Source organism: Cryptosporidium ryanae, assembly GCF_009792415.1.
Source record: "Cryptosporidium ryanae isolate 45019 chromosome Unknown contig_7, whole genome shotgun sequence".
In the NCBI taxonomy this organism is placed as follows: Eukaryota; Apicomplexa; class Conoidasida; order Eucoccidiorida; family Cryptosporidiidae; genus Cryptosporidium; species Cryptosporidium ryanae.
Genome location: NW_027125566.1, coordinates 1 through 140,871, shown reverse-complemented (window position 1 = coordinate 140,871; position 140,871 = coordinate 1). Strand labels below are relative to the sequence as shown.

Sequence of the window (140,871 nt, the reverse complement as noted above, 5' to 3'; positions counted from 1 at the left end):
GTGTTAAAAAATTCAACATTTTCGAAAACAGAACCGTTTGAAATTGCCCTAAAGTATTCACCAAATCAATACACCAACAACTTAGATTTAGGAAGATACTTCATTGATCTCCCCCAATTACAAGATTCGAAAGTGAAGCTCTACATTAGACTTGATAGAAATGGCATTGTATCTTTGGAAAAAGTGGAACAAATTAAAGAAGAGACGGTGTTTGAACCATCTGTAAGTACGAACGATGCGACAGTTAGTGGTGGTAATGGCGCAGCTACGGCCTCATCAGGGGAGACTAGTTCAAATGTAAATAGTGAAACAGGAGCAGATGGCGGTGCTAGCTCATCTAAACCACCTGCTTCAGACAATAGTACGACAGAGAGCCCCGCACCTCAATCATCATCAGGAGCTATGAAGACTAGAGTTAAAAGAACTAATGTACAATTTAGATTAAGCGAATCATTACCAGGGTACCTGTCTCAGGAGTCAAAGGCCACGTTTAAGGATTATGAGACGAGAATGAGTTCAGAAGATTTATTGATTCATTTTACAAGGGAGAAATTGAACGAGTTAGAGTCTTATGTATTTGATATGAGGCAAAAAATATCTCCGGGTGGAAACTTAAACAAGTATGCTGCAGACCAACAAATAGAGTCATTTTTGTCCTATCTTTCTCAAGCAGAGAATTGGATTTACGACAATTATGAGGGTACAAAGGAGTTATTTGAGCAAAAATTATGCGAACTAAGAACATATGGTGATCCTATTGAGAAAAGATATCAAGAATCTCTGCAAATGGAGGAGATTCAGTCATATATGAATTCTATCATGGGAAATTTCCAGAAAATTTATGATAACATCGAGGCACAATTCACTCCTGAAAGTAAGGAGGCTGTTATGAATGGACTTTCACAAAGATACCAAGAATTCAGTGAAGCCGTGAGAAAGAATTTACAAGAGAGAAAGTCATTTGAGGATATGATTATTTCTATTGACTCTCTTAAGGAAATGTGTACTGCAGCGCAAAAATACTGTACTGAGACTCTTGTGCCTATTCCAAAAGTCCAAGAACCAGGTTCAAACACTTCTGATTTCAAAGGTGAGGACAATACAAATTCCACAAATGACCCTGCAGCGGCTGGAATGGAGAGCCAAGAGGATATAAAAATGGAGGACGGACCAAATGTTGCTCAAGATGATTCAGAAATGAAAGTTGACTGATTATCTAACTATTTTCTTTTTTTGGAAGAGGGAGGTTTAAACATCCTTCCGAAGAGCTGTTTAATTGACTAGGTGGATAAGTAGGTTTAGGTTGTGAGCAAAGGGTAGGATGTACAAAGCTAACCAAAAGGGAAAATAGATAAGAGTTTATTTTCATTTCTTATGAGTTGTCCTATTTTAGTAGTTTCTTTTAACATTGTATTGTTATTTTTGTTCTAGTTATTAAATGAATTCTTTGTTATTTGATTAAATGCCTTTTAAAATGCATTGGTATCTATTAGTCATTTTTTTAGTAGGTGATTACAGAGAATTGTCTCAATTCTTTTACATATAGCTACAAACAATATAAAGTGGTACAATATCATAAAAATTATTATTTTCTATTTCGCAAAAAGTGTGCATATTTGCATCTAATGAAATACATAAGGCTCGTTATTTTTATAAAGTACAAAACCATGAACATTTATTGCTTCAATGTGTTTTAAAATATTATTTGAAATAATAGTAATAAAGATGAGTCTACTATTATTTTTTATTACAGTTATAGTTGTTTTCTATTATTTTCACTGACTTTATTATGTTTTAAATTATAATTTACTGGTATATAAATTCAATTATTCGGTCACGCAATGACACATGCATTTTTAATATTCATTGTAAGGTAAGCTAAATGCAACTATATTTGATTTTGGTAGTGAAAAAAGTTATATATTTCATACTCTTTATTTATACATATTTAAAATAAATCCATTAAATACACAGTTATTAGTATACAAGGCTAATTGGAATGTATATTATCTTTTCAAACTTTGCAGTAGCATTGGTGAAGAAGTATAAGTTTCACTGTTTAATTTTATTTTATAGTTAATGGTATGAGGCCATTAAACAGTAGTTTTCAGGAAATAAGGTAATTGATCTTAAGTCTTTTACAAATGTTCCAGTACATAATATTTACATACTTGATAATGTTGATTACAACTTAAGCATAAAATAATCCTTGTTAGAAATAGTGAATGACAAACCCACGCTAATATGTTTATTTAGCACAAAAATTAACAGAAAATGATAAGGAAAATTCTTCATTCTTAAAGTTTCGGACTCGTGCAAAATAACCAATTTAGACGGTTGATTATCCTCTTTATTTGCTTTTGAAATGCATTTCAGTAAAAGAGAGAGATATTTTAAATTACTCAATAAATGTAAAGTGTAATTTAAGCAGAAATAGTCTTTCTTGATGCGAAACAAGTTTTTAGGTCCGAAATTATAATTATGGTCATCATGTAAGTTTATTATATGATCATTTGTGTTTTACGTAGATGCCTGAAAAAGTAGAAATTGTTGATCTCCTATTTAACTTGTTTTTACGATTATATTGATATATCTTTAATGATGCTTTCAATTATTATGAACAACATCAATTGAAATTAACTCGTTTTTTAAGGTGTCGTTATTATCAATAGAATGGTGATTGTTGTCTATTGATTCAACAATGTTGGATTTATTTGTGATTTGTCCATGTGTATATAAGTATGTTGGGAGAGGTGGTGGTACTTTCTTGCCATTCCTGTACCTGGGTCTGTTCTTGTCGTACTTCATATAGCAAGCATTACAACATATTTGTTTGTCTACAATAGTAGAGGCATTATTGTGATTGTCATTGCTTGTACTGGAACCAATGTGTTCACTGGAGTCATATTCATCAGCTTCATGACTTTCTTCAAGTTTGGGAGAAGAATTCTCGGCTTTGTTGTTATAGTTTGACGAGTGAAGTTCACCTAAATTTAGAAACCTCCATTGAGAGGTTTGTGTAGTTCCACAAACAATGCAAACGGCAGAGTTTTTATCAATTTTTCTTCTAGCACCAACGTTACTGCTATTGTGACTACTACTGTTATTCTTAGTGTATTTTCTGGTTCTTTCTGTCTTCCTACCTAAACTTTTAATATTTGATGACAATTTTGAATAGTTAGACATAATGTTTTGGTTAATTGATGATTCCAAAAGATCATTCTGAGTTGAACCCCAAACTCCCGTACTAGAAAGGTCATAGCTGTTATCTGCACGGTTTAGAAACAAAGATCTCGAAGTATTTGACTGGCCTGTATTTATTGGAGAAAGTAAAGAAGCAAGAGAATGGGTGGAATTTATAGGTGAATTTGACGTTGGCAGGTGCCCACTAATCATATTGACATTACTGTCAAGTCCGTTACAAACACCTATATTGTTCCCTATAACTGATGAATTATAATTTTGGTATAGTTGTGATAGGTTTTCCAAAGATATCATTTTTGGGAATTGATTTGCTTGAATATCCGAATATTGTCCCATGTTCACACAACTTTGTGAATATGTTGAAGGCAAAGTATTTGATTGATTGAATGATGATGATATCAATTGGGACAAGTACGGATTAATATTATTGTTGTATCCATTTCCAAATATTGGGAGATACATTGACATCAACATTCTGTTGTAAAGTGCCAATTGCTGATAGTATAAATTCAGATTATAAGGCAAGGAGAGACTGCAGTTATTCCAGTCAATTTGTAAATTTAAATATTGATTGTACAAAGTGCTAGCATCAACTCCATTTCTTAATGAATTATTATCATCCGTCATACTGAAACCTCCATTATTTGTATTTATGTCACCTAAACCTGAAATTTCTCCTTGGTAATTATTTCTGTTGTAAATTCCACTGGCTGGTAGGTTGATTTTATTATTGTAATTAACATTATTGTCCTTACTGATAATATTTACACTATTTATTTCATTGCTTCTACTAGCACCTTTGTTATTTGTTGAACTCGGAGGCAGTAGCTGGTTAAAATTTTGAAACAGAGTCGAGTAATTAAAAGGGTAATATGAACTTTGCAACTCTTTACTAGTAATTTCATCGCTTGCTCTTGAAAATAATGAATAAAACTGATTTATATTTGAATCCTCCTTTTCGCATATGTTTTGGTTAGGTGATGAATTTACACTTGTAAAAATTGTTGTAGGACTGTCTGGAATAGTTTGAGAGGAAATTTTAACTAGATCTGGTGACACTCGGTTTTTTGGTGACAAAGAAGCTTCCATAATTCCTTCATCACAACCCTTCGTTGCATTGTTTAGTATTTCTGAAGTATTATTTATGGACATATTAGAGAAACACACCAAGTGATAGTATTTATAAACCTATTGAGTTAATCAAAAATGAAAATATATATTACTGTAGCAAAATATGAGTTTTTTTTTTGCGTAATAACGTATGTCTTCTAATTTGAGATTCTGGTCTGATACCCATATATTTGCAGATTGAATACTAATTTTATTTCGGCAAATAAGACATAAAAGTAGTTATTAAGCCCCAAGAACTCCAAGAAATTTCTTTAATATTCTATTTACATAAAAAAGTTTTTAATCTCAGATCTCATTCAAATTTATTCCCAAATTAACACATTTTACATGTTATAGGCCTTTGTTTATTTTAACTTAATATACGAAACTTCTCTGGTCTATATTACAGTCTTGGGCTCAATAATGCACACCAAGTCTGTAAAGCAAACTAATATTTAACAATTCCTTGATAAATACCTCTTTTATTGCTTTTTATTAAATAGATACCTTTTTTTGATCCCTTCTTGTTGCTTAACAGTTATGGGTGTGAAATAGGTGTTTTATTCTATTTCCTTACTCTTTATCTACCTTCTGCTTTATTTACTACTTAACTTTCTGTACCATTAATTTATTATATTAACAGTTTATTTCATTTGATCTGTAATCTAAAATTATACCGTTACTTGCAATTAATGATTTTTAATGTACTGTCTTTTCCTGTTAAGGCGCCAGTATGTCTCGATATGATGTATATTTGGGATTTTTAATCATGTGACGAGAACGATGAAAAAGTTATAAAAGATATCTGCATGTATTTCAAGAAAATGTAGTTAGAAACATAGCAGTATCATTTAGGTCTATCTCCGTAAATGATCCCGGTTTTTTTGGACATATTCCAGTCATTCCCACATCCCACTTTGGTTCTTTTAGACTTATGCAGCAGAATGGCACATTTTCACCTCTTTCATTCATCAACGCAATTATTTGGTGTTAAAGCTTTAAAAGATAACGGTTGCGAGACTTTTATAACGCATATAGTCGACACAGAAATATAAATCTAGGAATAGTATAAACAAAAGCAATTGTAAAAACATAACTAGAACAGTCGAAATTGTCGAGTTAGTAAACAGTCTGGTATGATAAATTAAAATTACGGTGCTAAATAATACTATTGAAAGCATACTACTATTTTAAGCCTGAAGTTGAGGTTTACCTTCCATTAACTAAATCTAGCCTAGTGATTTTATGTAGTGACAACTTTTGATCGAACATGGCAATGAGTGATATGTTGGTTTAATTCAATCAAATAAATCCCGTGGTGATGATCATAATAGAATTATGTTTCTAGTCATGGTTAAGTATTCATTTAAAAGCTTGATGATATTAAACGGTGAACAAGGTGCTTCTAGTTTTTGTCTTCCTTTTTTTCGGTTTCTGCTTCTTCCCACCAAGATGGCTGAGCCACCTCTACTGGCGGATCCTTTGGATAATAATAAAAAAAAAGTCATTTAAGTTTATCAATTTGTTATAAAACTTAGATCTATTCCAGAAAACGTCCAAACACTTACCTTGCAACATCCAAGTATCTTAAATAGAAACAAAGGATCAAAACTCATCCTCCAAATATTATTTAAATTCTTTAAATATAGGCAGTTATTATCTACTCTTATTTTTTTAATATTTGTTTCCCGCCCCACTATCCCTGCTAGCTTAACCAATTTGGATTTCCCTCTTAAAAATATAAATTTACATTGATTCCTCTCCGCTCTGCATCTTAATTAAATAATATATATTGCATGCAATTGATGATTTTACCAGCCCACCCCGATTTACAACAGCATTTGGCGCGAACTCAACCCTGACACCAAAAACAAAAAAAGAAGAGATAGATAAATCTTAATAAGCTCTAATGAATAAAATAGAAAGTACTTGCAATGTTTTTGTTAATAATCAACTATTACGTTTACTTAAATTTTTAACTTTTGAGTGTGTGTATAATGCCTGTAATTACTTATTGCTTGTCTTTTACACCTAGGTAGGAATTCAAATAACACTATTGACAGTGGGAGTGAGTTACCATGATCTTCGAATATTTTTCATCTTTACTGCCATTAACTCACGTAATTAAATCTCGAATATCATATTGCTAAATATTGACCGTAAACAAATGAATATGGTAGATAAGTAAATATCCTTTTTAAATATAAACATGTATACATAGTTTATTATTACTAACATCTGTTAAAAAAATCTGTTTATAGATAATAATAGTTAGAATAAAGCAACAGTGATGTGCCAACCCCATGAATTTATTTTTATTAGTCTCTAAATAAGATTAAATTTGACATCGTAGCAAATATTGTTTTGCTTTTATATACCAAATAGAGAAAATGTTGAGTTATACTATATAAAACCACGTTATCATATATATTTCGTAATGAAATTATCGTCAGAATATAAAATAAATATATTTGCTTTTTACTTTTAATTAGGTAAGGATTGTTGTTCAAGTGTCTCCACATTAGAACCTTCTTTTTGAGCGTCGCTTGCATTACAACACATAGATGTAATAGAGAAACCATCCTGTTGCGATAAATCAATATTTTCAGGCTTAATAGGAACAATATCTTTAGGTAAACTCAAAGGAGCAGCACCTAAAACTGCCATAGGTATACATTGTTGAACAGGATATGTAACAATGGGTGTTTGATCCATAGGACCAAGAGTGTCGACATTAACAACATCTTTAGATTCAAGTCCCCTAATTAAGTTTTGAGCACCAGATGGAAGAGAATCAATATCAATAACACCAGCAGCGGCTTCACATCCACATAATGAAATTTGGTGTGGTGCTAGATTTACTTGTTGTGGTGCACCAGTAACAAGATTATATACTGCTTGTTGTTGCAACATAAAGAATTCCTGTGTATACATTTCCTGGGTCTGAACAGTTGGTGTGAGGATCCATTGGTTTTGCAAATAAGTCATCATTAATGGATTACCCGGCGACATTGGCAATGGATCCCACAATTGTCTTTGTAAATTCATTTGTCTCTCGAAGCTCTGCATTCTCTCCAAGCTTGGTTCTTGGTTAGAATCAATGCCGTCCATAGCCTCCCTATAAGGTGTTATCATTCTATCTATTTCCAACTCACCAACCAGAATTCTCCTCTCTTCCAATAAATCGGCATTTACTCTCATCCACATTGCATGGAAATCAGCTTGTGACAACTCAGCGGGATTCATTAAGTGTACATCCATTTCTCTTTCCCTCTTTCCAAATTCAACATCAACAGGAACAGGCTTGATGATATCTTCATAAACAAAGTAAGGCACCTCTCTTACACATTCAACCTCATATACTTCTTCAGTCATCTTAAACTTTGGAACAACTCTCTTTCTAACTGGTATAGGCACAAAATGATCACGAAACTCCAAAACTGGAACGTGAACTGGAACAACAAAAGGTTTTGGAACCATATAAGGAACAGGAAGTTCAATAAGTGATGGAACTGCTTCTCCAACTGGAACTCTTGTTATATTCATAACAGTATTTGAATCCATTTCTACAGAATTTGGTGGAAAAATAGGAAGGGATTCAGGTGCATTAATAAACGGTTTTTCAGGTTCTTCTACATATGTTACTTTCTCTACAATTTTCTCGACCGTTTTATATTCAATAACAGGCTTTGTTACTACTTTTTCAACTATTTCTTCTTTTGGTACATATTTTACATTGTATCTAACCATTGGTTCTTCTACTATTTTTTCAACAGTTTTAATTACAGGGACCTCAACAACCTTCTCTTTGTATTCTGGAACTATACGTGGGACTGTTCTAACTACTTCTTTCACTTCTACATCTGGAACAACTGTTTCTACCAACTTTACCAATGGTATTTCATCACTTCCTGCAGCCCCAGAACCCTCCTGTGGAATTTCCAAAGTTGGAACAACCACATTACCACGCCCTTGAACCTCATCTTCTGCAAAACGAGCGTGATTCTCACGTCCTGAGGCTTGACCTGAACGCTCACTATTACTCATCTTATATAATTATTTTATTATTCCTTATCCTCTTTCTTATTTTTCCCTTGTTGTATATGTACGTAAATTTATATATATATATATATATATATATATAATACATGTATTAGACATAGACATGCTAATTTATTATCTAAGCACACAAAATACTGCGTCATGCTTTTATTTTGATCCCGATTTAATCTCACAATTATATGGTTTTTTTATTACAAAATCCCGCCTATGTCTTATATTTATGATCTTTAAAATTAATTTCCGAGATTATATTTGTGTACAAAAAATTGAAAATGGAATCAAAAGGAGGTATCCAAGAGAGAAAATAAATATAAACGAGGCAAGTACAAACAGATTTTTGTTTTTAAGTTATAATAGCTTTGTCTTCCATATTATAAATAACCTTGTCTGATAATTCATAATAATATGTCATCAGTCCTGCTATTTTATTTCTTTTTTAGAGGCATGTTAACGCCTTAATAGCAATTATTCTTTATAGTTCTGTAGATTTGTGCCGAAACCTGTGATCTGTAGAATTCAGGGATTAAAGAGTAGACACAGAACGGGACCTATTCTGGTTGTGACCAGTAGACAAGCAAATGTACAGGGGGCTAACGCAGTGAGAGAGAAATACAACTATAGCAACATAGTTTGATCATCATGAACATCAACTAAGCCAATATAAACTGTGTGTGGTTAGAGAGAAGGCGACATTAAACCATTCTGTGTTTTTGTGAAAATCTTTCGTCAACAGATCTACATATTTAAACAAGTTATCTGCACAATAAAAACTCGAGTGCATGTAAGGTACATGCAATACTCAATTGAGATGATAAATTGCATTCATACTTAAGTTCTATAGGAAAAAGTAACTCCTTCCATTTATACGTACAAATACATCGACTAACTAATACCTAATTATTATATTCACAAAAAAACTTCAATCTGGAATAAATTCAAAATATATCATCAGAATACATATGTACATGTATATATACATATAAATATGTTTATTTATTATAATTCTTTTATATGATCAAAGTAGACAGGACGTACAGAACTTATAAATATAAGCATGTGTGTACGCATTAAATAATAAATAATATAAATAAAAAAAATATTTAGATAAGAATTAGGAAATAATAAGGGAACAGAAGAAATAAGAAAGAAAAATAACAAAGAAGGAATAGTTTTTTATTAGAATAAATATTCATCAAACAAAAACAGCGATTCATTAAGGAGTTCTCGTATAAGAGAAGGATAGAAAAAGGATAATAAAGTTAGCAACGCATACATTCGTTTTCTTTTTTTCCCCGTTTTTGTTTAGTATAATTTAACATACAAGAATAATAGAAAATATATACATTGGTAATACATAAACATCAATAAAAAAGAAATAGGTGCGAGCCGAAAGTATATATTAGACAGAAAAAATGTCAGCAAGAAATAATAATAACGAAACAGGTAGAAGTGCAAAAAACCAATATCAAGGGGATATTAGGTCTCCGGGCAGAGTAGAACAAAATATAGTAGAAGTACCGGAACTTCATTTTCACGAAAAGTATGCGGCAGTAGACATACCAGTAGTTCAGGAGAAAATAAGATACGAGCAGAAAGAAATAATTCAGGAGAGAGAGGTGCATGTGGTTAAGCCAGTAATAAAAGAAAAAATAGTAGAAGTACCTAAATATAAGGTAGTAGAGAAAGTAGTAGAGGTTCCACAAGTAGTTATAGAGGAAAAGTTAGTTGAGGTTGAGAGAATAGAAGTATCACCAAAAAGCAGGAATGTAAGTAGACCAGGAACACCAACAGAAAGGAAACAATTAGATATTGTAACGCAATATCGTCAAGTACCAAAACCGATTGAAGTTCCGATTGCATTTTATTCAGCAGTTCCAGTTCCTATACTTATTGATAGAGCAGTCCCAGTCCCGATGGAATTGCAGATTATTCAAGATATACTATGCCCAAAAATAGAAGCTATTTACAAAGACATTCCAATTCCAATTCCAGTTAAGAGGACCATTGAGAAGCCTGTTCCAATTGGACTTTATGATCAACCAGAACTATTACAAAAATACTTGAATGATCCTGACGAACCTCTTCCAAATCCAATTGCAGCCTTGGAGCAAATGGCACAACAGGCAGGCATGTCTGCAGGAATATTCACTCATCAAAACACGGCTCAAACATTACATCAATATAATTCGCAACAATAGATGAACGAAGAAAGCAGACTGTGGATGGTGAGTAATTAGGACTCCTTGGTTCAATAGAGGAATTAAAAGTAAAATAGATGTAACCATTTGAGAGTATCAATAAGCAGAATAGTGAATAGATCATTGGAGTTTTTATTCAATTTAATATCAGATTTAGAGAAATTGTTATTATTACATATAAAGTATCTTTTATTTTATATTTTTATTTGAAAATCCCTTTTTCGTCGTGAATGATGAGTTTTTGTGAAGGATTGCTTTTCGAATGAATAAATGACAGATTATGGTGTAAATTGAATTATTTATTTACACGAGAAGTATCCGTTGATTATATCTTTTAAATAGCTTGTGATATCCCTCGCTGTCTCTTCAATAGACGCCTCCACGTATATCCTTGCAACCTTCTCAGTTCCAGATGGCCTAATAAATGCTCTTGAACTCTTGTCGTCCAATGAGTTGATATAAAAATCGATTTTATCTTGGAGCTCCTTTGGTTTTATTAAAAATCTTTCAGTGATTGGGTCACAAATTAGTTCGCTTAGCTGATCACCGTTGAGTGAGATTTTATCTTGTATTGCATAAAGATCATCATAAAGGGAAAGTGCGAATTTGCATCCAAATCTATTCTGAATAAAGCTCCTTGTAACTTCAAAAGCAATTAAATCTGAAATGGCATCACCGATTACAGGATTAAATATATTTACAAAATTCTCTAAAAAATGAGTGTAATGTATCACTTCTTCAATATTATCTCCATGTATATACTTTTTAATTTCCTCAATCCATTTATTGAATCCTGTATTATGTATTACTGTTCCGTGGCCGTTTGCTTCAAAATAAATGCCAATATCAAACTCCTCAGCCTTTCTATGAAGGCTTTTCACGCCTGTTGGAACGCAGTGTACTCCAAATTTAAAGTAATTTGGATTCAGCTTTTTAAGTAGGTCGTTGATATAGTTAGTGCTTGCACCGTTGGCATATGCTGTTTGAACAACTCCGAGAGTAAGTACGGGTATTTTACTGCTTTTAACCTTGTTTTCGTCTAAGTTAGCCGTTATTTCGTTAAGCAAACTTATAATAACTAATGAGTAACAGCAAGACAAACGGTCTCCATCTAATAACATGATATTATTGCTACCTTTATTTGAAGCAAAATAAACAAGACGATCTGCGTCTCCATCAAAAGAAGCAACGTAGTCAATGTAACTTGGATAGTCAAATTCTTTGTCCGAGTAATATGAAGTTGGAGGAAGAATGTTCTTTTGAATATATTCAGCACCGCAACAATAATTTAACTTATCTGGATGATCACCATTTATCATTTTAATGTTTATCTCTTGTGAATTAAAAACTTTTTCTATTTCTTGAAAATGATACCTTGCAACTCCATTTGCAACATCCAATAGTATTTTACCGTTCTCATTCAAGCCTTTTAATCCTCCATTTAGCGATTTTATGCTTTTAAAACAATTCGTTTTTGAAAATAAGTTTGAGCTGTTATTTGAAAATGTATTCTTAATTAGGCTATTTAATTCAGCGAAATAATGCTTGTGATACGAATAATATGTATTAAAAAACTTAGATATAAGTTCAACATTGTAATTGTATTTAGTTGTTGTTAAGTCTTTTTCTTCCATATTAGTTAGTAATTTATTGACCTCTAACTTGCTTTCAAGTGCCTGAGGAATTCTCGAATGGATTAGACCATTGGCCATTCCAACCATAAAGTGAAGTTGAGGAGTCGTAGTATATCCAAAGAATAAGCATTTTCTAATTCCGAATAATCCAACAACTCTTTCTATTTGTTCAAGTATTAATTTAGAAGAGGGTCTTGTATCGAAACCCAACATTAATTTAGAATTTGATATGTCTATTTCATTCATATTCTCTATCAATAGTTTAGTTTTATAATATGAAAAGAGTACCTCCACAGGACTATCTCCATTCACCGAATTTATTACATTATAGCATATTTCTTCATATTCCCTGTTTAATATATTTCCAGTTATATCTATTATTTTAATACCATTATCACATATTGGATTGTGTGACGCAGTTATCATTATCCCAACCCATTTCTTTTCAGTCAAACTTCTTAAACATGATATTAGTGTGCATAATATTGAAACCTTGTGCATTCTTTCTTCGTTTTCATTATAATTCATTCTAAATCCGGCCGTTCCATATATTAACGGACCCAACTTAATGACACTCCCATCTCTAGTGCCGTTAATGAGATTCTTCACTTTTTCCTCAAACGATTTCATATATTATTGTTAATCTTTTTTTACTTTTTGGACAAAAATAAATATATTACTAGCTTTTTTAAACTTAATTAAATTGCCTTTAATTTTGACTCAAACCCTCCATTCGCGCATGCATTTGCCGGTATACCGAAAATATTAAGGTGGTATATGCAATTTTTTGTGGATAACATAATAGGGGAGTTTTAATTTAAAGTTTAAATAGAAAAAGTGAGGGGGAAGAGAGAAGAATCTATTTATACTTTTCCCCTCATTTTTATTTCTTGAATCGCATTTATATTGTCCATTTGCGTGTCTGACGTAAACGCTCACAAGTGGGACCGTAGGTTGTTTTTGAGCTTAAATAGATGTCTTTGAAGGTAGAAGCTGTAATCCCTTTGTTTATGTTACTAGAAAAAAGTTAAATTTGTGGGATTGAATAGTATAGAATAATGGAAGAGCCTGTAAAAAAAGAAGAGTATGAGACAATCGGCGAAACAAGTGAAAGTGTTGAAGCTTGCGACCCACCTAAAGGTAGTGAGGAGGAAGTGAATGAATTCAATAAATTAGATAAAAATACGAGCGAGGAGTTTAACTTAGATAATAGGTCATCTAGACTGGAGAAAGAGATACACACAAAATATTATTTGAACATAATGGGTAGTAATAGAGTAAGTTTGAAAATAAATTAAATATTAAAAAACTATTTTTAAACATTAGCAGGAATATAAACGAGTATTTGAACCAATTAATTTATATAAGACTATAAATAATGAATTGTATAGGTCGAATATAATTGACAAGGATTACCCGATAGATTTATGCACAAATTCATCTGACATAGACAATATTATTCCGTTTCTTCAGAAAAAGATCTCTGGTGATTATTAAACAAATGACTACATATTCACTAATTTCATGGCAAAGTGAAGTGGCTTAAGTTCGTTCACATAATTATTTGAAGTATCACTTATTATTCCTTCCTTTTCGCCAAGGCTTTTAATATTTGTGATTGCAAATTTCTTGACATCGGCCTCAGTTGATTCAGATAGGAGTAGGTTGCACGCTAATTTCAACTTAGAGTCAGAATTAGGATGTTCAATTATCTCCTTCAGAATATAGTAAAGCGATATTTCTTGATATCCACACAATGATAGCGAGGATGAATAACCAGAATCAACTGGAAACTCGTTGAAAGGTACGCCTTCTTGGTCAAGAAGTGTTCTTAATTTAGGATAATTAATCAATATACGACCACATATTTTAATAAGTGATAAACTTGCATTATATTCTTTCGCTTTAAATAACTCGAGAGATATTTTTCCAATAGTAAATAATAAGTGGTAAAGGTGACTTGAATTTGAGAATATGCTCACGTTTAGTAAGAGTGTTGAAAATTCTGGATTATCGAAGCAATTCACAATTCCACTTAAGTAGTTATCAAATTTGTTATTTCTCGTAGATGAATCACTTTTTAGTATTTTATTGATCTTTTGTCGCTCCTTTTCAAGTCTTATTATTAAGTATTTCAACACCCAAGAATTGTCTTCCAGTTGGTGTTCAGTTAGATTTAAACCTTTCTGAATCAAAGAAAAACAACATTTTAGTATTGTAACAAATCCATTAAAGCTCATAGATTCACTTTTATACATCTTTTCCCTTAAAATTGATATGAGTTCCGACCTCATGTTTTGATTAATTCTATTACTATAGTGGGCTATACCAAGAAATACCTGCTCAAGATCATTATTTAAATCAAGTATAAAAACTTTTGCATAGAAGGTAAACAAGTGTTTAAGAATGATCTCTTCTCTCTCAATTAAAGCTTCATATTTAATTCTAGTTGAACTTGTTTGCTGCAATTCATCGATTAATTCTTGGCTTATATTGTTTTTGTTGGTTCCAAATATCCTTCTGTATTCGCTTTTTGATTCCTCAATTCTATTCCAGGGAGTGTATTTTATAAATGGATAAAGAATCCACCTATTTAGTTTGTACTTAACTTTAGCATTCCTTTTTTCAGATGTTTTTCCCTTTTTAAACAAAACTTCGTGTATTATATTCACTGATTCTACCCCAATTTCAAGTGTTGTGTCACTGTTTAATAAATTTACCATCCCTTCACAACAATAATTCAAACACGATGAATTCTCCCTATCACTTGCAGACATTAGATATAACAGTATCACTCTTAGCAATATTATATGATGGTTAAAGTGGTATGTTGAATCTAGCAGGTCCATTGTTACCTTTAGTATTGTCTCCTTTTTTATTATTTTCGTATTACCATTCGCCCTTTTATTTTGCTCAATTATTCTTTTAAGAAGTAAACATGTTTTTTTGTATATCTCTAGCATCTTTATTTCGTAGGAGTGAATTTTCTGTGTCTCTTTTTTCAATGAAACCTTGTTTTCATTGCCTTGCATCTCCATTACAACAATTTGATTTGATATTTTATACCCTGGTGTAAGGTCCTTTACTACCAAGACCAAAGACACAATTATCAGCTCAAAAGGATAGTTGTATTCATATAAACCTTTTAGCACATTTACCCACTGTCTTTCAGAGTGATCCAAAAGATAACTTAGATAAGCTATATTAGTCTCCGAATCTGACATTATCAAATCGCATATGGCTGCTAAATCCCTTGGTTGTTTTATTTTAAAGTTTTTCTCACCATTAGATTTATCGTCCTCAGGTCCGGATAACTGACCTAGCTTTGCTGAATGATGATTCTTTGGTTTTTTTTTCTTTGAAAGCTCCTTCTTTTCCAGTTCTTTGAGCCTTCTTTGGTTTTTTCTTGATAGCTGACCTTTAACCTTTTTTTTGTCTTCGTTGTCATGAACCCCATTCTCAATATAAACTCTTTCCTTTTCTAAGCTCTTTTTTCGTTTTTTGTTGGAGCTGTTTTTCGGTATTAGCCATCCCTTACTTTCAACGTCAAATACTGGCAATCCCATTGATGAGTCTGCTTTTTCAGACCACTTTGAAAACTGTTCAAATCTCCTTTTCCTTTCATATCTCTCCTCTATGTTACTCATGTTTAAGATGATCCCCTTAATGTTCTTTAGTTTTTTTTAACTATTCTTAACCTTATAGTCTATTATTCCTCCTGTTCATTTCATTTACAATGTCAAAAACAGACATAGCCGCCCATTTGGTGCCGAATGTTTGCCGCCAACGCGAGCATGTTTTACATTCTTAGAAAGAAGTAAAGTGGTAAATAAGAGAAAGTAAACTAGTACATCTTTATGCGTATAGTTGTAGTTTTTAGCACTATTTAAGTGGTTTGAGCGATGACTTTTTATAATTAAAAATTCATATAAAAGCTTGAAATAGATTTCAAGAACTAGTTTATCAGGAGAAGCTATACTTTCAAATGACAGACATGGGTGTTCTCTATTTAATCTAATGAGCAATGTGTGGCATTGAAAATTGATACGAGAAACAAAGAAGATTTTATCTGTAGTTACCATGTCTTAAGACTTAATTAACAAGAATCAATCAGTATCGCTGTCGAGAAAATAAAAGCAGGTCAGCACAAAGTTGACTATCTTTAATCAACTCATTATTTGTTTAAATGCGAGTACTAAATTTTATGTTGTTACTAAGGCACCAGTTTTGGGTGTAAAATTAGAGCGAAAGCAGATTTAAAAGTGAATAATTAATTAATACAAGAGTGTTAGCACATATGTTCATTTCAATTTAGTTCAATTAATTATAATTAATTAATGATTAAATAGATGAAGTGGTGTTATTACAAGTTTGAGAATATCATGTTTCAAATATTCACAAAAAAAATAAACAATAAAAATTTTAGTTTATCATATAATTCAGAAATTCATTCCAGTCAACAACCCCATCTCGATTAGTATCAGCTGCTTTAATAATTTCACTCCAGTCCTTGTGAGCAAGTAACTTTTGGTCTCCAGTACATAAAACTTTTTCAAATTCGTCAACAGTAAGTTTTCCGTCACCATCTGCGTCCATTTTATTAAAAGCAGCCCTTATAACACCAAGCTCACCGTCTCTCCATTCATAGCAAGCAGCAAGAAACTCAGTATAACTGATGAAACCAGTATCGTCTACGTCCATAGATTGGACAATTCTATTTATGTCCCATTGGGGAACACCCGCGGCTTGCAAACCCGATACGAGTTCTTCTGGTGTGAGAATGCCATTTCCATCTTGATCAAGAGACTTAAATGCCTTGGTGATGTGTTTAATTTGAGAACCCGTTACATTTAATTGGTGTGCCATCATATTAACCAATGCATGCTTAAGCTGATTTTGCTTCATGTAACTTTTGAGACTGTGCAAAAGCCTTTTGTCAATGGATATAGGTTCATTGTTAGTTTTTGATATCTTAAACCACTCATGACAAAGTATTTCTTTAGCTGTTGGTCTTAATGCAGGATCTTTTTGAAGCATTAATTGGAGTAGATCAATACCTTCAGGTGATATGTGCAAACATTCATTTTTGTAATCAGGTTCGTAATTAAGTACCTTGTTTCTCACTTCTTTAACGTTTTTTCCAGTAAAAGGAAGCGTTCCAGATAAAAGAAAGTACATAACAACCCCAGCACTCCAAACGTCGCACTCAGTCGTAACGTCTCTCAGAAATACTTCAGGTGCCATGTACAATACTGTACCGGCTGCGTGACTACTGTGTTCATTTACAGACTGAAATATCTCAGCAAGGCCAAAGTCAATAATTTTAATTGAAGAATAGTGCGACTTTTCTTGCATTAATATATTCTCTGGTTTTAAATCTTTATGTACAATATTCCTTGAATGAAAATAAGCTAACGCACCTACAATTTGCCTCATTATATGTGATACATACTTTTCACTTAGTCTAAATCCTTTTGAAACTGCTTCGTGAATTCGTTCAAATAATTCACCCCCTTCGCAGTTTTCCATTATAATATACATATGGTCTTTATCTTCGTAAACTTCAAATATTTTGATTATATTTGGGTGATCCAAACTCTTCAATACTGATACTTCAGCCTCTATTTGATCCAAAGTCATGTTCGATAAGGACCTGTCTATTTTTTTGCACACCCTCAGTAAATTACTACAACGGTCCTTGACCAAATACACCCTGCCAAATGATCCTTCACCTATTTTCTTCTCGAATTTAAATATACTCTCAATGTTGTCGGCTCTTTTCAATGATGTTCTTCTTACGAATTGGTCCCGTGTAACCAATATTGACTTTTCTGGATAGTATTTTTCTCTTATACTGTTCAATAAATGCCAAAAGAATTTAGCAAATTGTTCAAAATTTAAAAAACCTGTATGTTCTACATCATATTTATTGAAAATGTTTTTAAGCATTTTACTGTCTATTGGAGGCAATTCCAAATTTATAGCTAATCTCTCCAGTAACCGTTTGGTTTCCGCATAGTTCAATTTACCTCGTTTCTCTTCATCAAATTGTGTGAATGACGATTTCGCACTCTGCAAAAATGCTTCCTTACTTGATAGCACCATTGATAAGCGTGTTTTTATTAATTCCAGGCTGCTCACTGTCTGTTCAGAATCCCCACTGTATTCATAGTTTCCTACGCCATCCTCTCCATAGTTGTATGCGTCTTCGTAATCTTCATTCATCATCTAATAATGTATTTTATTAACAAATTTCCTGATTAAGTAAACAATTTTAATATATTTAAATTATTCTGGCTTTTATATTTTATTTAACATTAACTCATATACTAAGCAATAAACTGTATCCTATTTATTTGTTCACATCCGATATCTCTGTATTAGTGCACTTTTTTTGTCTTTCTAACTTAAATTTTTTGGTTGCTACTGTTAATTTTTTTAAATTCGTTTTAAATTGCTTTAACAATCAGCTACTAGTCCATATTTACATTTTTTTCCCCTTTTTCTGTTTTTTTCCTACAATTCATTTTCATTGCATGAATTTTTTGCATACTGGGATATGCAATTTTGTATTTATTTCACATGTTACCGCCCAAACCCGCTAATTCATTTACCGCCCAAAGCGTACAAAATTTTGACTTGTGTATATTTGGGAGAGGGGCATGAAAATAGAAATAAAGGTGAAAATGGCAAACTCTATGTAATAAAAGCGCGGCAATTGGGAAACTAGAAGATAAGAATGGTCGGATTAGATGTCAGATTGCATGGAACTAGCTGATCTGTTTATTTATAAGGCGATTTGTAAACAAAGTTGATTGCTTTGTAAGTTAGCGAGTTATTAACTTTTATAAGGGATATTTCATGGTTTTGACTCGGTTTAAATCGAACATGTGATCATTCCCGATATACAATATATGCATGTCATGCAGTTTCTCGAGTTTGCGTTGAGTAAGTTACAAAAAGTAGATATCTGGTAATTGTATTAGTATAAAATGAACATGTAACATTTAATAATGAAAAGGCAGATTGCTGTTGTTTTCTAGAATCTAATTGTACAAGTGACAAATTTAGTTTATATTTGTAATCAAAATAAAAAATATTTCAGCAAAAAAGAGCAAAAGTAGCAAGAAAATATAGTAATTCCCAGTGTGCCCCTAAATGGAATGCATTAATTAGAGACTTTGTAAATGCTTTCATAGGCAGAAAATGATATGCAAAAAATCAAATAAATTGCTACGCTAAATAAGTCGTGCTTTGTGTTAAATATAGATATTCATTGTTTTATCAAGCTTCCTCGTTCTTTTTGTCTTTTAGTTAACCGATAGAATTTATATATATATATATATATTTTTCTTTCGCTATTGCATGGAAATAACCTCCACCCAAAATAAATGAACGTGGGTTCAGGCGGCATAAATAAGGCGCCTAGATGCAAGAATAAAATTAAAGGTCACATTTATTAATGCTTATAATAACGTAAATAAAAAGGGGTATGAAAAAATATAAATAAACTGCTAAGTAAGAACAAAACCAGGAAAGGAAATAAAAAAAAATAATCAAGAGGAATTCGCCTATATTTTATTTGTTAATTTTAGAGCTCTTTTTTTTTTTTGAAATTAGTCATTTTTTGGTAAGATATAAGAACAAGGTTTTTGAAAGAGTATTGGAAAATACGTTACATAAAAGTCATAGGATACTAGGTTGTTTAATAACTTGAAAGTAAATAAAGCGGTGATTGTGACTTGTCAAATAAATAGAAAAAGGGTTAGGGCGTACAAACAAAAGCTTTAATACCAACGGTTACAAGAAGATTTAGAATTGATACTTGAGGTGGTGTTTCTTCCTTCTTAAACGTAAATATACAAAGAGCACGTATGTGTTGGATAAATTCATAGGCTATATGTCAAGACATACATTTGTAATAGATGTATATGTACATATAGGGTTTTCTATCTTTTAGAGCAATAGGCTTTAGAGGTGTATCGTATTACTTGGAGTATTAAGGGAAAGGTGTGGCGAGAGAAGTGAAGGGTGAATGTAATAATGTACCATAAAAATAATCACAGTGATTACCGGAGTCATTCAATTGTGAGTTACAGATTTGAGAGGAGAGCGGCTTCGATAGTTCAGGACTTAATAGAGAACAGATATATATCAGGTTATTTAAAAAAGTGGAGTCCGGTAATAGGTAGAGGATGGCAAAATCGCTATTTTTCGCTGTTGGAGAATGACAGAACGCTTGTGTATTGGAAAAGGAAGCCGACCTATAAGGATGAACAACCTTTAGGTTCAATTAATTTGAAGATTGTAGAAAATATATTTGCAGATGGACCATTGGGAATTACGTTAAGTACGCCTCAAAGGGACTACCAACTAAGGGCTTCCACACCTACAGAAAAAGACAAGTGGATGGATGCAATAATTCTTTGGACAATTAAAAGCAGAAAATACCGTTCAAAGACAGAGGATTTGAAGAATTTCCGTTTTAGCAACATGCTTATTGAGTCAACACAGTCATGTTTAAATTATATTTTTGAGAGTTTTCTCAAACCTTATAAAAAATCAGCAATCAGAGCTCCTGAGGTTGGACCCGAAACTCTTTCTAACTCCAACAAAAAAAAATTCCTCAAAGATAGAGGCATTTATTATGTTCTCTACAAGGCTTGGCTTATATCTAAGGAGATTAGGGATGAGAGGAGGAATATGAATAATGGAGGAGGTGGCAACAATAAAGGCGAAAATGATAAAAATAATTATGGTGGACAAGACTTTAATAGTGGATTTAATAATAATGATTCTAGCAAGAATATTACAGGTAACAATTACTTATGTATTAAAGACGCGTCCGAACTCAACAGTAAATCTGTTTCAATGTATTCAATAGAAAGCGATATTCCTCTGTGCCAAAAGTTGTTTCAGCAACAGCAGAATTTAAGTCTGTTTAAAACTAAAGATGGAACCGTGATGCTTGGTTGTAACACTGATGATGTTGATAAAATACCTTTTGATAACAATAATGATTATTTTAGGAGATTTTTAGGAAGAATACAGTGTGATTATGGATCGAGCAACTTTAGTGATGTTCCTCCCCGCCCTGCAGCAAGCAGAGTTCTTACTCGAAGCCAAAGCCGTTTTGACAGTAATATGGAGCCTGGATATGGATCTCAAGGTGTTCTCGTCGAAAAAGAAGGATTTGAAGTACTAGAAATAATTTCAGAAGGCAACATTAATAAAAGTGAGATCAAATCGGGTTCCGAAGGGAAGAACCTCTCAGTTACATGGGATATAGACGACGTCTTTATAGATTATGAGGGAGACGAAGTGATGGTACCTATAAGCAGTAAATATTGTATTTATGACGAGGGTTGTCCACTCACTGTTGAGGAAGAAGAAGAGTATTCCAGATGCAAACAACACAAGTATAGTCTTCAACTCACCGAAATTATGCTTGAACAGCTTCGAACTCCCCAAAAGGAATTGTTTTTGGACAATTGCATGTTTGGATTGGTATACATCACCAGGAAAAATCCTGAAATGTCTTCTCTCAAAAACAATGGGATATACTGGGGCCTTATTATATCTTCTAGATCTTTAGGAGAGGCTCATCACGCTTATCCATCTCCGGTATTGGGTGAAAGGATTATTTTTGGTGACAGCTTAGAGTGTTATAGAGACGTTGATTTGGGTCTTCTGCTTAACTCAAAGCACAATAACAATAATTGTTACGCTCAAAATGGCAACTCTTTGGAGCAAACAGGAAATGACCCCTCATCTCAAAGAAACAAGTTTAATAGAATAGGTTCATACTCTTTGGGTGTTAACAGTGAGAAATTGATAGATGTGCAAGTTCACACTTTAAGGGATGACTCAAACACAGGTACTTGTAAGGATAACTTTACTTTGATATCAAGTGGCACAAACAACGTGAATAGCGATAACGTTGGCTTCACAGGACCGAGCGAAACATTTAGTTATGGAACAATGGCTAATTATAACAACATTAACAATAGAGAGGCAATACGAACTGAAGACAGTTCTACTTTGTTAAATGATAGAAAAGTCAGACTTAAAAAAATGCCAAGAACTTTTGATCACAGATATGAAATTAACAACACATTGGTTTCTTCAATTAAAAGTAATTTGATTAACATATTTCCAATTAATATAGGCAGTGCCTCTGGAGAAGGCAATAACGTGGGATTCACTAGTATTTTTAGACCTATGGGGAACAACCAACCGATAGATCCATATGGTTTTTTATTAGACGCGCTCTATCTTTACCATCCGAGAAATGAGTCTAAGAATCCAGTTTACATGTTGGACCCAGGAAAAATTACTTCTATTGGACCGATCTCAGAAACTGATAGAGGATTTACTTTCACTGTTACATTTATGGGGAGTTCTACTTTGGAGGACGAGATAGCATGTGATCTTGAATATATTAACGATTCACCTTCCAGTGTGCCTTTTTGTAGTGAATTAGCTACAAACTGCTCCTATGAGTATAGGAAGGTAAGCAAGTATAAGTACCATTCCAAATTCTATATGCCTTCTAATATAATGGGAGGTAGTAGCAGAAAAGTCAAGGATACGAATTCGTATTTTTGTTACAACTCCGAATCACAAGTACATCTACCACATGTTTCAAACTCAACATTAACTCCAAATTCAAACTCTAACTCAAATTCAAACACAATTTTGTCAAACTTTATCGTAAATACTAATAGTTATGCCAATGGTGGTGGAGGAGTCCCGTCTTATGCGACTGCTATAGAGACCTTAAGTTGCTTACACGCACAGACGCAGAACGACAGCAACTACACCAAGGACGACTACTCATCTATTTACAATAACAATTTCCAGTTGCAAAGTGGTAACTATGGAGACCTCTTGACTGAAAGTCAAATAGCCGATAATAAGAGGAATTGGGACATGATGAGTTCCTATAACGGGGACAGAAGAGCAACTATTGGAGACGGAGAATATTGCAGCATTGGGGACAATTCAAGTGCGTCAAATTATGTTTCAGAATCATATCCTTCTGAGACGCTCATTCCTATAACTATTGAGTTTTGTACAAGATCCTGGAGAGACGCACGTGCTTGGAGATACTCTCTCATAGTTACCAGAAAGTCCAAATTGATCGACTCTATGTCAGCCTACTCGAATAAAAAGACTCACCCAATTTCGCGCTCGAACTCCAGTTCCTGTTCCGATTCAGTTTCAAATCATAATTCAAGCTCAATTCCGGAACAAAAATCCTCTACGACTTCCAGAAACAAGGTAAACTCTGGAAAAGGAAGATATGCACATGCGAAGAGTACATGCATCAAAGAGCGCCAGTACCAGTACTTTGACTCCTGCCCCACACTCACGACAACAGCAAGTAGCAGTGCAAGAACGAGCAATGGACACCATTTAATTAATTATAGAAGGGAAATATCGAATATCAGGGTCAATAGATACCAGTAGGTAATGTATGAATCCGTCTTTGCGCATACCTGGATAAGATAGTATTTTAGAGGAGAAACAAGAGATAGTAAATGATTTCGATTTGATTAAAGTTATTGATGCTATTTATTATTATTAATGAAATGAAAGAGTAGTAATATATGTAGAATCACGTAATTACAAAGAGGGTTAAAACGATACATTGGTGTATTTCATCTAGGTATGTATATTTCAAGGTACCTAAAATAATGGAGGAACTTTGAATCGCCATCGCCTTTAACTATTAAGAATGTGGATTGGAATTCAATTTATATCTGTGTCAGTTAATTTCACAACAGTGTCTGTAAAACTGAATTTAAGTGGTGATCTGACTTTTAATCCCTTATTTTACATTGAATATACAATTACACTCGGCATTAATCGTATTGGACGTGTTTCCAATACTTTCTTGTTATTTAATCAAAGATTATTTATATTACTATTGTTTGGTAAATCGAGTTATTCTTTTTATTTGAAACTATAACGGATGTTTATTTATGTAAATAGATATTAAAGCTGCATTTTATGCAAAGTTTAAAGTGAATATATATTTACGATATACACATTGTAAATATAATGGCATGAAAAGTATGTTTTATGGTTGAAACTAAGCTTAGTTTTCTTTGTCTCTAATATTTAATTTTGTACACTCATTTATCCTCCTCTCTTCAAGCTTGTCTCTGTTTTGTTCCAGCAAGTTTATTTGTTATTGACGACTAGTGCGACTTGGTTTCGGATCTCTTCTAGTTGACATTTGTTTTTAAGGCAAATGCCTTTTAGAGGGGAATCTCAAGGTAGCACTCTGCACAAGGGTGTGTTAACAGTAGGAATATCATTGTTGACATATAAATGCGATTGCATATATGCTTTTATATTTTTTAAAAGTATTAGGTGCACATAGTGTCAGACTGGGTGGATTTCTGTATTTAAGGCACATCTATCATAAATTCTGGAGTGATTTACTAAAGGAGTGGCAGGGCCGTAGTTCAAGAGAAAGAAATGAGAAACAAATACATTAATATTGTGCATTATACTATATAGTATTATTTCCAAAAAATTAGTCTATTTGTTAATTCACTCATTATTATTAATTCAATAATATACATATATTATTAATATCTCAACAAATAAAAAATAAAATGTGTTGAATTTTTATTATTGCTGAGTGAGAAATTCAGCTTTAATAAAAAAATTGAACCAATCTTAAATTGTATGTAATTATGTATGCAAAAATGTTTTTAATCTTAATCTTTTGTTTTATTCATTTACTCATTCTATTTTTGATAAAACGCGTTTTTTATCCTTTTCAGACATTTTTTGACACAGAAGTCACTTTTTTAGTGATTTAGATTGAAGTTATATTGGGATCGCTGAAAATATAAGCTGAGATTAAAATTTTTTTTTAGGAACTCCAGATTTAATTACCACAAGAAGTAGGACTATCAAAATACTATTTTTAGATTTTAATGAAAAGTAATTAGACGAAGATTACTTTATTTAATAGCACTTTTTTATTTTGAGTCTTGATGGTAACAAATTAATGGAAAATGCCAAATCTAACTTGTTAAAGCTTCATGCATCTCCATCTTTTATTGTTTGGTTTATGATCCTTTAAAATTATCTTCATTTTACTTTGTTGAATAAATCAAGCGATATTTTAATCCAATTTGTGTACGAATTGTCCCTTATTTATAATTGAGTATTGTGTAACTCATTTATAAATGATGTAATTTATGAGTTTTAAATTGTAGTTATTTTTTTAAAAGCATTACGTAACTAATCTGTGATTAATAATTTTGAGTGAATTGTGTATGTATTTATCAAATATGATAAAACAAAAAAGAAATTAAACAAAACAAACAAATAAGAAAGTACCATTGTATTTCTTCATATCCTTATCTTTTACATTTATTCACATAATGAATTATATATTCTCAAATTTGACTTGTGTTGGAGTGGTTATTCCAGAACTTGAAGCATCTTTCCCTTCCCTTTTTTTTCTTTTTGTACACAGTATCAGCTTTCTCGCCAATTCAGTCCAGGGATATGTTTTAATTTTTCTTGAATATACTGCCGTTTCTTTTATATTACTGTCACTTTGAACTTTTTTCTTAGTTACAATTAAACTATCGCTGCAAGTTGACTGAACAAGCCGCTCTGTGTCTATATTATTAATTCTATTTACGTATGACGAGACTTGTATTTTAATGTTTTTCGAAACTCTTGCCTCTTCACCTGATTGACGAGAACTAGTAATATCAATTTTATCCTCTGAAATGGGTGAATCTGCTGTAAGACTATTAGTTGAAGGTATATCTGTGTCTGGAGAATTAATGTCACCTTTAATGTTAATTTTACTTTTTCTTCTTTCGCCTTTTACTTTATTAGTATCCTCATTTAAATATTCATTTTCGCTTTTTTCAATGTTTATTTCCCTTTCGGCCTGCTCGTTGCTATTCAATTCTAATTCTGAATTTTCTATTGACCCAACATTGTAATTTTGTGGCCTTATCTCGTTATTTTGGCCTTCTTCAATTATATATTTTGCCAATTCTTCTAGTGGCTTTAATTCATTGTATTCTAGCAACCCATTGAGTGAGACTGTGTAAACAAAGTGTTTTAAACAGTAGTTTACATGCGAAACCGCAGTTATCGATTCTATATGAGGCCAATGATGACAATATATGTGACTATACACTCTAAATAATCTTCTCAGTAAATTTTTTACTATAGGTTGAAACTCGTTTGAAAATGGAATTCCTATATTTTTATTTTGTTAGTAGTAGGAAGATATAATCAAGAATAAATTTAAGTTTCTTTTCAAAACTTACCTGGCTTTAATGGGAATATACTTGTATCTGCTATTTGTGAATCTACCCATAAAAATAAAGACTTTACGTAAACCGTCGCTGGTAACGGCAAAGCTGCTTTTTTTGGATCTTCTTGCCACTTAAAAACCATAAAATGAGCCCTCATTAGTGGACAGTGACATACATTGTTTACAAATCCCCATGCCATTTGAGCATCCTTAAATAAATCCATTACTTTAATGGTGATTTAATTGTCAATGTTAATTTCAATTTATAAAATCAATACTTCATATATAAAACATACCTTTTTGCGCAGTCCATTCATTTTCTGGTACACCTTTTGGTACCTTTACAGCTTCATATAGTAGAGATGTATCAAATACATTGTTAAGTACTGTACATGATATAGGTGCCTTTAAAGTATCTCCTGAAAGTCTTTTATTGAACTCCATAATTCTATAATTAATATTTATTTCTGTCTTCAATTTGTTTATTAAATACACATATACACTCAATATTAGTACACTATACTAACTAATTTTAATATAATGTTGCCCTTAATATTTCCATATAAAATTTTATACAGTTTACTTGAACCAGTAAATGACATTTCAATTTCTCTTTTGACATAATAATAAGCAAGCAAACAAACTAGTATTTTATTTAATTGTTACTTTCCTTTTTCTTTTAATACTCTTCACAACATATTTTTGGCATTTTATTTGAAATTAAAGTGCCTTTTATACTTAATTTGCTTAAACCAATTTACCAAAGTAAAAAGCCTTTTATCTTTTTTATTTTAAATATGTTTTCTCATTATTTTCTGTTATTGTAATTTTCTAATATCTTTTTACTTACAAATTTTTGTTTTCTGTACTACCGGTATTACATGCATTTTTTCAAACTACATGCATGCAAGTTTAATATCCACATTGATTACTTAATGAATGTCACTAATTCAAAATAAAGCAACTGTTTACAATAAGTCAAAAGTGACTCTAAAAAATATAGAGTAATTTTTATTTAATTGTTATATTAACTCAACAAAATAACAGTATATAAATGCAGCAAAATGTTTATATTTAGTCTTTAAAAAATACAGAGTTTCGGAAAATATTGGAGTAATTGAGTAGAGAATGTAAACTTCTTTTGTTTGTTTTCGGTGTTATTTTAGGAGCAACATTATGTAATATAATTAAAAAGATGACTAAATAGTAAATATTTATACATGATGGCGCCAACCAGCATTCCAAGAAAACATATAATTGAATGCGGTAGAATAAAGTTATAATTAGGGTGAAGTGTTTTAAATAGTTTCCTTTTTTTTCTTTTTAATCAAATAATACTTGTTTGAGAGGCATAGGTTTTATTTATTTTAAGTTGATTTAAGATTTAGAAAATGGGAAATAAGTCTAAGGTGAGTTTACTTTTTTATCAAATGGGAAGAATGGACTTATATAGTTTAATACTTGTCACTTTTTGACAAAATGGTAATGGACATCAAATTAAAGTAAGATTACAATTTGAAATATGAAGGTTATTAATTATTTTTTTTTAAATAGTTCACTCCCTAATAATATATTAATAACATACATTGACTCTGTTTCAAACAAATATGTAGGGTAGGAAACACATAGATGTGTCGGAAGACAATCTCCCGAGTAAATTTACCAAGGACAAGACGAGATCAGAAATGCATGAAAAGCAAGAGGGATTTTTGAATGTAGAGGGTGACTTTGCGGAGGAGTTTGATGATGAAATAGAGACTGAGGAAGAAATAACAGGTGTAAATAGCGACGAGGAAATGTTAGATGAAGGCAACAATGAACATGAAAAAGGTGATTACTTGCATGATGAAGATGAAATAACAGAGCATTATTGGCTCCCAGGAAGGAATGATAACGTTAATAATGAAGATTTGGTTTATGAGCCAAAAGCATATAAAATGTATCACAAGTGTTTAGTAGAGTGGAGCTGCTTAACTTTGGATATAATTCCAGATAAACTTGGTGACAACAGAACTCAATTTCCTCATACATGCTTCGTAGCTGCTGGTACTCAGGCAAATTTGGATGAAAATAATCATATATTACTTATGAAATGGTCCAGGATGCACAAGACAAAGAGCGATCGTGACGATTATGATAATTCCGATTTTTCTGATAGCGGTTCTGATTCAGATAGCTCAAATGATTTTTACATGGATGAAGACCCAATAGTGGATGTTGAGGCCATTCCTCACAAAGGAACAGTAAATAGAATTAGAGTTTGTCCACAAATTCCAAATTTAATTTCCACATGGTCTGAATTTGGAGATATAAGCATGTGGGATATTTCAACTCCGCTAGATAATTTAAACAGTACTGGTAAATCTGATTCAAATCAAAAAAAACCATCAAATTTGGCTAAAAAATCAACAATAAAGCCAAAATTTACTTATGATGGTCACCTTGATGAGGGATTTTCCATGGATTGGAATCAAAATAAGGTCGCTTATTTCGTTTCTGGTGATAGAAAAGGTAATATATGCTACTGGCAACCTATACAGGGAGGTAAATGGAATGTAGTTACTATCAGAGATCATTATCAATCAAGCGTGGAGGCACTTAAGTGGAAAAATGATCAAGACGGCTGTAATATATTTGCCGCAGGACTAGTTAATTCCAATATTTGTATGATTGATGTCAGGAGTGATTCAGATGTACTTACAATCAAAAATTCTCATAATGGCGATGTTAACTGTCTTTCCTGGAATCCATTTTCTGAAAATCTTTTATTGAGTGGTAGCGACGACTTTACTATTAAACTATGGGATATAAGAAGCATTAAACAACCAATTGAAGTGTTTAATTTTCACAGGGAACCTATTTTGTCAGTTGATTGGAATCAGCAGGACCAAGATGTATTTCTCGCGGCGTCTTTAGACAATTCTATTAGTTTCTGGGACATTGGGATAGAAGAAGATGATAATGCAACTAAAGAAGGTATTGAAATTCCAAACAAGTTATTGTTCTTACATATGGGGCAAGAACATATTGCAGAAGCAAAGTGGCACAAACAAATACCTGGGTTAGCAATTTCAACTGCCCAAGATTCTCTTAATGTATTCATTCCAAGCAATCTCTAGTGAATTAGCTTTTTGAAACATAAAACGGTGTATTGACCACGTTATTTATTTATGTGCTTTTTAACCTTAAAAAAGGTCAACTAGTGTCTCAATTTCCTTTTTGTTATCTTTTGTAAATTAGTTAGTTTCCGTTGAACTTCACTTATATATTGTTATTGAGCAAAGTTTATCCAAGAAGGGTTTAATCATGATATAAAATCATCTCAAAATAAAAACTAATATTTATTATACATGCATCTTTCTACAGAATTAATAAATATATACAAAAGCCAACCAAAAAGGCGGGAAAACACAGCACTGATTTAAATTGACATTTAAGTCGTTTTGGTCAGTTAAAATAAGGAAATCTTGCATAATTTATTTCAGTTTTTGATTTTTAGGAACTAATTATATGGAAGGAGAGGGTTCGTCTTACTATTCAGAGGATTCTGAGAGGAGCTTGACATCAGAAGCGGATGAATGGGAGGATGAGAACGAGTTAGACGATGAGTATTTAGATGATGTCGAGACCAATGAAACAAGAGAGGTTTATGGAATAAAGGTAGTAGGCACCGAAATAAAAGACAGTAAGCATGGTGAGAGCTTAGGAAACATGAACATCTTGGGAGATGATCTAGGTTTTAAAGTCGATGGATCGGATGGCAAAACGAGTTGGATAAGGGTATTAATAGATAATAGTGTTCAAATAGATCATGTGACGGTGATAGAAAGAATAATTGAGAAGATTTTTAATGATAGTTCTGCTTCTAAATTCAGAGAAATAGAGTTTCCGCTAAAAATAAAAATTAAAGACAAGAAAACAAAAAAAGAAGAAATATTAATATTGGAGTTTAAATATCCAAGGGGGGATGAAGTACTACTAGCTCATATCCCATCTGAGAGTAAGCACGTTATTAACTCATTGATTTCCCACCTCTATATTTATAAGTATAATAATAATGAAGTTAAATTTGTGAATAACCACGACGATTCAGAAGTAAATAGCAGATTTGGTTTTAAATCATGGCACAAGTATAGGCATGTATGAAGGGTGTCATAGCTTTCAGGGAAGGCGATATATATATTTTTTCCTGCTGTAAAAGTTTACTAAAAAATCAAGTTTTTTCAATATTACTTCATATATTGTCTACAATTTAGTTTAAAAAAATATAAAATAACTAAAGGTATATTTTAATCTGTGTATTAACTTAATAATAAACTTAGAATCATAGGCCTAAATTACTTTTTTGAGGTAATCTATATTTTTTTAAATTTACAAGTTTTATATTTCAAAAAATTAATACTTTAATTGAGCTACAATAGAAGTAGTTTGATTATTTCCATTTTTGTCCTGGACCTCAACTTGATTACCAACATTTTCAAAAGATTGTTTAATTGGTTCATCAATATTGACGTATTCCGGATAAGGATTTACATTATCTGACACGGCATATCCCTTAACACCTTCTTTATATGCAATATGCGAGACTCTAATGCATTTTCTATTTCCACATGACATTTGAAAAGGCTCGTTTGTTTTGATAGTAGACATTTTGAGAAACTCAGAAGGAGAATCGCATCCCACTATTTTTCCAAAAAGATAAGCCAAAACATTAGATGTATATGTAATCCAAGGTTCATAGGTATTTGGAAGATGCACTTTTATTACTGGGCAATAATTGTGTTTATTTATAGGTCCAAGCCATTCGCAACATTCATTGAATGCTCCTCCGTACTTGGTTGGATCCATCATAAATTGAAGCTTAAAGCGAGATGATTCTTCAACAGGACTGTCATCTCTTGGTACATCTTTTCCTATTGAATATAATAGTTGATCCTGCAATTCATTTGTTGGCCAAAAATATCTCAATCTGCTTGATAGTTCATGGTCCAAAAAAATTCGTTCTTTCATTGACACTACAAGTTCTCTTACCTCATTGTCTGTCCTTCTTAAGTTTGAATCTGGGACGGTTATTTTTACAGATCTACTGTTCACATTATCCCTTGTTTTTGAACTCATATTATTAGTCCGTAAATTGGAAGACAGGTTACATAAATCAAACTATATTTTGTGACAGAAAACTATATATTTAAAATACCTCAGAACTTAGTAATATGACCCCTTTTTTGTACTGTATTTAAAACAGCGAAATTATTGTTCTCACAAAATTCTATGTTATTCTCAAAATCAACAGAAAGCTACCTTAGCTTATTTACACTATTAAAAATGATTTTCCCCCACTGCGTTATAGTGCCCTTCCTTTGGTTTATGTTGGCCTTGTTCATTGAACAGTCGAGGGGTGACATGTGCACTCTGATTCTCCCGCCATTTCAAGTGTGCAAATTCTTGCACATGCATGCCTACATGTTTTTGCATAGAGTGAAAATGAAGGATACCAGCAGCCACTAAAATATCTTTGAAATATTTTAGAGATAAATTCACGAAAGAAATTGATCCTCGCTTGGTATAAGTTAGAATGGTTGCAATTTAAAGGTAGAACATTATTTAAACAAAAGGAAAAGTTGAAAGCGGCTTAGTGAATCATTGTAGCGGGAATAGAGGGAGAGAGTTAGAATTTAGTGTAATCTAAATGTGGGTAACATAAAATAGTGAAAGCTATGAAATGGAAAAGATGAATGGATTGAAAATAGTGAAAAATAAAGATGACAATAAGCGCTGTTAGACAGTTTTCTCACTTGTTATTGGAAGAGAATGAGGAGTACATTGGAGATTTTTCGTGTATATGTACAAGTAATATAAGGAAGCGTATTAACGGACAGAACTTTAAGGGGAGGATGAGAATAGGCAGTAAAAGCGTAATTATAGAACCATACGATACAAGTATGAATCTTTTAAAGGTTTTCTTTGCACACATAACTGGTATTAAGGTCGAAAAGGTGAACAGGATGATGACGATAAATTGCAGGTCACTAAGACTGATTAGCGTACAGGTAATAGAAGGAAAGTCGCGAACGGTAGTTCCAAGTGAAGTTTTATCTTCTGGAGAGAGTTTTGACTCGGGAGTGTCAAAAAAAGACTTTAGGGATACAAAAGAAAGTGAGCCGGAATTTGAATTGTGTGTAAAGGTATCGGAGGATAAGGGATTGGAATTAATGGATTTATGTTTAGAACTTTATGAATCTTGTAAAAACGGAGGAAAATTATCGCAAAGTAAAAACGAATTGGAAGAGAGGTGTTTATTGATCAACAAATGGTTAGCAAGACTGTACGATAATGAGGTTTTAAATGTGGAATACGAGTTTTTGTTAGATCATAGAGACAAATTCTTGCTTGAAAAGCCACTTATAGTGAACAGAATAAAGCCTTTCTCGAAATTAAGGGGCGTTTTGCATATCCTTTTATCAGGTATATGCTTTAAATTCCTTCCAAACTTTTCAAATAAAAGGTTTAAAAGAATTCCATTAACAAGTGTTTGGTTTATATTCAAAAGGGTATATTCAACAAGAGCAAATTCAATTGAAATTATATATGAGAAAGAAACCAAAAGAAGCACTTCTGTAAAAGTTTCAACAAAAAAGAATAATTGGAGGAGTATATTTATCGAATTTCAAACAAATAGTGACAGGGAACATTTTGTGTCTTTTTTGCAATCATTTTTGATAAGAAATAAGGAAAAGGGTATAATCAGCGATGGCTCCATTTCATACGCATCCTGTGAATGTTGCTTTAACAGCAATACTCCATCTTGTCTTCCAATGCTGTACATAGATCCGTTGTATGCAGGGCAGAGTTTGTGTTTTAGAAAGCACATGCAAAACCTTTGGATAAATGGAGCCATATCAACTTACCATTACATAGACTATCTAAACGGAATAGGGGGAAGGTCAAGAGGTGACTTAACACAGTACCCTGTTTTTCCTTGGACTGTGGTTAATTTTGACGATGACAGCAGTTTGGGGGAAAACATACAAGAATTTGACTCGGAATCGAATTACAGAGATTTATCCAAGTCACTTGGAAGCATAAATGAAAATAACCTGGAAATACTCAAAAAAAGAATGAGGGATTTGCCGTTGAAAGAACAATTTTTATACGGATCTCATTACTCCAATCCAGGTTATATTTCGTATTTTTTGATCAGAAAGCACCCGGAATATCAACTAAAGCTGCACTGTGGGGACTTTGACGTTTGGAATAGGATGTTTCATTCTGTAAGTGATACCTGGAGGACTGTACTGGAAGGAAAGACTACATATATGGAACTAATACCTCAGTTTTATGAACAAGATCCTGATTTCTTGCTTAATGATAGTCTGTCTATTAGAACAAGTCAGGGCAGATTGCTCAACGTTCAGATACCGAACTGGGAGACGTCTGCATCAAGTATTGGCTTAAAAATTTATTCATCTTTGGACAACATAAAAACAATGGTAGCGACGGAACGCCAGAAAGCGGAGGCTTTTTTGAGGTTAATGAGATACTCGTTAGAGGGAAAGGTTGTGAGTGAGGGCATAAATGAGTGGATAGACCTTATATTTGGGTACAAACAGAGAGGAAAGGAGGCAATTGAATACAACAATCTATTTCATCCAATCACATACATTAACTCTTCAATATATCTTCAAAAAGAACCCGACTTTAATTCAATTTTGAATGGCAATATTGAGACTGACTTGGCCATCAAGTCCCAGGTTGAGGAGTTTGGTCAGGTTCCTATGCAATTGTTTACCGATCCTCATCCAAAAAGGAATTGCAAATATATAGATCACAATTACATTGTATCGCAATTGGATGGTACTTGCTCAAACTCCCCCTGGTTTGTATTGCTCAAAAACAATCCTGGACTGATTAGGTCTGAGTTTGATTTTAATATTGAACTTAATAACTGTATAACATTGGTGTCTGGGAACGGAGGAAATTGTGCAATTGGAACGGCTGATCACGATGCCGTCGGAGAATGCAAAACCAATTATACGTTAAGTCATGATAAAGAACGAGGCATAGACAAACTCATACAAGAAACAAAAGGATTAGCTAATTTAAAGATTCTGAGTGAGTACGATGTGTTTAATTATGAATCCAAAATGGCTACTCATGTGGGGAGTGAATGTGGGAGAGAGGGATATGAGAGAACGGAACAAGAGCGGAGCGAAAGGAGTCGAGTGGAGGAGGATCCAAGTAACAACAAACTGGTTATTAACTTTGACAAAAGTCATGTGTTGAATATAAAGAACTCCCAAACAGTAACGAAAGGAATACATTCGTATGACGCCATTGGCCCAAACAAGGATGAATTTTTCAGGACTGTGGACGGCTTCCTCGTACAGAGAAACGGAGGCCAGCCTGAGGGTTCATTATTGGTAAGTGCATCTGAAAGCCGGGACTTTACATTGCTGTGTACATTGGTGGAGAGAAGTGCCTATTTGACTTTCTATATAAAAAGAAACGGGGACGAAAAGCAACTCTTTAAAAGGATATATTCAGGTAACCTAGTAGACGTTAACAAAAGTCTTGATGAGAATGTGATCACGAGCATGAATGTCTTGTTGTGCCAAGCGAGTAAGTGCAGCGATGATGGTGTAAAAAGAAGCTTTGTTTACTTGACTATGGCAGCATTATCTGGAGACGTGTATTATCTGAAATATAAATTGTTGAGAAAAACTGGAGACAAAGAAGGCAACGATACTTACTTGATGGTGCTAAGAGACGAGAAGATTATTCAAAATAGCATGGACAGTGGGATTAAGTTTATTTTTAGTATTGATTATGGCGTGTGCTCGGTAGTATCTGTTGTATCTTCAAACGGATTACTGTTACTTTGCAAAAACTGTAATGAGGAGGATGATTTCAAAAAAACAACCTGGTTTCCCTTGATAGACATTCCAATGAAAAATAACAGACTGAATGCAGTGTTGGAGTTTGGTCTAAGACAGGAGACGAAAAATGTCGCTTTTGATCCTCTCAAAGAAAGTGATGGACCGAACACCAACATCGGTTCGACAGGGAGGGAGTTTAGAGGACACTATTTCCAGAGTGTATCTGACAATAAAGAGGGTGGTGACTCTGATAAGAGAAGGTCTAGACACACCAAGATAACAAAGGACGTTGACACTGAAGGTTTTAGATTGTCATGTATATTGGAGAATACTAGTGGTAAAAGGGTTTTTTGGCATTTTGATGAGAGTGGTGTGTCTTGCGTTGACTTATTTGAACAACTGTTGCTGAACTTACTGATAACAAAGTACGAGTACGGCAACAGTGTGATTAAACAAATACAAAACTCAAAGTCCATTTCGTGGATCAAGTTGAACGCCAGAGGTAACGAGAAGAAAGACTTTATAGTTTATTTTGGAAAAATTGACTCCCAGTATGCAGGGGTTGGAGATGAGGACGAGTTGGAAATAGGCACAACAATCATAATTGTTTGGACATGCAGTTCAAACCGTGATGTTGGAATTCAAAGAGTGCTGGTAGTTTCGGGGTTTGAGGTTGACGAGGATTTTAACTCCTGTGCAGCCTGGAACACTCGCAAAAAAGGAGTCGTTCTGGTGGGCACGATGGCTAAATACAGCGGAGATATTGACAATAAAGATGGGGAAAGAGGAGTTTATTTCATATCCCAAAATTTATGGGACTCAACCGAGGTCAAAGACGCAAGTAATCCCAGTGTTGTTTCGGTAAACGCGGAAAACAATCCAAATTTTCACGCACTCATTTCGCTTAGAAGCAACAATAAAGATAAATTGTTCATAAAGTGTACAAAAAACAACGTCATTTTGCACGGTAACGACAACGAGGAGTCATTGTTCATCCTAAATGTTATCTAGTTTCCCACGTCTTTGGTTACAGATCCATATTTCCGCGTTCTACACGAATGGTTCTCAGAGAAATGGGTGTCTTCTCGGCTCGTCCCGAATCAGAAAGTGCAGCAAATTTTGGATCATTAGAGCAAAAGCTCAGACTCAGGTCAGAAGAAGTGAAATACAAATAATAGAATTAAATAAATGTAAACTGAACTAACTCGTGTATTTTTTCGGAAAAAATACGTTTAACTCACTCGCAAACTCCCAAAAACGACTTAAATCATAAAAATCACTTGCTTTGAGAAAAATAATTAATAAAAAAAGTCTTTAACAAATAAAAATGAAACATTAGTCTTTCTTGGCGTCCTGTCTGCCATTAATAATCTTGTATATTTCTTCAATCAAACTAGAGTAAACTTTTCCAGCCTTATGTCTCATGAGCTTGTTAGTAGGAGTAAGGAGACCATTTTCTATGGTGAACCCTTCACATTCAAGTAAAAAATCCCCAATTCTTTTAAAGCCCTTTATTCCCTGTTTTAATTCAACTTCCTTCAAGGATGCAGCTATTGCTTTCCTTAACTCAGTACTCTTCGAGCCAGATGACGATAAGTAAACGTTGTTCGCCTCTTTACAAAGCTCTTTAACCAACGAGTTATCTGGAACTGAATCCGATACTGCATTTTTCTGAATCCACGTTTTAGTGTACTCCGGATCTGGAACAACCAGCGCAACTATAGACGATTCAGTCGTGATAGCTGTGATAAATATCTGCGAAACAAACGGAGAATGAGCGAGGTATATGTTCTCCAAGGTCTCTGGAGAGATGTACTCACCCTGGGATAGCTTGAATAAATGTTTTCTTCTGTCAATGATCCTAACAGTCCCTTCTTCTGTTATTTCTGCTATGTCTCCAGTATGCAACCAGCCATCACTGTCTATCGCCTCAGCTGTCTCATTTGGTTGTTTTAAATATCCCTTGAATACTGTTTTACCTCTAATAAGCAGTTCACCACGCGGTGGGGTAGCTTTGGAATCGTATTCCATCTCGGGAATGCTTAACAGTCTGTATTCCACGCACGGAATCGGTCCTCCAACATTGTCTACGCGTAAATCCGTAAATTCTGGGCAAAATGCAGCCAATGCCTCTGTGGTACCGTAGCCCTGCACTACATAAGATTTCAAAACCGCGCGCATGGTCCTTTGTGTATCCTCGTCCAAGGGTGCTGCACCACTAAGCGTAAATTTGATACTGCCGCCCAAAACTGAACTTATTTTCTTGAATACTAGTGTGTCATACAACCAATGGTTAACTGGGTGTTTGCTTTCGATTTTGTGTTTAACCAACTTAAAGAAAAATTTTTGAGAAAAATCGCTCTTTTTTCTAACTTCCGGAAGGATTTTCCCCTTGTAAATCCTCGTAAAAAGCCTCGGAACTGCAATGAAAACAGTCGGTCTAGTGGCCTGTAAGTCCTCACCTATTTTAGTTATATCGCCTCCGTAGAAACATATTGTTGCCCCAGAATATGCCAGAATGTGTTGAACCTCACGCTCAAAAATATGAGCCTGGGGCAGGAAACTAAGGTACCTATCAGTCGGGTCCAGAGAACAGTCGGATCTGTTTAAAAATGACCTCAGTGAAGATGCCGCTCCAGAAATCCAGTTGCCGTTTGTATGTATAACACCTTTTGGAGTTCCAGTAGTACCAGAAGTGAAGTAGATAGAATTAATATCGTCATAGCCTGAGGGGGTTGGTAGTCGAGGATCGCTGAATCCGAGAACCATAACTGCTTCGAATGTAATAAATCTAATGTGACTTGGAATGTTATATGGCTCTAGCGATACCTTCTCGCCATAAGCACGCAAATACTCATTTGTTTTCTCAACCTTGTGTAAAGGAAACTCAGGATCACCCCCGTCGTCTGGTCTCAATAACACAACGTAGCGAATTTCAGGTGTTAAGTGTAAAACGCTAAGAATAGTCTTGAGTGCCTCCATTGACACAATCACTGTGGATGACTTAACTAGGTTAATGCTGTGTGTAACTCCCTCTGTACCCAAAGCATCGTACATTGGACTCAATACAATGCCGAATGTGGAACAGGCTATTTCTGTAAGACTCCACTCCAATCTGTTCTTAGTTAAAATAGAAACAACTCTAACAGGCTTCTCAATATCTGGTGAATGGTCTACAAATGGAATTGCGTTCTTAAGAGACAGTAGACCCGAACCGAATTCATTCGCCAATATTAGTATTGACGAATAACGGTACCATTCAAAGACAGGAATGTTCTTTTTCTTCTTCTTCTTTGCCAATTTTTCATCATCATCTTCCTTTAATCTCGTAATTGGATCATAGTGTTTCGTTTCTTTTTGTTTTCTTCTTCCAAATAGATAACCATCTGAACTCGCTACCATTCCCCTTTTCAATAAATCAAGTAAATTGGATATCTCATTTTCAAAGTTACTTATCAGCGCATCCTTGTGTTCCCAATGACGATAAATTGGGGACATTAAAGGATTATTATCGGTGCCTTCTAATGCCACGGAATGTACGGTTTTTTTCCAGTGTCCCAAGTAGTACTTGTTCTTTTTGCTACAACCTATCAAAGTAATTGACATTATAAACACAAACACTAAAAGTGAGAGTTTTTGAACCTTCATATCTATAGTCTTCGAATAATTGTTGTTTTGAAGAGAGAAGTTTACTACAGTTAAAAATTTCTCCCCCTACAAAAAAAAGTCTTCTTGAATAATATTTGTCCCAAATTCCTTGTTTAATATATTTTCCTTGTACTTATCAAACTGCAGATAAATATTTTTTTTCGAACTTTTGTTCTTGAACTCCAAATTATGAAATATATATCGACTAAATTGAACAAGAAATCAAATATCTACAGGTAAGTCCACAAATATTTGTGTTTAAACCGAAAGTTGCTTTAAAGTTTACTCAAAACGCTATTTTTTCAATTGCTTGTTGAAGTATAAATATGCATAAATATTCACAAATAAATTAATTACCTTTTAGGAGCGAAAATAGATATTTACCATTGTTTATTTATTTGTATTTATGCACTTAGTTAATTATATAGTATAAAATATTTATTATTTTCTTTTTGCGCTCTTGTTCACTTTTATTATTTATTTAGTCTATTTCGGTAACTTGTGTTATTTATTTATATTTAAATTTAGCTATTATATCCTTATTGAGCCATCTGGTACCGCAAACATCAGTGCGCCTTGTATTTAAATGTTATTCGTTTTGAAAAAGGTACAATAAATTAATGTGTCATGATGTTGGTGTTGGAGTTTTTTTTAGATTTTGCATTATTTAAATATATATGTGCATTTAATTTTTCATAGAATAGACTAGATTTGTAACCTTCCTTGCCCCATCTGAATTGGAATTTAAAATGTCACATTTTACTTTATTATTTCCAGCAAAACCAATGAGACTTTTATTTATAGTTCAACAACCTTCTTATTGTAAGTACTTATTTAATTTAACTAACCAATATAAGGAAGTTATAATCATCTTCCATTATGTGACAGTGCTATGCACAAGTTCATTCTTGTATTTTATCTGATAAGTGTTATTTTAATAAATCTAGTTATTGAAATCTACCTAGTATTAACGGAGACAATGGATTCAAATTTATCAGTAATGAAGGTGCGTTAAATGTATTTCCGAATTCATCGATTTCTGACAGCAAAGTTTATATAATAAGTAAAACATCAACTCCCATTATACCTTATAGAGGTCATTATATGTTAATTCAGTTGTTTTAGCTAGAGCTTGATAAATTTTAGACCATACCTACTTTTTGCTCCTTTCATTGATTCCTATTTACAACTTACTTTGTTACGAGAAAAATTGTGATGAATAAACTAAAACAAAAACATTAATAGCTGAAATGCTTAACCTTAATCGCTTGTCATTCTCCTACTTTGGTGTTGAATACATTACGCCACGTGGATATGTTTTATTAATATTGATTTTCTCCCCACATGGCTTTACATGCATGCACCCACCTAAATAAAACGGTATTAGTCAATACAGATTATTTTATTGAAGACAAAGACCTTATTTCATGCATGTTGCATCAAATGTACATCATTTAAAAAACAGTCGACCAATGAGCAAAATATAATGAGTGAAATCATGATCTTTAAATGAGATGCAAAACGTTTGTCAACTCAAAACAAGAAGTGGTTGGGATTATTCTAGAAGGGGAAAAGAAGATAAACAATACAGAGCTCGTTCGTATTTAACTATTGACTATCCCAAATTTGTCGCACATACTAATTGTAATAGAAGTCAGAGTTGATGTAATCTGGGAGGAGCATATAAAGATGCATTTATTTAGTAATTTGATTTAACTCCAAAACAAGTTGATTGAAACGCTTGGTTGGTTCAAGTTGCAGTGACATTAAATATTTTAGTTATTTAGACAAATAACGAAAGCAGCTAGCAAAAATTTGGCGGAATTTAGGCGGGAGGAAATAATTCATATGTAGTGATGACAAGGTCTAGAAGAGGTAAGTTTATATAGGTAACCAATAATAAATGAATAAAAAATATAGACAGTATGATTATATTTGTATCAGAGAATGAATTTAGTCAATTTTTAAATCTATAATAAATGGTAGATCAACGATATTTATGAATAATACAAATCAAAATAAAAAGGAAAAAGGCGGTATCTGACAAAAAATAGTTAATATTGTATTTCTATTAGAGCAGAAAAAGTAGGAGAAAAGAAATAAATCAACTAAAAATAGGTGGAAAGAATGGAAATTACTTAGATCAAGTAGTTAAGATAAAGTATAGTAAGAGATAGAGGAGATTGAGAGGGAGAAAGTTGTTGTGAATTATATATGTATGTATGAATGTATATTTAATTAACATTTATGTGTATACATAATATTAAGGAATATAGATATATTTACATATATCTATATATGTAAGGCATGTCTATATAACATGTAATTATAAATATAAATTTGTACTTGTTTTATTTATGTGGATGTGAAACACACATATAAATAAATACATTCATACAAGACAAAGAAGGTAGCTATAAACACGAGGAAGGAGGTAATAGTGGCATCAAGTATTTATTTTGTGTTGCTACTTGTTGTTTAACTTATTAGGTCACTCTGACAACGTTGGTTTTTTATAGGCTAGAGTAAAATATTGCATTGGGAATTGGAAAATATAAAGGTATTTCTGCGAGGAAGAGAAACTAGGGCATTTAAGTAGGATCTCTTTTCTTGAATTGCCTGATTTTTACTTTAAATTTGTGAGGAGTTGTGGTATTTGTTATTAAAATAATAATATACTGCGACTTTACAACTTAAGGTAAAAATAATTAACAATAAAGACTTTTTTAACATAAAACATTAAGGCAGGAGAAAAAAGAAGATAGTTAAATTTTCACTCATTATAGTATTACGAATTTATTATCTTTGTATTACCTTAATACAGTATTTAATATAAATTATTACGCAAGAGGATATATAAAGAATAAAATAAACAGGTTTTTAAAAGGGTGAATATCAACATTAATAAAAATATATATGTATATATAAAAATATTATATATGTACATATATAATATTTTTATCTATAAATGATTTCATTTTTATAATTAAAATGTAATATTGAATTTTCTTTTTATTAGAAAATCAAAGATTCGTAATAAAGGAACATCATAACAATAAAATTGATTCTTCTTTTAAATACAATTAAAAGAAACATTTTACAAATTCTTCTTACATTATAAATTTTATGTTAATAAGGTTATTTGGGATTGTGATAATAATAAGATATATATATATATATATATATTTATTTATTTATATAATATGTATGAATGTATGTTAAGTATAAATTTATGTTATTTGGAATAAAATATAGACCACATTATTCTACGATTATTTGCATTTAAAGCAGAAATAAGGTTGAATCTTTAATTTAAACTAAAGTTGAATTTGGGGCACAATTATATTATTGATGGAATTTTCAGAAGTATTTGAAAATGGAAGATTTAACAGAAAAAGAGATTATGGAGGAAGAATTGGGCTTAAATGAAGAAAATTTGAGAATAAGAGCATCTATTATTGATTTGAAGGAGGATAAATACGGAAATTCTAGTTTGGAAGGAAATGAAAAAACATCTTTTCCCTTGTCTAATATTGCAGAAACTTTAGTTTTGAATAAAAAGAAAACAGGAGACAAACCTTGTCCAACTTCAAATACTAGTAAAGAAGGCAAATCAAACAGGAATATTGTGAACATTAAAAAAGATAGTATTGTCGCAGATACTGAATCTTCATCCTCATTTACATCCTGTCTTTGTTCCAACGGTTCAAATTCAAAAAACAAGGATCGCAGTAAAGCATATAGTTCTGATAGAAGCTTAATTAAAAAAGAGGACAATAAAAATAATATCGCTGCTGGTTTAAATAGAAAAAAGTATAATAATTCAAATAATAATATTGGAAATAACAATGATTACAACCAATACAACCACATGAATATAACTAATAATATAGGTATTTATCATGGACATCATGGACTACGCCATATAGGACATGCAAGAAGTGGTAATGTAAATATGAATTGTTTGATACCATCCGCATATCCAGCTCCAAATGTTGAGATAAAACTATTTGTGAGTGGAATACCAATAAATATAGATGAAGAAGGGTTGCGTAAGTTATTTATATTGTATGGTAAAGTTGTTAATGTCATCATTATACGAGAGAAAAATACTGGTATACACAAAGGAGCAGCTGTAGTAACAATGGAATCAATAGCACAAGCTGATTTCGCAATTAGAGAACTTAATTCTGTAAAAGTATTGGATGAATTAAGGGGTCCTTTAAAGGTACAGTATTCATTGGGTGAGTCAAATAGACTTGGATTTGAGGCCGAGTCGTGCATTCCTGGTGTTGATCAGGTTAAATTATTTGTAGGGGCTCTTCCGAAAAATATAACAGAAGATGAAGTAAGAAATATTTTTTCACCATATGGATATATAGATGAAATACATATTATGAGAGAACATCAAACAGGCGTTGGAAAAGGATGTGCTTTTATTAGATATGCGTACAAAGAGCAAGGGATCTTCGCTATTAGATTATTAAACGGTTCTTTAACAATGAGTGGTGTAAATAGGCCGATTGAGATAAGATTTGCTTCAAAAAACAAAGTTAATAACAGTAATATTAGTTTTTATTTCGGTAGTCAAATATTATTGTCATCTTCTGGATTTAATAAAGCTCATATCCCTTTGGATTCTAAGAATAACGTTATTGTTTCGTCTTTTCGACAAGAAAAGAATTTTTCAACTAATATAAAGTTATCAAATAGAGGTGTTAGTGTAAACAGTAACAACGAAGAATTAGAAGGAACCGAAGTAGTAAATAAAACTAGAGGTGATTCAAAATTATTATCTGAAAATTACAAAAATAATGATATCCATAAAAAACAATATCTTCACTGCAATCAAAATGTCAATCATACATTTCAAACTGGACGAAAAAAACCCAATAGAAATCACCTAAATGTGTTATCTTCTCAAAAAACTAAACAAAATGACACCTTAGGTAGAAGAAAAATTGGTACCAGTTATAACCAAAACCAAAATAATCGTAGAATAAGTTCATTATTAAATAAGAATGGAGTTCCAATTTCACCATCAAAAAATTCTTCTAGTCTAGTTAAAAACCTAATGCATTCAAGACAAAAGCTATTGGTATTAGAGGGAGACAACAATAGTACCGGTAATGTTACATGTACTGGTGCAGACAGCATTAGTAGTAGTAATAGCGGCAGTAACGATGCAGTTTCTGGCGAAATAGATGAGAAAATTAGTTTGAAAAATACTTTTACAAGGCCGAAACTAATAACAGTAGGTGTAAACAACGACGATAACGGTAATATAGCAACTGGTCCCAATATCAATATTTGTGGCGGAAATACTGCAAATGGTATTGTCATTGGAAATAGAAACGCAAAACTAAACTTAGATTTGAGTAAATTGTCACTATCAACAATAAAGGCTAATTTAATGCCAAGATGCATAGGAGTGTGGAAGGAATACTTCACTTCTGATGGAAGGCCATATTATTACAATGAATTAACTAAAATAACACAATGGGAAGTTCCTAGTGAATTTACAAATCTAATATCGAATTATTTAAGTAAGGAAGTGGTTGGTCCTCCAGGAGCAAATATATTTATATTTAATGTTCCCTATGAATGGAACAAAAATACCCTCTTTATGTTATTTTACAAATTTGGTACTATATTATCTGTGCATCTTATGTTTGATAAAGGAAATAAAAGGAATAAAGGTGTTGCATTTGTTTCATATGATAACATTAACTCTGCTGCAGAAGCTGTAAATTGCATGGATGGATTTATGACTCAACAAGGAAGGAGACTTAAAGTTTCAATTAAGCAAGGACAAGAACGATTTGTTCAACATCTTATTAAAAATGACAAAAACACTGACAAGAACATTGAACATCAAGTTAATAGCGACACTAGAGAGGCAAAAGACAATGAAAATGTGAATCATACCGACTATAGATGTGGCCAAGTAGGTACTAATAAAGCGGATATTGATAAGTGCAGTTATGCTGAAAAAACTGGAACTAGTGCTAATTACACTGAAATTAATACTACCAATACTGAAACCAGAGATAATGCAAGTGCCAATGATTTTTGCAACGAAAAGTTGTCAAGTGAAACAGGAACTTGTACTAAAGACAACGGGTTATCACTAGCAAAAGAATATATTAGTGACAATGACATTGGGTGATCAGATAGAAAATTTTGATTTATTTTCTTTGATTACCTGAATTATGACGTATTGTTAATAAAAGTAATAAGTTACTTGCAATATATATATATATATATATATATATATATATATGCATATGAATAATTATGGCTAAAACAAGTATTAAATGTTTTGCTGCGGTAATTGAAAATGGGATTTAATTAAATTTCTAAAAACCTATTTAAAAAAATAAATAAAATTAAATAATCTGTATATGTAAGTGTATATGGATTTGTATGTGTTATGGGGTAAAAGGGGATTTATATATAAAACGGGGTTAAAATATTAAAAAGAAAAAAAAAATACAAAATCTAAAAACAAAAAAAGAGGGAGTTTGTGGTTTGTGGGATCAATGTATGCAATGCTTAATACTGTGTATATTTGATTTTAAGTTATGTTGAATACTAGTGCTTATTGGATATTGTATAATACCTTTTTATATGTATTTATTTACAATATTCACTATGCTTTTATATAGTAAATGCATAGCGAATATTTTATTAACACTATGATGTTAGTAATACCGGTAAATAAATTCAAAATGTTCTGTGTATAAACAAATTACATGTAATCTTGTGTATAAGTATGCATGTATATAAAGAAGCATGCGTATTTGTGGTGTCCTTTTTAAGCAAAAAAAGGAGAGAAGCTATTTTGAAATGTACAATATTAATTGAATTAATAAAAAGCGTGATTTGTGATTTAAGTTTTGTTGTAAATTACTAGAAATTAAATTTAAATATCCATAAATTGTTGACTAATTATTGTGAAAATTACAATATTAATTAATTGTGCTAGTATTATCTACTTGTGAATACAAATAATATGGTGATGTTATTTATTTATGCATACCTATCGTTATTTTGGTGATATAATTAACGAAATAAATTAATTATGATTAATGGAGTGAAAGTAAATTAATATATGTATTTTCATTTTCATTATCAGTTAAAACATTGTGGAATTTAATATCATCATTAGATATATAAATATTAATAAATTAGAATTATTATGTAGATATAATGTTGCAGATCATTATATATATTATTTCCCTGATTCACGCTCTTATACTATTTTATTATTTAATTATTTACCCTTCACATTATCATCCTTTGAATTACTACTATTTTTGTAGTTAATTTATATATCAACACTATAGACTCAAAATGTATGCATGTATATACATACACATATCTGTATGCATATACATTCATCCACAAATTGGTCTGATCTTCACTTCGAACATCACTCTTCGTAGTTGTATTAACTATATAATGTAAATGGAATTTATTAAGTAGTTGAGTTTATGATTTTGACTCACTCATAAATATCGATATATGTTTATTAAAATCTAAAAAACAGAATATCCAATATTTGTTGGTAATATTCATTATCTGGAACTTGTTTATATGCACGTATAGGTACCTTGTATTTTCAGACAAAAATGTTTCATTTCAAATAAACTTTGTTTTTACATTAAACATTTGCTTTTCCAAAGCATTCTGGGACGTAAATTTTGGATCAAGTTATCTTGATTTAGTGATAATAACTACTTATTTGCTTTTGTCTGTTTTATATTTCTTACAATTCGTTCCTTTTTACGTCAGTTTGTATTCATTAAAAACAGTTTTTGTGTTATTACAGGTATCAAAATTGCGTGAATTCACATAATTCAAACTCTTGTCCGTTAGTTTATTTATAGTATTAATATAGGCCTTTGGAATATATATATTTGGATAATAAGAAGGAAGTTCCAAAAAAAACTGTGATAGTTTATTTATTTCTTGCAGTAAAACATCTATGGTTGTTTTGTCCATTTCCTGTCCTTTGAATAAATGAACGATGCAACTTAAGTTATTTGTCAACACTTGAATCATTGTTTGGCTTATTACCTTGTACTTATAAATGTCCATCATGTAAGTTATGTATTGAAAATAACTGTCTTTGTATTTGTTGTTCTTAACTCCAATTAGCATATCATACAGATTGTCTGTTAGTGACACAACTCCGGTCGAGCTAGACTCTAGTTTAGTATGCAAGGCGTCAAAACCCCTAGTTTTAACTGTGTTGAGCGAAACATCGTTGCGCTTTTGTACTTTTTTAGTGTACCAATATGTTATTACAGGCGTTGTTCCACGCTTAATATCTCTTATTATGTTATCTAATATCGCTCTTCTTATGATCCACAAATTATTGTTAAACATTATATTGTGATTTGTGGTATAACTGTTATTGTTGTTTGAGACGCTCTTTTTAAGATTCAAATAAGTCTCAGTTTCAGTCTGATCACTTTTATAATCAACCCCTTCGCGTTTAACCATCATGTTGCTTCGCTCTGTCATTACCATTTTGTCCAATCTGTCATACATCCACTCCATATAGTCAATAGAACCCAAAGTCGCTCCTATCTTTTTTGGATCGTATTTAATCAAACCCCCTGATCCAAATATATTAGATATTAAAATCGAGCTGCCGTTTGAAATGTACTTGCTGCTTTTTGATGTTCCATTCAAGTTCACAGTTCCTCCAATTATGGTTGATGCTTCTCCAATTCCCGTAGTTGCTGCTGCAACCACCTTGTTCGTTTGGTTAGAAAAAGTGTTTACAACTGTTTCAACAAAGTTCTCCAGTGAAGAATTCATTCCTGAAGATATGTTTCTCAAATTAGCGCATTTGTCCGTAATTCCATTTATATTCATATTGCATGTTTGGGTAATTATATTCAGGTAAAAATTACCCATCTGCATTATTAAACTGTTGAATTGAAAATAAACGTCGTCGTAACTTAGCAAATGTTTTATCTCTATGAACAGAGTGTTTATTAATTTAAACAATTCCATGCAAGAATTCCACATTAATGGTATAGTTTCGCTGCTGTTCAATATGTAAATCTCCCTCTTTATTTGTGAATTCTCCATCATATCATCATTCAAAGTTAACTCTTTTATCTTTTTTCTCAGTGAGTCCCTCTTCTCTTCAAAGTAAGACGCTAGATACGGAATAAAACACTCGGTCAACAATCCCCTTATTTCTGGATAAACCTTTTTGCTGTAAAATTCTAACTCCGACTCCCTGCCTCCTAATGGGTTTAAGGAGGTGGGAGAACTCGGTAAGAGTAAATCAATCCCATTCCAATCACTAAATAAAGTCTTTTTTATTTCAACTTCATTCAGATCATAGTAATTTCTTATTGTTTTGTTGCTCAATTTGTATATGTCTTCATTGCCAACAAACAAACCATCGTTTCTGTACTCCTCCAACTCACTCATTAGTATATTATGATCATATATTTGCACGAACTTTGATATTACATAACACTCAAATTGATAACACAAAAAACTGCATCTTACCACAAATAGGCAGTCTATGTCATTCCCATTATCACCCAATATTTCGATAATGTGTCTCCTAGTGCATATAAAATACTTTTCCGTTAGAACTTTTATTACCTGCCAATTTGTTAAAAATATTTCACCAAACTGTTGTTCGTACTCATTTATGAATCTTTTATACCATGAGAATCTCCTTTCGAGCAGGTCCAATCCAAACGTGTTGCTACTTGTTACCCTGTCTCCGTTGATTGTCATTTTGTTTCTGCGGTTTATATTGCTGTATTTTGTGTCAAATAACTTATCATATGGCTCCAATAGTCTTTCTGAAAATTTATTTATTACCTCTTTCCTGAACTCGCACCCTCCCACCAGGTCTACGCAATAGCAACATGATCTCATTTGTTTAATGTATTTATCCGGTGCCTCTATATACTGTGGTGGCGTTATTACAGTGTTTGTCTTAATCAGTCCGTCGCTTTTTTCTTCCCCAAAAACATTTAAAAGCAATATACACGGGTCTATCAGTGACATAAAGTCTTCTACTATTTGTCTCTTAAACGACATCTTTGTCTCTTCGTACTCAACAATCAATTTTTTTATCAACTCAAATACCTTATTTTCGTCGAAACCGGCATTACTTAACTCATTTTTAATTACCTTACTTAAGTCCTCATTATTTAGTAAATCACGTAACTTTTTCCTCAGGTGACGTTCCAAAACTAAAATAAATATTATCCCGCTGTACTCCCTTATCTTAATGTACTTTTTCATTTCTTCCAACACCAATGCATACACATAAACGCTCTCCAATAGTTTGCTTGTCCTTATTAAATTGCTGTTACGCTCGTCGAGACTTTGGACATTATCTATTATGTTTTCTATGTCATTTAAAGAAGACCTCCCCAGTTTATCTACTAGCCTCATGTTTGGTATCAAATTGTTTTCTATTTCACCCAAATAATTCTCGAAATCAGCTATTGCATTACTCGAACCCAATTCCTCTAAATCCAACCTTATTTCATCATCTATGGTCCTCTCCTCGAACTGCAACTGCTTTATCGTCTCCTCGAGGTTTAACAAACTGTGCTCATCCGGGAATTTGTTATTTAGATACTCCTCAAAGCAAAAATCCTCTTTCCCAAACTCCGAGCTTAGTTGATCTACACTTGTCTTCCTTATCTCCTTTCCATATACGTCAGATTTGCATTCGCTTTTGTTTCCGTGTGGCTGCATTTATTTGTTGGACTCTTAAGTTTAACAAGGTCTGCATTCATTTATTTTATTTACTCACACTTGTTGCACCCACAATATTATAGAGCAAGACCCGCTATAAATAAATACCGGTACTGAAAAAAACTACATTTATGCCCACATAAATACAAAATTGCATGCAAACAAAAAAATACTAGGCAAGCACAAACTGAAACTCTCATATGCTAGATCAAAGGAAGACAATCATGGACACAGTTTGACCTCAAACTTATTTAATGGTAACTCTTAATAATAATCGAGGCAGAGAGGGAATACAACGGGAAATTTTACACGATTAGTGAACGAACAACATCCATCAACGTTTAGTTTGCGTGTTTGGCCATCTTTTTTGCGTATTCCCTCTATATTCTTAAGTTTGCGTAAGAAAAGCTCAAAAATGTCTGTGGGGTGGGAAATCTCAGAAGCCTCAAATACTTTTCTGAACATAAACGATAAAAATAAACAGACGAATTTAAACTGCCTATTTTTATAGCAAATAACACAGTATTAAATAATTCTGCATCAGTCTACACCAGAGGCTACATTGGACGTTATGCATGGTAATGATAGACGTCACGTCTCGCGATAAAATAAGTCTAATAGTGCCAATATGGGGAAAAAATTCGGTACATGTAGAAATGAATAAATGAGTTTAAGTGTGAGTAATTAAAAGAATACAGAGAGTACACATTTGACTTTGGAAAATAAATAAGGAAGCAAGGTTAAGTTAGCTTAAAGTTTGATAAGGAGTGTTTTGTTGTAAACAAAAGAACAAGGTTAGGCTTAAACCAGCACGGGGTTTGGTTATATGTGAGAGTCACTCCACTCAGTGATGAAGTTTGGGGTAATATTTATTTTATTGCTGGGTGTTTTATGTGAAATAGTAAAATGTGACTCGTTCAAATCAGAGGAGGCAAGAGCGGAATCGTCTTTGGTTAGTGGTAGGCTAGAGGATCTGGGGGCGTTTCAGATAGAAACTGAGGAAAGTGAGTACGACAAGGTGTCTGTAGAACGGTGGAATGAGTTAAATTCGGAGGATAGATGCAGGTTAATATTGGAAAAGTTGGAAAGTGACTATAATAAATCAATTAACGAAGCGAAAAACAACCTAGTATTAATATCAATTTTAAGACCAATTCCAATAGATGACTCTGGATCTTGCTTTAAAAGACTAATATTGTGGCACTATGAGAAGGTTGAATTAATAAAGAGCGATCCAAGTATTGAAAACTACGAGGATATAGTTCCGGTGAGATTACTATTGTTGGGCATGTCTCCGAATCAAATAGATAAAGAACCAAGAGATATTGCAGAAATACCTGAATTTTTGGAGCTTGCGTGTAAGAACCTGCTATCCCAAAAACCAAGAATGAGATGGCCCCTTTCTGGTGCAAGATACCACCCTTACATTGCTAATATAATAGGATTTCAAAAAGTGTGGATGCACAGAGTTGTTGAGCTGTTGTCTGCTTGTGCTCAACATATATATCAGTCTTCAAGTGGTTACTTATTTACACTGTTAGTTTCGGTGGAGCACATTGTGGATAATAACATATTTGGGGATTACGAAAATGCGTGGAAAGGAAGATCAAGTAAAATGAATAAAGAGGAATTGATATTCGATATGGATGAGAAAAACAAAAGGAAAGTGATAGAATTTGAAATTCCAGATAACAAAAGTGTCGATTCCTTTGTTGAGATTGAAGAGGTAACAAAGCCACAGACGCGAAATATAGATGAAAATAAAGTTGTTTACTCACCAAACAAGCTCCCTGTGTTTGAGATACCTAACTCCGTTTCATCCGAGATATGTCTGGAGGTCGGAACAAAGGAGATTCCTGGATTGTCCAGCTATAAGAAATTGTCAGATTTCAATAACGAAAACAGATACTATAATTCCATAATGGTTCCGCCTAACAGAGAAATAGAAAGGCCTGTATATACACGCATAAGACCGGAGGATAGAGCAACCTTTGATACGAATGAATACAGGAATTTTTGGATGAGGCCAAATTACGTCAACAAATACGGTGACACTGATAAGCTTCAGAAATATCTACTGGAAAAAGTTCACTTGAATTGGCCGGAAACCGATTTAACAAATGTAATAAATATTGAAAACAGAGAGTTATATGGACCTGAAAGAAACAAGAGAGTCTTTAAAGATGATGTGTTTGAGGTTTATCCAAGTAACAACTATAATGATGATATACTCCAAATAGGAGGAATACCATCAAGTAGCAGGGGTATGTTAAATTTGAATAGAATAAAGGATGCAGGAAGGTACGATGACAGTGTTCCAGTGTTAATACCATATCAGTTTTCGAGTAATATTGGAAGATATGAGTACGATTCGGCATATAATGACCCACAAATACAAAGATATGCTTATTACGACAACTATGAATTGCCAGAGGAAGAAAGAAGTGAAATAATGGACGTTAGCAAAACCTCAGATTTTTATTTTCCCTATAAAAAAGTTAGTATGGCTGCTGATGGTTACAATAGTCAACCAAACTTAAAGTTGAAATATCAAGGTTTGTTGGGTAAAAAGATAATAAAACACCCATCATTTGGTTATGATAAGGATGAAACAATGATTTATGACGATGAGATAGACCCCCAAGAAGCGAGTGAGGCAGGTCAGACTGAAAGCAGTGGCGTTCCGTTTTCAAGATTTAGGGATGTAGCGAGAAACGCGATAGCAAAATGGTATGTTGACGAGAGCAATGGTGAGACCAGTTTAACGGGTAGAGACAGAAAAATACTGAAGAAGCTGTTTTCGTTTATAGATCAGGTTGATCCCGATCACTACAGCGAATATATGAATAGAGGAGATGATTACATTGTTAGAAACATAATAAGACTAGGCAAATCAAAAGATAAAAACTTTGATCGCATGTTATCAGAAGTAAGAAGTGGCAGAGGTGGTGTTAGACACAAATATAGCATGTATAATTTGAACACAGCAGGAGGGAAAATGAGTAGAAACAGGAAAAATGCAGCAGATTCTCCTTTATCTAAAAAAAATACGAAAAGAAGGAAAGAATATAGTGGCTCAAAGAAAAGAGGCATTCACTTTGACTTGCCACCACAAGAGTCTGAGTCAGAAGAAAGCAAGGGTGAAAGTGAGGAATTGGATGGTATACCGAAAGATATATTTATTAAAGATTTGGTTAATGAGAAATACGATTTCCAGAATATACTGAAAAAAGAGAGACTAAAAAGGTACCATAAAATTTTAAAGGACGAGATAGAGAAAAGAGTGAATAATATAGAAAATAAAGAAAAGAATATGGTAAAAATAGAAGACGGTAAAACATTGAGGATTACATTGGATAATGAAAGAAAAAGCAGGGATAGACTGGAAAACGAGTACAAAAAGAATTTAGAGGAGCATGCCAAAATACTGGATCTACTGAAAAAAAACCACGAGAAAATGCGATTAAAAATGGAGGAGGAGCATAAGAAAAGGGAGGATGACACAAAAGAGGCAATGAAGGGTGCGATGGTACAGATGGAGGAGGCACTGGATACTGCATCTAATGCAATAAACGAGATAGAAAAAGAGAAGGAATTTTTGAACAATAAGTTAAAAACACTGGAGGGGGATAACAAGCATATACGTTCGTTAATAAATATGAAGGACAACTACATTAAAAAAATAGAGAAAGACCGTATGGAGTTGGAGTCAAAGCAGGCTTTGGAAATGAGAGAGATGAGGGAGAACTACGAGAAGGAGTTGAACGATTTAAGAAGTAACTTGAAAAAAGATGATGCAATATCCGGGCTGAATAATATGTTGAGTAACTTGGAGAATGAGGCGAAAAGAAAGTTGGAGAAAATAGACGATATATCACTCAATGATGAAAAGATTAAAAATTCAATAGAAAGGAGATTAAAAGAAAGAGAGAAACAGCTGGAATTAGCGTATCAGCGACAAAAAAATAGAGACACTGAGTACATGAATTACGTCATACAATTGCTCGAGTCAAAAGAGTCGGAGGATGCGAAAAAAGTTACAAGTGAATTGAAGAATAAAATATTAGAATTGGAAGAGAAGCAGGATGAGTTGAACCATGCAAGAGAGGAGTTGGAGTTGATAAATGACGATTTGATACAAACAGTGGAGAGTCAGAATATAAATCTAAAAAACCTGATGAAAAAATCAGAGGATATGAAAGTGCAAAAAGAGACAGCAATGGAGGAGTTGAATATAGCAAGAAACAAATTAGCGGACATAAAACAGGTGGAGGATGGACTGAAAAAGCAATTAAGAGACATTAAAGAGAACGGAGCACCATCTGACGAAATATTGAATCACTTGAAGAAGTCTTTAAAGTTGGCAGAGGAGGAAAAAAAGTTAGCATTGGAAGTAGTGCAAAATGCACAAGTTAACTACGATAATAGCGACAAGAATATGAAAATGGCTTTCGACAAATTAGATAAAATAAGAAGCAAGGTTGACAGTCAGAAGGTGTTTGAAAAGGAATTAAAGAATGAGATAGATAGGAGATATAAGATTAACAAGAACGCATTAAAACTGTCGACGATAAAAGAAGAGGAGTATGAAATTAAGCCACTAAGTGAAAAAGAAACAGGTGAGTTAAATAGACTAAGGGGGTTGGGACTGGACGAGTTGACGGATGAAGAGAAGAAGAGTCTGATCATGTTGGGTCAAAGACAACTGGCAACTATGGAATTATCAGTGGTAAAAACGTTTAATGAATTGAACAATCAGGTAACACAGGTATTGGACGACGAGGAGAAGGAAAAAAGCAATATATTATGGGAGCAGGTATCGGATACAAAGATAAATAGAATGGAGCTTGAGAATTCAATAGGTAACATATTGTTGGAAAAAATACAGGGACAGGAGGACACAATACAGAATATGAAGAGTTTATTGCAGGAAACACAAAGTACAATCACTGAATTAAATAAGCAATTATTACTTCAGAGGGAGTTATCGGAAGAAGCGAGTAGCAATAAGGGTACTAGTTCGTTTCAGATATACGACAACGACAAGAATAGGGATGAGGAATTGAGTGTATTTGGCGAGGAGATGAGTAATGATATAGTTATGCAGGTTGAGGAGAGTGTTAGTGTTAACAATGAGAAGACGCCGACGTTGTTAATGAGGGAGTTGGAGACCAAATTGAACAAAAGAAAAGATAAGGGGGTTGCTTCGACTGAAGATGGGAAAGACGAAGCTAAAATGGGGAAGGATGAAGAGAATGGTGGAGTCGAAACAGGTACACAAGTGGAAAAAGGGACGAGTATTGCGTACGGCGGAAATGGTAACAACAATTTGGGTAGAATGGAGCATTCAGCCTCACCAATATCAACAATGCAGAGGATTTCGATGCAGGAAACTATGAATTACAATAAAAAGGACACGTTTTTCGGCGACACAAAATACGAGGTGATTGTGAATAAGCACGATAATCCCATATTGCAAGACAAATACACTGCTGAGGAGAATAATGTCGTATATATGTTGCATGATATACAGAAAGAAAGAGAGCCGTCTAAACTAATAACATGTGAAAATATAGTGTCATCGATACGTAAGAGTTTGAATCAGTATTTGGCTAAATATGAGGAAAAAGCAGGGTTGTCGTCCAGCAGCGCTGAGACAACAAGCCATTCAGAGGTAATGTCGAGAACGGTCTTGCCAGGTATGCAGTATGACGAGTGTTATAATTCAACAATAATAGAATTCGAGAACTACCAACAAACAATGCAAGATAAGGGAATTTACATTAAGCTGTTCGTGTTACTAACGGATTTCAAGGACACCTTGATGATAGGCGATTTGAGCAAAACGGGATACAAAATGAGCAATATACCAGAATTGATATATAGGGTCTTGAGTGACACAATAAGTAAAAGGGAAAACAAATATGGCGAAAGAATAGAAACAGTGATAAACAACTTTCCATCAGAATGGATACACGAGCACATAAGAACATGTAAGGATTTGATTTCAGGGAAAAGCCTAGAGTCGATAACAAGAATGTCACTCTCACAGTCATCCATGTACAATGGCTTGATGGGGTTTGAAGGCGGTGGTGGTGGTAGCAACAGTGGCGCCCTTCACAGTCACATGCTGCCCAGAGACCACCCACCAATCTATGTGGGAAATATAGAAGTGACTCCAAGACCCGACAAGGAGCCTTGCATAAGGTTGGTAAAGAGGATTAAGCAAAGAGTGTCAGAGATAAATGGGTTGTTAATGAGAAAAAAGGAACTACAGGATAGACTGAAGATAAGGAACCCTCAGGATAAGCTATTTGTATTTACATTTGAGGACATAGTACCGTACGATTTAAATAACCAGTTTACCACGCATTACTGCGAGAAGTATATTATTGATTTGTTCATAAAGATAAATAACATGGAGTGGCGAGCAAACAAATTCAAAAACAACAATTCGCTCATCAGATTGATGATAATACCCACTAGTTCAAACAGCGATTATGTGAGTGACAGCTATTTGAACCTGGACGAGTGGAAGTCAGAGGGTATTAGACTGTCTTACGATGAGGATATAGTTAATAACTGGATGGGTAATTCGCTGATGGACTATTTGACAAATAAAAGACTGTTGAGAAGCGGTCTGTACTTCAGCAATGAAGTGGCGAAAAAGATAATAATAGGAATACTAGATTCGATAAACTACTACGGTAAGGACAGATTAGCAGTTGAGGGCGGTGATTCAGAGGGGGAGGAGGGAAAGGCGGATGAAGGGAGAGTGGGATCATCCTCAAACGAGAACGGAGGCACCAGCAAAAATAACGGTTTTATAGGTGGTATAATAAACGCAGTGAGGGAGAAAATGAGTGCAGATACAAACAACAGCAACAAGAGCGAAAGGAAACAAGACGTCATACCAGGTATATTACTGCTACTGAGAACAAGCAATTTGATACCTGAGAATACCGCAATAAACCCAACGCTGCTTGACTTAAGACCAAATGAATCACCTTATTTAATAGAAGCTGTTAAAAGGGGCAATAATGACCAGGAGTGATTCGGAACACGCAAATGTTATTTTTGTTACGTGTTTACCGAATTAAGAAGAATGGCAACCTAACCGTAGTATAGTAAAAGTTGTTTTCGCCTCTCGTTAAGGTCGGGAGTTAAAAATGTGTGAGTCACTAAGTAGATTTACTATTATATACACAAGTGAGCACCCGTTGGTTGGTTATTTTTTGTTTTTTTCTTGCAATTTCAGGACTTTCTTTAGCTTTTTGTAGTTCTTCCTGAACGACTTTTTCTCTATGATCATCATAGGGACGATAAGCATCTGGATGTTGTTATTTAGTATTTTAATCCTGAACGAGTTCAGCCACTCATTGATCACATCCATGTCTTTTGGGGAATTAACGTTTTTAATAGTTATAAGTTTTTTTTCGCCTTTTCTGGTCTGTTTTTTGTATTTGTTTGAAGACAGTAATTCATTCTCCTTGAGCAATAGCTCGTTTCTGTCTACAGTGTCTGTGCCACCATTCTTTTTCAGACAAAGTACCGTTATTCTCAGGGACTTTATTCTTTTAACGTCTTTGTACAGCCTGTTGCAATCGCTAACTCTAGTCAGAAACCCGAAAGGAAATGACTGTTGCAGAATAATCACAGGCGAATTGTGAAAGGTTTTCGCGAAGCGATATTTGATTGAGTTAAAGGCAGACGCGTAGTTTTTTACCATTGACAGGTTGTATTTGTACAATCTGGAACCGTGCCATATGCTTTTGAGTATTCTATAGCCGTTTAATGTAAATATAGGTTGATCCCATCTCTCTACCATGTGCCCGAACAAATGGTCGTTGTTGTGCTGTTTGCAGCCGTACCTCTCATTTCCAATTGAAATTGGGAACAATATGTACTTGGACACGTTTGTTATTTTGGATGACTTTAGCATTGCAATGACTATCCTGTTTAACACGTTGGCTACTGTGTAATTTGGAACATTTCCCACTATGCAGACAGTCACTTTTTGCTTATACTTAAGTATTTTAAACAAGCCAGACACCAAACACATCCATAGATTCTTTAATACAGCGATGTACGAGTCAATTGAGCTTGCATGCACCAAATTGAAGCGTGGTTCTTTTTTGTACTGTGATTTCTTCATCGATTTGAATATTTTCTTGAAGGTGGAATACTTGTATCTCTTTTTTTGGGATATTTGGTTGTTTATTATTTCCTCTATATCCGAGTCGTCAAGTGGCAGGTTTATTGATTTAACTGGCGTTTTCTGATAACCGACGAAAAGCACTCTTTTTCCCTTTGAAAACTTTAACCGTCTTCTATTTGCGTTTATCTCCTTTTTAACTGACTTAATTAATATGTTGAAATCCTCCTCTGTAGGCACGTAGCTACCCAACGCCGTGAACGGTATTACGTTAAATTTTTGCTGTACTGCATTCGACTCTTTTTTTATTCTTTTTGGTAATTTATCATAGTACCTAGACGTTGACGCATATTTGGAGTACGTTTGGTAGTTCAAAAAACATAACTCTAGCATTTTATTCATACTTTCTATATACAACACAACCTCTTTGACATCGTTGCTGTACTTTTTCCATTTTCTTCTTGAGTAGTATTCGCTCATAGTGAGCAACAAATACCTATCCAGTTTGACCTGGTCGTCTTTGTTTACCTTAATTCCACTTTTTGTGTTTTCCAAATCCAGCTTTTTAAATTTCTTTAATAACTTGCTCTTTTTTAACCTTGACAAATACTTCAAATCGACGCTGCTCCCACCCCTTCTTTTTTTGTTCGTTTTTATCCTTCTTATGAATATGTCGTACTTGTTTTCCGGACATTCCTCCTCCGACCTGCCTGTAACCAACACATACTTGCCATTCGGTGACACCGTCGCTGCTGGCCTCTCCCTCAACGGCGAGAATGTATTCTTTTCCCTTACTGGTATTTTGCTTACGGGCTCGAAGTGAACCAGGGATCTCGGCACAAAATACATTACATCCACCACTGCCTTTCTTTGTTCGGTGTCGAAGTTTGGCATCTTTTTGTGGTATTCAACCCTCGGACTCTTGTTTGTTTTGTCTTCGCCTTCCGCGAGTACTGGCGAACTTAAATCTTCGTACTCTGATTCATTGTACTTAACGCTTCTTTCTTGCACCAACACATTAATTGGCGTGCTTTGGTAGTTCTTGTACTCGTACTCCATCATGGCTTTCGGCGCTTCCTCAAAATACGTAAACTCCTCGTTTGATTTTGTAACCCCGTCCTCTGCATCTCCTTTTAAGTCCCTTCTGTCTGTTTCGCCTATTTTTATCTCCTCTGACACGTCCCTTCCTGCTTGTTCTTTGTCAGCTAGCTCTCCCCTCACTGCGTCGTCCGTTCTGCTGGTGTTGGCACTGGTGGTTTCTTCTTGCACTTCAGAGCTCATATCTACGTACTCCTCCAGCAAGTTCCCCTCATTTCCCCCGTATTTACCCTTAACCTCTCCAAACACCCTGCTGCTTGCGAATGCTATGATGTTGGAGTTTAACAGTATAAATAATATGTACAATGACTTCATTGTATTCGTATTCCCGAGTTGTCGCTCTGCCACTCCGTATATTCAATATTCATTACAAATAATTGCTTTCAACTTGCTACCTTCTCCTATTAAAAACTTGTTTAGCACCGTCCTTCAGGTATTCGCTGCTATTGCACTCAGCTTTCTCAAATACCCAAAAACCACGTCTGTTCCGGTCTTGATTCCAATTAAAACCCCTGAAACCACTCTTGTTTTGTTTTATTTTGTGCTGCTACCTATATTCTTATTTATTTTACCAATCAGTATTTATTATTCTTTGTGTGCGACCTTCTCACATTATTTATCGCAGTGCTAGCCATTACACAATCTGCACATACTCACTTATGTCAAATATTTATTCCTCCCATAAATTATTATTAAACAACTTAAACTTTATCACTCGTTTTCTCCTTTTTCGTCGTCCAAGTTCTCATTGTGCATATTCCACGTTCTATTTGAAATTCCTTTTCCCGTGTTAACAAAAGAGCGTGCATAGAAATTTAAGCGTTGGTTTAACTAACATCATTGTCCACAAGAAATACACAGACTCAACTGCAGAAGCCGTAAACACTTTCATTTTTGCAGTGAATTCCATATTCCTTTAATTCCAAACATCGCCTGCATGTCCCTCTGCTCCTGCACACCAGTTGCTTTCATTCAAAAACGCCAATCGACTTTCGCTTCAATTTACCGCAATTCGCTAACACTTACTTGCCTTAAACTTTTAGAAACAATGTTAAATTACCTCCAAACGATTCAAATTGCTCATTTCTCTACGGAAACAAACAACCCCCGGTTCCTGTATCAGATCTGCCTCAACCAATGTTGCTTTTCCACATGCATAAATAACCACTTACGATAGCACAAAAGTGCATGCATGCAAATTATTGCACGTTGCATGCAAAGTATAGAACTGCATCGCTCCCCACTAGCATGCGGTGCATGAGACAAAGGCAAAAGGGGAGCCGGGAAGACAGGAGGGAAAAAATATAAAATTAAAATAACCTTAAATACTCAACAAAAATATACACTACCACTAAAATTCTTAAAAATAATGTTTGTTGCTAACGCACTTACTTTAAGTGCAAAGCTGTGAAAAAGTTGTTCTCATTCAACTGGTTGAACTACTCAAGTTTTTGTCATTATATCAAAAATATGGTGATCATTGGCGCCCTCCTTAAACATTAGCAGAATGTCTGATGGCTTTTTTTGACGATTTTTTCATGGATTTCCTGTCCGATTTTTGGGATCTGTGATTGTTGTCAACAAAAATAGGCAAAACCATCATTGGAACGACAGAAGGTTGCCTAGAAGCTCTGGTAATGGCATCCAGTAAATATTTTCTCGTTAGTAGGTCATTTACACCACGAATCTCAAATACAGGCCCCTCGTATTTTTTGGATTTGAAGTTCTTAAAGCTATATGGATTAGTAAAAAAGCTTCTTATTCTTTTTGTCTGTTCAATTAAAAACTGTCTGTCGTTTTTAACGGTCTTATCGTTAATCAACAATATGAAACCCGGCTTTAACTTGTTTCTATAAGCCCTGTTGCTTAATTTACCCGGTTTGTATCTTTTTTGTATTCTATTAACTAGCTTCATTGCGTTGTTGTAGCCTTTTATGTACAATTGAGGAAAAGACATCGGAATGATGATTGCCCTAGGGCCATTTGCCTTTAATGACCTTGTATCAAGCTCTCTGGAACTCATAAGATATATTTTGAATATAGACTCGTTCAAATCTATTAGTTTTTTGTTATATCTTTCCCTGATTTTCTTGTTGTTTTCGTGCGTCATCTCAAATTGCATCTTGCTGAATTCCATATCTGATATCATTGGAGATATCGTATCTTCTGGTATTTGAATATTAAAGTTCTTTTCTGTGTTGTTTGTTTGTGCAAGTTTGAGCTGCTCAGACAAATTTTCTTTCCCGACTCTAATTGGAATAATCATAAATTTAGCCAAAGTCAGATCTGAACTCATTTCAAGATACTTAAGTACAGTTCTATATACTTTTTGGGCAGCTGAATGGGTCTTAACACCACCAATTAAACAAGTCCCTAATCTTGGTTTTGATGATTTATTTAATTGTTTTGCACTCAAATTGTGAATCTGCAGTCCTCCCTTTATACACAAAGCCAAGTCAACTAAAGGTATTATCATAATTCCGTCCCTGTTATATCCCACGTTCATAACGTATTCAACAGGATAGTTTTTAGAACTAAACTCTATGTTTGTGAAACTGTTTGGAAGTTTCTTATCTGAGAACTTTTTGTTTGAAATCGCTACTATAAGAACTCTTCTCGGAGAATGCTTAGGATGCTTTCTAGTTACCTGATTGTACATTATTCTCTGAAATATATTCAAACCACCCATGTTTGGGACATAACTTTGTGGCGAGACAAGCGGAAGTGCTACCCAACGGTGTCTATCAATTGCCTTATTCCAAGCTTTAAAATCAGAAAAATTTTGGAAAAATAATCTTGCCACATCACAAGCTAAGTTAATCTGCTTTAAAAAAGATTTCGCATATATATTCTTTATTTTAGAAACTGATCTAGAGAACCTTCTTGCATCCAAAGGCTTTGTTCTTGTTATTGTATCCTCTCTTGATAAGCCATCGCAGTTTAACTCCTTCAACTTGATTTGGTTATTTATATCCTTGCAATCCTCTTCGATCAAATTTAACGATTTTTCCATCTTAATGTTGTCCTCGTCTACTAAATTTTCTAAATAGTTAACGTAGTCTTCAGAAAGTATTTTCTTGTCATAATCACTTAATGCTGTGTCTAAATACGTGTAATACGTTAGTCCTTTATGATTTGGATTTTCATCCTTTAATTCCTTCAGCTTTTCTAACGTCTCTATTGGATTTGGAATGCCATCCTTATTCATCATTGGACGATCTATAGCTAAGTTGCTCAATTTTCTGATGACAGAATCTTCATTATCTGCAGCCTCTCTCACCAGTTCTTTCCTTGTTGCTTGATTGTTTATTGGATCTGATATTAGACTCGAAATTATCTCCTCTTTTGTCCCTCTTCTCTCTGGAGCAATTTCAATACCATCTTCACCAGCGCTGTATGTATTCAAAAGTGAATTCACTTGATCATTTGTTCCTATTTTTAGTTTTTCGCTTTCCATTCCGTCTTTTATTTCAATCAACTTCTGACCTATATCATAAAGCTCCTCCTCCGAATAGTGATCCGGTCTTTGGATTAACATCATTTCTTCCTTATTTGCAGGCAAGTCATCGTCTACATAAGACTTCAGTATCATTGTTTTAGAAGATTTATCATCTGTTTCAATCGGAACCGGAACACTATGTTCCTTACACAAATAATCCCCCAATTTCCTTTTTCTTTCTAATATCATTCTTCTTCTTTTATTTGTATTGCTGTCTAAATCTCTGTACTCAGATCTTCCGGTTATCTCTGGATCGTAATTCCAATAATGGTATGAAGGAACGTCTGGCATTCCATAACTGTTTCTCCTTAGATTCACGTAATTCCTCAAATCATCATCATATTTTGTTGTTAATGGTGCGTATTTTAATCTTGGTGGTGAACGGTAATCTACTAGTTCTAATCGTTCTCCCTCTGCATTTTCATTGTTATCATTGTAATAATCAATCTCCGAACCTAGTGCTGATATCAAATTATTATTTCCCCTGTTCATATCTGAACCCATTATTCTGTATATTTCATTTCTCGGTATTATCGTCGAAAAGTCATCATACTGAGAATATCCGTCCTCTTGTCTGCCAAAATCATATTCACTACCTAAATCGTCATCAAGATACTCGTACCTATTTTTACCTAACATCATATTTGGTGGCCTTATCATTCTTCTTTGAAGATTTCTGTCGGGTAACCTCAAAACACTGCCACTTCTACCCTCTAGACTACCATCAAATAAACGTGGCTGTTTAGGTATACGTAAATCATCATATATTTTAGACAATGCTTCCCTGCATCCGTGAGGCCCCATATTTTTTAATCTTTCTATATTTACCAGAGTTTCCGGAGGCAAATTCAAACCAGAGTAAGAGGAATTCATTCTATAAAATCCGTTTTTTAAATCCTCCAGATCTTTGTCCATTCCGGTGTTTTTTATGAAAAATTCAAGTGCCTGTGGTGTCTTGTTTCTCCGTAATAAGCGATTTACTGTTTTAATATCATCTTCATTAAGCAATGCCGGAAGCTTTTTATCTCTTCTTGATGAACTTTTACTCCCTCTCCTTTTTGGCATCCTAAGAATATCCATTAGTCTACCCAAAGCTAATTCATCTCCATTCTTCTTTCTCCTAAGTTTATTGACCTCACTTATAATGCTTGGCGTTAAATATCTCCTCAATTCCTTCCTCACTGGTCTTCCAGATGATAAGTCTACTCCCAAATTATCTACCAGCTCTTCTAATGCCTCCTTTGGACCTAAAACATCGTTTAATTTTATTATATAACGAGAGAAGGACGGAGTCACTGGCTCTAAATCATATGGACGACGCTTATAGCGATGATGATTTCTTCCATTTCCTTTTCTCTTGTTATTTCTTCCAGCCTTTTTCCCACCTCTATTTGTTTCAATATTATCCTCCAATTCGTTTAATAAGTAATCTAGTGCATTTTTTATACCATTATCATGATCTTTAAGCAGTAAATTAACTCTTCTTATCACTTTTGGTGTTACTCCCAATTCATTCAAAGCTTTTTTCTCATCATCTGATTTTTTAATATTCTTCGATTTAATCTTAAATCCACTTTTTTTTCCTTTACTTTTTTTCTTGTCACCCTTCAATTTTATCTCCTTCAATGTATCTTCAAACAAGGAATTCCATTCACTTATTGATAGCTCTTCATCAAATTGTGAGTCAGGTTCTATCGTTGCTTCTTGAGAAGAGAGTGGTGAATTTTCATCACTCTCATCCGATGATTTGCTTCCTTTTTCTTTCCTCTCCTTGAATTTAATCAGTTTAATCGGCTTTCCATCTTCAGGATTGTATTCTGAAATAGCCGAAAACTCGGTTCCTTGTTCTGATAAATTCTCGCTTTCTTGCGAAGTTAAAGAAGTCTCTGACGACTCTTTCTCTCCTGCAAACGAAAGATTGCTCATAACCGCTTCTGACTTTTCACCTTCCTCAGAGTTATCGTTTAAGTCTATGTAATCCTTCAAATGAAGCCTTTTTATCAAACTCTTTAGTGCTTCTAGATCTCCAGATTCGTCATCCATATCTCTTCTTATACGTCTTATTTCTGATAAATCATGATTATCCAACCTTACTTTAGCATTTAAATTTAACATATCATCCAAACTCAACTTTTTCTTTTTATTTCCGTTCTTTTTACTCATTCCACCCCTATTCCTTTTTCCTGTATCTATAACGTTTAATATTTCACTTTCAATAGAAAGAGGTTTTGAAGGGTCCAAATCGTCATCATATCCTGCAGCCATCAACAGTCTTTTGCCTAGTGGACTTAATTCTTCCATATAAACGCTTTCGCCCTTTTCCTCTGAATCATCCTCCCTATCTGAAGCTTCCTCATTTTCATCGCTTTGTTGGCTAGAGTAGTCTGAAAGATCATTTGTGATGTCTGAAATGAAGTCACTTTTGGAATCCTCACCATCAAGATTCATCTTGAAATGAACTCTTTTTTGTCTTCTACCCTTGTTTTTACTCTTTGAATTTTTCATTATTTTGCTATTTTTGTTTTTTCTGGATTTTTTAAGTTTATTTTCGTGCCTCCTATTACTTTTATCACTTTTTAACTGTCTTATAATCAAGTCAATAGAGGAATCAACCGCATCGCTGTCTTTTCTTAAAGTATCGTCCCAGCGTCTTCCAATACTATCATAATAATACCAAAGAGGTTTTCTATCATCCTTCTTTCCTAGCTTTGCTTTTTTTGACGAATTTTTTAAAAGCTTTAAATAATTCCAATCATCATCATTCGATCTTCTAATGTAATCAACATCGTTAATTCCATAGCCTACTTTTCTTTTATTTGCTGGTTTGTAAATCCCTCTATCATCAAAAACATCTAAAATATTATTTTCATCTGAGTCGTAATAACTAAGAAGAATATCCATCGGATCCTCATGACCAAACTCATTTACTTTGTATTTTCTTGGCCTAATGTTGCTTCTTCTGTCATTCATATTCCTCAGTCCCCTTCTATTTAGGTCAATGCCATTTCTTAATAACGGATTTCTCAAATTAAATCCCGAGTCACCCTGTAGAAACTCTGTTTGTGATATACTCAAAGGACACATATCATCTATATCATCGTCTCCGAATATCACCCTTCTTCTTGGCTTGAAGTTATTCAGTGAAAGATTGTCTATATATTCAAGTGGGTGCTCCCTCTGGTTATTACCCCTATTTCTACCTCCAATAATTGATAATGATGAGATTGGAACCCTTCCTGTTCTGTAATTTCCCATAGTTTCCAAATCAAGTTCATCCAGATCATCATTATCCATATAATCAATGTTCAAGTATAGGGGTCCGGAATCATTTTCGTAATCACCTCCCAGCTCTTTAATATCCAATCCGAGGAGTTCCCCTTTATTGACTCCTCTTGGATCCACAAATATTTGTTTTCTTATAGGACGATTTTCTATTATTCCTCCCAGTGAATCTGATTCTATTGCAAACTCTAATTGCTTTTCACGATTCATCTGCTCGTCTGTGCCAAAATACCAAATAGGTGTGTCCGGAGTTGAATTTAATGCATGTCTCCTCTGTCTTTTTGACCTTGCTCGTCTTGGATTTCTCTCAATATCATCTAAATCAAGAATTCTGTTTTCCGCATCTTTAAAAAGTTCTCTGAGATAATTTATTGTTTCTCTGTCCCAACCTGAGTTCATGTATTTGTCATCAACTAAATTATGTATATCAATTATATCATTATCTCCTATTCTAACTCCTCCTATCCCTCTTCCCTTCGAAAACCTCCTTCCGTTTTTTGGGGGCTCCAAATACCTATATATGTCAGTAAAATACCTATTCAAATTTTGGTCATCTGGAATTTCTGAAAAGTACCATCTTCCTCCTGGATACTTTGAGTCATCACTCACTCTATAGCCAACTGATTTTGGGATAAACTCATTTAATACTTGTATTGGTAGTATGATATCGTCATCATATCTCAAAGAATTTCCCAATTTTTCTCTCAGCCATGGATATGTATATATCAACTTTTCCATAAATTCTGGATCATCGTATTGTGCATTTCTAAGTAAATTAATTACATCGTCCATTTCCAAAGACTCTGCCCAAGAATACTTATCTTCCGGATAAACTCTCCCAAACTTTCCAGCTATTATGGAATCTTTCCAATAATAAGGATTCTCGTTTCTTGTTGATTGTAAGTTCTCTACATTAAAACTATTAATTGAGTCCTCGTCTTGATATATAAATTCTGGATGATAAAATAATACCTGTTTTTCTGGAAGTCTAAAGCTCCCATCCAGCTTCTTTTCAAGGTTTAAGTCTCCGACCAAAATTGAATGTTCTATATCTTCAGGATATTCGCCACTGAATGCACCTTTGTCTTTTAAATCTTCAATTGGTGAGTCAAATATGTAATAAGAGTTCACAGACCCCATATCACCAATGCCTCTTCCTTCCCTACCTAAAACACCTCTCAATAATTCCTCCTCTCCCCATTCTCCAAGTAGTCTCACTTCATCGCCCCAATCTGCATGAATTTTATCTTCGTCCCAAAAAGTACCATTAACTATCTCCTCTTTCCATTTATTTTTAAGTCTACTCCTTTCTTTTGGGTCTAATTCCTCCCATCTGTATATACCTTTTGGTACTTTCAATAAAAACTCTAGTGGAATGTTTCCCTCTCTTTTTACTGACAATATTGGCATTTTACGTCTATTTTTATATAGAAGCATTAAATCTACCGGGTCAATTAAATTTTCAAATTTGTCATCTGGTATTTTACCATTGTTTATTGAACCTAATATTGCATCCCTTAGTTTAAGTATATCATCCCTTTTTTTGTTTGGATATTTTGATAGAATCCTATCTCCCACTGTAATCATATATGGTTCCCCATTCATTCTTCTAATTCCGTCATACCCTCTTCCCTTCTTATTAATATATCTATTGTACTCAGAGTCTCTTCTTCCTGGTTTCGCTCTATTTCTACCCCCTCTGGGTCTAGATTCAATCATAAAATGCTCGTCTAGTAAATCATAGCCTGCTCTATCTTTCGGATGTCTCCTTTTTCTGCTCTTGAACTCAAACTCATCGTCATAAGCATCATTACCGTCTATTCCTCTTCTTCTAGATCTATTTGTTAAGTTGTACTGATCGTCATGTTCTCCTCCCCCTTTTTTGCCTTTTCTTCTTATATTTTTGCTAATCCATGCTTCCCTTTCATTGTCAGTGAGAGTTTCCCAATCCTTTGGTAGATCTTTTTTGCTTACTTTCCTTTGGATATTTATCTCGTCTCTCCTACGATCCTTTCCATGTTTTCGTCCTCTTTTATTATCCACTTCTGAATTGTAATCGTATTCAGTGACCTCATCAGAATTATCCTCGATGTACTTCTCAGAATATTCGCTATCTGATTTTGGTTTTTCGCTCTCGTAAACATAGTCAGCAGCATATTCCGAGTCTGGTCCCTCACTTTTGTATATAACTGATTCTTGACTTGAATCTCCTTCATCTTCATTTATATATCTTGTCTCTTTAATATATCCGGATTCATCGCTATCAGAAACATTATCCGAAAAATTAACGATATCGTTTTTACTGATATATTGAGTGTCATACTCACTGTCATCTATTTTGCTCTTTTCATCTCTTAATATGTAACTTATTCCGTTATCCGTATCGCCTGACTCACTCAGGTACTGAACTCCATAGTCACCCACTCCCTCTGAATTTTCTCCTTCTTTGACTATCTCCTCATAACTATAATTTTCAGTGAGAGGGTTTCCAAATTCATCAACAGCTTCAAATCCCATATTTGAAGGGCCAAAACCTTCTGATTGATCTTGATATTCATATTCAGTTCCACCTTCACTCTCCTCATGGCTTCTCAGCACTTCAGTTTCGTCCTCTGAAGGATTAACATCTGAAAAGCCATTATCCATCTGTGACTCTGCTTCCTTTGAATCGTCATCGATTTTTAAGTTACTATCAATTGAATTTGGTATTTTTCCCTTAATTTGAGGTAACACCATCTCTGGAAATTTGTAATCTGCTGGAGTCTGCGCTATTGCTGATTGGTCAATAATCTCTTCCTTTTCACTGCTATACACTTCTTGAGATTCAGTTGTATCTTCTAAAGTCATGTTGGTGTCCTCTTTGACTTTCATGTCAGGAGTAACTATTCTATAGTGTCTCCAGTCGTCATCACCATCATAGAATTTCTCCAACAAATTATTTGTATCTTGTACTCCTTTATCAAATGTTCTTCCAAATCCCTCAGATGATTTCCTTGTAGTTATTCCTGGTCTTACAATCAAATTGTTACATCCTACGTCATTAAGTAAATGCAGCAGCAGTAAAAGGCTGCTGTATTTTAGAATTAACCTCATAATAATAACCTTTTGTTATTATTTCCCTTTTCCTATTTACTAATATAAATATAACTAATATTGTTTATTTTTATTATATTCTTATTTAATGTTTAAAATCTTTTTACACTCAATAAATTATGTTAACATAATGTCTTATCCTTTTTTTATAATAGTGATAAATATCTATTGTTTACATAAATACATGCTACTTTAAATATAATATTGATTTATGTATATTTAGTGCACTTTGTAAATGTTTTTAAAAATAAATATTTTCCTACTCCTATTATTGTTCTTAACTTATGCTAAGTCTTATTCCCACTTTATTTCATATTCAATATATTCCTGACTCCTCAGTTTATATTGATTTTTTGCACTGTGTGTTGTGTACTCCGTGTGTTCCAAATAACTATTACACACTCATAAATAATATTAATATTTGAAAACTTTTCATTTTTGATGCTATATATTGGTTTTTCTTCAAGAAAACACCGAATCTCTCGTTTTCCCTAACTATTTATGAGTTCTTTTAAGCACTTTCACTGCTCTTCACCCATCTTTCTCTCCACCAATGCTTCATCTGTTTGTTAATACGGGAAATACACTCATTTTTTTCGAAGTACAGTTTGTTATCGAAATCTGACTTCGTTTTTATTTTAATCAATTAATATAATTTAAATATAAATATATTTATATATATACATACATGCACAATTATATTAACAAAGGACCATTAATTTTTTACCGGCGGAGTAACCAAAATTTCATGCACTTTTGAATTTTGCATGCGCACATTTTCCCTTTCTTTATGATTAAAGATATAACAAAATTCTAAAAGTTAAAACTTTTATTATCTTTTTAACAACTAAAAAAACTATAATTGAGGTTGACTTTGTTGGAACCACTGCAATACGCGACCAATATACATATAACTACACAAACTCTCTTAAACAAGGAGTCAAATTAAATATTGTCCTTCATTTATACATATTAGGTTTTTATCTACACCTTTTTTCCCAGAACTGGCACCTCACTTTTTTTCCAACTGTAGGCCCACAAAGTCTGGTTACGAATGTTCCCGCCAAAAGAAATAAATGTATTAATTTTAAGATTTAGTTATAAACAAAAAAAATATATTTTGGATAACAAAAGTAACTGAGAAAACAATTTTTGTAATGTATGAATGACTATCAGGTTCTCCAGGAGCTTGCAATTATTTAGATTCATTGACTTGTCTTTTACATAACACCGAATACAACTCGATGAATGCAAGAATCTAAATATTGTGTATTGAAAAATACCGATTTAATCAGCCAAAATGGAAGGAAAATGTAAGAGCTACATTTGGATCTTCCTTATTTCCACTTTTTTGGTTGCTAACTATTTGTTTGTATTTGTAAATTGTGCAGAGAAACCCGATGGTAATTATGCAAGTCGGAAGCAAACTCATAATTCTTCTACTTCTCAGACGCGAGAGAATCCTCCTATATTCATCTCTTTTGATGAGATTAATAATTACAATAAAAATAAGAATGATCCAATATATGTAAATTTACTTACGGATGGCATAAATACTGGAGGTGAATCATCCTTTGAAGAAAGCGAGACCAAAAGGCATAAACAAAAAAAAGTGGATTCTAATCAAAGTTCCGAATTTGAATCTAGTCTCTCGTATGCTATTTCTGATTCAAAAACAAGTACGCAAACTGATCAAGATACTGGCCACAATGCTGAAATTTTAGTTAGAGAGCAAAAACTTAAAGAAGAGTCTGACGATGAAAGCGACACAAAAAGCACTGATTCTGGGAGTTATGGATCTTCTAAAGTAAGCTTTGCAAGTGAAATTGTGGATGACACTTACTCAGAAAAAAGCTTTGATACAGGATCAGAGGACAAAACTGATTCTGAAGCGAGCAAAAGTCCGATTGGCGTCAAACAATTGTTGGGACCTGATAAAGAAGGAATAAGCAAGGTAGATCAGGTGTTACATTTATTGCATAAGCAGTCTGGAAAGGAGGCAAAAAGACTAAATAAGGAGAGAGTCGAGAGAAGAAAGGAAATTCTAAAGGACCAGGAATTTATGATGGACAGAATGGAGTCAATTATTGGTTCATTACAAAAAGGTTCATTTGGTGAAAAGAAAACATTAGACGAAATATTAAAGAATCAAAATATACCTGATATTATTGAATTTCCAACAATGATAGCGAATGATGAATATAAAGAAAAGTTAGAACAACAGCATGAATTATTTCAAAAGGAAAGTCATGAAAAGGATATTTTGAAAATAACAAGTGAGCTCCAAATAATTTCAAATGTGAAAAAATTCTTCAAGCCACCGATAGGAAAGATTGATACTGGCCTTTTCTATGAGGAAAAAATGGGACCAAGACTTGAAAGTCCTGTGCTTGATAGAAAGCTTATTTCTAAAGGTATTCAACAAGATTTCTTGTTTGATTCAAAAGAAGTTCCCGGCTATGAAAAAATGACTAAAATTGATTCCTTAACAAAAAGCACTCAAGTGAGCCCTTCTTCTGATACTTATGAACAAGAACATAGTCATAAAACTGAAGGCAAAGAACATAAGGGTGAAGAAAAGGGATACTATGAGGGAGATTCCGAACCTGAAAAAGGTCAAGGCATTTCGGAAAGAGCTGGTTTGAAAACGAGTTACCAGGACGATCCGAAACTGGAATTAGGTTCAGAATTGGTAACACTGATAGAAAGCTTGGATATTAAAAACAAACAAATCGACACGAAAAATACTTTTGGAAGGCTAACTCTAGTTCATGGTACTACTCCAAGAGATGAGAATCAGATACCTTTATCAACTTACGAAACGAAAGGTATATTAAAGAAAGGATCACCTTCAATTGGACGAATAAGGAGAGTCAGAGAGCAAGGCTTTGACACAGCTTCAAGACCATCGGACAGACAGACGGGCACAAGACCTAAGGCAACCGTTGGAAGACTATCATCCCCCTCAAGAGCAACCACCATTGACAAAATGAGGGTCAAAAAGCCTCTTGAAGATCAAGATGAATATGACATTGAAGCAGCAAAGGACTTTATTAAATCAAAAAAAGCACTGTCAACGGATGTTCCGAAGTACGGAGAATTCCCACCTGTTTTAGAATCCAGATTTGACCCCTCATTGCATCGGGGAACGAGATTTGTGGGAGACGAAGGCGAGAAAGAGGATTCAGCACATACATCCAGGAGAAATGAAATTGCCTATAGAAGATTTACACGAACAAGAACGCCGGTTTCTGCCGAACTGTTTGAAACTCCGATAGCAGAGGTTCCAAGGAAAAAAAATTCAAACGCGAAGAGAATCATTAGGAGGAAGACATAAATGAAGAAAGTAAGGAACACAAATGCTTAAGTGATCAGGTATAATTCGTATATATCAATGCTCGTTTTCTTTATTATGCTTTTTAACTCGAGTGTGCTAAAATGCCAGCATTTTGGCGGTCGTGTATTCTAAACACGTAGTAGGCTTACAGTGTAGATACACTAACATATATTATAACTTGGTAACCTTTGAAAAAGGAGTAAGTGAGGAAGATATAGATGTTTCAGTACATGTTTTGATTATACTGGTCGGTTTTTGTAGTTGTGTGGATTTTAATGTTTGTGTTTATATATATAAAGTCACAAGGGGTGTGTAAATTGCTCTAGTGCCTTTCACCCAAATACATAAAATCGCATAAAGGGTAAAAATACAAAAAAAAAAGGGTAAATTCGAAAATACACTTATTGTACTATTTAAATATTGATTAGAAGATATTTGGAGGAGAGCAACTTGTTGTTTTAATATCGAACAAATATTTTTATACTATTGAAGCCGAGATATCAATATCAATATATATACACATATATGTTGATATTGGTATTTAAATATTCATATATATATATATGTATCTGTGTAAGAGAATTAATTAGGCGATACTGACTTTTAAGGGCAAATAGTAACTAAATAAGATTGATTTCTTAATATAAATAATGAGAACAGCACCATTGTTTAGTCGATTGCTTTTATTTTTTTTATTTACAATAATATATCTCAAAGAAAATGGCTTAACTGCACTAAGAACAGGTAATGAGGATGCGTTTTTGCGTGAAGAAAAAACTGAATCAAGTTCTGTACAGGAGAACTCCGCAGAAACAGATAATGATGCGAAAGCAGAAGCTTCAAAGGTCTCAGAAGTTGACGCAGAGTCACATTCTAGCGACGAATCTGATTTGAGAAAGACAGAGCCAGACAAGGATTATAAATCAGAAGCAATAGAAGCCGAGTCTGAGTCTGGTAAAGAGACAAAATATAAGCCAGAAGCGGATGCTGTCGCCGATAAAAATGCTCCTGAAGAAACGTTTGACGGCTCCACTCGGGACAATGAACAAATAGAGGATATAAACAGGAGCAAAATAAAGGAGGAAGACGAGCTGCATGAATTGAAGAGATTAGAAGAGTTTAAGCATGATGAAATGATGGAAAAAGGATCAACAAGCCACTATGATTGGATTGAGGGGGAAAGGCCAACTGGTAATGTGGATTATAGAGGCGAGGAAGGTGAAAATAAATATGATGTACTGAGTGAGACAATAGATGACGACAAATCTAAATTAAACGTGAACATAACAGGAAAGAATAAGTACTCAATAGGTGTGTCTAGTATAAATCAGGTAGTAAATACGATAATCCAACCATTTTCAAATGAGGAGAATCAATTTCAAATAGAAATGAAGGAAGAAGCTGAGAGCGAAAGTGATATGGATGAGAACAAGCAGACCAAATCTGTAATAATGACATTTGATTTGTCCACTGATATACTTTCAAATAAGATACCATTGATATCAGAATCCGATTTAGTAATAACCAGATATACCGGAATAACTCCACAAAATATAAAAGTAACCATTTTAGATCCAACTGTAAACTTGGACAATTCACAAGTGAGATTAGCCGATATACCAAGATTTGACACAATAGAACACGAATTGGGGGAGAAAGCTCAATCTAAGCCCGATACCATTCCATTGGGTGGAATTTCTTCTCAAATTCCAATAATATTGCAACAATTTAATACAAGCAATTTCAGGATAATACTTGAACCAGTAGACACTAACACCCAGTTTTCTATATTATCAAACTTGGATAAAGTTGGCCCGACACTTAAAATTGAGCTCAAACAAACAATTGAATCAAATTCAACATGGTTGTATACCATCACAGGAGTCGCCATCATTTTCGTTATCATTGGAGTCTCTATTGCTCTTTACTTCCAAAACAAGAATAAAGAGTCATCTCAAAAAGCTGAAAATATGCCTCTTCTAGGAAATAAAGTTTGAATAACTAACTCATTTTTAAGCTGTTTTTTTATATATTAACGTGTCTGAGGTGTACTATCGTCAATTTTTTCTATTTCTCAAATTAATAATTAAATAAGAAAACAAATAAATAGCAGACATCTACTATAAACAACTCTTTGAATAATGACAACACAACGTTTCCTTCAAGGCTTCCTTTTCCTGTTGTATTTCAAACCAGGGACTGCCGTCGCACCTTATCTTTATTTAAGGAAAAATTCCCATGTAACAACCCTTTTTGTGTCTAAATAGAAATATATCGCATGCCCTCCCTTTCTTCAAGCACAACAGCTCCTATTTATATCTTTTAATCCACTCCTCCCTCAGTTCCAACCGTTTAACTTCCAACTAACTCACACCATCTCCCTCAGTTCATACATCCCCGTCAACACCTAAAGCCACTCGCATTCGTTACTTTACCACCTCCCATATCTCCAAATAAAACCTCTCCACTTCGCGTTCTAACCATTCCCTAATTTATCGCCTTTACCTTGACTGCGTTGTGCGGGCAAGTAGTCCTCTTGGCGGGAAGCTCCCTTTCCATGCAAATTTACAAGAAATAGGTAATGGGATAATAATAGAATCTTTTGTTGGCGCCACAACTGTTTTTTCGAGGATTGGGAAACACTTTGAGCCAGTGTAGATGGAAGTGAATAGTTGAGAGGAGGATATTTGCGGATTGTACGGAAAGAGGCACACAGACTGAAGAAGTGCTCTGCAGGACTTGGTTGAAGCAGACACCGCAAATTTGACGAGTTCCTTTGCTCTCCCAGAATACGGTTAGTGTTTGCGAGCGATAACGGAATAGTTGGCTTAGGACTGATATTTTCCAGAGGAACAACCAGTTTGGCTATTGTTTGGTGGATTTTTTCGAGTTGTTCTTGGAGTTTTATCTTTTTTATCAGTCAAGCCTCGGCCAGGTTGATTTTGACTGAATTAAACACAGGCTTGTCTGCATTATATGCGCTTGTACATGATATAGATTTCGCTATTGAGTATATATTTGTAGTCAAGTGCGAGACGTCTGATATTGGATTTATGAGTGTGTATATTCATACTTGTACAACACCTTTCGGTTTCGGCATAGAACCTGTACCAACAATAAAAAAAGAATGACCACGGTGTTTAAATTGGTGTTTATATCACTGGTGTTTGCCGTCGTATTAGGTGGATGGAACGAAAAGTACGCCCTTGTTGAGTCTTCAGAAAGTAACTTGGATAAATTGGAAGCAGGCATAAATGATCCAAGTTCTGAACCAGATTCAAATTTGGATCGTTCCAAGAGACTAAGAGATGGCCTGTTTGAACCATGTAGAGTGTGGACAATACGAAACGATGAAATATGTGCCTTTAACCATAATTCAGATTTGTCTACTAATAATATACCAATTATAGGACTTGATTCATTATTGGAGTCCGATGAGACTATATCGGAGTCGGCACTTAATGAAAAAGATGGTGACATTGGTCTTTACAAACCGTATCGAGGCGTATTAGTTGAGTATAACTTAACAAGTTTCTCCAAGTTTATATCAAGAATAGTTGAAGTGGAGATAGAAATGCATCTCACATTTGATGAAAGCATAATGAAAGCCGGAGTTGGCGGAGAGTCGTCTATATCAATCCCAGAAAATAACCATAACAAACTCGAAACTGAGAATGACCAAGTAAACGAGGACTCAGGCCTCTCGTCTCTGCTTTTGAGTAATCAATACCAGAGCATAAGTTTTTTGTTAGTAGCTGGTTACTTTAGAGACAACGACGAGGGTTTGAGTGGAGTAAGAGGAGGTTTGGGTAGAGGTGGAGCTGCCAAGAGGACATCCAGTAAATACAGAGGCGTCAGCAGCAGAGATATAAAACGGTTCATTCCTGTCTTTCAAGACAATGTCACTCTTTCCAGACAGAATGTGAATCAGTACTACGCCAAATACGGCATTACTACATTCAAGGATAAATTAACCTCTGTCGACCACACTCACAATTACGGCGAGGACTTGGCTAAAGAGAACATTGGTCATGACAGCGATCATAATAGCAAGAGCAACAACATATATATTAATGATAATAAAATTAACATAGATAGATATAAGCTTTCATTTATGTATTTGCCCCACAACGACACTAAACTGTACTTTTCAAGCAGTATGGAAGGAAAAATAGTTTTGCCAAAGCTGCACATTAAGGCTATTCAAACCCATCAAGAGGCAAGCGACGACCCTGTAAACGACAACGATTCTTCAGAAGAAGAAAAATCAAGGAGCAAAAGAATTATGATTGTTACACTGCTGCTCGCAATCGTGTTTGCATTCTTTACAATACTCTTTTACATATTTGTCTCTTGGTACCTCAGGGAAATTCAAAACAAACATTCTTGAGAACCAGAAGATTTAACGCGAAGCATGCCTTTGAAGACTCGCAAAATAAACTTAAAATTTAGTTTATAAGTAATTCAGTATGCAATTAGATGTTTAAACGCACTTGTATATTTGTAATTAGTAACATGTGTGCGCTTATTACTGTCGTTTTTTCATAATTAACCTTACTATCTCTTAAAATCCCCATTTAAAGTACTGCCGATTCCAATAAAGTGACAGGGTATTTACCAAATGCATGCTGCTCGTGTTATTGTAAAGCAGCGCCGGCATTACGCCTGTGTGTTGGCCTCCATGTATAAGTGATTTATGGGGTCTGTATTCGAAAGGTACAAGTCGTTTCTGTAATTCGGAAACTCTCCAGCGGTGTTTAAATCTATCTCTGACAGGCTTTTTGGAATAACCCTTAAGATGTAAACGTTCTTTTTCACTACTTGTTCGTTTTCAACCAGCAACTCCACAATGCCCTGTACATTGTTTGTTTCAACCATAATTTTTGTTTCGCTGTCCTGGCACCTTGCTACGTACAGTACCTACAAAATAAAGAATATCAAATTAAAAGCGAATTTGTTGTAGTTATTTAACTGCAACTCCACTAAATCACTCGTTAACTTACCTCATCTTTGAGTATAAAATTGCTCCTCAAAAGTGGATATTCTATTTTTCCCACACATGGCATTTTAATTAAAATTAACTCCCTGCCGGATTCACAACTAGTGTTGTCATCCTTTTGCCTTCCGTATTTTACCTCAAGTTTCATTAGACTGATCAAATGGCCAATTGGTAGTGTTTTAGCACTTGGGTTTGCTTCCGAATCAGATCCTTCCTCGTTTCTCAGCCAACCTCCGGAAAACCCCTTAGATCTGATCTTTTCTATTAAATTCATCACCCCTTTGTCGCTTTCGTCAACAAACTCTGTGTATCCTCTTCCAGGAGAGATCAACTGTCTGATTTTGTCTTCGTCGTTGCACTTAAATTCCAGTATTCTCTCTCCTTTTGTGAAAATATGCTTTTGTTTTTTGTCCCAGGCGACTGTTCCTTCGCAAGGCATGAATATCGGTATTATTGTCAAGTCCTCCTCAAACATTGGGGGATTGTAGTACTCAATTATCTTCATTAATACGTCCCCTCTCTTTACAACATATCTTTTACCCAAATCTATAGCTAATGCGCTTCTGCTCTCTGAGTTTCTTTCCCTTCTAAACGAAAAACCACTCCTGTTCTCACCAGCAACTCCCTTACTACATACATCATATTCGCCTTCCCCAAGACAGTTTTCTCTGTGTCTACCATTCAAAAACTCCGTTACTTTTCCCCTAAATTTGCTGTACCTCTCTCTGACCCCTCCCGAATCGCAGTAAATGATATACAAAGACACATTCTCCTCGTACTGAAATGAGTATCCAAGGATCAAATTGAACTGAACTTGGCCGTCACATGGAGAAACCAAGGTTCCCCATATGTAGTTGCCTTTATCAAAAGTGTTTGATTTTCCTCCACGGCTCTCTGAGGACCGAATTCCCGTCTCATTTCTATCTAAAACTCTCCCAATCTCATCTATCTCAATTTCTTTCTCCTTTCTAATCGCTCCATCAAGAACCAATCCGCTTAATCTTTGCTTTAATTGTGTACTGTTGTACAAAAGTGGAGTCGAATAATCTAAAGTCAAATTTTCGGTACCTTTTACTACCTCTTTATTACTATCTAAAAATTTACCGAATTTTATGATACCTGAACCTGTAGGCAATAGAAATTCAGAAGAAAATATATCACTGTCTGTGATATTTTCTGCCGAAAACTCCTTAGATTCTTTCCATATCTTTTTAAGTTCCTTCTGTGCCACCAGGTTCTTATAATACCAATACAACTGTCTCTTTTTGAATGGGGACACACTATCTTTACAATCAAGCTTAGGTTTCCTCTCTTCGTACGGCTTCAGTCTGTTTCTCTGTTCTTTAACTAATTCCATGATATTTTCTATGAAAGAACAGTTAAACTCCCTTATCTTAACCACAATGACCGCCAGAAACAGCAGCAGATACAACGCTCTAGCTCCTCCGCCCTTTACCTTATTACCTCCACTAAACGGCATTCTGGCCTCCTTCCTCTCACAAATCAATGCTCCTTCGTTCGGGTCAGCGGCAAACCCTCATTATCGCTCAAATTCTCTAGTTCCTCCTCCAAGGACTAAAGGACTTCTAACTTAAACCCTCTCTGCATAAATCTGCCTTTTGTTCTCTATTTCTCTGAGAGAAGGCTACTTACATAATATATGTATGTCGTCTGGAAAAAATTCAAAAGTACCGTATCCTCAGAGCTGAAGACTTCGACACTGCTCTTAACTCCTACTAAATGTTCTCTACTCTCTTATTATTGAAAAACCTATAGGACGTTGTATTTTAGTATCTTTTTATTTTTTGTATCTTATAAATACAAGTAAACTCTATATATGCCGGTATATGCTCTAAAAAAAAGTTACCATTAGTTGTTTTCCCGCGTTTTTTTCCCTCTGTCATTATTGCATTTGTATGTCAAGAAGAAGCATTTTTTTGTCTGTATTTCTAAAAACACCTAATTTGTACTTGCATTCTCACAGATTTTGACTGAATATTACCTGTGAGATCAGGCTCTACTCATATTTTTCGCACAATATCTGGATAAATTTGCTTTCTTGGTAGATACCCATTTGCATTTTTAGCAAAAAATATGATTTACAGGACCTTTTTCTGAATCCTCCAGAGCTATATACAGTACTCAGTTTCTATTGATTCTTCAGTCTTTCGTGTGTTACCTTGCGTTATATGCGACTTCGAGACCGGTTTTGGTTAAAGGATACTCTTAAAACAAAATAAGCACATGGATTTACAGATACACACCTAAACGGCAATTCGATGTTCAAATCACTGAAGTTACTTATAATCATATATCACTTATTAACAAGAGCGATTGCGAACTTTGTTTTATGTGGGAATAATGAAACATCGCAGGAACAACTAATAAGAGAGCTTTCAAAGCCTTTAAGACTTGGTCCTCTAAAGTCGAACACCTCCCCTGATTTTAGTGATTTAAAACTGAATTCAGACTTTCAAGTTTACGATACTGTTTTTAACAATACAATACTGGGAAGACTGCTTCTCAGTTACATAATTATGGATCACATTGAATACTGTGGATTTAAATATAAATATAACAAAGTGGCGTTACCTATGTTGGTAAGGAGAAGAGAGGTAAGTTTTTGTATTGCATTTATATGCATAAGTAACTACTCACAAAATTGTTTCTGTTATTACTATTTACGAACAAATAGATTATAGGTTCACTTATATGTAAACACAAGGATGGGAAAGAGGAATATCCAGTACTTTCATTTTGTTTTGGTGAAATACAACTAGCCTATCCTTTTTATCCAAGTAACTATATATCTTTGAAGAAAAAAGATATTTTTTTGATACAAAGCTGTATTATTAAGTATCCAGATTATAATGGGATACCATACAGATATCCAAAAATACCTGAAAATCAATTAAATATATTCAATAGTACTATGTTTGACTCGAAATTTATTTCAAACCTGAATTTTACTAATTCTACTGGGTCTTATTTCTATGAGGATATTAACAATAGGAATGGTCAAGAATCGAGCAACTTTACTAATGATGATATAGTAATCAAATATCAACTTAAAAAAAAATACCTTGATTCAGAATGTGTAATAAGCAGGCTGTATTCCGGACAAACATTTGAGGTAATAGGATTTTCTATTATAGGAACAATTACCTGCCAAACAAAAATCTACAATAAAAACTCTTTTATGCAAGATAGTTATCAGAGAGTAACAAACAGAGACATTATTAGATCTCTGTGTACTGGAATTGCTACATTCAATGCCATTCATTCAAACTATAATTTTGGTATTTTTAAATTCAATCATCACAAGCCTTTTTTGTCAATAAAATGTGCGTCTATTCCAGAGGAAATATTTAATTATAAAATACTGAATCCAGATCAAGCCATTAAAGATATTATATTTTCAATAAGAAAACAAAAATTAGGATAAAGCAGTAAGGTATATTAATTTTTCTTCTATATGTTGTTTCTGTCAAGATACATGACTTTTTACATTATGTTTACACTTTAGTTGCATATATATGTATGCTTTAGCAGGTTAAATAGCAGAAAACTAAGTTAAAAATTCATAATATTATCTATTGAAAAAGAACAGCTAATTTGTATTATTGGCACTAAACCTGTTATTATTATACAAAATATATTTCCAAGTTAGTACATAATATAAGTATAATTTGTTACATTCAGGAATCACCAATTTCTTCGTCATTGTTTCTATTTAGTGACTTAACCATGCTACTTTCGCCTATAAATAAAGCTATTGTTTTATCATTTATTTCTTTACTTAATTGTTTATTATTTACATTCCTCCAAAACAATACTTTGCTTTCAATGTCATACACCTTCATTGTATGCATTTGTGGTCCTCTTAATTTAACTATGTTGTTAATTATACCCTGGTCCATGTTTTCATCTTCCCGGTAATAGTATTGATTGCTAATTGTGTCATTTTCAATACTGCTTTTATTACCTTGGATCTTAGGGTTAGAATTTGACTTGGATGCCGAGTTTGATCCTTTTTTGTATGGTAATGACTCTGATCCTTCACTATATACTACCGACTCGTATATTTCCTTGGGAGATACTGATATATCTCTCTTGCTGGATGGTGAGTGGGATTTCTCTCTCTTGCTGGATGGTGAGTGGGATTTCTCTCTCTTACTGGATGGCGAGTGGGATTTCTCTCTCTTGCTGGATGGTGAGTGGGATTTCTCCCTCTTGCTGGATGGTGAGTGGGATTTCTCCCTCTTGCTGGATGGTGAGTGGGATTTCTCCCTCTTACTGGATGGTGAGTGGGATTTCTCTCTCTTACTGGATGGTGAGTTGGATTTCTCTCTCTTACTGGATGGTGAGTGGGATTTCTCTCTCTTGCTGGATGGTGAGTGGGATCTCTCCCCCTCTCCAGATGAAGACGGCTCTGGCTCTTCATCCAGCGTTGATCCAAATCCTTCTGTATATGACATCTTTGACTTTAGTCCTTTCCTAGATGGCATCGACTTGTATATTTTTGATCCTAATACTGATTTTTCTTCAAAGGCTCCTTTTGACTCAAAAACCGATTCAGATTCTGAATTTTCAACAGTTTGAAATTTAGAATCGAAAGTTAAGTCTAATTCCATATCCTTCACACTTCCTAATGCTGAAACTGAATTCTTACTATTTTCTTGTGACGATAAACCTATTTTACTCGTTGCTCTATCACTCATCTCTTTTTTGTTTTCTTCAACAAATGAATCCAGATAGTTACCAACATCATTATTCCCACTCATTTTATTCTTGTCTCCCATATTCTCTCCCTCCTCCTCTTTCTCATTTTCCGTTACTCGAACTGAATTTAATTTATCCAAAGCAAAAGACGAATTATGATTAAAAGTGCTCGAATAGTTATTCAACATATATTTTTCCATGCTATAATCTCCACTATTTATACTACCACCATTACTATTTTTGCCATTGAAGTCAACATTTTTGTTATAATTATTTGAGCCTACTCTATCAATAAAAGTTGTATTAAATAAACCATAATTTTGTCTAATTATCATATCTTCCAACCAAAATCCTTTTTGTTGCAAATAATACACAGAATTAAACTCTATCTCTTTTTGTGTTGGAAATATTTCTATGTTGCAATTTGGACACTTAAATACGTCATTGCAATCATTGCAGTCTAATAAATTATTGGTCTGCTTTAATCTCCCAATTCTCTCATGCCTTAAATCGTTCTCTATCTTCTCCCTTAATATCACTATTTGCCTTGAATACATGTCAATCATCTCGTCTTGCTCCTTTTCCCCGTAATTTAATAATGATCTCCTCGATATAAATTCAAACAGCAAACCATTCAACACTCTATATTCTTCATCGTTTCTAGAACTTGCATTCCCATCCAGCTTTTTCTTTCTATCAGAACCCAGATTATCTATTATACTCCTTTCTCTTGTTACTTCCTTTACTGGTACATAGTGTATACTCTGTACTATATCTGTATATAAAAAAATCCCTAAATGTTCCATGTTGAGGCCTATTCTAATTGGCGAATAATAGTTATTTCCTTCATATACGTACCATATTCCATCATATATAAAAAATACTATCCTACCACTACCACCATTCATATAGCCATCAAATTCGTTTAATATACTTATCGGTAACTTGTAATTTGGTTTAAATCTTGTTTCACTTAAATCCCTGTATATTATACTGTTCTCATCCACATGTCTGTTACTATCAGACAGTTCATCAACTACTATAGGATATAGTCCACTTTTTGGAGTTATTTTACTTGTATTACGTATATATAACAAAACCATCTCCTTTGGTCTTAACTCTATTCTTATTCTTCTATATATACCAATTATATCTATGTTTTTATACTCATCAAATTTTAGCGACACGTCCTTCTCTGCCGATTTCAAGCATTCTCCGTTGTCTATCGTAAATAACATAAGTTTTTGTGTATATATATTTACTTGCTCAGAATAAGGAAACGCAAAATTATTGTCTTTATTTCTTGTTCTCTCCTTATGCAAACTATAATTGTACTCATTGCCATACTCCTCCCTCGTGTTTACTTGTACAATAAAAGATGAACACAACAGGAACAACGATCTGTATTTAATGTTTTCGCTCATATCCAATTCAAACCTAAATATAGTGCCTATTATTGCAATCACTACCACACTTAACAGCAACATCCCACACATTAACCTTTTATTAGTCATTTTTCCTCACGCAAACTCGCCTTCTAATTGAGCACAACCCAACCAACAAGTTTCCAACCCAAATCTTAATACTACCACTCCCACTGTGTCCTCCTCGCGTCCTTTCCCCTTAATCAAATGCCTTTCTCCTTTGTGCCTGTAAAATATCCAAGCCTCGTTCATCTCCTCTTCGTTCCGAACCACTCCTTCTCCCACATTAAAATTCACGCGTATATCCACGCTCAATCTCGCCCTCTATGTCCCTCCTCGTGTACTGTCATCAAACGGATGTTATACCTCCTCTTTCACAAAACTCTAACTAGTCGTCCAACGCTTGTTCTTCTTTACTCCTGACGTATCCTGTCACTTCTTTTTTCGCCACTATTTCCATCACAAGTGCCCTTTATTTTCCCGGAAATGTTATTTAGATCTTGGAAAGTCCCGCCAAACTCCGGTATACATGTGTGTGTCATGCACAAAAAATGAAAGAGACGAGGGTAACTTTAAATAATCAAGGGAACTTCTGGATCCCTGGAACGAAAAATTGCTCTCCGTGCGGAAACCCCAGGTTGCTGTTGTGGAGCCTTCTTAAACGGGAGAGAAATCAAGTCGCAACTATTCATACGACGCTAAGGTGCAGTGGCCAGCTCCGAACCGCCTGTGGAATCTGAACACACCAGTGCATTCAGACGCAAGCTGGATACAGAGAGCGAGTAGATAAGCATAAATTCCTATATAAGACCAGTAAATACCTATCAGCTTGGTGAGGATACATAGATGTACATGCAAGTATGACACACGTGTACGCTGAGCAGATACACATGGCAGCTACTTTAGTTAAAGAATTAGAGAGCCATAGCCCCAATATAGCTCTTATCAGCGTCGAGTAAGGCAAAAAGCAAGGTGTGTAAAAAAGAGTGGGAGTGGCGTGCATATACTGAATGCCAGACCAAGGCGAGTGCGAGAACAGTGTAACACAACACGACCTTTCTCCCCGGAACAGCTTCCTGCGGCGCCCCTTTAGAGTCAATCTGTCTCAGAGAAACGGGACATCTGAGTGCACCATCTGCCTCCACCACTCGCCTAGGGGGACTCGGCAATCAGAAACTACGCTCAGTCTAGCTAAGTCTAGAAGTCGTTATTTAAAATTACTTATCGTTGCAATTACTATTGATATTAACATTAATACTATCACTATTCGCTATTTATCATCATCCACAGTTAAAATACGTTAGTCTTACTTAGCTGAATACTATTTACACGTACATTTGCCTCATCTTATTAACTGTGTATTACCGAATAATATATAAATACAGAATAACAATTTAAATACATATACACCGTTGCATTTTACTCTTATTTATAAGACACGGCTTAATAGACCATTATATTAATCACAAATTACATTATTACTCTGACTCTACCTCATTCTTTTCCAACCTCGGTCATCAATGTATCTTCTTTAAACTTAACTCTCACGTGTACATATTAAGAGCCTCTCACGTTTCCCCAAGAATAAACACATGATTTACCAATTGATAACAATATAATTGAACAGATTAATTTTATATAATTATCTCACTTAGTGCAGAATGTATGAATGATACCAGTTTGTAAAAAATGTGTCTATTGGTATTTAAGAGACCACCTTTCCTTTAAATAGTATTCGCGTTATAGTCTTTTTAAATACTAATAATATTAACAATAGTAATTTATACAATAATGGAGATACTATCTATTTAAAAATCTTCATTATTATGAAATATCGTTGGCTTATTCATCATTATATCAAATATCATCTTGCTTTTACAATTATTGCTTTCCCAATTCACCATCATCTCATTGGTCTCGAAAATTAGTCCGAAATCTTGCCTCACTCATCCACTTCCTTCTTAGTCTTCTTTGTCTCCTCGACCATCAACTATTCTTATTCTATTTGTCACCATTAGACGGAAAACCTGCCTCGATACAAGAGTTCAAAATTACAGACAAATGGTTTGCAGAAAGCGGATTCCCATCGTTAGAAGCCTGTTGTTCAAAGGCAGCTGCACACTCATAAGCCTGGAATGAAGTGAATTTCTCACCTTTGCCTAATGCTCCGACCATGGATTCAATTATATGGCAAACGAGATGATGAGTGAACAACTGCGATCTCGGCAACGAGCCAGAGGACAAGGATCTAGATAACGAAGCAAACAATGCCGCTGCTCTGCTTTCTTCTATCTGAGAGAACAAGTACGGTGATGATGTTCTAAAACTATTAAATGACGAACATCTTAATTCCTTCCCATCAATACCTATAGCCAAACAAACCTTCTCTGTTCTTGCTTGCGAAACCGAAAACCCAAGTCTAAGCAATGTCGGATACAACAATCTCGAACATTCCTTTGCTAGCTTTACTTCCTGTAACAAAGAACCAATATTACAAGCAGTTCTTCTATCTATTGTGGTTACTGTACTTCTTGGTAATATTTTCGGACCCTTCACGTAAAATCTATATGAAATATTATTGCCACGTGAACTCATTGACGAATAGCCATGTCTTGTACAAAATGTGTCCTTGCCTCCCGGTTTTGCCGTTGGTGACGTCTCGACTTTTGGTTTTTGCCTTATTGGCTTGTCTGACGAGCTACCTGCAATTTCAAAGCCCTCTGGGTATAAGCCCACTGTTTTCTGTCTGTTCAACGCCTTTTCTATGTAATCCAATGCTACTTCTCCGACTCGTGATCCCGCAATCGGTCCTGATACAATCGGAACGCCCCTCGCGTCTTTCTTGACATTTCCGTACTTAAATGCTGGTCTTCTCACTACAGGATGTTTGAAAAGTGGTATCGCTGGTAGCACCAACTTCTTTTGTTTACTGAACCCAGGGGCCGTCTGATCCACGTACTCTGGCTCAGAAATCTTGGTTGGTGAGATCGAACTGCCCTCTGATTCCCTCCTTCCAGCAGGCGTTCTCAACGACGAAACACCTGCTGCCAACTTTCCAGTAGTCAATGCAGCCAAAATTTGCGCTTGTTTGTTGGAAAGATCCTTAATTAATGAGCTTATCTTGATTCCATCAGAAGATGTCTCAGATCTTTTTGAAAGTGCAAGGTAATCCCTCAGTAACTCCTGTTCAACTGAATAGACCCTTTGTATCTGCTCCATATACATTTGCGAGAACTCAGAAAGCTGTGCGTGGTTAAGCCCAGAGACCAACTTGAGCACAAGTCTCAACAACAATGAGAGCCTGGGATCTGCTTCACTGAAAAGCTTTTTAAGCGACCTCCTCTCGGCCTTTTGCAACTTCCTTGACTTTAATAACGCTAAAAACTTGGATATCTCGCTCTGAATATGTTGTATTTTCACCAGTAGCGAGGATATCTTGGATGTGCTGCTCGGTAATGGAACCTGTGACATCACCGTTTGGGTCATAATGGGCGACAATGAATGAGGTGACGAAGCCTTGACTGAGGAACCGAATTCCTGTTGAGATATTGAACTTGTGTTAGATCTCTCAACGATTCTCAACTTCTCTATATTGGACCTCGAAAGATGTAATAACTTTTGCAGTATCCTCTTAAAATCGTCCAAATCGCTCTTAGATTTGAATGATAAGTTCGGTTGCTGAAGCCTCTTTTCTATCTTGGCTAGCTTAAGAGACAACTTCTGCACCTTTTTAGACACTGAATCCAACTCGTTCTTCAGTGAGGAATCACTTACCGACGACGAATACAAAGATTCGCTTATTTTTTGCGCCTCCTTGTTGGAATCCAAGATTTCCATATATAAATTCTTCAAATCATCAATGGATCTTTCGAATGCAAATTTGCTTGAAGACGTTGAAACTGATAAAGACGGAGATAAGGAAGACGAAAGTCCACTAAGTCTACTTCCTTCAGGCACACTAAGACCCAAGGAAGAGACCGAACTTAGTGCTTCTTCATACTTCTTGGATAACTCCGCCTTTCTGCTCTCTGAATCCCTCAAAATCGACTCGGTAACTGATCTGTCCTCATTCGAAAGTGTTGGACTTCTTAGCACTGCCTCCAACTGAGATATTTGCGACGATAGGGAATCTTGTTGTGAAGCTATTCTATCCAAGTAGAATCCTGCGATCGTTATCTCCAATGAAGATTCGATTCCAATTTCACCAGGCTTTGATGAACCTATTGGTCCCAATCCAGATCCTACACTTGATTGATCTCCAGGCAAGGACGCCAAAGTTGCTTGAATCTCTGGAATTGGTGACGCACCAATTATTCTTGTCTCCACTCCCTTTTGCCTCGAATCAATATCACTCAATATACTCACAATCTTGTGCAAGTCGATTCCGGATAACGGATTTCCCAAAATGCCTTGAATTGCTTTTTGTTGTTCTTCCAAGAACTTCTGCACCTTTGATTGCTCATCCAACGCATGAAGCGATATTTGAAGCGTTGGCGAAAGTTCAGATACGCTCTGTGGTGCAAGAGAGTGTGCTGAACCTCCAGATCCCGCTGAAATTGAAACATCTCTTGGCAACAATACCTCATTACCTTGAGAAATAGACTGGCCATAAAATGAAATGTTCTGCGTTCCCGACAACAATGGAATTAATTCCAAAGACAACTGCTTTGTGGAGAATATGACTACATTAACTCCATGTGGCAATGCACTATTGAAGGCATTTTGAGCCGATGTACATACGCTTTGAACAGCATTGTTGCTCAAACCATATATACTTCCAGGCCCATAGTTCCCTGAGAACACCCTCAAACACTGGTCGTACAACTTTGACGGTGTAGATAAATTGCTCAAATCAAACTCCATGATCATTTGATCTAAATCATTTGTGCTTGAAAATGGTGCGGAATCGTATGAATAGGGTGCAGAAGAATAAATCGCTAACTTAGATGCCAACAACATTAACTGATCTTTGTTGGGTATCATTTCCGAATATAGGTTGTAGTACTTGTCAAAATTCACGCATATTAAATTTACCAATGAATCTTGAAAGTCTGCTGACTTAAATAACTGCGATACAACGCTTTTGCACGAACCTAATGAGCCAACATGAATATGGGACGCCAATGTTGTAAATTGCTCCTCTACATAGTAATTTGCCAAAGCAGAAGACGCCTCTTGATCATTCTGCATGGAACTCTTGAATATTGCTCTCAATGTTGCAGGTGTCACCGTGCCGTAAAATCTAACCATGTCGCTGAATGACTCTCTCCACATCTGTCTACACACCTTCATTGCATCTTGCGAACTGTAATTAGAGTTGGATCTCATATTCAACTGCTTCAAGTAGAAGTCTATCTCATATAAACAACTCATCGCAAAGTTTATAATGTTTATATTCGAGGACAACTCTTTAACCTTTACTGAAAATAGTGAATCTGAATTAGAGGTACCGAGCCCAGAAAGTGCCGAAGACAAATACTTTTCAATGTTGAAAACTGGAAATTGCGGAACTGATTTTGGAGACACTGCAGTTGCGACAGGTGAACCAAATCCACCACCAACGGTCTTTTGTGAATGTTCAGATACATCCTTAGGTACACCTACTGATTGGCTTCCCACTGAAATATCAGACACTGATAATGTACCGAGCTCTTGTGACTTTGGTACTTTTGATATCTCGGAAACATGTGGTCTTTGAGGTGAAATAACTGGTGATTCATCCGGAGCGCCAGTAGACTCCTCTGCCTCCAAACCATGTGATGCATCATAGCTCCCCGGAGTCAAATCGATATCTGAACGTCTCTGAGCAAGTGAGTACTCATCTGGGATATAATCTTGTTTGACTTCAACTTCAGGCTCTTTCAATATCTCAAGAGCCTCCATTGGCACCGACGAATCTTCATGAATATCCAATTGGGCCTCCAATAACCTTATCTTATCCTCAGTCCTCTTAATTCTTTCTTCTATGTTCAGCTGTTGCTGTTTAGCTTTTAACGATAGATTTATCGCACTATCTCTCTTTCTTTTTTCTGACATAAGATGACCATAGCTTTCTTGATACCTCAACTTAAGTCTTGATATCTCATCTTCCTGGGCCACTATCGACACATTTGGCACCGTTCCTGCCTTTTTCATGTTCTTCAATTGCTCTTCGTTCTGCGCAATCGAATCCTTTATTTGATTCACAGTTAATACCAATCCTCTTATTGTTGAATCAATGCTTTGACGATATTCTTCCGCCTCCTTAACGACCTTCAATACCTCAGACAACACCTTCTTCTCACCCGCTACCTTTTCCTTTAACGAATAGTACATCTCGCTATCCTTTGCAACGTCTTTACCTATCTCATATTCCGTAAAGCTTACTTCTGGATCAACTGTATATTTCAGTTTCTTTATATCCTTTAACTTTGCCTTCTCTGCATCCAAAGCCATATGATAAATATACGGCCCCTCCTGCAACTTCTCAAACTGATATCCAGGAAGGTCATCTGTACTCGTTGCCTTATCAAACGGTGAAATTCCTGCCCCCTCTGACACCTCCTCTATCTCGCCCTCAAACCTTGGCTTTTCGGGCAACTTAACCTTTTCACCTGAATCAGCTCCCTTTTCGGAATCCTCCATCTTTTTCGGTTCTGGAAACGGTAAATGTGGATCCAAAAGTCTGACTGAAACTTCTGGCGAAGTTTCCGGTGATTCTGAAGCTGAACCTTCCTCCGTTGCAGATGTACTGGATTCTGGTCCTCCTGCTTGAACCGCAACATTTTCATTTTTGGAAGCATCTGAAATATTTAAAAGTGCTATAAATACACATGAAACGATAAAAAGCCAACACAGTCTTCCTTTAAAGACGGCTCCCCCTCCAAAGGTGCCTATACCCATCATTTTTACTTTATTGTCACGCCTTCAGTCCAGTATATAACGTATATTTGCCAGTGCTTATATATAAATATATCCGCCAACACCTTTCGTATTCGCTTCTCTACCTCTTGCAAAAAGCCACTACTTATACTATGATCAAACCCCTCAATATTAAGGGATTATTATTTGTTTATTTACTATTACCACTAGTTATTAACAGTAAACAAACAAACAACACTCTTCACTTAAGGGTCTATCTCCTCGTACTTTGTTGTGCTGCTTTTCGTTCTCTTGTTCTGATCTGTTTCAATACCCTTTCTTTGTGTTGCTCTATTTCTATAACTTCACACTGAAAGGGTTAATGCCAGTAGATATCTTGCCTATGCTTTCCTTTCTGAATTCTACCAACTAACAACTTTCCCTGTGTTTTATTTTTATATTATTCTCTTCTGAGAATTTTTATACGCAATCTCCCTCACTGTGAATATGTGGCCTCGAACATTTTATGATCTATTTCTTCCCCTGAATCTATTAATTACTTTAGATCCGTTTGCCGCCTCCTGTCCGCCTGTGAGGCGCCTAGCGGTTTTACTGCGCCTGGCCCCATTTGGGATAAAGGCTTGGCGGGCCATCCTGGTATTTGCGATTATTCTCGGAGGCAGAGTATTGCCGGACGAAATTCAAACGCGTTGCTTGGAAGTCAGGACCTTTTCACGACTCCTTGTTTCCATACAAGCCGTTCTTCATATAAATGTTTAGTCTCGCGTTTGTATCTTCACGACTTTCAACTCAAGATATCTCGTTTCCGATCCGTTCCTGCGAAACTCTTCACGGTTTGAAACTCCTTCTATCCTGCTTTACCTACTCCTTCCTTTGTTTTTTTATTCTAAGAACTTCATTTCTTGTTCCACACATGTTGCATCCTTTCTGCTTCACTAGTCGTCTCTCTCGCCTTGTGTCTTGCCGTTTCGAGCTTTTCCTTGACTCGGGTCCTCTCGGCCGCTCGCCATTTGCGTCTGTTCTTGTACTCTGGATTATCACTCTGCGAAATTTCTACGTTCAAATCTCAATTTGCCCTTATTCCCTCCTTCAGTTTTCACTTTCCCTGATCAGACTCCTATTCCCCTCATTTTCGCTCCGAGGCCCCCGGGTAAACGCCTTTCACCTCGCTGCTCGAGACTTAACCGATAATGTCCTCCGGGAGACTCTGTATTAGTGGTTCCAAAATCCACTTATATATCGTTGCAGAATCGTGAAAATCACCTTTTCCTGTTATCGTTCCTCTCGCTCCCGCAAAAAACCAACCTGCCGGCAGACCAACCCCTCCGACTTGCAGCAACCAAATACTGTAGCCAACATCGAACATAAACTGCACCTAATCCACACATGTCGCCTTTTCCGGTCGGAAACTGTCTGCCTCTGACATCGACACTCTAGACAGAAACATCCGAAATTAAAGGGTCTCCGTAAAACTCACTTGCCGCTCCGTTGACATTACATGCAGTTTGGTCAGCCCCACATTTGTCATGGCTTTTACATGTATTAAAATTAACACAGTTAGACATGACTCCTATGTCTACTAATTGGTATATCATAAGAGATATGTGGGGATCAAAAATAGATACATGTGAGAAATATAGATACAAGATACTACATGTGGCTATATGAGGCAGCATGTTTAAAGAGACGGGAAACCATATACTGTGTGATAAAGAAAAGTATCTACGGTTAGAATAGCTTGTGACATTAAACGGATATTTTTTAATGTATGATAGGTTCCTCACAGCAATTAATTATTTATAGATATTTTCTATTAATTGGTTGACATAGAATAGCTATTAGTTTTCAGACAAATTAAATTGAAATTTGATTGTTTGTTAAAATTTATTTCAAACACGCTTAAACATTCCTGCTGTATCTTGGATATAGAACAAACAAGAACCACTGGAATAAGTACACTATTGTGACCATTTGTAGACTTGCAATTTTAATTTGTACGCATTCTTAATTTTGATCAATCACAACTCAAACACCCAAAAATTTGTATAGCTGAACGATTAGGAGAGCACAGGGTTCCATATTCTTTTAATTTCGAAACTTCGTACTGACAATGACAAGAACTCCTTACGTTTTGTTTTTTACGGTTTTCGTTAAGATACTCACCTTTGGAAGATCATCTGAGATAATATTGAATAGCAACGTTTCGGATATCCCTCTTTCGGATGAGTTGGATTTCTTGGATATGGAAAACGCTCAAATATTAGAACAAATCCTTGAATTGGACGAAAACAGGGGTTTATCAGAATCTTACGCAAACAGAAGTTCGCAAAACAAAACAGTAATGCCTATTAACGAGACAATAGTACCAGATTCATGGGATGTCATTGAATCTGTACTTAATTCGACTAATACAACTACCCCTTATCCTCCATTTAACAAAAGTTCCACTGGCGGATGTGTTCTGCTCGCGTCCGACGTTGAAATCATCTTCGGCAAATATAAGGACGAATTCCAAAACTCGGTGGCAAAGTGCTCCAGAAAGTCCCTCGGCAGTTACAAAAACACAATGAGATGTTTAGCCCAATTGTCTTTTGATGGCAAATACATCTCTACCCAGTGCAGTGATTGCTGGGCCAAAACCGCTCACTGTGGTGTTAAGCACTGTGCCCACCAATGCCTATTCAGTACATGTGTAGCCAAGTGTCAAAAGTGCTCAACCAGGGCGTGTTCCTCCGCCCTAAATGAATGTGCTGGAACTACATGGATGCCCATGCCTTGTGGCTTGGATCCCCACAGTCCAATTCCGGATCGCTTTAAGGTGCAGGATCCGAAGTGACTGGACACTTTTCTTCCTAAGAACAGAGAAAAGAACGGTGGAGTGAGAAGGAAATGAAATGAAACAGAAACATGTGACCTAATCACACTAAACGTATAAAACGCGAAGCAATCTCTCATTTCTTTAAAAAAAAATAGATATGAGCAATTGAACCATTTCACGGTCCAAATGGTTCTACAATATTCACCTCCAGGTCACGAGCTACTGACATATTTTGTCTTGTCGTCCAGTAGGCTAATGAAGATTTTAATTTTCCTTTCTAACCTAAACTTTTTCACTTTTTGCATCCTCGTCCAGTTATTTCACTTCTATCCTCTAGCATATCACTCTAAACAGGCGGGAGCCGGAGCCGCACTTTTGCGATACTGACTACCATAGACACGTATAGTTTATTATATAAAACTAATTAGGTACTACTTAATTAGTTTAAGAGGAAACAATTGCCGAAAACAAATTAGTGTTAGAGTTAAGTGTAGAAACTTATCAAATAAAAACGTAAATAGGATAAACTAATTAAATACATATACGTACTTTATTTATCAGTCCCAGATAAATAATTACTCTGAAACCACCAAGTAACTTTTTTTTTCTACTGTTACTTTTTTAAATTTTAGAAGAAATTATGGTTTATCTATTATTTCTTATTTCTTCCATATTCTTGTCACTGATTTCAGTCAGTGAAGGTGCTGGCAAGGTAACTTATCAATTTTTTGGTTCAGATGGGAGTCTAAATAAAACGAGCTCCCCCATATTTATCATCTCGAAAGGTAACATTACTATAGGCACCTCAACGACAACCCCTTCTACTGTAGGTACTATACTTGGAACTGAAATCCCACCATTGGGTCCATTTGACAGAGTGAGAGGTCCGGATTGCAAGACGCCGTTCGTTACTTATGACCTTAAACCAATATGTGGTACAGATGGTGTAACCTACGACAACGTCTCCATTTTCAGGAACGCCCAATGTGATGATCCAAAATTGGAGTTCCTTCATTGGGGCAGATGCAGCGTTTCTGGTTCTACCAAGGGAGCTGACACCGTTCGTATTAAACGTCCGTTCATCCCACCTGGTGTCCCCATTTCAAACTTCACTACGACCTCCACAATCCTTCCATTATTTATACCTACTTCTACTACTACCACTACCACTACCACTACCACTACTACCACTACAACAACCACAACTACAACAACCACAACTACAACAACCACAACTACAACAACCACAACAACCACAACTACAACAACCGAAGCCACCAGTACACCCAATACTATCACTATTGATATAAACAATACAACCACTACTTCCACAACTACAATGCGAACGACCACCACTACAACGGAAACCACTGAGGACGCGTCTATTTCAGGTTCGGAAGTTGATGAACAGGACGAAGATAGAGAACCATTGGGTCCATTTGACAGAGTGAGAGGTCCGGATTGCAAGACTCCATTTGTTACCATGAACTTAGATCCAATTTGCGGTACTGATGGTGTAACTTACGACAACGTCTCCATTTTCAGAAATGCTCAGTGCGATAACCTAAATTTGGAATTCGCATACTGGGGTCCATGCGAGGGAGTAAGGTTGGACACTCGTTCTCCAACACAAACCGTTTCGGAACAGGACGCTTCTGAACAAGGAGCGTCCGATGAGGAGGAGGAGGAGGAGGAGGGCTCTCCACCCTATCATGAAAGAGAGCCTTTGCCTCCATTCAATAGAGTAAGAGGTCCTGATTGCAAAACACCCTATGTTACAAAGAACTTAGACCCAATTTGCGGTACTGATGGTTTGACTTACGACAACGTCTCCATTTTCAGAAATGCTCAGTGCGATAATTCAAGCTTGGAGTTCGCATACTGGGGTCCGTGCATTTCAAAAGCACGAATCTTGGCGGAGCAACCTGAAGAACAAGTCCCGGAGAGGGAACAACTGGGTCCACTGGAAAGGATCAGAGGCCCGGATTGCAAAATCGAGTGTCCAGAGTTCTACGACCCGTTATGCTCAAGCACTGGTGTTGTCTATGGCAACGAGTGTTTCTTCAGAAATGCTCAATGTGACGACGATCAACTTGAATTTCTTCACTGGGGAGTTTGTAACCATGAGGATGCAGATAAAATCAGTGCCATCATCTTTATTGATGAGTCAGGTCCATTCAAACAGACTCCACCCGGACCATTTGATAGAATAAGAGGTCCAGACTGCAAGACTCCATACGTCAGTTTCGAATATCATCCCATCTGTGCTAGCGATGGCAAGACGTACCAGAATTTGTCAGCATTCAGAAACGCTCAGTGCGATGATCTCGATTTAGAATTCTACTACTGGGGTCGCTGCTTCGCAGGGGCAGAGGAGCTTTTGGGAGACGTTGTGCCTTTAGGTCCATTTGACAGAGTGAGAGGTCCAAATTGCAAGATCCCGTGCACCAGAGAATACAGACCAATCTGTGGCACTGACGGAAACACGTATCAGAACGTATGCGAATTCAGAAATGGCCAATGTGATAACGAAGACTTGAAGTTCAAGCACCACGGTGAATGTAGAGCAAGAGCCTATGGCAATCACAACATTTATACAGAATCGAAGGCCAAGATTGCTGAGATGAATAATGCAGGTGACAGGGCTGTATTGGGTCCATTTGATAGAAGAAGAGGTGTTGGTTGTGTGAAGCCCTGCACAAGAGAATACGATCCAATCTGTGGCACTGACGGAAACACGTATCCGAACGTATGTGAATTCAGAAATGGTCAATGTAGAGACGAAAGCCTGGAGTTTGCCCACTTCAACGAATGTGACATCTCTGAAAAGATCCCAGAAGGCATCAACACCGAGTTTTACTTGTATTCTTATAAGCAAACAAGAGTCAGAGGTGCTGATTGCAAGAAGCCATGTAATGACCACGATTCGCCAATGTACGGGAGTGATGGTAAGATATACAAGAACATATGCTACCTCTTAAACGCAATGTGCGACGATCCAACACTTAAGCATTACAGAGCGAAAGTCTATGACTCCGAGGCTGACGAGAAGAATAGAGCTGTTGAACAAAGACCGTCGTTGGGTCCATTCAACAGAAAACGTGGCTCCAAATGCAAGATCGAATGTCCAAAATACTACGACCCAATATGTTCAAGTACTGGTTATGTCTTCGCAAACGAGTGCTTCTTCAGAAATGAGCAATGCGACAACAAGAAAATCAAATTCCTCCACTGGGGAATCTGCGACTATAACGACTCTGATAAAATCAGCTCAATCGTCTTCTCTGAGGTCTCTGGACCATTTGAAGATCTACCACTGGGTCCATTTGACAGAGTGAGAGGCCCGGAATGTAAGACTTCCGGCATCACTCAAGATCTGAACTACTTGTGTGGAAGTGACAGGAAGTCATACGACAACGTCTCCATTTTCAGAAATGCTCAGTGCGATAACCCAAATTTGGAATTCGTACACTGGGGCAAGTGTTACGCCGATATCGAGGAGGTCATCGACTACGGCCCTCCTTTGGGTAATCTCATCGGTCCACTGGGACGCGAGAGAGGTCCGAATTGTAAGACTCCCTGCACCAGAGAATACAGTCCAATTTGTGCAAGCAATGGCAAGACTTATCAAAACTTGTGTGAATTTAGGAACGGCCAATGCGATTATGAAGATCTCTATGCTGTTCACTGGGGCCACTGTGTCGATACTCAGCCTAGTGCCGGATTAAAGAGTCCGCTCGGAAACCTCGAAGTTGAAGAACAACTTGCTGATTCGGACATCACTAGCACCACCACAACTACTCAGGTGTGTTCCACTAGACCTCAAACCGATACCAAACTCAAAGTTGGAACCTTGAGAAGAGTGAAGTCTGACAATGAGGACAGTTCCGCTGACTCCCCTCTTATGTCCACCACCACCACAACGGTTTCCATTGAAGAAAATGAAGAGATTGAAACCGAGACTCCAACTGTACAGAAGAATGAGCACTTTGAATCTCTATTGATTGCGCTCTCGATGTCATCATATTCAACTCCATTCCCAACAGTTACCGAAGATAGCACTGGCAGATGTCTAAATCCAAATGACTTAAGAATCATCTTCGGTGATGATACATCTTCATTATTCCAGAATGTCGTCTTAACTTGCGGAAGATCGTCAATGGGTAATGGACCCAAGACATCCAGGTGCATCTCGAAATATGTATTTGGAGATGATAATCTTTCATTGTCTGAAGCTTGTCTTTCCTGCTACAGCGAGTCTGCTTCATGTGGAGCCAAGAAATGTAAGTCGGCATGTCTTACATCCACGTGTAACACCAAGTGCCAGAAGTGCTTCGAAAAGAACTGTGCCGCCGCTCTCGTCGCTTGTATGGGTACATCTTGGTCACCTAGACCGTGTGGTTTAGATCCATTTGGACCAATCCCCGAATCGTGGAAGGTTCCTGACCCAAAGATTCCGAAGCAAAATAAAAATGGGCAGTAAGGCCAGCGCTGTTTTTAGTACTAATTTCAACTGGTAAGATTTTTTCAAGTCCATTTTACTTTTAACACATAGATCGATACTGACAGACACTGATCGCTTGAGGAAAGGAAAACATCCTAACTTTTACTATGGAGTTGAAATGGTGTTTTGAATAATATATATTACCCACTGAATACATTAATATAATCTAGATGTCTACAAATTAACCAATATTCTTTCTCATTTTTTCCGTACTTTGTCTTTTTCATTTGTTTGGTATGAATTCATTTAATCGGATTAATCTGTGAATAATGCGAAGGTGCTGGTTTTTGTTGGCTCAATGTTGAGCGACTTTTATAGAGGAAGATTGCTTATTGTAGAATAATATTGAAAATTAAAATGATTTTGAAATAGTCATTGCATTCATTTCCAAAATATAAACAAACACTATTCAATGGGAGATGAAGATGCTCAAGTATGACTGAAATCCACCGTTTTTCACCTTTAACATTTACAACTTAATAACTTTATTCACTTGTTTTGTCTGTTTTTATCGTCAAAATGGTTTCCCCATTTCTCCTGATTGTTCCTGTCTACGGTTTCATACTCGCCATGCACCGGCCCATATTCAGATATGTATGTGCATGTACATGCATGTTTGCATGGATTCGAACTTGCGCAGGCCGGCTGTCCACGTAACAGAATGGTCAGACGGATAAGGGACCTGACAATAAAGTTAGTGTATTTTCACTGGTCACCGTTCGTTATTCGCCTTTTGAGAGGATCGAAACAAAGAGGTGAATACGGCCACGCATTTGTATATGACTCCAGAAAGGACCAGACAGGCACATTCGCGGAGACTTCGCAATTTGAGGCGCAACTTAACGCGCTAACATCAGCTAAAAAACAAGGCGTTACTGCGCAAATAACCAGACACTTACTTCCAAACTCAAATGCAACCCTTTCGCTACTTTCACGCAATGCTCCATATAATTAAGGAGCCAAGCTCGGACTTGTTGGCACCTGTAACTATCTCAGCGTAAATCTCATACGATTAAACATCTGATTTCAACGTGTGGGGACGAGAAGGAATTTAAAATAGATGAGCATTCAGGTCAGCACCCTTTTTTCGACTCAACTACTCCTCAAGTTCAAACTGCAAACAAGGTAACCTAAAGCTAACGGCAATGCCCCGTCGACTGCCTAAACAAGCAGCACCGCGAGACCTCATGTCAAGGCGAACAAAAGTGAGGACTATAACGCTCCAGGCGCTAATCACAAATGTGTGGTATGTTCTACTTGTCACATGCACAGTTGCATCCATACGCGACCTTTTTACAATTTACTCACATTTGCAAACAGCCACACAAAAACCAAACCAGCCGATAACAGTAAAAATCAAAAGACGAGCACTTGGGTGGGATAATGCAATTAGAGCAAGCGGAAGATATTCATTCTCGTACGGACGCTAAAGCATATATTTGTGGTCGTTCTCGTACATTTCAAAAAAAACCTTTCACTTTAAAATTCACCGTTTTTATCAACAATACAACTACTGTGTGTTCCGCATCAATCAGCAATAGCCACTAAATATGGGATTACGTGCATACAGGGGGTAATACGTGGCGGTAAAATATTAGGTATCCACACGGGAAAATAAATAGTTGAAAAAAAGCAAATAGAGGTGGGAAAAAAAGTGACATTAAGATTGGAGATATATATGCAACACATGTAACTAAATAGACAAGATAATTGTATGTGTTTTCCCCAGTTGCTGAGACTGTTGAAGGTTCATTCTTTATTTTTAAGGAACGTGGTAAGCGAAACTGATATAAATTCCGCCAGAGAAGGAAGGTGCTTGTTTGCTTGAGGCGTATTCTGCACTCAACGAGTTTGAGTCACACAAAGCGACTGCAGGAAGTGCCTTTAATTGCGATCAAGACCATTGCACTTGTGTATTGACTCTCGTCCATTTATCGTCAAGTGGCTTGCGAGTTGAGGCGGCGGAAAATGAGTCTGGAGATGATAAATAATCAGGAGCATCTTGGCTCGAATGTGTCTGAGTCGAGCTACGGAGAGGGAAGTTTGTGCTTGTCTTTAAAGGATAAATATAAGGTAATAAGTAGAAATCAGCTGGAGAAGGTTGAGTTCCCAATAATGCGGGTCGGCACATCGAACTTGGACTGTGGCATTTCGTTTATAGAGGAAATATCAGATATGGAAGAGGACTACGACGAAAGTCCGTATGACACGAGAACGAGAAGGGAAAGGATCAGGGATGGTCTGCTTTTGATAAAAAGTAAGTGCAATAATGCAGTGAGCAGATTTAGAAACGGCGCAATGAGGGTGAGAACCGGCTTAACTGACAAAAGGATATCAATTGTTAGATTGTCAACGGGATATACCAATATAAAGAACAGCATAAACAGAAGCATACTCAGTAAATTTAGAAAAACATGCAACAGCACTTTTGGTGAGAACTCTGCCAAAAACAACGGCAGCGACATTGCAGGTAAAAACATAAGCAGAAGTAGCAGCATTCTCAGGCAGAGAACACTGAATAGATTAAATTTGTCAAAAACCTCAAGAATAATTATAATTAAGAAAAGACTCTCACAGAAGGCCGATAAATTAAGTTACGTATTGAGTTCAAAGGGGTCTTATATTTCAAAAAGATTTGTGAATTGTGCAGCTTATATTAAATCAAAGGTGGTTTACAACTACTACAGATTACGCAATACTATTGGCGACAGGTTCCCAAGAAGAAGGTCCAAGTTTGTGTTATACTTCAAGAAGGGCTCTGAGGATAAAGTACACAAGGTAATCAACTGCGAGAAATCACTTGATGATCAGATGTTTGGGAATGCGTTAATTTATGATTCCGTTGAGTATATGAGTCAAAATGTGATTGACGACTATACAAACGAAATTGACGTTCATTACAGTAACGATCACGACACTAATAGCAACGAGTTTATCAGAGATAACCACAACTTTAACGACGATCACACTAATAATCCAAGTATTAATGTGAGAGCCAGAATCGAGGAGTTAAACTCGTTGACGAAAAGCATTGAAACTTCAAAAACAAAGCTCGGAGTACTATATGGAAAAGGAACGGTATCCGGTTTGGTTAAGACTAATGGTGTGGATAACAGACAGCAACATAGACACGAAGAGAACGATCAGGATGTGACACCAACCACAATAGATTCGTTTCCGCGCTTGGCATCTATGGATTCCACAACATGTACAATTCAGAACGATATAAGCAGCGTGCTGACTTCAAGTTCAAAGCTGCCTCTTGTGATTGAGAACATTAATAAGATGTTTGAGAAAATATCAAGTATACACGGTCAAATGGCTACTGGAACCAATTCACTTAAAAAATTTGATGATGTGGAAACTACATCAGCATCCGAGGGGAACGATGCTGAATCCTTTAGCAACGAGGGCTGCATATTCTCGTCAGTAAAGAGTTTTGTTGACAGCGTCAACAGCAACGATAGGTTAAACCTTGAGGACAAGCAAACACAGTATTACTACGAGTTGTTGCTCACCTTAATAAAGCAGACGCACAAATACTATGAAAACATTATTTCGAGGGACGAGTTAAACGGAGGCACTGCCGCTGTTGACTCGGGGGAGAAAGCCGACAACGACAATGAAAAGATCAAGGAATCCATATTTTCATTAATTGGAAAGCTGAGCGTAGAGGGATCTTTTTTGCAATGTAACGGCACCAAGTAGCGCAAAGATACAGGCAGGTATTATTGTCTAGAGACCAAGGCTAAGATTGCTCGTTGCGTCTATCTCTCATTTTACGAGATCGCCTCGTTGATTAAAGGTACGTGTTGAATTAGACTAGGCTAGGTGCTCGTCCGGTTAGGATAGAATAAGATAGGACATTTAGGTTAGGAGATACAGATAAGCAAATGGTTGAAAGGCGGCTCAGCATTTTCCTGTTTTCCGTTTGGAATTGCAGATTCGAGCAACCAAGGGCGTTTGGTGCTGTAGATACGGACTTTTGGCGGCCCCTTGCGGATCTTGGTTGCCGCTTGGGTGCACCAGTGGGAGAGTCCGGGACACCGCCTTTTCTTTTGAGTGAGCGGCGATGTATGTGTAGATAAGGGAGAAAGTGGGAAAGAGGCGACAGGCGTTTTCAATATATAAAAACAAATTAGAGTTGGAAGCTGGTCCTGTGAAGCGATACGTGAAGCTAGTATATGAGTGTAAGGACGAGCAAAGCGTTTACCGGATGATTGTTTCGTTGGAAAATGGTTTGATGATGAATTGGCAAAGTTCTATAGGATCGGACAACGGGGTGTCCTTGAATAGAACGTTGAGTGAAATGTGACTTAGACTGCCATTATTGGACGCTGAAATGCAGTCATCCAACAAAAGCTTGTCTGAAATAAGTAAAAACTTTGTGTACTCTGCATCCTTGTCGTCACGATACCCTCTCAACTTCGAGGATCTCAGCAATGTGTCAAATAAATCAAGTAAAACGGACAGCACCTCAGAAGCGTTTGCCTTTCTGCTTACTAATTCGGGGAGCTCCTGAAGTCTGTACCACGCTCTTTGAATTAAAAGAGAAACGGGAATTGGCGTTTTCCTCTCAATTGCGCTTTTGAATATGAACTCCCTTTGGTCCTTGTTCACCTTTTTGTACACCTCCACTGTGCTTTTCAGTCTTTCGTCAATATTCCCAACGCCCTCAAGGCTTGTTTCCACCTGATAACCAAAACCGACTGGGTAACCGGACGGCTCCGCACTTTGGCGCGGACGACTACTGGTGAACAGTTCGTCCTCCAAGAAAGAGCTTTTCTGGTGGTCCTGACTCACACAAAGCGGCTTTAGTGTGTGGTAGAACTCAAAGGTAGGCTGTCTTCCGCCAGGATCGCCGCCTCGGGAGGTGTGTACCCACAGTATGAAATCGACGGTAAGTGATGACAACTGGAAGTAGTAGGCTTTGTGTAGTCCCAGCAGCTCCCTCAACTCCCTGACCGCCCGAATGTTGTCAAGGATGCAGGAACCGATTCTGGAGAAACTAAAGGGAAGAAATAGATAGCCTCGCATGTACGTCTCCAGCGACAAGCAGGAGTCCACCCGAATGCTCGGCGAGAGCCCGCCCTTGCCCCATTTGGAGTCCAGATCGTCTCTTAGGCGTTGTCCACTGGGTTCACTTTCCAAGTAAGAGTTCAAGGAGTGAGTTACAACGTCGCAGATCTTCATATAGGCCTCGATTCCTTGGTTAAAGGAGGAAAGAGGCCTTTTGCGCGTCGTGACCCAGCGTTTGACCGGCTCCTCATGCTGGACGAACCTCATTGCGATCTCAGCCCACTCCCTGGTGCCTTCCAACCTGGAGACGATCTGGTCTATCACGCTTAGGTGTCTGTTCCCGCTGCCCAGGTCGCTCCATTTCTCGCTTACTTGGGAAAACCGCTCGTCCTGGGTTCTGCTTTTATTGAACAAGACGGAGTAGCCCCTGAATATCTCAAGAATGATAATGGAGACGTAGTTGGGATCGTTAAACAACGCCGACTTCAAGGTCTGTTTGCACGTGTTCTCGAAGTTCCTCTCCCCCACTACCTTCTCCGCGCCCTTTGTGTTGATGAAGTCCATAAGCTCTCTCTGCTCTGCATCGGTGTTTCTGCTGTTTAGTATGTAGGAAAAGGAAAAGTCGATGATCCGAACGGACCTGTGGCTCATGTCCGCTATTCTCCTCAGATTGGTCAGGTGGTCGTTTCTGTCCTCCAACAGTCCCCTGTCCCCATCGGAGTCCCCCCTCCGCTCCCTTTTCGAGATCAGAATGTTTCCGAAGTTAAGGTCACAATGCATGTAGAGCAGATAGCCGGAGGAGGAGAAGGACTGGACTGCGTTCAGCACAAGCACAACCAGGTTGAGCACAGAGACGAGCCAAAGACTCCACCTGTCGTCCGAATCGCCCAGCCACGCGCTCATCTCGTCGCTCCTCAGGTAGTAGAGCAAGACCTCGAGCGAGAATCCGTCGATGTGCTCCATGAACATGTAATTTGAGAATATTGGTCTGTTTTGGTCGCCGATCTTCACTCTCCTTCTCAACTCCTTGGTCAGGTAAAAGTGTCTGGGAACGCTGTTCCCACTTAAATCGCTATTTGAGTGAAAGGTGATCACTGCCGGAGATATTTGGTACCTTTCTGTACAGCCTCTGAAACCTGGCGTCTCCTGTGCGTCTGATGTAGGATCGGCTCTTTTGGAGCTGAATAATTCCCTGCTCAACAGCAAATTCATCTTGTTCTCTCTCTCCCACAACTCGTCTCCATGTGAATGCACTCCGGTAAAGGGGCTCTTCACTGCGAGATACATATTTATGTTTTCAGTTACCCATCCCGGCGATATGGCCGAATTCCCATGGAACCAGGCTCTTATTTTCCTCGTTCGGATAGGCGTTCCGGAGTAACTGGAGAGTACGTGGGACCTGATGAACATTTCTTTGTTCACTGACGGTATTCTCACATCCGCAAACGCCACAGATCCGTACTTGCCACTCAGAACCCTCCAGTGCATCTCGTAATACCCGTCCTCGCTGCCGTCGCCCCCGGGTCCGCCAGCTATGCTGAACTTGGTGTTGGTGAGTTCCTCCACGGTCGACAAGGCCTGCTCATCTCCCCTGAGGTCGTTCAAACGCCCGTCCCTCCTCTCCTTGACGCTTATTCTGCACTCGAATGTGCCGGACAAGACCGAACACAGCAACAATATGCTTTTGTACCTCGTTATTCGCTCTCCAACCTTGTTTACGAGCTCCATGCTTCTCCTCACAAAGCTGGCTCTCAGCCCCCCGTCTCTCTCCAACGCGTTCCTAACCAACTCGCTTTTCCTGTACCTCCGCAGTCCTCCGTCGTCTGTTTCTGTCAGCAGATACACCTCGTGGTCGCTCCCGTCTGCTCGGAAATCAATAACCTATCAGGTCAGTCGCTCGCTCCACTTACCCGTTTCGGAGTCTGAAAGGCCTCCCTTAAGCATCATCAGCGCGTGACCGAACTGCACCGTTCTCGCACAACGGCTACCGTTTCCGTCACGCAAAGCACTGCCGGTGGTCCCGTCCTGACTCACTGTCCTTCTGCTGGGGAGTCTTGTCAGCGTCTCACTCCTTTTCGTCTCGGTTACCTGAACAAAGAGTTAATCGACGGTCCGTAAGCATTCTATTTGATTTTGCTCGTCGTCTCGCAACGACCTTGCTGCCATCTACAGCGTATTACATCGGGGCATTTCATGAAACAGCAAACACAGTGTTACCGGTGATCACCGCTTTCAATGAAACACTAATCTTACCTTAGGACAACTCCATCTAGTAAGATGAAGATAAACTAACGAGTATTTATCTGTCTCTTATTCGCATTCACGTTTTAGTTTTGTTAATTTCACGTACAGTATTTACATCGGAGTTTAAGGTCTCCGAAAACAGTCTCGTATTCGGCAATGCTTTGAACAACAACTGACAGAATCTAGAGAGTCTGTACTGTTTGGCGTATGCCAACAGCAACTCGTAGTTTTCCAATCCTATAACATTCTTGATTCCACCCGAATTCTCAAGATTGTCGCACAAGCCCATTAGATGGGCCTCAGAAGGGTACTTGACACCACTTTGGACGGACTTGGTTGAGAACTGCTTTAGCAGATTGATGATGTGCTCCTTTCTTATGTCCACTTTCACTGATAACCCCTGAAATCTCCCCTGAAGCCTCGTCCCGATAACCTGTATCGACTCCGGAAACTCGTACACTCTTTTAAGTTCATCCAGTAAACGGTCGGATTCGTGATTCTCCGCAGTTACCACTGAAATTGCCGGCTTTATTACCTCGTCTCCAGGTATTGACTTCATTGATTCTATCTTAGACATGCAGGTCTTTATTGCCTGACATATACTTTTGCTGACATTCGTCCTTGAATAGTACCTGGAGCTTCCCCCGGTTGGCAGTGTTAACTCGCAGGATTCAGGGTCATCCCTGAATCCCTGGTCCAGCGAAAGAGTCAGCACGGAAAAGTCAAAGTAGCTCATTGAAGGCACGATAGACTTGAGCAAACCCCAGTTTTCTGCGATCTTGGTCCTTATACACAATCCCAGCTTAGAGAGTCTGAAAGAAAGGTGCAAGTAACCTCTCAGATACGACTCTGGCGAAAAGGAATTGTGTGGTATCCTGACGCCAAATTTCTTCGCATACGAATCATACACGTCAGACATTAACATAAGCCCCTCTATGCACTCATTGTAGGTGTTCCCACCTATATCGGGTCTTCTTATTTTGTATCTCGTGTGTGTGGAGCTGTTTCTTCCAATGAAGTTAACTCCAACGGCCCACCACTCATTAATTGAATCCAGCAGCTCCCAGAACTTTATCGACCTTTCCCTCACCGTCTTGTAAAGCGGACTTGGTCTGGAAATTGGCAAATCCTTCTGTGGGACCTTGAATAACTCTATTATACAAACGTACAGGTAATTGGCGTCGGAGAATATTGCTCCTTTGTTTACCTGGCTGCAAATGCTGTTCATGTTTCTTGACCTCAATGCACTCGGGACCCAAACAAACGAAAGGTCTATTAATCTCACGTCCCAGGTGTTCATGGAAGTGATATTTATCAAATTTCTTCTATGATCAAACGTTAGCTCGGGTATCGATAAAAGTATATTGCTTCTGTTTAAGTCGCAATGCATATAGAGTACGTATCCAGAGGTCATAAAACTTTGCAAGACGTGATTCAGATTCCACTGTAGCTTGTATATTGCCCTAAACCAAAGTTCCCAGGAATTCGTTTTTTCCAACCAGGAAAACAACTTCGCGTCTTGGAGGTAAACCAACACCTCGAAAAAGGTTTGGCCAGTTATTCTTTCCATGATCAATAGCTCCGAAACCAGCGCCTTTCTGTTCTCCTGATCCTGAAACAAGACTTCCTGTTTCTTGGTAACGGGGTTCTGATAGTGCACGCTAAACACAGTTGGTGTGTGCGTTACGGGATCTCCCATTCCGTCCGTCCAAAACTCTTTGCTGAGCGAATACAGTATCTCCCTCTCTCTGTTCCACACCAGACGCGCTATTCTATATATTCCTCTAAAATAGGACTTTATCGCAACACTTATTTTCATCCCAGGCAACAAGTACTTTGGTGGGTACTTTCCACCACCGTGGAACAGCACCTTTACGCCAGTTAACACGTCAGGCAGTTTATAAAACGTCGAGAATGCTGATGTTGCCGTGTGAAACCTCTCTCCGGCTGCCGGGACCTCTATATAGCCAAAAACAACTCTCCCGTAAGTTCCCTGTGCAGTGTTCCACGCGTAATTTCTGTTGTCCATGTCCCTTACTGTGTACAGGTACTTGTCTTTTTTCTTCTCCAGCACTGCACTCTGGATTTCTATGACTTCACAATGAAACAGAAAATTGTATCTTCCACACGCGAGCTCCGCTGACCCTTTATTGATCCCCTCCTTATTTTCCTCCATCCTTTTCGCCTCAATCGTTAGTGTCTTAACCATTTCTTGGGGTCCCATTTCCAACTCGACAACACTTATTCTCCTGGGCGAGATGGACCTTATTTTTTGCGATATCTTCCCTGTGCCAGTTATTATCTTTTGAGGCACTTCCACTCTCGCTCTTACTTCCTCCTCCTGCAATTTGCCGTCTATTGGCTTCGCCTTCACTCTTACCGGAGCTTCGGTTATTATCTTCTGGCTTTTGATGACATCTCCCACAGTCTCCTCCCCTCCGCTCTCTTCTGAGCCGCTAGTCTTGTCTAAAATATAAGAACTAAAGCCGTAGTTGTCGTACTTTGGGCCTGGGGTTCTTTTTTGCCTGGTCCCACCCACAGACCGTGGACTGGGGGACCTCGGAGACAAGGATTTCTGAGTCATCCTGCCTCTTTGCAAAGGTCTACCTCTTTCGTTTATGTTGTTCTTCACCTTCAAACAGTCGGCTCCCCATCTTAAAATCGCAAACTGATGCAATACAAAGAAAAGCAACAATCCAAGCTTTGACATTTTTTACCCCTTTGCACTCAGTACTGGCCTCCCTTTGCTTCGACTCCTTAATTTCCTAGATATTCTTTAGCTCTTGTTTCGAAACCTGTACTTGCAATCCAAAATTGCATACCTCTCAAACAACGTTTAAGCTACACCGCCTCCGGTTATTTATTTACACAGTCTTTTCCTCTTGTTTAATTCACGTGCGTGCAGATGCATGTGTATGCATATATATACATATTACCACTCAAGCTTTGGGTTTTAATTACTCCTTCTACTCGGAGCGTTTCATCTACTTTTTGTCCTATTTTATTTCCTCTTTTACATGTATAATTTATAGATCCACTGCAGCTCCTTTCTACATGCCCAAAAATACCCGCATCTTCCAGTATTTTTTTCCTGTTGAATTTGGGGCCAAAAATGAAAAATTCGCATTTATAAAACAACCAGGTCCGCCTCTAACTACTCTCCAATATGCTTTGTTCCCAACTTACCGACCTGGGAAGGGCGTATCCAGGCCCCTGGCTGCCACTTGTGTCCACCCGCTTGAAACGGAGCAAACTCCGCACAAACCAACGACAGCTGACGAAAGTCGGCCGTCCCAGCTCCCTCAGATTCGCAAACGAACTGATTCCCCTCGCGGCCGAGTTTGTTTCGTCCCCGTTTCCCAATTCCCTGCTTCACTTGCATCACCACAAAAGTTGCCGCCTAACTCTTTTTGTCGGCGGTACTTTTATCTAATATTCGCCATAATTAATATCGCTCGATACCCTGTGAATGTTCACGAGATTGCATTTTTTACATAATTTGACTTGTTTTCGGTAAATTTTAATTAGCTGAGTCTTGAACAATAGCGTTCGACCGGTTGTCAAATGGTTGCTTGCTTCTAGATTCCTAATTTGTGGAGAACATAAAACATTGACAGGTGTTTGGAAATTAAATGAATTGTTTAATTACAGTTTTTCCGTGTTTCTTTGATGTTTTCGATTGAAATTGAGCATGAATACTTCGTTCTATGGAGAATCCAAAAAAGTAACTTGTCCAAAATATGGCCCCTTATCGCTACAGCACTTTTAACATTGTTCATTGTACTAGACAACGGTTGCATTGCAGTTTATGTGGATAAAATCAATGAGACTGATTTGTTCGTAAATAATGGTCACTCAAGTTCAGCAAACTGTTCCTCAGTCGGCTCGGGAGGATTTATTGATGACGGCGATGATGATATTTTAATTAAATTACTATTGGGAAAAGAAAGGTTTGAGCTTGCGAAGCAAACTTTCAGAAACGAGTTAAAACTTTACAATAATCTCAACGCTTTCCCAAAAAGGTCGAATGAAGTTGACTCTTATATTCAGCTCTATACCATTTGCTCTTACTTTTCGCCTATACTTTTATGTGACATCTACCAAGACCCAAACATCAAGGCCAAAGCCAAAACGCCTTCTTTGCTTTCCAATGGAGACCCAGTTTCGGCCAAAACGCACTCTGGGGTTAATCTACAAGTAAATAGTTTTCCATGGGTGAACGGGGATGATGGCTTCGCCTGGAGCGTTCAAAGCGGCTCTTACGGGAATGTTGTTTGCGGTGAGTTCATTGGAGGGGACAAACGGTTTTTCCCAAGGTCCAACTTTAATGTGAATTCATTCTTCCTTAATACTTACAAATTGCTTTCTTCTGAGCTCGAATTGCATGCCTTTGTTCCCTATTTCGGCAATAGAATTGAATATAGGAAGCTGAACACCTGCCAGAAATATGCTGTTTGTGTAAAGGTCTTTAGATCTTCCTTCAACAAAGAGTACTTTAAAATTTGGGAAAGGGAGAACTTTAATCTTAAATGGCTTGAGAGAGAAACCTGGATTTACGGCAATCACGGCAACAAAAATGGTGTTTATCTGAACTTCACCCCAAAACAAGTTTATCTTTCTTTTCACAAAAAAACTAAAAGATTCAAGGGCGATGTAATATCCAATAAAAAAGCATCCAATGAACATAGTAGTCATTCACTGAATTATTTCCAAAATCACTCAGAATATCAGATGTTCATTCCGAATGTCTTTGAAGCCAACTACCCTTGGAGCATTTATGGCAAATACTGGTCCTCTTTCTTACTCATGGAGAGATTCTGGGGTCCAAGTATAACGGATATATCAAACTATTTGCTTAGAAAGGACGTTGTTGATTGGACAAAGCTGTCAACTGTTAACGAATATATTTGGAGCGTTTCAATAGTTAAATTGGTTTATTTGTTTTTACAAACCATAATTCTATTCACGTTTTCTGGAAAATTTATCTATCAACATTGTGATCTTCATGCCAATAACGTCATCTTTCTTTCTAAAAACTGGGAATCGAAGAACTATGAGAATAACTTTTTTGTTCCGTCCAGCGATGAAGCTAAAACTGAAAGTGCCAGCGAAAGGCTTGACGTTAAGGAAAAGATCATTACCGAAATCGTTCGTTCAGATATTGAAAAGATGAGGATAATAGATTTGACATTTGTCACCAGTTACAATAGAAAATCCAGGAGAGAGGTCAATTTCTGTTATACATACAATGAGATTTCTATTTCAGATCTCGATAATTGGACAATATTCACCTATGAGCTCAGTTTCAGAATTGATAAAATACTTGAGACAGATCCTGTCTTGCGGTCTAGAGTAAATCCCTTGGGTATTTTAACCAGAAAATTAGAGGCCAATAAAAGTTTTGAAAGGCTTAGACCAAAATTTAAGGGCGGATCGAAGCTTTGGTGGGAAAATTGGGAATTGAACAACAAGGTCACTTTTGATGACAAGTACGAATCCATTGCAAATTTTGACTCTTATTTTTCGAAAACTGTTGATGATCTGTATTTTAATTTAGTTCAAAAAAACCAAGTCTTATCCATTGACTCCTCATTAACAGATACAAGAAAGTACTTCAAAAATCCCGCATCGCTACTTGTTTATATGAGAAACGTATTTTATGTTCCACATAAGATTCTCTCATTTGTTCACTGTTTAGTCAAATTCTATATGCAAAAAAATGGGAAGGCCAAAACTCATTTTCAGCTCTCAAGCGAAGGTCTTGTTAACTATTTTGCATCAGAGTTAACTTCTTTCGAGGGTCTTCCGCCTAATTGGTTAATTCTTGAAAGTAAACACATGTATTCCTACTTTAAGAAGTGCAAAAGCAGTAAAGAGGATCTATTTGGATCTCCGCTACATTTCCAGGAACCATGTTTAGATAAATATTGTTTAATTCAAAAATCGTTTCCAAAATATATTCAAGACTGGGCCATTGACTCGGAAAACGACGATAAACATTTCACTAAAATTTCAAGGAAAATCATTAAACACACGACCTCTGGGATCCACTTTTCACTCGCCATTTTGCTAATATACCAGTACGAAAGAGAGGTTATGGCTTTCGTTAATGAAAAAAGCGAGCAGAACGGATCTGTTAAAATTCAAGTCGATACTTCCAGTTTAAAGTCATTCCTTTCCTCAATTGAAGAACTGTCTTCTCCTTATAATGTTGAATCCGAAAATTCAAAGTTCCTTTTTGACAAATTCATCTCGGCTTCTGGAGTTCTCCAAAGTCTTTACCTTGACCAGAAACTCTCCGAGTTAAGTTGTGTAAGGGCTCTCGGGGAGTCCAACATTATGGGTAACATTGACACCGAACTTTTGTTAGAACTTGAAGGCAATGTTTGTTCAAGAATTTTAGGGTTTGTTTATTCTGCGTTATAATTATTTCGTGCATGTATGCGTACATGCAACATGCATGTACCTGTATTTCCTAATTATTTCTGTAATTGAATTTTGTATTATCGTTTACTCGGTTGTTTCGCCTCTTTTGGGCGTTATTGTCTTTCCATTGTGGTAGGAATTCAGGTGGCATGCTGAGACAAGCACGAAAGCAGCGAGACCCGGATTCTCGCTCTATCCCAGAAACAGACTTTTGAACAAGTGTCTGTGCTTGATTTGAGACAAACAAACTCACTAAGTAAATGTTCTAAAATCACCACTAAATTTTACTTTAAATTACCGACATGAAAAGTGAAATATAGAAAATTATAATAAGCAAATCAACTATCGAGTCATTAAAAAGTAAACATAACGAAACAAATGAATATATTTCAAAATTCGTCTTAAATCAGTTAGCACTCGGTTACAACACCAACTTAATGTTTTTCAGGGGTTTTAAAAGAACTTCACAGAACCCTTGGTGAATAAATTCAGAGTTTGGAGTGTTGTTTGAACCAATGTCAAAGTAGTTATAAGTACAAATGTTGTTTTTGTCTATAATAAAAAGCTCCTGATCACCATTTTCAGCGAAAAGAACGCTTTTTATCTCATCGTAGTATTTTCGGTATTCTTTGTGTCTGGTAAATTTATCATACCCCGCACTTGAGTAAATGTTTTCGAGAACCCTGGAGCACCTTTCGTCTTCTTTGGCATAAAAACCTATTGCAATTACATAATATGTGAGGTAAAACATATTACACGAGTGTGCGAGCTCGGCTTCTGAAATGTCTCTTTCGCTATTAGCTGAAGCTGGCAACTTTGGGTCATTGTTAGCGATAAAACCACTTATAAAAGCAGACCTTTTTATATACTCTAGTATGTTAATGATTTTCCCAGATTTACCACTAAGAGTAGGCTCAATTCTGAACGAGTACCTAATACCTGCAAGAACAATTGACGGGGAAAATGAGTGTTGGTGATAAAGGTTGTAAATCCATCTGTCCAAAAGGAATTCCTCGTAGTCAAATATTTTCTGAGATCTAACAAGATTAGGCGATTTGTCGCTGACTCCAAAACCGTTGTTTCCGTTCAAGGCTAAAATGGTCTCAAGCTTCAAGTTGTTCAAACTGCGACTTGTAGAGTAGCTCTCATTGTTTTCATTTTGTCTCACATCCTTAATAAAGGTTGAAAATGCACTTTTCAAGGAAGAAGTTCCGTGAATCCCAGTAAACTTGAACCCGTTAACCTCGTTGTTAACCTTATAAAGCCTTTCGTACTTCTCTTTGAACTCGTTATCCTCGCCGTCTAAACATGAGAGGATAATGTCGCAGTGTTTTCTCTCCAGTGTGGTGTTTAGTCTCACATCGCTACCACTCTTTACCTTGGAGGAAAACTCGAACCTGTAACTGCTCTCCGAGTAATCACCTTGGGAATTCCCCTTGCTCGAGGGAGGGAGACAGGTTCTCATGTTTGTGGCTAAAATATTCCAATATAATATCAGTGTTAATCTTGAAAGCTCCCAGTATGGAATTTCAATGCTGTTTGAAATTCTCTCATTTTTAAAGTCGCTTATGTTTTTGAAGAAATGGCCAACATTACGTCTAATGCAATTTCCAACACGCATTATTCTGTAACTCAAAAGATTGTAGCCTCTTAAATAAGATCCAAAGGAGAAACACGGCTCTTGGGGTACCTCATTAGTGCTCATAAATTTACTTAGATAGTCACACACAACCATAACACCCTCAAATTGCTCGTTAAATGTGTTAATTGACACTTTTTTGTTGCTTTTACCGACACTTCTCCATTGTTGGAACCATTCAGGTCCACCGCCAATATAGTAACTTGAGATACGTCTCCATTCCGGGATGTTGTAAATATATCCAAACAACTCCTTTGACTTTTTGTAAATCTTCAGGTAACTGTCAGTTTTCTCTGGTGTTGAATCGAACGGGAAGTTGTCCCACAAGAATAAACGGCCTAATACGAGCGAGTTTAAACACTCGATATCAGAAATTGCCACCTCGTGGCCTTCAGTACACGGGTTCGACTTGTTTCTGTCTCCAACGTTCTTGGGGGTCCAGACGAACATTAGATCAATAAGCTTAATCCTTTCAATTTTGACTATTTTCTGCATATTGGTGAACAATATTCTAGACAAAGTATTGCTGGGAACGTTGTGAACAATAATGTTGTTTCCATGAAAATCACAGTGCAGATACAAGTATCTTCCCGTGGTGGAGAAGGTAGACACGATATAAAGAGACAAATGGAATAAGTAAAGGGCGTTTTTAAACCAACCTTGCCAGTCGTTGGTCGAGTTGTAAAAGTATACTGCAGATATTGATTTTAAGCGTCTTAACAACTCGAAGAACCTCATTCCTCTTGTGTACTCCATAATCATGAATTCTGGGAGACTGCTATTCCTGTTTTTAATGTCCTCAATCAGGTGTCTGGATGACAAGGTATTCGAGTTCACATTGGATGCGTATCTACCTTTGAAATTACTATTATTGGAATAGTTCACGATGTGGTAAATTGAAAAAATTCCCGGAACGAAATTCAAGTATTTGTTATCTCTTGATCTCCAAACCTCTGAGGAAGAAAGAAAGAGGGTGTATTCTCTCTCTCTTGCCCAAAACATGTCGCTTTTATTGTTGTTCATCCTAATCTCGCCCTTAACGACGACCTGAGCAGTTGTACCTTCTTCCAGCCACCCCGGATAATAAAGGCCGTTTCCGTGGAAGTATATCTTTATATTTGACATGCTTCCAGAGTGAGACGGCTTGAAGCGCTTGTAAAATTCTGAAGTGGTATCCAATTTCAGAGTGTCTCTTAAATTAACGTAGAGGAATTCCCTCTCGTTTGAAGAGTATCTTTCGGAGCTCACATTTGAGTGGTATTCATCGTCTTCAATGCCATCGTTGTTGTATCTTATCCTTGAGGACGGACTCGTTAAATAACCAACAACAACCTTCCCATGAGATCCTTTGTATACTAACCAAGTAAAATTTGAGGGAGTCTTAAAGTATAAATGACCATCATCGCGAGAACTGGGTGAAAAATTCTTCACTAAACACTTGATTAATTGGCTCAGGTGGGTGCAAAACAGCTCTACAGGCATTAATTGAGCAAGTTCCTTTCCTGTTGGTACCTGACTCACCAAATCACTTTCATTTTCCTTTGAAAAATTAAGTAATTCAAGGTAACTTTGTCTATTTTCTGAAGATCCAGCCACCGGATCGATCAAATGATCGTCAAATTTAAATTTTCTCGACCTTGTTTGGGCCGGATAGTTGGAAATCACTGAAAGTGCTTGCTCATTCGTGCAGACGTAGTATCCACTAATTTCAGATATAACAGATTCTAATTCAACCAAGGACGCTAAACTCAACTTTATCGCGTTTCCGTTGTTTATTCCATATCTTTCAAATACAAGGAATATATACCAAATCGCTGCGAAGAACAAAGCTATTTTTTTTGCATTAAATATACCAAAACACATTATAGTATGTTTGTAAATATATACATGTATGTATATTATAACAAAACTTCTACTTTATTTGGTGAAATTCCTCCTTTTCAGCACAATATATATTTATCGACAATTACATTGATCGGAGTAAAACCACTTAGTCTGACAGGTAATTAGCAACGCTTCGACTCTTTTCAGGTTAAGTGTTCATTAAAACATAAAACACAATATCGCCGGTAAATAAATGTATATATTTGCTTTTATGTGTATATATGATGCAAGTAAAGGTATTCTGGTTTACAAGCTTGCAGTTTAAGACCTTTAAAATATCGTTAAAAAAACGGATGTACGCAAACGAGCCAAACAAAGCAAACAATCGAAGTTGTTTAGACAGAGAATTCGTGTTTGAGTTCTTCAATATTATTATGCTCGTCAGTACCGTTCTACCTGAATTTATCCCAAGGAAAGGAATATCTTATTATCTTCAAGTCAATTTTTTGCTCCTAACACATTTACTCACTTAATTGCTATTAAATACAATTATTGTCATCTATCTGTAGCTAAATTTAAGATTCTACCTTGATTTCAAAAATAAACTTGTTTTGCCTCTAATTTTATTAATTGACATATACCGTCATTAGTGGTTTTTAGGCGGTATGCCTGCTTCTACATACTTGGTACTTAATTGGGCGCCACCTGTCAATATAAAAAGCCGCCCTTGGCTTCGCAGAGTACGCAAGAAGGTCAGTGCAACTTGTTTACGAGGCCGGATTACAGCGACTAATGTCCAGTTTGGGCGAGTTAGGTTTGATCTGAGGCTTTTTGTTGGGTTGTTTTCCAGAGTCTCTCTCTCCAATAGGACTGCTGAGAGGCGGGGGACGTAGAGTGCAGTCTGCTTCGGCGCGAGCGGGACAGGCTGCCGTGTACGGGGCCGCAACACTGCACAAAAGTTGATCCTCGGATTCATTTTCAGGTACTTTTTGTAAATTATGGTAAAAAAACATGATAAAAAAAAAGGCAAAACAGAAAAAGGAAACATTAACAATATAGTAAAAAGGAAAGGGCCGGTTTTCTTTTCCTTTTATCCTCTAGTGATAATCTATCTCCCTATTGAATAAATACCCTGTTTTGTTGTTGCATGTGTATATATGTACATATACATGTAAGTATAATATGTGTTTTGTGACTTATTATGATTATTCGTTATTATTGTATAGGGAGAGATACATCATCGTTTAATTTCAAAACAATTATTGAGCTTATTGTTGATTTTGACGAGCAGAAAATTTATCTCCTTTTTCTTTTGTCGTGTATACCACTTGCATATTTTGTTATCCTTGGGTTAAAGAGTTGTGTGAGAGTATTTCTCCGTTAACTTTTCAATCAAGTAAAATCAAATAGTCTTTGCAATTACTTCATTTGTTTTATATGCTTGGTGTTTCCAGTGCAGAATTACTCGAGATGTCATTACGCATACTGCATTAACATTTAATTAATTTGCTCTTTTTTCTCTTTCTGACCGATCATCCGGATTTGTTTGATGATACACATCAGGCGTGTATCTTTATCAAAGAAGTTATACACTTTTGTATCTTTCAATATGCTTTACGCATATATCTGACAAAAAAGACCCGATCTAGTCGAAGCCGTGTTGTACTGCATTCTTCAGCGAATTGTAAATGTAAACTCTTCACTTCTTTATAGAACAAGTAAAAGGTCTAAAAAGATGATTATAATTACACCTAGCATATTTTAATATAGTAGAATGCGTTTATGATTCAGCCTGTTTGTTTTCATTGTTTTGTTCACCTGCCGCATGATTGTTATTTTCTTGTGGTTCGGCCGGTGCAGCTGGTTCTACTGGTGCCGCTGGTTCTGCTGGAGCTGCTGGTGCTGCCGGTGCTGCTGGTTCTACTGGTGCAACTGGTGCTGCCGGTGCTGCTGGCTCTGCAGGGGCTGCAGGGGCTGCAGGAGCTGCAGGGACTCCAGGAGCTTCTGATGGCTTCTTAATTTCTTCAGGTTTGCTTTGTGGCTTGCTGTTGATTCCTCCTCCTGCTCCCTTTGCTGATTTCGCCAATATCGCCTTTCTTTCAGCTAATTCTCTTTGTTTATTTGCATCAGATGCATTCTTGTTTTCAGAAACCTTGTTATCTGGCTTGGACGATGAGCAACCCATTTTGTTCCAAGTTAATTATCGTAAATGCTGACAATCCTTTTAAATAAATAAATAAATATTATTGATTTATTTATATACTGTAGAAAAAAGAAAATTAATAAACTTTTTAGATAGTTACAACAAAATGAAATTTGTAATTATCTGAAAAGAGAAAAAACGGATATCTCTACTCTAGTAAATAATTTATTGAAACTTTTTTCCTGTCGTTAATGTCTACTTTTAATTTACTTAATAAAAATGCTATTTATTCACCAACTAATATAAATATATCTTGTATGTGTTTATATTGTACACCTTGCATGTAATATTTGTACATATATGCATGTATTTTGCATATGCGCTACATGCGTATAATAAATTTAAATATTACGTATTATATGTAAATAAATATTAATAAAATTTGTGTTTTATTTTTTTTTAAACGTTTCGTATCTTTGTCCTGTCAATTTTTTATTTGAAAATATTATTGGAAAACAAGACGTAAAGGGTCATTGCGCTTATTTTTTCCTTTCTTTTCTTTATATTCCCATACCTCTCTTTTTACACCCAGTCTCATTTTAACCCCATTATTTATATTTATGCACTTTCATGTGCATATCACAGTTCACACATGCTTTGTAAGTGCATACACACGAAATTCATATATTATGCTGTTGGCCTGGCAATCAACGTATTATTTGTATCAGTAAGAACTTGTATTTCCTTATTTTATTTTCTCGTAATATGTATATGTTTTAATCGCTTTATAAATACGTATCCCTAATTTCCTTTTCTTTTTTGTTGTTAAACACCCAATACGTCAAACAGTACCGTAATTGACTCGGCACTTTTGAATATATTTGAAAATGCCTTTTCAGTAATATTTTGCGAGTGCTCTTTCCTTTTCCTTCCCATCATCTTCTACATTATGTCGTTGTTTAACAGTTTTCAGCAATGGTTTGTACGAATTTAACGGGAGAAAACATGACATGTATGATTACAACTATACAACGAAAGCCTAATGTATAGTGTTTCATAATTATATTAGGGAATAGTTACATAATCTAAACATTTATTTACGGAGGGATGGAAGAAATGAAAGAAAAGAAGTAAACAAAAAGCGTCTTACTATGTATTTAAACATATCTATCAACCATTATTTTTTCCTCATGTCAACTATTACCATAAATTAGTTTCCTTGCTTCATTGACATTTTCGCCCATGTAATATATATAAATAATTTAAGGTTTAATACAAATATGTAGTTGGTGCCTTTTATTCAATATATTTAAATTCAGTTAAATCGACTATCAATTTTATTAGGTATATATAGGAAAATGATGGGGTAACGTGTATAGTATAATTGCGGTAAAATGGTAAATATAGCTATACAAACTATTAATTCGAAACATAATTATAAGCTATAATGTAAATAAATTAATTAAATAACATATTAAAAAAGTATATATATTAAAAATTGCATCTCCAATATTTTTTATTCCTGTTTTTATCAAAGTTATACTGGAACAAAGTAAAAAAAATATATGTATATATATATATATATGCATTTCCGATAACACCTTTATATAAATCCTAATGAATTGTTACAAGCACTTTTTGATAGTTTGAAATATTGATTTATTGCCATTATTTTGTATTTGAATACCACTTCCGTTATAAATTAAAATGAAAAAATACATATTTTTATCTCTTCTTTATATAATATACTTTAATTCCAATTGTTCAATATTGGTATCTTTAACCCTTGACAGATTGCAACAATTTTCCCTTCTAACTTTAAATACTGAGAGAAAAAAACAAGGTGGTAGTAATGGGATAGCAAGTACTGACGGAAGCGGTAGAAATTCAAATGGAGGTCGTGGCGGAGCTGGTGTAGGAGGTGGTCGTGGAGGAGCTGGTGCAGGAGGCGGTCGTGGTGGAGTCAGTGGCGGAGCTGGTGTAGGAGGTGGTCGTGGCGGAGCTGGTGCAGGAGGCGGTCGTGGTGGAGTCAGTGGCGGAGCTGGTGTAGGAGGTGGTCGTGGCGGAGCTGGTGCAGGAGGCGGTCGTAGTGGAGTCAGTGAAGGAGCTGGTGTAGGAGGTGGTCATAGGGGAGCTAGTGGTGGAGTCAGTGGAAGAGGTCTTGCAGGAGGTTCCGGAGGAGCTGGTGGAGGTGGTCATGGAGGAGCTAGTGGTGGAGTCAGTGGAAGAGGTCTTGCAGGAGGTTCCGGAGGAGCTGGTGGAGGAGGTCGTGGAGGTGGTCATGGAGGAGCTAGTGGTGGAGTCAGTGGAAGAGGTCTTGCAGGAGGTTTCGGAGGAGGCCGTGGAGGAGGACATGGCGGAGGAGGACATGGTGGAAGAGGACATGGAGGAGGAGGACATGGAGGAGGAGGACATGGTGGAGGAGGACATGGTGGAGGAGGACATGGTGGAGGAGGACATGGTGGAGGAGGACATGGAGGAGGAGGACATGGAGGAGGAGGACATGGAGGAGGTCAAGATATGAGCGAGTTAATAGAAAAGGTTTCAAGTTTACATGAAGTGTTTGTGTTTGGCTACGAAAAATATATGGATGGAATTGAGACTCTTATCAATCTCATTTTCGATGAGGCATGCATTGAAGCAGCAACTGTAATTTTTGAAATATGTTCAATTCCAGCGAATAAAAATCTTCCTAGATGTCAAGTCTTTAAAGAGGCTTCATTGCTCTTGAAATTAATTAAAGAAAGGAAGAGAATGATAGATGATTTAGAATCCCATGCAAAGAATCTTATAGATACAGATTCATTATTCTCTGAATTAAAGACTTCAGAACCCACTTTGTTGGATATTGATACTGATGTTATCGATCTATTAATACAAACAACCACTTCAATAACCAAAGAGTCTGATTATATTGATAGGTTGTTAGACAAATTAAGAGATTTAATTGAGTCACTTTGTGACACTGGATCTTTATCTCTTGCTGCTACACTATTACTAACGACACAAGTTTATATGAGATCTGTTCCTGATGAAAAAAAGAAAATGCTTTTAAAGAAAAAAATAACCTAACATAGGTAAAAATATTAGCATACAGTATTCGTTATTGGTTCAAATTCATTAATTATATTCTTGCAGATTTAGTTAATATATACATGTTTTTAATTACTGATTACTTTTAAAAAACTATCGATGTTTAACAATCATTAATATAGCTTGAAGTTAGAATAGAATATTGTTATTATTATATGGGTATTTTTATGTTTTGTCTAGTTTAATATATACATATACATATATCATTATTTAAATTGATAGCGAAATAGATCTGTGTTTAACAGTGTAGTATAACAATTATTATCATCCTTATTTCTTTGGCTTTTTCGTGACATTGTCGATCTATCATTAAATAAAAGCTTTATGCGTATTATTTGTTTTTAACTTAGTGTTAAATTTAACAACAGCAACTTTGTGAATTTTATTTGATTCTGTTTAGTCTTGACCACACTACTATTCTTGCCTCTTATTTTCTTTTTACTGTGATATTGTTATCTAGTTTGTCCACATGTAATTGTATGACATTTTTTAAAAGTTAATGTGCATGCAATTAAACATGTTTTTGGATTAATTTTTATGCAAGGGATAAATAATGTGTAATAATCAAAACAATAAAATATGGAAAACGAGTTTGAAAGTACGAGTTTAATTGACAAAAGTACAATATTATATGTAAAAGAGAAAGACAACATAATGTTAAATATAGATATATCGAGTCATACATACCACTATAGAATAAAAATAAGTTAAAAATCACCTATTAAAGCGTAAAATAAAATGTTTTAAGTTAGTGTTACACAGGCAAGGCTAAAAATAATAGCGGAAAATGCTTTTTGGAGGGAAAAATCAAGAGCTGTGAGGTCGAATTTATTTAATGTGAATATATCTTTTGAGAAAAAGGAGATCAGATTATGGTTACTTGTAAATTTTCATACAGACCTGTTGAGTGTTTTTTATAATATTAACCAGCATTAATATTCACATTCGAAAATGATAAGCAAACTGATTGTCTTATTTTGTTTCTGCGTTTTCCAACTTTCTATCATAAAGGACCTATTGCTTTTAAATCAAGACAATTTTTTGCATACCAAACGCAGTAAAATAATTTCATTTTCAATTTTAAAGATAGGATCAGGAGTTGGGAGAAGACCGGACAGAGCAGGTGCAGGAACTGGAAGAGGAGCAAGTAGAGCAGGAGCGGGAACTGGAAGAGGAGCAGGTAGAGCAGGTGCAGGAACTGGAAGAGGAGCAGGTAGAGCAGGTGCAGGAACTGGAAGAGGAGCAGGTAGAGCAGGAGCGGGAACCGGAAGAGGAGCAGGAGGAAATGGTCCTCCATTGCAAACCAGAACTAACTTACTTTCAGAAGCAATTCCTGGCATTGATCCTGAAGGACTATTTGATGAAAGCGAACTGGTTTCTTCTATCAAGGAAAAATTAAGTTGCATTTCGTTGGAAACAATCCACAAGAGTTTCAGTATTTTGTTTCATCTCTTTTTGGATTCACTAGAAGAGTTTTACAATAATGAAATAGCACCAGATTGTATTACTCAGTTAGAAAGCCTTGAAGAAAAATGCAAATTTATAAAAAGAAGACATAGCAAAGAATGTATTGAAATATTAGCAGCACTGAAAAAGGTATTATATGTGAACAAAAGTTATGGAAGATTGAAACAAAAAATGGAGGTTGTTTCACAAAAACTTGTTAAAATTGATGAATTACTTTTGAGATTGCTTATTAATTGCATTAACTTCTATATTAAAATTAAGAAATCAACTTATAACAAAGTTATTAATTCTGTATCATTTGTTGATCAGCAAACAGAGAAGCTCATTAGTTTCTTGTCATTACTTGAAGAAGTGAACAAGTTATATTGCGATAGCGACTTTTATAAAATTATGAAACTTGCCATTAGCGAAGAAAGAAGGGTCACATTCACGGATGACCTTCCTAAATCAAAACTTGTAACTTGTAGTAAGCTTAAATGAAATTTAAGCTTACTACAAATTACAAAATTTAGAGAAGAATTTATTCATTTAGATACCTCTTATATATATGTATGAACTAACTTAATTAAGGCTAATTTTATTTTGTAAAAACTGTAAACTATTCATGTTAAGTTGCATATCAATTCAAGGAGTCGTGTCTCAGCCTTTACCCACTTTTTCCCATCATAATGTAAAATGAATAAAATGCTTGAGAATTAAACATGAAGAATATATTTATAATTATCAAGACCAAATAGCAAACACGGAATACCAACATATTAGCATGAATTTTCTTTAGTACAGTTTATGTGGGGTGGTTAAAAAGAGCAAGAATTATTTATATCATCCGTAATAATACATTAAGCTACTAATTAATGCATGCACATATTCAAAACAAAATTACATGCATGCACATATTTTGCACTACTGATCTTGTATTTATTTTAATGTTATTACTTTTTAAAAAAATGACTTAATGAATTCTCTTTTTCCCAAAGGTAAATATAAATATTAACAAACAAGGTGTTTTTATATTATTTTATCGCTTGATATGTAATTTTACACAAAAAATATAGAAATTGAACTTTACATAATAATAAATTTCGCTTGGTAATAAAAGTATACAAAGGTTTCTATAAAATCACGTAACTTATTTATTCATCGTATAACAAACAAATAAAAGAATTGTTTGTGACTTTTTATTAAGCTTTTTTTTCTTTATTTGTAACCCCGAATAATATTGGAAGAAAGCGAAGATGTTTAATGCTGATGATGATCTAATAAGCATGTTAAACAATGAGAACTTGAGAAAAAAAGAGGAAAATTACTTAAACAAGCAGGGATTGCCAACATTGGATATTTCAATTGACGGACTTGATGAAAGCATTCGAAAAATAGACAATGAATGTCAAACCGGAAAGGAAATACTCATGGAAATGGATATGATACTTTCTAATCTTTATTCAAAGTTGGGAATAATGACCTGCAGTAATGATAATTACTCAAACTATCAAAACAATATAATTAACGATATTATTACTAAATATGAACATAAAAGAGATAGAATATATAAAATATTCATTACAAAATTTAACTTGAAAAATGATTTGGAGAATATAAAACTAGAGCTACTAAAAAAATATAGTATTGATGATAGATTAGTACAAAAAACACCCACTATATCATCCCCTCTGCCATTTTCTGGCGACTGTAACTTTAAGTATTGTTTTGAAAATAGTGATAGTCACTTTTATTCAGACAAAAACAGTGAATATAATAGCGAGCACGAGCATAAATGCTCCCGTGAGGAGGCGAAAAGCAGTTGCTCGATATCAAATATTAACTATTACAGCAAATATTATCGGTACAACAGTAGCAGTTATTCAAACATATATAGTGATGATGATATAGGAAATATGAATGATCTCGAAGATATGAAAGAACTTGAGGAAGAAAGAATTGAAAACAATAAAGAAATAAACACTTACAACTTTGATGATACAACAATTGAATATTCAAAACATGAGCATGTAGAAGAATATTATAATTATTTAGAAGAAAAACTTGTGTCTCAGTTAAATACAATTGATATTAATTCTAGCACAAATTATAATGATTGCAATAGTAATTATTGTAGTAAAAAACACAATAATATAGGTCCTTGTTTACCAAAACAACCTCTACTATAAGATAATACATACCAAACACTAATTATTTAATGTTTTAATACAAATCATAACATTCTGTTTTTTGATGTACCATTTATTGTATTTACAGAAGGTGGTGACGGTATTGATATTTCCTTAACTAATGATAAAAACTGAGAAATTGCCAAATTATTTATCACACTTTGATCAACGTTATTATTATTTTCATCGGTTTTTAAATTGCATCTTAATGATTCATACAGACTATGAAACAAATAATTTCCATTAGTAACTATATTCCACCTCATTGATGATAAATATATGTTTTTTGGCTTTGAATTATACAGATCAGATAAGGGTATTGACGACTTGAAAAATTCTTCCAGTAACTCAGCTTTCTCTTCATCTGTTTTTGAATTGTATTTAATATTGGCAATTAAATAATCGTCAGATATTTTACTAGTGTTAACTATTCTAGAAGACGACAATATACTTTTTCTTGGTAAACTCTGCTGCATTATATAAGAAGATACAATGTTTGTATCTATAAATGGATGAGTAAGTAACTGATTTACATTTGGCCTGTTTAGAGGATCCCACTGCAATGTCCATTTTAATAAATGCCTCAAAGCGTCAAACCAAAGAGAATCGTTTTCAGTATTCTCCGTAAACATTATTCCTATTTCCTTTGGAAATGATATTTTACTTTGTTCATTTTGCAAAAACATCAGTATTTCGTGTGGTGCTAGGTTTGATTTGTTTTGCTGACCAATTTTTTTACCAGAATTTAATGAATTGTTGTTATTACTGCCTCCATTTTGCTTGGATTTATTTACTAGTGGTTGAAATAAGTGCCTTTTATATGTTATTCTATACAGTATAGCACCTAGTGACCATATATCCGCAGTTCTTGACATCACCTGATGCGGCATTCTTAACTTTGAAGCAACTGCAGCAGCAGCAAATTTGCTTTCTGGTATTGTTACTGGCTTTACAGTTTCAGGTGCCATAAATGGAAGTGATCCAACTGCTTTATCTCTAAATATATGTGTTGTGTCATCGGCTATTGGTCTTGATATACCAAAATCTATTATTTTTACTGCTTTGTTGTCTAATCTGTCCTTTATCGAAATGGAATTGTTGTTATCACCATCATCAACGTGATTGTTATTAACGGGATTCTTTTCAACGAAAACGAAATTTGCAGGTTTTATATCACCGTGAACTATTCTTAAATCATGAACATTTTTGAGTGCCAGTACCATTTCCGTCCATATTGATCTTAACATGTTTATACTGGATAATGGGGTATTTCCTTGTAGTATACTGTTCAAATCTTTTACACCCAATTCCATTATTATATCTATTGCACCACAACTTAATGCTATTTCTGAATCTATTAACTGTATTACATGTGAGCAGCCTCTTAATTTTTTTAATAGATTAACTTCCTCTGTAAACATCAATAGTAACTGTTGCTCTTCATTATCCTCGTCTTCGTCTTCATCATCCATACAATCGTAATTGTCGTTATAATCATTATTATTTTCAACATCCGCGTTTTTTTGCTTAGACTTATTTATACTCTTTCTTCCTGATATTTTTCTCGATATACTGTTGTTATTATTGTTGTCATCTTTTGATATAAAGCTATGATCGTGATTTTTCGTAAATACTCTTACACACTTTAATGCATACAATTCACCAGTAATGCATTCTTTAACCTTGTAAACTTGTGATGAACCTCCTTTTTGGATAGATGATATTATTTCATAGTACCTTCCATTAACCTCTAGTTTATATCCTGGATATTTTACTGCCGGTTCTAATGAATATTTACACACTTGTGGATTACTATTATTGATATTATTATTATTCAATTGAAAATGATCCGATTCATTATTTACATTGCTGTTAACGTTTATCATATTATTGTTGCTGCTGCTATTATCATTATCATCCTCTATGTTAAACCCTATTTTTCTATCTTTTTGTTTTTTATTAATCGTATTCTGATTCTCTTGCAGACATTCTTTTGCTTTGAAATTATTCATAATATTGTTATTATTCGACAATCCTTTTAACGATGAATTATTTTCAGATATTTTTACATGTGTCTCATAAATTTTTTGTCTTCTTATTGGTATTGGCGTCTTTGGGTTTGGGTCACAGTTAGTATTACTGTACAAATCATTCGAATTCACACATGAATTTAATGTACTATTATTATTACTGTTGCAATTACTACTAATGATAGTAGCATTATTATGATTGCCTGAATAACCATAATGCGTTGAATCACTTACCTTTGGTGCTGGAGTGGTCGCCATTGTGGAGGTTGTTGAACTTAGCGAAAATACATGTGCTCTTCCACCGAATCTTTTAGATGGAACGTATCTTATTGCTGCTCTCTGAGATTCCACTGGCTTAGATATTCCAGCTGAAACAGACTCATCTATATTTGAAGTCATTTCAACGACCCCCGATGATACACTACCATTGTTACTATTACTGTTAATATTATTACTATTTATAATTGTATTCTGGTTATGAATTGTTGACATGTTATCCAATGTACTTTCTTTTGGTGATTTTACTAATCCTGTATTGCCTACACTGTTCAATTTACTTTTTTGAATTATGGAGGTGAATTGAGTAGTCACCGCCGTCAATAGTGCTTCTGGTTCAGCACTATGCAATCTGCCATTTTCTATCCTTTTTAAAGCCTCATTTGCTGCATTGTATATTGTATTTGTATTTGAATACGCATCACCCTGCTTTCTTGAATTATTTAAAAAATCTAAAACTGCCCACAATCCCCATATCCTTGAATCCTTCTGACCTACAGGTTGTAGTGATATCTCATTTAGTAAGTCAGTACCTATATCCAAATCTCCAAGCTCTGAATTCTCGTTATCTGACAAAGAACTCCAACAACTAACTATTGTTGCCTCTAAATATAATTCAACGTGTTCTTCCGTCCACTTCATTGGTTGTTTATAATTCGCTGCCTCAACCGCATTTCTATAAACATATGACAGACTCAAAGATATCGTTGATGGTATTTCGCTAGGTCTGCATAATCCCCAATTTGGAGGACCTGATGATAGATTAAACGGAAATGAACTCCTCACAAATCTATATAATTTGCCATCACACGCATCGTGATGCAAAAATCCTAGTATTCTTGTTATGTCGCCCTTTGATAACTCAGAAAGACGACGTAAATCACGTTCTATCACGTTTGTCCAGTCCATTTTGGTTTATTACATCAAATTAACTTGTTTATTAATCAAGCTTCTAGGCTTGTATTCTGTTTAAAATCCAAAAAGTGTCTGACCTTATTTCCTATTTATTCCACCCAGAAGTTATATTCTGTAAGTAGTATATCACATAAAATCACACCTTTTCTGATGTATTCTTTAATTATTTACTCCCTTTTTAATTCTCAAAAATTTACCGTACACGTTTATTTCATACAATTCCTCTTTAATTCTGAGGATGCCTTTTATTTATCATATTGTGGGAAATTAATTACACGCGCTCTTTACCGCATATTACGCACTTTAGTTCCTTAGTAAAGAAAAAGTATTTATGCCTTCATTTTACTTGAAAATTTCACAAATTACCGTCACCTCCCAACGAATTTAATGAATTTATCTTGCAAGTTCAGAACTTCTGGCTCTAGTCCTTGTTACTTGTTTCCTTAAAGTCTCACTTTTTTTGCAATGTTGTTTCTGTACTTCTTATTAAGATTTAAGCAGGATTATTTAATCGACGTTTTACTTACATAAAAAGAAAAATAGTTTGTGGTAAAGGAAAAATTAGCGAGAAAAATAGGTCAACTCTGATATTATGGGCAAAACGAACACGATTTTTTCTGTTGGCTGTGCATTTTGCAAACAAAATTGTGCATGCATGTTTACATGCAATTACGTGGTTAGTTATTTGTAATGTGGGCAACCGGTATTTGTGTTAAAACAAAAAAGTGCTTCGCCAATGCAGTAAAATTAGCTATTATATATCAAACCTATTGACTTTTTCTAATTTCTACAATAAGAAAGACTGACAAAGCCAAATTAATGAATCAATGTCAAATAACATGTCGTCTATCATTATCGAGTTTTTCCCACTATAAAATGATGGATTAAGTGCCAAATTTAAAGACGTATTAAACGCATCAAAAGAAATTTGTGTATCCGTTGAATACAATGTAGGGCTTATTTCTTTCACTATTGAGTTGTATCTTTCACGCAACTGCAAAAAGGATATGTCGCCAAGTGGAGGTAACATAGAAGAGCTGTTTTCAGTATCTTCTGACATTATTGTTGAAGGGGTGTTATCGTCCTGATTTTCCTCGTCTAAACTTTGCGAATTAATCAAAAATTTTAATTTTGTAAAGTTGCCTTCTAGTAAAAACTCCAACACCATCTCATCATTGACTTTTAAATTTCGCTGTGGTATCATGTGATACGTTGGCTTCCAAAAGTTAGTTTTGTGGAAAAAGCAATCATCATTTATTGTTTCTTTGCATAATAATATAGGAGTTTCTGGAGCCAATTCGTTCGATTCTTTGTTATTAGCGTCCCCCACAATACCTAGAGGTATAGTCGTCAGAACATAGGAATCATCTAGCCACAAATCGAAAAACACTATTATCGAGTTCACTCTTCCTTCTTTTATTGCTTTAACAGGTATTTCCTTTCTCCAATTTGCCAGGTTCTTGAATCCCTCTAAACTAAAATCGATAGTTATTATATGAAATATCTCGCTTCTTTGGGTTATTCGAATTGATTTTTCATCGTTTATTGGAACCCATTGCATATTGCCCTCAAAACGATACGTATCCCAGAAGGATATGTCAACACCTATTTCTGGATTGTATTCACCATCTCCCATTTGAGACAAAAAACCATAGAGGGATATTCTTTTCGGAATTGGTTCGTTTTGAGTTTTTTTATTGTATTTCCTTACTATTTCATTTTGCATTGCTGTTGCCCATAGTGGTATTATTCCTTCCCCCAAACCGTCATGATCAAAATTCATTCCGGTCAGTATCCTCGCTTTTTCGTCAATTACATGATACCTAATACCGTTTTGAGACATATTAGTTACGCTTGTGCATGTTTGCGGAATTATTTGTCTTACATCTCCACTTATGAACGTTAGTCTCTCACGTAGTTTCTTACTGAGTATATGTTTGGCTGAAGAGTCGCTCAACGACCATTTTTTGAATCTGTTAATCTCTTTCGCTTCATTGCTATCTACATGTTTACCATTGTTATTGGTGTCCCCGTTAATTATTGGCTTCCAATTTTTATATTTGTTCTGGTTTGCTAAATTATTTGAGTTGTGACTATACAAAGAACGTAACTCGTTTTCTACTGTATCTGAAAGTAACAAAAACATATTATCCCTCAATACCTTGGTATACAGTTCCTGGAGGTTTGGAAGATTTTCAACACATGTAAAGTGAACGTCCGACTTTTTCCACGTACTGTAAAGAGTGTTACTACTCGATTTGTTCGCTTTTGAACTTATGTATAGCAATATCATTGGTATAAAAAGCCCTGGAGAAGTTGAACTTATAATGCCTTCAAACACCTTCCCAGTTGTGTTACTGCATATTGAAGCTTTGTATTTATTCATTAGTGCTTTCGTCCACATATTTATTGATTTAACATCCCACAAATATTCAACTACACTACGTGGCAGTGAACACGTGAATTTACTTGGTATTTTTGGTTGGTTATTTAGGCCGTCCTCATTATTTGAATTAATTTGATCAACATCGGGAACTAATGTTATTCTTGTAGATTCAATTTGAAAATCAAACTTAACCTTCCTTGAATCAGCGCTGTCATTCAAGATTATCCCACCTATCCACTGTATTCCAGGAGCTATAACAGACTCGCTTTCAGTACTGCTTAATTCCGAAGAGGTGTCTATTAATACTATTTCTTTTTTCCTTCCATGTTCTCGCGTTTCCTTAACTGCTTTGAATGTCAGAATCACCGAGTTTATTGACTCCTTTGGCTCTATGTTATACTCTATTTTACCCTTGTAGGTATTTGTTTCGTTGCTGTTTATTGTCGTGAATTCGCTTATTGAGTAATTAGTGTCATTTTCACTCAGCTCTGAATTGAATTCAAAGTAATTTATACTGCTTTCGTTTACCATTCTCTCCAACGGAAATGTTCCGAGTTCCAATTTATCAGAAATGAAGCTAATGTGGTTTTTTGCCCTGCTCACATTTAATGGCTCCCAATAAGGAGACCAAAGGCCTTGATTCAGCTTGTCCAAATTCAATTCTGAACTACCGATATCGGTGTTGTCGTTTTCATGTCCGTTTCTTTCTCCTTCCAATCTTATTTTCGGGATACTTATGTTGGCAAACTGAACATAAACTCTGATTTTGCAAGGAGTCACTGATACTTTATTTTTGCTACAGCAAATACTCAACAAATTAGAAACGAGACCATAACCCAGTAATCCGGGTTCAAACACACTGGGATCTATTATTATCGTATTTAGACTAATCTTGTCCCAGAACACACGCGGTATATTTTGTATGTTTCCATGTACCAGTTTCATTATCTTATTGTCGTTTGCCTCTGATGCCTCCTCGTTATTTAGTGGATTTTCCGGTAATGAAGCAGATTCTATGTTACTCATGAATTCAGGGGCCAGTGGATTTAAATTCATTAAATTTACTTTGTTAGCAGTGGAGATGCCGTTATAAACTCTGAACATACACGGTGAGTTTGATTTTGTCTGAGTCACGGTGAACAGGTTGTTGATTTTGTTGACATTTTTATAAAAGTATACAGGCAATAAAAATGAACCTGAACCTATGAATAATGTATTGGCATTATCTCCTAATTCAGACATGTTCACTTTTTCTATTTCAATATCCACAGCCTTGATCCAGTTGCATATATAACTGCTTGATTTGTCTACAAAATTCTCAATAATTCGTTTAAACCACTGGATTTCGGAGGATATTTGGAGCAGTCTTGATATTCCCTTGACAGTATCGTCATAGTCACCATCAAACGTTGTTATCTTGTTCTTCAACTTAACATCAAAAGATATCTTGCTCAGTTTCCCCACTGACCTCTTTTTCCCGGCATTGTCCTGGTCCAAAGAAAGGCCTCCCAATGACATTTTTATGTTTTCTATTTCTTCTTTTGTTAGGTCTGGAGAAAGCTCAAGCTGTAAACTCTCAGTTTGATTGCTGCCTTCATTCATACCAAGAGAAGCATTAAAGCCACCAGGTAAGTTGATTATATTGCTGTTGTTTGTTCCGTTATTTGAATCATAATTTAAATTGTCAACTTCTCGCTGTTCCTCTTCCTCTAACCTTCGGATGGCTTCCTCAAATCTTGAATAGTCCACTGTGACTCTCTTTATTGCTGTATCGTGGTCGGACTTCTTTTGGCATACCTCAATGAACCTCTCAATTTCCCGAATAGAAGGATTGTTGTCTGTTTCCTCTTGTGATTTCTTCTCCCTTTTCAGAGAAGCCTTAAACACAATCACCGCTTTATCGTATATTTTTAAACAGTAAAGTGCCTTGCCGGCTCTGTACCATCCTTTTGACCACTCAGAGTCCAGCAGTATGCATTCCTTTGCATCTTCAAATGCTTTGGCATAGTTCTCCTCACCCCCCAATTTCATGTAACATTGAGATCTGTTTGAAAACAGCTTTGAAAGTTCAGATTTAATATTATCGTTTTCCTTTTCCAGTTTGCCCGAAGACGAAGAGCCTTCTCTTTTATTGTTCAACTGTAACTTGTATCCAGAAATTGCCTGGGAAAACGAGCCAATCGCCTCCAAATACCTTCCTTTGACAAATTCGCTTTTGCCCTCGTCGACAAATCTACTTATTGAATGTTTAATAAGCTCAGGATCTATCCCTTTTAACATCGATTGTATTGCAGAGATGTTTCCTGTCTCCAACTGCTTCATTAATGTGCATACTGTATCCTCTATATTTCCGCTACCCATTTCGTTATTTGCGTCGCAAAACTTGTTTTAATTCCTCTACCTCGGCAGGCAAAACAACAAAAAAGATGATTTCCGCTTACTTTATGAGAACTAAAAAATTGACTATTATTTTTAAAAAGAGGGAACCCAAAGTTTGCACGAATGCATTTTTGCCTTTAAATTCGGGAAATGTACTAATATTTTGCTATTTGGGCATTTATTTGTTTATATACGTGGGGGAATTTTTCTCAATGTTCCACACATGCCGCCTAACTTTTGCTTTGTAGTAAGAGTCAGACCATGGCTTTGAGTTACAACCTCGCTTTGTCTACACGCTTCCAGTTCTTTTACACGTCCCGATTCTGCTTTCAGTTCGCGTTCTCCCGTTTAAATCGCTTTCTGTGTCTAACACCTTGTTATTAAAGCTCTAAGTTGTGCACTGTCTTTGAAATACTATTTCCATAACTCAACTGACACTTAATGTCAGAAAGGTGACTTCAACTCACAGAAGAATGTGCTGAAGAAGCAATTATAAGCGCACCTGGACGGAACAGACGCAGTGAGGGAGGACACCCGCGAGAAAACATACAAAACATCGGGGTAGGAGAAGCAGCGTGTTAGTTAATAGTGACGAAAGAACAGAAAACAAAACAAGTCAAGGAGCAGGTAAAATACTTATTGATCCTATAAATACTCTTATTTGAAAAAACATACATGCATGTACACACATATGTGCTATAAACTAGTATGTCAGTCTAGTGCTCCTCAGCCTTGTGAATTGGGTTAATTAGTGGGAACATCTGCGACAAGTAAACACAAAACCACATGATCCACAGGCAGAAGGTCATCATTACAACAACGACAAGTGATGTTCTGTTTTCAGGGTAAACAAGAAAAGTTAGTAAATTCTTTTAAAGAATACGACGGAGTGCCAGACGAACACGGGAATTTGTCGTGCATTTTCTCCAATAAGCAGCATTCGATATTGCCTCTTTCTCCTTTTGGCCTCGATGACCAAGTTCGATAAGCACCAACACAAAGTGCATGTGAAATGGTTAGTTGAATGCCTAGTGCTGGAATTCAGGAAAGGCAAACAGACGGAATGCTCCGCGTTTCGCCGGGAGTTGAACGTCCTGTTCGAATAAACTTACTTTGCAGTTTCAGACCTAGAAAGATTCTTGCTTCCTTTAATCCCGAAATATACGGTAGAAGAAATGGCTGCAATAATTCCAATCACACCATAAATAAGTGAGCCATAGAGTGCCTTGTCATAAGGTGGAGCCATTTTTTACTACTAGATGTTTATCTTAACAATGCTTCCTGTATTGTTTGCAAAAAAAAACGAATTTTTCAACTCTTCTTCCCTAGCTTAATTTCATCTCAGCTCTGTTTATGGCAATAACATTTGGGCGGGAACGACCACAAATTTTTTTATTGGTGTTTATTATCTTGGTCCGCCTAATGGGATTAACTAGGAGGGAAAAATTGCAACGGAAGCAGGCTTGAAAAAAAAAAGAGCGAGTGAGATTTGGTTGGTGCAGGAGAAAGGGCGAGGAGAATCCACTCAATTTTTCTTTTCCCAAGAGGAGAGATTGCTGGGGGTGACACGGCGAATTTCGTCGAGTAGCAGTCAGAACATCATCTAGACTCTCCCGGTGTGGGAGCGATGACTACAATAAACAATGCGGTGTTTCTATCAGACGACGAAGAGGATGAGTCGTTTCACGGTTCGGACTTGTCATTAGAAGGGTACGTTTTTTTGTGTTGGCGGTCTGAGTGCCAGACAGGGAGGGTCTACGGGATAACAATAACTTTCATTTGCGATCAGGTCTTCTTCTGACGACGAGGAGAATGGGGTTTCAGGGGAAAGGGGAGAATCTGGAAGAAAAGGTGGATCTCTGAGGAAGGTGATAATAGAAAGAAAGGTGGATAGGGTTTACAGAGACTTGTTAGACGAAGTAAGGAAGGAATTCAGTGCGAGAAGGTGTACGGTGAGCAGGAACGACTACATGCTAGAATTTCAAAGGAAGAGTTTTGATTACGGCGAGAAAAAGAATTCGAGTTTGAGCGATTTATTTCAATATATTGACTTGGGCGTAAGTTGTTATAGTAATTGTTGACTTTAAGTAATAGTTATATTGACTAATTACGAAAATTGAAATTGAAGGTATCAAAGGTATTTAAAAGTCCAGTTGAATTTGATATCTCAAGATACAAGAAAATAAGTAGAAGTGTCAGCAGTGAAGTGGAAGAAAATACGAGGATGCTTGTGGAGAAGGCATTGGGCAGTGTTAGTGAAAAGGGTGTTCGCTACGTCGATAAAAAAGTGAGGTATGCAGGCGAAACATTTGTGATAAGAGAAAGAGTTGGTATCGACGATTCTTCGTGTGAAACAGGAACGAAGAGGCAAAAGAAGAGTCTTGTTTCTTTAGATAAGAGTGGTGGAGGTACCGGAGGGATGGCGGCTTTGGATGAGATTGTCTCCAAAATATCGAGAGAAGTTAACATTAACTCCATCCAAAAGTCGCAATCGGACTGGTCTGAGTTCAGACAAATGGCAGGTTTGGAGTCCCAGTTGGAGAAACAAAGAAAACATGGTTATATTTCAAAAACGGCGTTTCTACAGAAGACCGACTGGAAGCTGCACGAAAAAGAGCTTGAAATCAGGAGAAAGACGGACAGCAGTAGCAGTAACAGTGGCGGTATTTAGACACTAACTGCGATTACAAGCATCGGCCAAATACTGCGTGGCGTTTCTACTGAATAGTGTTTTAAGACCAATACATGCAAGGAGAACGGTCAACATGCACACGCCGCTGGATGAAGAAAGGAACCAAAATCATTTCCTAAAGAACTTCACAATGTAGAGGTGTTCAAACCTGACTTTTCTCTCAAGTATGACGTTGATGTCCCAGTTGAGATATCTTTGGTCTTTGCGAATGCATTCCAAAACGCACTTCGGTTTATTTCTTTCCTCCAGGAGCAAATAACATATGCCTTTAGGGAGAAGAATGTCTATGACGCAAGGAGTCGGAACCGGGTAGTTGGCAATGACGTCGTTTAAAGCAGCTTGATCATTGCTGCTTACAAGTCTCGGATCGCCGAAAATGAAATAACTTATATAAAAGAGACCATCGGTGCCTCCTGACCAAGAACAGTCTATTCCTATGCTCGCATTAGCGTTAATTAAATCTTGGTTGGTACTCGGAACGTACGGTGGGTTGAATATTACAATGTTGAAAAAATAGTTATTTGGATTGTTGGTTTTAAAGGATGAGAACAGGCTCATCTGAATGAATTCGGCAGAAACTTCGGGGTGGTTATGTTTTAACAGTCTTTCTGAAAGTTCGAGGGCCTTTATGTTTACGTCTATCATGTATGAAAGAGGCATTTTTTTATTTGCGTTTTTATCACTTTTTATTATAGAAATTAGGCAACTCGTTAAGTATCCACTTCCGCATCCAAGCTCGCAAATTAAATTAGGATTTGATTCAATAATAGATTTTTTGTCTAGTTCAAGAGCATCTTCCACTAAGAATGTGTCCTCCGACGGCTCATAAACGCGTTCCCAATCGCCTTTCCGAGTGAAACTTAGATCGACAACCATTTCGCCCTTGGTTTGCCCTGCGGCGTTCCGTTCACGAAGAAGGTGTGTCTCTGTGGGACAGAAGAAACGACAAGACGAGTAGATTAAGCGAAAGCGATGTTTTCCATCCCAGTTATAAACTCTTTATTCGAAATGTTTAATGCATGTGTATAGTGCAAACCAACCCTTGCAGGTGCTTGATTTGACCGCAAATCGAACTCAGGGTTGGAGCAGTCCCTGCTAGAACAGGAAGCGGCAAATCTTCTAGATACACTCTCGTTTTATAAGTTCAGTCAAAGATCCAAACGTCATCCGCATTCCTTGCCGCAAGATCGCCCTAGGTGCAGTGGCAGAGTTGTGTCTTATCATCCGCGCCATACAAAGTTAAATGCGCATCTAATTTGCGAGCACCGTGCATGAGGGCGAGAACATAGAACCTAAGCTATTTATGCAGAAAGACTGAGAGTAAAGACAAAACCGTCAGTTCGCACCACTAACTCGTCCTTTAGTTAGTCGAAAAAGAGGCTTCTGGTGTGAAATAAGGGAAAACGAACCGGTTATCGAGGAAGAAGCTGTAAAGATAGGGAGACCACGGCACCGTTCCCCTCTCAGAAGCGAAATCGCAACAACTAAATTGTTTGTTTATCCGTCTTGATGCGAGAGGTATTTGAGGCCTGAAGACAGAGGAACAACTCGGATTCTAGAAAAATCACAAATAACTACAGACACTCGTCGCATCACCAGAAAACACTTTTGCCAATAACAACGCCCTTTCTCACTCTCTCAAAACCGTCCATTGTGTTATGCTTGCAACTGCCTCCTCCAGCCGCAACCAACATATAACCATTGCCAGCGGTAGACAAGACGTAGCGGCCGATACGTAAGCAGTAAAAAGGTGGTAACTGGTGTATACAACGGCAAGGATACAAGTGGAAGAGATATCAAGAGTAAGAAGGGAAAAGCTTGAATTAAGTGAGAGGAGTATAGTGACAGTTACATGAAGTATTTCGCGTTGATAGATAGTTGATGAGACAGCTAGAACACTTGTTGTGTGGAAGAGAACGGTCCGGTATATATACATATATATATAAGGCCTTGTTTAGTGATGTAGCTGCCGAGACGAGGCAGATTGACAGTGAATAGGTTTGAAGATGCAATCAAGAAATGCTTAGATGGGCATCTATTCTTTTGTGGAACGTTTTTCTTTGTTCTATTTCTTGTTAACGTTGATAATATTGACTTTCTACGCAAGCTTTTTGAGGACTGACTGTGACTTATACAAAGCCGATCTTTTTTCAGGTAGAAACAGCGCGAATAATGTTTATAATAGAAATGTGTCATTATACTCGGTATCACTTGTGGAGGTGAATATAAATCGTATAAATGTGCTGACGACATATAAAAAAAGAATACTGGAAAAGAGTAAGAAGGTGTCCAGGACGAAGAGGTCTTTATCGAAATTGATCTCTATTCAGGCGAGAATGAAAACCGAGAAGGACGGAAAGCGCAGCGACAACTATTACATTTCGTTTTTAATGAGTAAAGATACCGGAGTGAAAGCGGACGGCGATATTGTCGAGGCCGTAATAAACTTAATAAAAGACCAGGTGAAATTTATGGAATTGTTGATTGAAACGGTTATATTGTTTTGGGATCCGGCTTTTAACTATGGCATAGATATCTCGTCCCAGACAAGGGCGGATCATTCTTTTTTAGATATGCTGGGACTTGGAGACAAAGGACTATGGGACGCAAATAACTATGGCGGAAGGGTATCTAAGGCCTCAGACACAGATTTGAGGTCGTCCGATTCGATATTTAAGATACTTGGATCTGTGGAGATGTACCGTTACTTGATGGTCTACAATTATTTATTGATTATTGGGTTAATATATAGAAAAGGAAAGAATTTTGAGAGAAATATCAAGTCTAAGCTTCGTCTTTTCCACAATGTCAGAGAGGGATTGATTTCATCTAGAGACTCCTTGTCGCTTTTGATTGACTCTGATCTCCCAGGAGATATAAGCCTTCCTCCTCCTAGGCCTTCACCTTCGTACCTGGATGTTGGAGCGAATTGCAACTTGAAAATTTACAACGAGATAGTCGAGGAGATTAATTTTTTTAGAGGGATACAAGACGAAAATAAGTTTTTGGCAGACAAAATTAAGAGTTCAGAATGTACTAATCACGATTTTAGGGGTTGCAATTCATGTGAAATAAAAAGGACGTCGGTTTTAATTATCGAGTGGAGCATGAATGACATTCAAATGGACATTGAAAGACTTGAGAAGGATCTTAAACTTTGCATTAACAATATAAAAAAAACGAATCAAGATTTTTGTTTTGACAAGGATGGGAGGGCTATCTATAGTGAGCAGCTTGGAGACGGGGAAGGTACGGATTTTGCTCAGAGAGCTGTTGGAGATGTTGATGATGGCGGTTCAATCAAAGGAGCCAGTTCTGACATGAATGCACATTTTTTAATAGAAAATATTGCTCCAGTAAGTTGTACGCTTTTCGTGCCGGAGGGTGATTATTCTTCCATCGGGTCCGAGAAGGTTGTAAGTGCTCCTTCCCATAGGAAGAAAACTTTGCCGAAGACGAGGAACAAAAGATATACGAAAAGATCAGTTGTTTCAAGGTTAGTTAGAAAGACTTCTAAGAGGAGATATCAGAGATCCATAATCAGGACAGGCAGTAGAAATAAAAGGAGGGAAAGTAGGTCTGAAACCAGTGACGACGATGGCGCCACTGGCGGTTTGGCCTCGAATGTATCTACTGCACACGAGGATGAATATGAGTCTAGTAGTGCTGTCAGTGGAGCATCTGATACAGAAGCTTCTTGTTGTGATGGTGAACATAATGTTTTGGCAGAGTCAGAAGTTTCATGCGAGGATTCTGGCAAAGAATTGTCTGATTTGGAGGGAACTAGCGCAGGTGGAACAGGTGATGACTAAAAAACCCTTATAAATTGATATACGGAGGCACTTGGAACAAAATATAGGAGAAAAGTATTTAAAGGGAGGCTAATTATAGTATTAGAGGATGTTTCTCTCCAATAAATGTACACAAAAATGGCCTGTGACACATTAACATATACAAAATTTTACGTTGTGAGGAGTATTCAAAGGTAATTAGTCGACACTATCTATACACTTTAGACGTGTCAAAATAAATGGGTACGAGTTTACTAACACGCACATTAGTCGCATACAGGAACAATAAGGTTAATAGGACTGTCTCTACTAGTTGTATCTGGCAATGACGTCCGAATTTTTTGATCGAATTTGAATGAAGGCAAAGGGATAGGGGTTTGAATGCAGATGCTATGACTTTAAGAAATCTCGAAGGAGACTCGTAGGCGAAAATGTGAGGATGTAGTAAACAAAGCTGAATATATATTTAAAAATTTTATTATATAGGGAACGTTTTGTCGTGTGTAATTTAAATCCAGAAGTGAGATAGTAGTATAAAGGTAAAGCAAGGTAAAGTAATTATTATAGTTATCCAGAGAGGTTTGTTTAATAAGACGCCTTCTCTCATTATTTTTATAAATTAATTTGCATGGTGAATTATTGATGTTAATTGTACGGTATTTAGTTTATTTAGAAATGATTTGTCTCAAATAATCCTCTCCTTAAAGCGAAATTTGATTTCGATCGCAGACTGTTGTTTGCTTTTTTCGCTGTTTTAGTGCTCATAGCTAATGTTAATCGGATGTGTCTTCGCTTTCTCATGTTTTTTCAAATGTGATTCATCATCTCAAATAAGTAAGTTCTTTACGGCCATGCTTGGACAAGAGCGTTGGTTCTTGGAACCTGAAGAACAGAAGGATAAGAGAAAAGATGAAAGGAGGAGTCAAAGTCAGAGAAACAGCCAAGGTCATATCGACTTCGGGATTGCCACCGGAAACGCAAGTCGGAGCATACTTGGTCTTGTACTTAACACAGACAAGTGAGCATCCCTCGATGGGACGAGAAAATCATACTCGAAAAGTATTCCTGGGCATTGATACCAGGGGCAAGTTAGTGGACGCAGACTGGAAAAACCGGAACTCAATAGACAAGCAACACCGGATGAATATACAATCTTAATGAAATGGATTAAAAACAAAAGTATATTGGCTATCCACCAAACGCCAAAAACATGCAATTAAAATTAGAGCTACATGCATAGGCGGGAATGGGGTATATATTAATAATAAAGCTACAAGTGTTTATTCTTATCTAATAGATCCATAAATTTTTTAATTTGGTACTGCTTTTGCGTCCTTTCTAAGAGCCACAAATTTCTGAAACAGCTGACGTTGTCTTCGTCAGGTTGATTAGGTTTTTGCTTGCAATTACAGACGGCGCTGGTGCGCTTGAACTGCTTGTTACCTTCAGTGCTCGTCAAGTAATTGTCCAATATTTCAGTCAAGTTTTTCAAAACAGACAGAGTTTCCTCCAGTATTTGCGGGATGTATTCCTGTTGAATTTTGATGCAGTTCTTTTCTATATTGCTGGCTTGGCGAAAAAAATTGGAATTACCAACATCGGTGTCATTACAATAATAGTTCTTGTCGCATTCACCTCGATTTGGCATTTTAAAGGCAATGTGAGGAGACAAAGCTTCACCTAAGACACAAGAATCAATCCTTTTTCCTCTCCTTGTTCTCAGCTCTGTTCTGAGGCGGAAGCCATTCAACTTTATTTCTGCAAAAAATCGGCCAGGACGGCACGCAAACCTAATTTTCACAAAAAAGAAGACGGGCAAATAGAGTTGTTTTAAGGATTCAAATATTCCGCTTGTCTTTTCCCTCCTTTTCGTGTGTTTTACAGCAGAGCAGGCGTTCGTTTCTGCGTAGTTTCCAGTGCTTTTTCAACGATTCATAGGTTATGATAACTGAATAGTGCACAATTTTACCCTTTTCCGAGCGCAATTCGGGATACAGCCCCGCAAAGGGTATAACATGTGCATGCAGGCGTATGTTTATTAAACATGCAGCACAGTGAATTACGGAAGTAGCACCCGCAGGATGACTTAAAAGTGAAATTAGCCGCGAAGCTTGACTTTATGGTGATAGCCTCACTTTTCTCATCGATTAAATGGAAAAAGGGGAAAAGACGGAGTGGCGTAACGTGCTAAACTTACAATCAGAGCTATAACAAGACCAGTAAAAATAATCATGGCTGTGTAGTAAAATTTCTGATAGTAAAAACCAACAAAAAACGCGATTATACCTGTAAATATAACAAGGCGTTCCTGAATTTTATACGCAAGGTCCTGCCCGGAAAAGTCCTTCATTTAATTCAATTCGCAAAAACGAAAAATGCACAGGATTATTGCGTCGTTGTTTGAGATTATCAAAGCAATTATAAATTAATTTAGAGTGAATTACACGGTAGTAGTTGTATATAAATTAGACGTGGCCGTTTTAAGCCCTTTATACAAGGTGCTTCCATAAAAACTTACATGTATGTTTTCTTCAAGGCAACTTTTAACATGCAGAATACTCTCTATCATGATAGGGGAGCGACGTCTGTATAACTAAGGTAATAAAGCTAGTGGTTTGCAGTATAGCTTAAGTATAAAATAAACTAAGAAACACTCGCGTTACTTTTTTTATACGTGGGGTAAAGGGAGGAGTTACAACGTGGAGCCGCCGATACAGAGGCGGTAGTCGTATTTTTAGTATTAAATCGCTAAAGGCCCTTTTGATTCGAATCAACGCTTGTATGGAGGTCGA

General features: G+C 35.9%; 43 protein-coding genes across 43 annotated transcripts in view; 22 read left to right on the top strand and 21 right to left on the bottom strand.

Annotated features, from left to right (window-relative positions):
- FG386_003323 (heat shock 105kDa protein 1) overlaps positions 1 to 1,212 on the top strand; it is a gene marked incomplete at both ends in the record, with an annotated part of 2,487 nt that extends 1,275 nt beyond the window's left edge. The window contains one exon of the mRNA XM_067342743.1: positions 1 to 1,212. This exon is cut by the window's left edge and continues 1,275 nt beyond it. Within this exon, the coding sequence (XP_067196016.1) occupies positions 1 to 1,212 (1,212 nt within the window).
- Positions 1,213 to 2,607: 1,395 nt separating this feature from the next.
- On the bottom strand, positions 2,608 to 4,356 carry FG386_003322 (uncharacterized protein; the record flags this gene model as incomplete). The annotated part of the gene is made up of 1 exon (XM_067342742.1): positions 2,608 to 4,356. The coding sequence occupies one exon, from the start codon at positions 4,354 to 4,356 to the stop codon at positions 2,608 to 2,610; it is 1,749 nt and encodes a 582-aa protein (XP_067196015.1).
- Positions 4,357 to 6,798: 2,442 nt separating this feature from the next.
- Positions 6,799 to 8,361, bottom strand: FG386_003321 (articulin family protein; the record flags this gene model as incomplete). The annotated part of the gene is made up of 1 exon (XM_067342741.1): positions 6,799 to 8,361. The coding sequence occupies one exon, from the start codon at positions 8,359 to 8,361 to the stop codon at positions 6,799 to 6,801; it is 1,563 nt and encodes a 520-aa protein (XP_067196014.1).
- Positions 8,362 to 9,788: 1,427 nt separating this feature from the next.
- Positions 9,789 to 10,574, top strand: FG386_003320 (uncharacterized protein; the record flags this gene model as incomplete). The annotated part of the gene is made up of 1 exon (XM_067342740.1): positions 9,789 to 10,574. The coding sequence occupies one exon, from the start codon at positions 9,789 to 9,791 to the stop codon at positions 10,572 to 10,574; it is 786 nt and encodes a 261-aa protein (XP_067196013.1).
- A 299-nt stretch (positions 10,575 to 10,873) lies between these two features.
- Positions 10,874 to 12,838, bottom strand: FG386_003318 (uncharacterized protein; the record flags this gene model as incomplete). Its single annotated transcript, XM_067342738.1, has 1 exon — positions 10,874 to 12,838. The coding sequence occupies one exon, from the start codon at positions 12,836 to 12,838 to the stop codon at positions 10,874 to 10,876; it is 1,965 nt and encodes a 654-aa protein (XP_067196011.1).
- Positions 12,839 to 13,266: 428 nt separating this feature from the next.
- On the top strand, positions 13,267 to 13,506 carry FG386_003317 (uncharacterized protein; the record flags this gene model as incomplete). Its single annotated transcript, XM_067342737.1, has 1 exon — positions 13,267 to 13,506. The coding sequence occupies one exon, from the start codon at positions 13,267 to 13,269 to the stop codon at positions 13,504 to 13,506; it is 240 nt and encodes a 79-aa protein (XP_067196010.1).
- A 207-nt stretch (positions 13,507 to 13,713) lies between these two features.
- On the bottom strand, positions 13,714 to 15,855 carry FG386_003316 (Noc3 like protein; the record flags this gene model as incomplete). The annotated part of the gene is made up of 1 exon (XM_067342736.1): positions 13,714 to 15,855. One exon carries the CDS (start codon positions 15,853 to 15,855, stop codon positions 13,714 to 13,716), a length of 2,142 nt encoding a protein of 713 aa, XP_067196009.1.
- A 775-nt stretch (positions 15,856 to 16,630) lies between these two features.
- FG386_003315 (uncharacterized protein) lies at positions 16,631 to 18,433 on the bottom strand (the record flags this gene model as incomplete). Its single annotated transcript, XM_067342735.1, has 1 exon — positions 16,631 to 18,433. The coding sequence occupies one exon, from the start codon at positions 18,431 to 18,433 to the stop codon at positions 16,631 to 16,633; it is 1,803 nt and encodes a 600-aa protein (XP_067196008.1).
- Positions 18,434 to 20,251: 1,818 nt separating this feature from the next.
- On the top strand, positions 20,252 to 23,680 carry FG386_003314 (pleckstrin domain containing protein; the record flags this gene model as incomplete). The annotated part of the gene is made up of 1 exon (XM_067342734.1): positions 20,252 to 23,680. One exon carries the CDS (start codon positions 20,252 to 20,254, stop codon positions 23,678 to 23,680), a length of 3,429 nt encoding a protein of 1,142 aa, XP_067196007.1.
- A 1,942-nt stretch (positions 23,681 to 25,622) lies between these two features.
- On the bottom strand, positions 25,623 to 26,960 carry FG386_003313 (uncharacterized protein; the record flags this gene model as incomplete). The annotated part of the gene is made up of 3 exons (XM_067342733.1): positions 25,623 to 26,458; positions 26,530 to 26,742; positions 26,813 to 26,960. The coding sequence occupies 3 exons, from the start codon at positions 26,958 to 26,960 to the stop codon at positions 25,623 to 25,625; spliced, it is 1,197 nt and encodes a 398-aa protein (XP_067196006.1).
- Positions 26,961 to 27,907: 947 nt separating this feature from the next.
- FG386_003312 (uncharacterized protein) lies at positions 27,908 to 29,635 on the top strand (the record flags this gene model as incomplete). Its single annotated transcript, XM_067342732.1, has 2 exons — positions 27,908 to 27,925; positions 28,130 to 29,635. The coding sequence occupies 2 exons, from the start codon at positions 27,908 to 27,910 to the stop codon at positions 29,633 to 29,635; spliced, it is 1,524 nt and encodes a 507-aa protein (XP_067196005.1).
- Positions 29,636 to 30,026: 391 nt separating this feature from the next.
- Positions 30,027 to 30,662, top strand: FG386_003311 (uncharacterized protein; the record flags this gene model as incomplete). The annotated part of the gene is made up of 1 exon (XM_067342731.1): positions 30,027 to 30,662. One exon carries the CDS (start codon positions 30,027 to 30,029, stop codon positions 30,660 to 30,662), a length of 636 nt encoding a protein of 211 aa, XP_067196004.1.
- A 249-nt stretch (positions 30,663 to 30,911) lies between these two features.
- On the bottom strand, positions 30,912 to 31,634 carry FG386_003310 (uncharacterized protein; the record flags this gene model as incomplete). Its single annotated transcript, XM_067342730.1, has 1 exon — positions 30,912 to 31,634. One exon carries the CDS (start codon positions 31,632 to 31,634, stop codon positions 30,912 to 30,914), a length of 723 nt encoding a protein of 240 aa, XP_067196003.1.
- Positions 31,635 to 32,278: 644 nt separating this feature from the next.
- On the top strand, positions 32,279 to 36,403 carry FG386_003309 (uncharacterized protein; the record flags this gene model as incomplete). Its single annotated transcript, XM_067342729.1, has 1 exon — positions 32,279 to 36,403. The coding sequence occupies one exon, from the start codon at positions 32,279 to 32,281 to the stop codon at positions 36,401 to 36,403; it is 4,125 nt and encodes a 1,374-aa protein (XP_067196002.1).
- A 324-nt stretch (positions 36,404 to 36,727) lies between these two features.
- On the bottom strand, positions 36,728 to 39,040 carry FG386_003307 (uncharacterized protein; the record flags this gene model as incomplete). Its single annotated transcript, XM_067342727.1, has 1 exon — positions 36,728 to 39,040. The coding sequence occupies one exon, from the start codon at positions 39,038 to 39,040 to the stop codon at positions 36,728 to 36,730; it is 2,313 nt and encodes a 770-aa protein (XP_067196000.1).
- A 3,376-nt stretch (positions 39,041 to 42,416) lies between these two features.
- Positions 42,417 to 45,209, top strand: FG386_003306 (RNA binding protein; the record flags this gene model as incomplete). Its single annotated transcript, XM_067342726.1, has 1 exon — positions 42,417 to 45,209. One exon carries the CDS (start codon positions 42,417 to 42,419, stop codon positions 45,207 to 45,209), a length of 2,793 nt encoding a protein of 930 aa, XP_067195999.1.
- A 1,619-nt stretch (positions 45,210 to 46,828) lies between these two features.
- Positions 46,829 to 49,795, bottom strand: FG386_003305 (uncharacterized protein; the record flags this gene model as incomplete). Its single annotated transcript, XM_067342725.1, has 1 exon — positions 46,829 to 49,795. One exon carries the CDS (start codon positions 49,793 to 49,795, stop codon positions 46,829 to 46,831), a length of 2,967 nt encoding a protein of 988 aa, XP_067195998.1.
- An 850-nt stretch (positions 49,796 to 50,645) lies between these two features.
- Positions 50,646 to 56,849, top strand: FG386_003304 (uncharacterized protein; the record flags this gene model as incomplete). The annotated part of the gene is made up of 1 exon (XM_067342724.1): positions 50,646 to 56,849. One exon carries the CDS (start codon positions 50,646 to 50,648, stop codon positions 56,847 to 56,849), a length of 6,204 nt encoding a protein of 2,067 aa, XP_067195997.1.
- Positions 56,850 to 57,023: 174 nt separating this feature from the next.
- Positions 57,024 to 59,231, bottom strand: FG386_003303 (uncharacterized protein; the record flags this gene model as incomplete). Its single annotated transcript, XM_067342723.1, has 1 exon — positions 57,024 to 59,231. The coding sequence occupies one exon, from the start codon at positions 59,229 to 59,231 to the stop codon at positions 57,024 to 57,026; it is 2,208 nt and encodes a 735-aa protein (XP_067195996.1).
- A 1,309-nt stretch (positions 59,232 to 60,540) lies between these two features.
- On the bottom strand, positions 60,541 to 68,922 carry FG386_003302 (uncharacterized protein; the record flags this gene model as incomplete). Its single annotated transcript, XM_067342722.1, has 1 exon — positions 60,541 to 68,922. The coding sequence occupies one exon, from the start codon at positions 68,920 to 68,922 to the stop codon at positions 60,541 to 60,543; it is 8,382 nt and encodes a 2,793-aa protein (XP_067195995.1).
- Positions 68,923 to 70,222: 1,300 nt separating this feature from the next.
- Positions 70,223 to 72,259, top strand: FG386_003301 (uncharacterized protein; the record flags this gene model as incomplete). The annotated part of the gene is made up of 1 exon (XM_067342721.1): positions 70,223 to 72,259. One exon carries the CDS (start codon positions 70,223 to 70,225, stop codon positions 72,257 to 72,259), a length of 2,037 nt encoding a protein of 678 aa, XP_067195994.1.
- A 650-nt stretch (positions 72,260 to 72,909) lies between these two features.
- On the top strand, positions 72,910 to 74,256 carry FG386_003300 (uncharacterized protein; the record flags this gene model as incomplete). The annotated part of the gene is made up of 1 exon (XM_067342720.1): positions 72,910 to 74,256. The coding sequence occupies one exon, from the start codon at positions 72,910 to 72,912 to the stop codon at positions 74,254 to 74,256; it is 1,347 nt and encodes a 448-aa protein (XP_067195993.1).
- Positions 74,257 to 75,386: 1,130 nt separating this feature from the next.
- On the top strand, positions 75,387 to 76,649 carry FG386_003299 (uncharacterized protein; the record flags this gene model as incomplete). Its single annotated transcript, XM_067342719.1, has 1 exon — positions 75,387 to 76,649. The coding sequence occupies one exon, from the start codon at positions 75,387 to 75,389 to the stop codon at positions 76,647 to 76,649; it is 1,263 nt and encodes a 420-aa protein (XP_067195992.1).
- A 269-nt stretch (positions 76,650 to 76,918) lies between these two features.
- On the bottom strand, positions 76,919 to 78,738 carry FG386_003298 (uncharacterized protein; the record flags this gene model as incomplete). Its single annotated transcript, XM_067342718.1, has 2 exons — positions 76,919 to 77,179; positions 77,263 to 78,738. 2 exons carry the CDS (start codon positions 78,736 to 78,738, stop codon positions 76,919 to 76,921), a joined length of 1,737 nt encoding a protein of 578 aa, XP_067195991.1.
- A 799-nt stretch (positions 78,739 to 79,537) lies between these two features.
- Positions 79,538 to 80,703, top strand: FG386_003296 (uncharacterized protein; the record flags this gene model as incomplete). The annotated part of the gene is made up of 2 exons (XM_067342716.1): positions 79,538 to 79,873; positions 79,954 to 80,703. 2 exons carry the CDS (start codon positions 79,538 to 79,540, stop codon positions 80,701 to 80,703), a joined length of 1,086 nt encoding a protein of 361 aa, XP_067195989.1.
- Positions 80,704 to 80,956: 253 nt separating this feature from the next.
- FG386_003295 (uncharacterized protein) lies at positions 80,957 to 83,494 on the bottom strand (the record flags this gene model as incomplete). The annotated part of the gene is made up of 1 exon (XM_067342715.1): positions 80,957 to 83,494. The coding sequence occupies one exon, from the start codon at positions 83,492 to 83,494 to the stop codon at positions 80,957 to 80,959; it is 2,538 nt and encodes an 845-aa protein (XP_067195988.1).
- A 1,911-nt stretch (positions 83,495 to 85,405) lies between these two features.
- FG386_003294 (uncharacterized protein) lies at positions 85,406 to 90,289 on the bottom strand (the record flags this gene model as incomplete). Its single annotated transcript, XM_067342714.1, has 1 exon — positions 85,406 to 90,289. One exon carries the CDS (start codon positions 90,287 to 90,289, stop codon positions 85,406 to 85,408), a length of 4,884 nt encoding a protein of 1,627 aa, XP_067195987.1.
- A 2,086-nt stretch (positions 90,290 to 92,375) lies between these two features.
- FG386_003293 (uncharacterized protein) lies at positions 92,376 to 93,101 on the top strand (the record flags this gene model as incomplete). The annotated part of the gene is made up of 1 exon (XM_067342713.1): positions 92,376 to 93,101. The coding sequence occupies one exon, from the start codon at positions 92,376 to 92,378 to the stop codon at positions 93,099 to 93,101; it is 726 nt and encodes a 241-aa protein (XP_067195986.1).
- A 622-nt stretch (positions 93,102 to 93,723) lies between these two features.
- FG386_003292 (uncharacterized protein) lies at positions 93,724 to 97,566 on the top strand (the record flags this gene model as incomplete). Its single annotated transcript, XM_067342712.1, has 1 exon — positions 93,724 to 97,566. One exon carries the CDS (start codon positions 93,724 to 93,726, stop codon positions 97,564 to 97,566), a length of 3,843 nt encoding a protein of 1,280 aa, XP_067195985.1.
- A 1,989-nt stretch (positions 97,567 to 99,555) lies between these two features.
- On the top strand, positions 99,556 to 101,295 carry FG386_003291 (uncharacterized protein; the record flags this gene model as incomplete). Its single annotated transcript, XM_067342711.1, has 1 exon — positions 99,556 to 101,295. The coding sequence occupies one exon, from the start codon at positions 99,556 to 99,558 to the stop codon at positions 101,293 to 101,295; it is 1,740 nt and encodes a 579-aa protein (XP_067195984.1).
- A 501-nt stretch (positions 101,296 to 101,796) lies between these two features.
- Positions 101,797 to 107,560, bottom strand: FG386_003290 (uncharacterized protein; the record flags this gene model as incomplete). Its single annotated transcript, XM_067342710.1, has 3 exons — positions 101,797 to 104,468; positions 104,517 to 104,694; positions 104,957 to 107,560. 3 exons carry the CDS (start codon positions 107,558 to 107,560, stop codon positions 101,797 to 101,799), a joined length of 5,454 nt encoding a protein of 1,817 aa, XP_067195983.1.
- A 959-nt stretch (positions 107,561 to 108,519) lies between these two features.
- FG386_003289 (uncharacterized protein) lies at positions 108,520 to 111,276 on the top strand (the record flags this gene model as incomplete). Its single annotated transcript, XM_067342709.1, has 1 exon — positions 108,520 to 111,276. One exon carries the CDS (start codon positions 108,520 to 108,522, stop codon positions 111,274 to 111,276), a length of 2,757 nt encoding a protein of 918 aa, XP_067195982.1.
- A 421-nt stretch (positions 111,277 to 111,697) lies between these two features.
- On the bottom strand, positions 111,698 to 114,778 carry FG386_003288 (uncharacterized protein; the record flags this gene model as incomplete). Its single annotated transcript, XM_067342708.1, has 1 exon — positions 111,698 to 114,778. One exon carries the CDS (start codon positions 114,776 to 114,778, stop codon positions 111,698 to 111,700), a length of 3,081 nt encoding a protein of 1,026 aa, XP_067195981.1.
- Positions 114,779 to 116,519: 1,741 nt separating this feature from the next.
- On the bottom strand, positions 116,520 to 116,924 carry FG386_003287 (Cp23 antigen; the record flags this gene model as incomplete). The annotated part of the gene is made up of 1 exon (XM_067342707.1): positions 116,520 to 116,924. The coding sequence occupies one exon, from the start codon at positions 116,922 to 116,924 to the stop codon at positions 116,520 to 116,522; it is 405 nt and encodes a 134-aa protein (XP_067195980.1).
- A 1,665-nt stretch (positions 116,925 to 118,589) lies between these two features.
- On the top strand, positions 118,590 to 119,954 carry FG386_003364 (uncharacterized protein; the record flags this gene model as incomplete). The annotated part of the gene is made up of 1 exon (XM_067342784.1): positions 118,590 to 119,954. One exon carries the CDS (start codon positions 118,590 to 118,592, stop codon positions 119,952 to 119,954), a length of 1,365 nt encoding a protein of 454 aa, XP_067196057.1.
- A 972-nt stretch (positions 119,955 to 120,926) lies between these two features.
- Positions 120,927 to 121,922, top strand: FG386_003363 (SPT2-like protein; the record flags this gene model as incomplete). Its single annotated transcript, XM_067342783.1, has 1 exon — positions 120,927 to 121,922. One exon carries the CDS (start codon positions 120,927 to 120,929, stop codon positions 121,920 to 121,922), a length of 996 nt encoding a protein of 331 aa, XP_067196056.1.
- A 755-nt stretch (positions 121,923 to 122,677) lies between these two features.
- On the top strand, positions 122,678 to 123,610 carry FG386_003352 (uncharacterized protein; the record flags this gene model as incomplete). Its single annotated transcript, XM_067342772.1, has 1 exon — positions 122,678 to 123,610. The coding sequence occupies one exon, from the start codon at positions 122,678 to 122,680 to the stop codon at positions 123,608 to 123,610; it is 933 nt and encodes a 310-aa protein (XP_067196045.1).
- Positions 123,611 to 123,654: 44 nt separating this feature from the next.
- Positions 123,655 to 126,825, bottom strand: FG386_003341 (Ser/Thr protein kinase; the record flags this gene model as incomplete). The annotated part of the gene is made up of 1 exon (XM_067342761.1): positions 123,655 to 126,825. One exon carries the CDS (start codon positions 126,823 to 126,825, stop codon positions 123,655 to 123,657), a length of 3,171 nt encoding a protein of 1,056 aa, XP_067196034.1.
- Positions 126,826 to 127,618: 793 nt separating this feature from the next.
- FG386_003330 (uncharacterized protein) lies at positions 127,619 to 131,578 on the bottom strand (the record flags this gene model as incomplete). Its single annotated transcript, XM_067342750.1, has 1 exon — positions 127,619 to 131,578. The coding sequence occupies one exon, from the start codon at positions 131,576 to 131,578 to the stop codon at positions 127,619 to 127,621; it is 3,960 nt and encodes a 1,319-aa protein (XP_067196023.1).
- A 634-nt stretch (positions 131,579 to 132,212) lies between these two features.
- FG386_003319 (uncharacterized protein) lies at positions 132,213 to 132,842 on the bottom strand (the record flags this gene model as incomplete). Its single annotated transcript, XM_067342739.1, has 2 exons — positions 132,213 to 132,252; positions 132,709 to 132,842. The coding sequence occupies 2 exons, from the start codon at positions 132,840 to 132,842 to the stop codon at positions 132,213 to 132,215; spliced, it is 174 nt and encodes a 57-aa protein (XP_067196012.1).
- A 978-nt stretch (positions 132,843 to 133,820) lies between these two features.
- Positions 133,821 to 134,267, top strand: FG386_003308 (uncharacterized protein; the record flags this gene model as incomplete). The annotated part of the gene is made up of 1 exon (XM_067342728.1): positions 133,821 to 134,267. One exon carries the CDS (start codon positions 133,821 to 133,823, stop codon positions 134,265 to 134,267), a length of 447 nt encoding a protein of 148 aa, XP_067196001.1.
- A 129-nt stretch (positions 134,268 to 134,396) lies between these two features.
- Positions 134,397 to 135,164, bottom strand: FG386_003297 (HemK family methylase; the record flags this gene model as incomplete). Its single annotated transcript, XM_067342717.1, has 1 exon — positions 134,397 to 135,164. The coding sequence occupies one exon, from the start codon at positions 135,162 to 135,164 to the stop codon at positions 134,397 to 134,399; it is 768 nt and encodes a 255-aa protein (XP_067195990.1).
- Positions 135,165 to 136,315: 1,151 nt separating this feature from the next.
- On the top strand, positions 136,316 to 138,100 carry FG386_003286 (uncharacterized protein; the record flags this gene model as incomplete). Its single annotated transcript, XM_067342706.1, has 1 exon — positions 136,316 to 138,100. The coding sequence occupies one exon, from the start codon at positions 136,316 to 136,318 to the stop codon at positions 138,098 to 138,100; it is 1,785 nt and encodes a 594-aa protein (XP_067195979.1).
- Between the last annotated feature and the right edge of the window lie 2,771 nt (positions 138,101 to 140,871).